The sequence below is a fragment of the Schistocerca gregaria genome, chromosome X (genome assembly GCF_023897955.1).
Source record: "Schistocerca gregaria isolate iqSchGreg1 chromosome X, iqSchGreg1.2, whole genome shotgun sequence".
Taxonomy (NCBI): Eukaryota; Metazoa; Arthropoda; class Insecta; order Orthoptera; family Acrididae; genus Schistocerca; species Schistocerca gregaria.
Genome location: NC_064931.1, coordinates 144,350,902 through 144,495,080, shown reverse-complemented (window position 1 = coordinate 144,495,080; position 144,179 = coordinate 144,350,902). Strand labels below are relative to the sequence as shown.

Below are 144,179 nucleotides of genomic sequence, written 5' to 3'. Positions count from 1 at the left end.
CTGAAAAGCTAATCATTTGCATATCACAGCATCTTCTTCCTGTCGGTTAAATTACGCGTCTGTAACACGTTATCTTCGTGGTGTAGCAATTTTAATGGTCACTAGTGTATATTTGGAGCGTAGCCGAAAGAATCACCAATAAGACGAGGTACCCTAATATCTCATCTCGATGCACCGCTATCAAACGGCATTCGCTAATATGGACAGCGCTGTTTTAAAGAATGCCCGCGATCGCTTCAGGACAAGATTGCATTACGGCTGAAGGGGCTACAGCGAGTAAAGTTTCTCTTGAAAGGTACCAGCACTTACATGTAAAACGATTTTCATTTGCATTTGTATTTTGTTTTAATAAATTTGCCTTAAAAATGTTTCATTTGTCCGGATTTAAGCACCGCACCCTGTACAAGCGGAGATAGCAGCGTCACAAACTCCTTCCGCAAGAGCTCGATCGATTACCCCACCCAGTCCTTACATAAATGCAAGGGTGCCGTGGCTAGTGATCGAGGAGTCTAACCTTCACCCTGCAGTCTGCCACAGACGCTGCATGCGCTTCGTGCCTCCTCCTATACACCTTCTCAGACGGTATTCACGTCTGTGTGGATGTCCTGCTCGTGAATATGGGCGATGCCGGCGGCCGGCCACGTGTTGCGCCGGTCGTTATGCATTATGGAGCGTAAAGTGTAGGTAAGCGGCGGCCGGCAGCACTTTCACGTCAGCGGCAGCGCCTGCCTGGCTGACCTGGTTCCGAAAGCCGCAGATACAGACCGCGTTTCGCAACCCCACACATGACAGCTGCACCTAAGCGGCCTTCGCTTGCGCCGCCCGCTCTGGTGGGACAATTCACTCCGAAATCCAGCGCCCAGAGGTCGTCTGAAGGTCGTACTACCCATGTCGGGGTATTTCCAGCTGTACGTTCTTCCAGCGCCGCGAGCAACTGGGAAACGGTTATAAACGACAAATCAGTTTTGAATTTCAGTCTATCCAACGAGCACAAACAGAAGAAAGCCATCAGATGTATTTTTGTTTAAGTAACTCATATCTTGAAAAAAAAATGGTTCAAATGGCTCTGAGCACTATGGGACTCAACTGCTGTGGTTATCAGTCCCCTAGAACTTAGAACTACTTAAACCTAACTAACCTAAGGACATCACACACATCCATGCCCGAGGCAGGATTCGATCCTGCGACCGAAGCAGTCGCACGGTTCCGGACTGCGCGCCTAGAACCGCGAGACCACCGCGGCTGGCCACTTCTTGAAGATAATACTTTATTGAGTACAGTTCACTTACAGTCCCCGGTCTATACACACTCATATTGCTTACGCATGCCAAACAGAATCTTCATAATTATGAAAGTAGATTAGATGTACACTCATATGTAACTAGAAACCGGAACTTGCGGGACGTGTCTTGGACTCTGTTACAAAAGTCAAAAATATTTTTGTTTACTTGCTGGCAAAATATTTTTCTACAAAGTATCTAACACACAACTAGGTGACATGAAAGAATTTCAAATGGTGGGAGAGACATAGTGACAGCAAGGAAGTTCCATTTTACAAGTGATTTTTATGTAATAAACAAAAATGGCTCTGAGCACTATGTGACTTAACTTGTAAGGTTATCAGTCCCCTAGAACTTAGAACTACTTAAACCTAACTAACCTAAGGACATCACACACATCCATGCCCAAGGTAGGATTCGAATCTGCGACCGTAGGGCCTAGAACCGCTCAGCCACTTCGGCCGGCTGTAATAAACAAAGATGATCTTTTGTTATCAGTGTGACTGTGAATAAACCAAATTATAACTTAGGGCATACAACCTAATTTTTAGTGCATGCAATCTGTTCACCAAAACTAATTACGTGGTGAGTACAAGATAAACAATATTTGTGTAATAATATTTGTATATGTTAACCATTTGTATAATTATGCACTAGCGATGCCTTACAAAACACAACCACTCTTAAAAGGCTAATAAATTAATTTCAGTTTCGATAAATCAATTTCAATTACGCATCAGAAATGAAATATTTCTGAAACAGAAAACGCAGAAGATACATATAAACACGACTTCCACAGTTGTAAGTAAAGGATGATAAGAAGAAACTGGGAACATGCACCGTATTTTAGAAATAACACCAAGAACAGTCGAGTAGGAAGTTGTATTACAGGTTTCATATATATTCTCTAACGTTTTTCAAGCAACTGCGACGCTATTTTTGTTACCAAGAGTCTGGGCAGCTCTATACTAAATGCATTTTTTGGAATTGTGGGCCGGCCGCGGTGGTCTCGCGGTTCTAGGCGCGCAGTCTGGAACCGTGCGACTGCTACGGTCGCAGGTTCGAATCCTGCCTCGGGCATGGATGTGTGTGATGTCCTTAGGTTAGTTCGGTTTAAGTAGTTCTAAGTTCTAGGGGACTGATGACCACAGCAGTTGAGTCCCATAGTGCTCAGAGCCATTTGAACCATTTGGAATTGTGGTCTTAAAATATAATGTGCCTTCGGTCGTAATCCATGCTTTCATTGTTAGACGTACTTAGACATTGCACCAACACTGTACGACCACAGACAAGTTAGACTGTTATATAAAAATAAGGCATTAAAGCAGGTTATTAGAATGTTACTGACGCCAGAATAAAAACGTAGGAGATCTTGAACCGCAATTATACAGAAGGTAGAGACTCCTACACTGAGTATTCTGTAAAGCAATGGCCAGAAATAATTGCTTCAGGTTTTGAAAGACTGGTGGGTATGAGGAACGCGTTTTTAAACTGCTTGTATTTCGCGAGAAACAACTGCCTGCCCTATCGACGTTGGTGACGTTACCTGAAAACCAACACAGAATTATCTATGGTGTGTGCATAGTGAAATTTGGCATTGTTTACAGTTTCATGGCTGGTTATCGAAGGTGCAGCATTAATCGTTACAGGAAGGTACAGTAATGCATTTAATATATGGTGCATTATTATTATTTATAATTTATTTACAACATGAACTTTTTGGTTCGCCTTGTAGTAAGAATAATCGAAAGAATGGCAACGCTATCAGCGTTTTGTGTAGCCTGTTAAACTTAATCTAAAACAAATATTAACTATGCAGAAAAAATTGAGACATCTAACTAAAACAAAGTAAGAGCAAAAAAAAAGTGCCAAGAGATATAGATTAATTCTATCGCAGCAACCAGTGGTTGTGGTCCTGGAAACTGGAATATACGTCGAGTCTACACCTCACGGCTTGTTTGCTCTTGCACGAGGTCTTGCAGGCGTGGCTCACGCTCTAAAGATCTAGAGTGTTAGTTTTCTTTACAGGTCTGTCGTTAGTATTCACCATGGAATACTGTGATAAACTGTGAATTACAAGCGAATTTTGTATAATAACTACCTTTTGTTTGTCGTTTAGATAGCGTTTAAGTGTCTTCGAACTGAAGATTACAACAGCAGCCTCAATTGAGAATCCTCTACCACTTATATAATTTTTAAAGAATTAGGATCTCCTCTGCATGTTTCTTTACGTATGTAAAAGTCTATATAGTAATGGAATGCTTTGCGAGTATGGTTGGGAAAATAATTAATCCAACGAAAATGTGATTGAACGCATCAGTCATACAACATAGGCAATGCGGACAAGTTTAATAGTAGTGAGGATGATTAAGATCGAAAGACGGCCGTTTTGAGACTAATGTCTTTCATTCACCGCAGAATTACTCCACGCTCGACTTAAGCCACTTCTTTGATGACAGACTTTCAGGCGTCCGCTGTCTCTTTCTGCTAGAACAGGTATCTTTGCCGAAACGAGAATGTGTGACCATATCTTGCCACTGCGAATGGAGAGCTTTGACCGGCTTCGGACAATGGGAACGATAAGTGGTAGAATTCTGGGCAAAGAGACCGCGCCCTCCTTGTTCGTCGCCGAGGCCAGCAAGTTGTAGCGAGCAATTTTGCAGACATTTGGCTAGTGTGAATATGAACGCTTTCGACCAGAACACATCGGTACTATGTTGTCATCGCGCCAAACAACAAACATCGCAATTGCCTTCATATGTTTGGGAATTATGGTACAAGTCATTTTAGGTAAAGTCATACTGTTTTCACGTGTTTCTTTGCGCAGATTCTTGCTCACACTGTAGTTAATTCGGAACACGTGGTGATCCGAATCCGTCTCAGTATTAAGCATCTGTAAATTCAAGCGACTTACAAGTAGCTTCTTGCACTCACAACCAAGTTTTCAAGGGATCTCTTATAGCATTTTTTTTTTGCGAATCCGGAATGTTGTTCATGAGGAATGTTAGCTATTTTTACTCGATGTTTATTCATCGCCACCATAGTTGTGTCCCAAATCTATTGGTAAATTATACTGCTTACCTTTTGCATTTAGATTTGGCTAATTAAATTAACTCACATCTTCCTCTGCTTCTACCAATCATAGTCACGCGTATCTACCTCCATGTTTGAATTCTTATGCACTTTTATGGGATGCTGTGCTTCTTCCTTTTGCTTAGATTAGAGTTGAAGCTGATGCAGTTATTGCCAGATTTTCTGCTGCTGACACTACGTAATTGCGGATCATTGTTTGCAGGTTATTAGGCAAAGTAGGCAACAGATAACAAATACATTTGTTCCTGAACAAATCGGACCAATTAGGGGCAATTTGCAACACATCGAGGTTGTATTCTATGTGGTTAACAATTTCATGCACGTGTTCAATATTCAGCTGTAATTTGCGAGTAACTTCCCCTTTTGTTGTGTTATGTGTGAGCTCGCCCTCTCCTACCATTAGTAAAAAGGTCAGACAGCGTCATCACTACTTTCTAGACGTAAATTTCAGGGCATTAAATGTGTTCAACACTTTACACAAAAACACGTACTTACCCAAGATGGGAGGGCTGCTTACAAGATATCACTTCGAAGTTACCCTGATAAACCAGAAACTGTGCAGATACCACTACACAATTTTTGCTCTGTTCTTGTGTTCGCTTCAGAGACGAGTGATGTCACGTTTGACAACTGATTAATGTGTACTTCCATGTGGTTGTTTTAACAAATGATTCCGATTTGTCTTAAAATGAACGTTAGAACTGAGATTCGTGGTAGTTTTTTGTCGCATTTAGACACACCAATGGGAGTTCCTACTTCCAGCAAGAGCAACAATTTTCTCAGCGTCAGCCGTTCCTCGGTGAGCTTTAATCCAAATTATTATAAAATTGTTATTCTGAGTTTCATATTGATGTGTTTCTTCACTATTTTGTAAACCAGGTTTATTAAACAAATACTTCATAAATATAAATGCTATATGTGTGTCACGGGTAATTGTTTGTTTTCCTTCTGAATGATTTTTCCAGTGTAGCAACACAGTGAGCTCCTCTGAAATTATTCATGATTCGTAAGGTAGCTTCATTTCTCCACATTGTTGATTTCTACCATTCAAAACGGAGTATTACGTCACTTCGGAATTTTGTGAGTTTCTTGTAAATACAGTGCTGAGCAAAACTGAAGGCGGCCGAAAGTAACTTTCGCATGATGTGTCCTTGCCCAGTAACATAGCTCGATGAAACTTGGACAATACTTAGGAAGAACTGCTACAATACAGTACAGAAGGTAACTGAATTAAATAAGAAGTGAGACGAATTGAAATGACACTTTTATTTTAAGACAATAATCACACTTAAGCCCCAAGATTCGTGATGGTTCCCACATGGTAAGGAGTTCGTGTGGTAGAGCGTTCTATTCTTGTACCAGCGCTGTATGTACCCTCATAGAGCTAGAGATGGGAACATGTTATGCACCCAGGACCATTTTCGAATATAGTTGCTTTGGTGATCCAGGTGTTACGGCATGGGGAAGCGTAATGTTGCGTGGGCATACTGACCGCTAAGTCTTAAACTGTACATTCACTGGTCATTGTTACTGTGAACTGTACTGCTTTCCCATGTGCATTCACCGCTGACTTCATTTTTATCGATGACAATGCGCGATCGCATCGAATAGTGCAGATGGAGGAGTTCATTCAACGAGAGAATTTTCGGCGAATGGTCTGACCTATCCGTTCCCCCGACATAAATCTCACCGAGCACGTTTTGAATGCGGTGGGAAGATGTATTGCTGCATGCACCATTTACCATGCAGTTCCGTACGCCGTTCATTTTTTTTTTTTTTTTTTTTTTTGTCGTAAGTCTTCTGACTGGTTTGATGCGACCCGTCACGAATTCCTCTCTTGTGCCAACCTCTTCATCTCACAGTAGCACTTACAACCTACGTCCTCAATTATTTTCCGTATGTATTCCAGCCTTTGCCTTCTTCTGCAGATTTTGTCCTCTATAGCTCCCTCTAGTACCATGGAAGTTATTCTCTGATGTCTCAACAGATGTCCTATCATCCTGTCCCTTCTCCTTGTCAATGTTTTCCACATATTCCTTTCTTCTCCGATTTTGCGCAGAACCTGCTCATTCCTTACCTTATCAGTCCACCTAATTTTCAACGTTCGTCTGTAACACCACATCTCAAAAGCTTCGATTCTCTTCTGTTCTGGTTTTCTCCCAGTCCATGTTTCACTACTGTACAATGCTGTTCTCCAAACGTAGATTCTCAGAAATTTCTTCCTCAAATTAAGGAACAAGATGCTGTGATATGCAAATGATTAGTTTTTCAGACCATTCACACAAGGTTGACGCCAGTGGCGACACCTACAACGTGCTGACATGAGGAAAGTTTCCAACTAATTTCTCATACACAAGCAGCAGTTGACCGGCGTTGCCTGGTGAAACGTTGTTGTGATGCCTCGTGCAAGGAGGAGAAACGTGTACCATCACGTTTCCGACTTTGATAAAGGTCGGATTGTAGCCTATCGTGATTGCGGTTTATCGTATCGCGACATTGGTGCTCGCGTTGGTCGAGATCCAATGACTGTTAGCAAAATATAGAATCGGTGGGTTCAAGAGGGCAATACGCAACGCCGTGCTGGATCCCAACGGCCTCGTATTACTAGCAGTCGAGATGAAAGGCATCTTATCAGCATGGCTGTAACGGATCGTGCAGTCACGTCTCGATCCCTGAGGCAACAGATGGGGATGTTTGCAAGACAACTACCATCTGCACGAACAGTTCGACGACGTTTCCAACAGCATGGACTATCAGCTCGGAGACCATGGCTGCGGTTACCCATGACGCTGCATCACAGACAGGAGCGCCTGCGATGGTGTACTCGACGACGAACCTAGGTGCACGAATGGCAAAACGTCATTTTTTCGGATGAATCCAGGTTGTGTTTACAGCATCGTAGTGAACTCACATTGGAAGCGTGTTTTCGTCATCGCCATACTGGCGTATCACCTGGCGTGACGGTATGGGATGCCATTTGTTACACATCTCGGTCACCTCTTGTTCGCCTTGACGGCACTTTGGACAGTGGACGTTTCATTTCAGATGTGTTACGACCTGTGGCTCTCCCCTTCATTCGATCCCTGCGAAACCCTACATTTCAGCAGGATAATGCACGACCGCATGTTGCAGGGCCTGTACGGGTCTTTCTGGATACAGAAAATGTTCACCTGCTGCCTTGGCCAGCGTATTCTCCAGATCTCTCACCAATTGAAAACGGGTGGTCATTGGTGACTGAGCAACTAGCTCGTCACAATATGCCAGTCACTTCTCTTGATGAACTGTGGTATCGTGTTGAAGCTGCATGGGCAGCTGTACCTGTACATGCCATCTAAGCTTTGTTTGACTCAATGTCGTTATTACGGCTAGAGGTGGTTGTTCTAGGTACTGATTTCTCGGGATCTATGCACCCATATTGTGTGAAAATGTAATCACATGTCAATTCTAGTATAATATATTTGTCTACTGAATACCCGGTTATCATCTACATTTCATCTTGGTGTAGCACCTTTAATGGCCAGTAGTGTAGATGGAAAGCAGTGAATGGTTAAACATCTGCTTAAGATTCAATGCCCTTGAACATAAATATGTTGTAAAACTATCCACTCAACGAATTAAATTTACTTATCTATATATACATCTTGGAATATATAATATATATGCAGTATTTCATTACATCAACCTTTGTACTTAAATAATGATATACAGAACATATTTTTGAGTATGCAGTATGTAAATTGGATTTCCTTATATGGTTTTGAAATGTCCCCTTAGAAAAATTATACATGGCTGTGCTTAAACTGACTCAAAATATTTTTAGCGCAACGCAGTCTGACTTTCAAAAATCCCTACAAAAGAATGGCCCTGACTAACATTAACCTATACGTTTCACATATCACTTACCTCATAAAAATCTTGGTTACTCGAACTACTGCAATACAGCGAGCGCCACTACTGCCAGCTAAATAAAATATTCAAACTACGGAAGTCACTAACTACTGATAGGTATAGTTAGCAAATGAAAGATTTTAATAGAGAACAAACAATGTATTTACCTTAATAGTCATTATATATATATATCAGTTCATGACATCAATTCTTACAAATTTCAAAACTCCGCCATCTATCTCCCCACGTCCACCACTGCTGGCAGCTCACCTCCAACTGTGCAACGCTACGCGCTGTTAACATCCAGCCGCCCAAAACTACAATGGCGAGCATTACAACAATGCCAACCAGCCACTGACTGCACACAGCACAGCCAGTGATTTTTCATACAGAGCGCTATGTGGCATTACCAATAAAAATCCTAAACAGCCTACTTACATAGCCCCCATGCTCCCCACAAAAAATTTTACAAATTTTTTTGGGCACTGGCCAATAATGATTTGATAAAATTTTTCATAATTACAATAACAAAGATATCAAATGCACACACATATTGATACAATGTTGGTCAAAAGCTAAAATTTTCTCACAGTCCATAAAGACAGTCCTGATCGTTCATCACAGTAAAGTTGCAGTGTTTTTCTCAAAGTCTGAGCAATAAAATAAATTGCACTTGGAAGTAGTGGATTTCTAAGCAGTCTTGAAGAAGTAGTGTTGTCCTTCCAACGGAAAGACAGTGCTGACTCTTGACATACAGACAGGTAATGGGCCACAGCAGAGTCAGTCGACTTTGAAGACTATCCGTAGGTAGGTCATCACAGAGCAGACCCACTGTAGTCCTGGTAGTGATTACTATTGGTGGGCTACCAGAGGTGCAGACCAACTGCAGTCCTTGTAGAAATAATGGACACGTGCTAACACTATCAGTCCCTGCTTCTCACATATTGTCCATATACTATGGCCAACAGAAATGTGTGCAGTAAAATGTAACTTACAAGTTACTTAATTTGATGAACTGGTGTCAATCACAATTTTATAACATAAGAATACAATAACAAAGGTACAAAAAACATAATAATACAGATAACATTTGTAGTAAAACAAGCTTTACAAAAGAATAGAAATAAACATGCACATCAGTGTTACAAAAATTATGACATAACTACATACATAAAGATCATAATAACTTTTGAAACATCAACTTCACATATGAGCAACAAAACAGAATAGGTAAATAATGTCTAAACATGTTTACAAAGTAAATAACATATTATCAGAAAAATTCTACAACGTAACTCGTATCAGCTAAACACACAAAGACAGGAAAAAATACAAATTCACACAGTGTAATAACACAAAATACGGCACAGGGTTTGTTTTCAGTGTAACATTTGGTACTGCAGTCCATCCCAAAACTTCATTCTGTAGATCTTTAGTCGTATCTCAACATTTGTTTCCACCAAAAATATCCTATCCAAGCATGCTTTCTGTATTTTGGTCACATCCTCTTTCAAAAATAGTTTTTCTCCACTGTACACTACTTTTTTGGTCAAATCATTTTCTTATAACTTCTCAATGCATTTCTTCCAATTCCTCATAGTTAGTTTCTTATATGGTCTACCCAATCTTAAGCTAACTTAAACCTACTGAGCTCAGATGCTAAACTAAGGGACAAGGCAATGCAACAGCACAAAACAATTAATACAAATAGCAATGAAAAAAATGGAAGCTGTCAAAGCAGGCAGCAATATTACAACTAATATAAGGCAATCAAAAAAATGGAAGTTGTCAAAGCAAGCAGCAATATTACAACTTATATAAGGCAATGAGCAGCAAACAAGAAAAATAAATCAGTCGTAAAACTAGCTTAACAGAGTAATACAAAGTGAAATGTAGTAGCAGTATGCCTGGCAAACAGCAGCAGCAAATGCAATAACTTATATAAAAACATGACAAAGCTCAAGCAGAAAAAATATTACAGTAAAGACAACAATGCAGATAAGGGAAATGTATATTCACATCTTAATGTCTATGTCATTAAAGTGGTGCACCACAAAACTAATTCTACAAAGGATATTACCAAGTAGTTGAAAAGAAAATTAAGTATGCAGTAACAGTTATTAATCCCTTCTTATTGTTCTTTCCTTTCCAAGTGCTCCTTTTGCGAAGAACGTGGATCATAAAATGATAATTTAATAAATCTGTTGACAGAAAGTGTTCACATTAGCAAATGCATTTAATTTTATTTTATAAAACCAATACTGCAACACAGCTAGAAACCAGATATCAAATGAAATAAGCAACTATGAAAGGCAAAGCGTAAAAATATCATTCAATAGTCATGTGACATTTCATAAGTTAGTACAAATTCTCTCAACTCTCGTAGAAAGACGCTTGTCATTATCAGGTGTGCAGATGTAAGAAAGTATCTTTCCAAGTAATGAGCTTGTCGTTTTTGCGATGCTTTCTACAAAGGAATGTCAATAGCGAGGATAATGACCTCTTTTTTTTATCTAATGGCTTTATTTTGTCAGGTGGCTGTCGCGCAGCTGGGTGCTCACGACGCGTTACGTGCAGGTGGTCACTTAACTGTCTTACAGAAATATTTACGACACCAGGTTCCGCTACAGTGACAGTCTCATAAAAAAAAAATTCACAGGTCGAGAATTTGCGTTACAAATGTGTAGAAACAAAATCCTACACTCCTGGAAATTGAAATAAGAACACCGTGAATTCATTGTCCCAGGAAGGGGAAACTTTATTGACACATTCCTGGGGTCAGGTACATCACATGATCACACTGATAGAACCACAGGCTGATAGACACAGGCAACAGAGCATGCACAATGTCGCCACTAGTACAGTGTATATACACCTTTCGCAGAAATGCAGGCTGCTATTCTCCCATGGAGACGATCGTAGAGATGCTGGATGTAGTCCTGTGGAACGGCTTGCCATGCCATTTCCACCTGGCGCCTCAGTTGGACCAGCGTCCGTGCTGGACGTGCAAACCGCGTGAGACGACGCTTCATCCAGTCACAAACATTCTCAATGGGGGACAGATCCGGAGATCTTGCTGGCCAGGGTAGTTGACTTACACCTTCTAGAGCACGTTGGGTGGCACGGGATACATGCGGACGTACATTGTCCTGTTGGAACAGCAAGTTCCCTTGCCGGTCTAGGAATGGTAAAACGATGGGTTCGATGACGGTTTGGATGTACCGTGCACTATTCATTGTCCCCTCGACGATCACCAGAGGTGTACGGCCAGTGTAGGAGATCGCTCCCCACACCATGATGCCGGGTGTTGGCCCTGTGTGCCTCGGTCGTATGCAGTCCTGATTGTGGCGCTCACCTGCACGGCGCCAAACACGCATACGACCATCATTGGCACCAAGGCAGAAGCGACTCTCATCGCTGAAGACGACACGTCTCCATTCGTCCCTCCATTCACGCCTGTCGCGACACCACTGGAGGCGGGCTGCACGATGTTGGGGCGTGAGCGGAAGACGGCCTAACGGTGTGCGGGACCGTAGCCCAGCTTCATGGAGACGGTTGCGAATGGTCCTCGCCGATACCCCAGGATCAACAGTGTCCCTAATTTGCTGGGAAGTGGCGGTGCAGTCCCCTACGGCACTGCGTAGGATCCTACGGTCTTGGCGTGCATCCGTGCGTCGCTGCGGTCCGATCCCAGGTCGACGGGCACGTGCACCTTCCGCCGACCACTGGCGACAACATCGATGTACTGTGGAGACCTCACGCCCCACGTGTTGAGCAATTCGGCGGTACGTCCACCCGGCCTCCCGCATGCCCACTATACGCCCTCGCTCAAAGTCCGTCAACTGCACATACGGTTCACGTCCACGCTGTCGCGGCATGCTACCAGTGTTAAAGACTGCGATGGAGCTCCGTATGCCACGGCAAACTGGCTGACACTGACGGCGGCGGTGCACAAATGCTGCGCAGCTAGCGCCATTCGACGGCCAACACCGCGGTTCCTGGTGTGTCCGCTGTGCCGTGCGTGTGATCATTGCTTGTACAGCCCTCTCGCAGTGTCCGGAGCAAGTATGGTGGGTCTGACACACCGGTGTCAATGTGTTCTTTTTTCCATTTCCAGGAGTGTATAAATATAACAGTGTCCAAAAAATTTTCGCCAGCATATTGATACATTCACGCATATCCACACATTTCATAACTCTTAAAGTACGATTCTCTGTTTCCAACATCCCTTTTCACTAACCAGAGTCTCTAACCACTACTCATTATTCCTTGCTTTATTACACATATACATATTCGTCGACACTTCTTCAATATTTGATCATAACAGATACGTAGCATAACCAAATAACTCATATAGCATCAGCTTAAACATACCTCAGCAGCATAATTCACATCGACGTCGTAATAATATCATAACACCTCAGTCAAATCTCAAAAACGTCATAGCTTTCTGCAATAATTTCAAAACCTAAAAAAATTCTCTGCTCATGTCAAAAGTGTCATCTACCTCAAACGTACTTTAAAAATCATGATCTCATACCAAATATGTCATTCAAAGCTCTCATAGTATCACAATGGTTCTGAAAAAATATGAACAGTTCACAAAGTACAGACAAAATACAATTTCGTAAGTGTGAAGTTATCCAACTGTGTAATTACGTAAACATCTGTCACTGATGTAGTAAAATGAATGTTTGTCTCTCCCAGTTAAATGATCAGATAGCTGTGTAATTAATGTGTTAGAGAAATATGGTACCGATGTGTAAAGTTGGATAAGCAAATACCATATTAGCTAGGGCTCCTTGTGCTTGCCATACAATTGGTACACAAAGTAAGCGTGTACCCCCCTGAGGATTAATGTAATTATATCCTCAGGTGTTACAGATTACAGTAATGGAATGAAATGTATCATGGAAAACTTTGTTTGTAATTCAAATATGTTGAAAAATAAATGGTTTAAGTGCAAACTTAATCACTCAAATGCGTGTCCTGTAGCACTTAATGTGCGTCTTGCTGTAAGACAATCTCTGTGGAAGTGTCGTAGTTACTGTCCTCCGAAAGTTCTGCAGAATTCAATGTACTTACCTCACGATAAACGAAAGTGAAATGCCTTGCGTATAGATATCGTAGTTACTACGCTTATTGCTGTGATGAAGTAAGTACTGTGCTGTAACGTATTGTTGTGCTACAGAAAAGGCTGTCACATTTTAGCTATACCAGAAAGTACTACTAAAACATGTTTTCCTTTCCAGAAGAATTCAGAAAAACTGTGCAGATATAAAACAGATACACCGCAAAAGCAACATTGTAAATTGTCACTCATTAGTAGCGTCGTGATATAATCGTGTAGCTGTCAAATAAACTAACCACTGTGTCATCTGGTATCTCTTAGAAAGTACTTTAAATAAAGAATGTCTTTTCAACAAAAACAAAATGTTGCATTAAAACCTCATTAACAGTATATGTTCTAAGTATGTAAGCCTTATAGTCGTTACGTAATCGTGCAACTAAGAAGCAAGAATGTACAACTAACAACACTGTGTCGTCTGTTCACTATAACAATGCATTCGTAATTTCTGTTTAAAAATGTTCCCTTGGTTCTAGACTGGACAGTAAACTTCAAACATTGTTTCATATTAACTGTTTATAAGTCTGACAAAGCATTCTAGTAACGTGAAGTGAACAGCTTTATCGCAAAGACAAAGTTAAAAAGCAGATTATCTTTCAATAAACGGTTTTACATGTGAAATGTGGTGCAATCTTTTACTCTTCCTAGTACGCAGAGTTTCAGTTTCAACGCAATTATCATGTGGTTACGTAAGGAGCACTGGAATTTTGCTCAAGGTTAGCTTATGTTATTTTTCTCTGAGCCAGCCGCCGCACGCGGCTGCCTACGGTGCGAGTCATTGTCTGTCTCTTTGTTGGCGCGCGTCGTTATTGGGATTAGGAGACCTAACTTCTACAAATTCACTTTGACGAGAAGGCCTTGCCCTGTTTGAAGCTCGCCAGTTCTGCTGCAATTCAGGTCTGTCGTTACGATCATATCGTCTGTCGTCATTTCGGTAGATTCCATAGTTTCTTTCTTGGTGGAGAATTTCTCTCTGAATCGTAACTGCGCGCTGGACCGTTGCGTCTAAAGTTATTCTGTCTCCCTTGATAATAATTATTTTGGTTCCCATATTGTCTGTTTCTCTGATTGTCTCTGTGATAGTCACTACCGCGGAGAGGTGATCTTTCTCTGTAATTATTACTACTCTGTCAACGGTTGTCATACGGGTGGTGTCTGTTTTGGTCACGATTTGTATTGTAAGAATAGCCTTGTCGTGTCCAGTTATTATTTTTCTTAACCCCGAATTGTGACAGATGTAACCTGTAATTGTTGTGCTCCTGTTTTCGCGTTCCGCTATTGTCAATGTCAATTTCCAGTTTTTGAAACAGTCCCTGAAAAGCTTCAATGTCGTCTTTGCAACGTCCTGCCAAAATAATATGTCGTAAATGTCCAGGTAATTTAGTTAAGCAAATGCTGATGAGGTCTGAGGGGCTGTGTTTTATTCGGTCTTGTGTAGCTTGAGACCAATATGCAGAGAGGAAGGCATGATAAAATTCTCCTTCAATGTGACAATCGTGAATGACCGATCGCATTCTTATAGCTGGTTCATTTTCTAAGTAGCCACACATAAATTCTAATCTGTGCTCTAATGACCATTACAACGAGAGAATTGATGAAGCCATGCTTGTGGATAAATGTCGTTGTCAGAATTCTTAAATGTTTTGAATTTACGTGTAGTAATGAACAGCTTATAGTCAAAATCATCATGTCGGCGAGTCGCATATCGGTCATTGTTACGTCGTTTCGGCGGTTCCATCTCAAAATTAGGTGTACCTTGCCAATTTCTTTCATAGTTTCCGAAGTGCCCTGTGTTATTTTTTTTGTGGCTGTTCCGTATTTCTATGTCCCTCTTCCCGTATTGGAGCGCCAGTGTCCTCTGAAATATGTAATTCTTGTATTACTTGAGCCAACTGATCTTGTACTTCCCGCATTTCTTTTTTGTACTGTATGTTGATTTGATTTTGATTCTGTTTGAATTTTCTAATTTGTTCATACTCTTCAGTGTCAGTGAAGGCTACAGGTTTTGTGTCATTCAGATCATCATCTACCTTTGTAGATAAGTTAGTGAACTGATCTGAAAGTTCGGCTACTTTATCCGATAGTGAACACATTTCCTCAGTGTGTTTTTCTGAACCAAGTTTCAGAGTGTCCATATGTGTGGAAATCGTATATACTGTGTCCTTTAAGTTTTCCTGAGTTTTTGCAAGTTGCGTAACCGAATCGGTAGATGCAACTGAGTCAATTTTAGCTTGCAAGGTCTCATGATTTTCATGAACAATAGCTTGCAGTTCTTTTATGGCTGCTTCATGATTCTGTAATGCATTTTCACGCCGCGAAAAAAATAGGTTGAAAATGGTCACAAATTTGTGTTTTTACGTCATTACAGACTTTTTGACATTTCGATTCATTGTTATGTAACTCATTAGTTAAATCTTCACGTGTTTGTTCAAGTGTGGTGTCTAACTTTTGAAGCTTTTGCTGTGTTTGTCTCTGATTTTGTTCCATTGTGTCTAACTTTTGAAGATTTTGTCCCATTTGTTTCTGATTTTGTTCAAGCGTTGTGTTCAACTTTTGAAGATTTTGTTCCATTGTGTCTAACTTTTGAAGCTTTTGTCCCATTTGTTGCATTAATTGTAATAACAATGCACTGGTGTCTGAAACATGTTTCTCAGTGCTATTCGGCAATGCATTTGAACCGGCAATATTCGCAGTTTGAAAAACAGAAAATGTGTGTTGACTTATTTGAGAAAACGGTGGGGACGCAAAACCTGAATCTACAGTATTTGCAAGATTGTGTCCTGTCATTTCGGAATCCTGAGGCGAGCTGTTGCCGACCGATCGATCGATAATGCTTCTCTGTTCACTAATTGTTTCACTGCCTACACCATTATTTGCAGCCCGCTCCATTTCCCTATGCACAATTACCAAATTACTACTTTGAACATTAGTTAATTCATTACATGGTGGCGCTAACACACTGCTTTCGTCTTCACTGTCATTTCTCAGTTTACTTTGGAGCCTAGTATTACGTTTTTCACACGCCATTATTGTCACAATATTTCACACGATAACGCAGAAAAGCACAATTTGAAGAGCAAAAATAAGAGAACACATTAACGTAGCACTGAAAATAATATCTAGTTAATTGTAAGCGCAGCTGCTAAATACTTGGTGCAAACCTACATGCATGCCACAACTGTTTTACTGTACAACAATGAAAAACTACAACTACAGAGGAAATTCTCTCTACAATGACGCGCTAGCAATAAACAAAGGCTACACTAACTACACAAACTACAAGAAAAAATCAGAAGATTCCAGTGAGGTATCCTCGGCTAAGGGTCGACATATGAAACGTCCCCTTAGAAAAATTATACATGACTGTGCTTAAACTGACTCACAATATTTTTAGCGCAACGCAATCTGACTTTCAAAAATCCCTACAAAAGAATGGCCCTGACTAACATTAAACTATACGTTTCACATATCACTTACCTCATAAAAATCTTGGTTACTCGAACTACTGCAATACAGCGAGCGCCACTACTGCCAGCTAAATAAAATATTCAAACTACGGAAGTCACTAACTACTGATAGGTATAGTTAGCAAATGAAAGATTTTAATAGAGAACAAACAATGTATTTACCTTAATAGTCATTATATATATATATATATATATATATATATATATATATATATATATATATATATATATATATATATATAAGTTCATGACATCAATTCTTACAAATTTCAAAACTCCGCCATCTCTCTCCCCACGTCCACCACTGCTGGCGGCTCACCTCCAACTGCGCAACGCTACGCGCTGTTAACATCCAGCCGCCCAAAACTACGATGGCGAGTATTACAACAATGCCAACCAGCCACTGACTGCACACAGCACAGCCAGTGATTTTTCATACAGAGCGCTATGTGGCGTTACCAATAAAAAAACCTAAACAGCCTACTTACAGTTTTAACCGAGAAAGTGAATGCTGAGATAGTTTTGAAAATAGCTGTTTCATACGTATCGCTTCCATTTACTACTTATACCCGTTTTGATATAATTTTCAACAAGGATTTTGAATTCCATTTGTAAGTACAAATTTTGGGTTTCTGAAAAGCATGTCTCAAGTTTCTTGAGAAGGATCAGTATTATTCTGTGTGAACTCTCATTTTATGTTTATTAATCAAAGTACGTACTGTAAAACTGCAGAGGGCTGGGAGAGGATGAGTCGTTGGCACAGGTTATTTACTGACAGCAAAAAGTTGTGTCGCTCCAGTCTGCATGACAATGCTCTTTCTAAATACCTACTCTTCCATGATATGTACAGTACTTGATTAGGCCCCATCTCCATTTGGTATTATGATGACATGTTTTCAGTTTTAGTGCACGCAGTTTGATGCTACATACTATGACCTATAGTCTACTTCGTGTTTAGTAAACATAGCTCATTACACTAAATGGGTGTGAAATCTCATGGGACTTACCTGCTAAGGTCATCAGTCCCTAAGGTTACACACTACTTAACCTAAATTGTCCTGAGGACAAAAACACACACCCATGCCCGAGAGAGGACTCGAACCTCCGCCGGGACCAGCCGCACAGTCCATGACTGCAGCGCCTGACACCGCTCGGCTAATCTCTCGCGGCTGCTCACTACACTGTCTTCCGCTTACCATCCGAGTATATTATAAGTAAGACCCAATAATTGTTTATGGTTATAGCACGAAGTTGTCATGACCTTTGTTGAATACCTACCCTTATAGGAAAGTGAATCATAAATTTTGAAATCACGCAAATGAATTATTCAAACGCATTCGTGACTGACGAGTTGTTGTTTAATCACTAGTTTACCATGCCTCAAATGCTGCCAAATGAGGCTGCGAGAAATTCTTTCTCTTGGAATCATTTCGGTCTGAAATCAAGGACAAAATGCCGAGTCCTGGAGATTCATTAGTTGAGCACTCCCGGCATGCCGAAGGCGTTTACAATGGATAAACATTTTCCAGGCTGAGAACTCGCCACCTGTTCCGTTTACCGTCTTCGCTGAGATTCACTCACTGTAGCTCTTTAATGGCGCGATGTTGGAGGGATATTGACTGTCACCTATTTTCCAAATTCTTTCCATTCACAAATATAGATATCATAGATCCATACCCGAAGATCCTCTCAACTTCTCCCGACGAGCGTTAACAGGCGATTGATAATCAAGTCTGTTGAACAAGGAAAGTACAGAAGCGAGATCAGGGTTTCGCATCCCATTCGCTGCCTGGTGTAGACGTGTCTTTGACCGACTGAGGTAAACACTGGCGTAAGTGCCAGAGGAACTACAGTACCTCCCACACTCTTAAAGTATAAGAACTGTAAGGTTCCATTATTGTAACTACTTTCGTAGCATGTGTATCAATGTGACTGATGATCCTCTTTTTAGTTTCTTTCATTCCCTCGCCACTTATGGTCCAGTGTGGTCTCACAACAGTGCAGTTCGCCATTCTTCAGCCAAAAAACAGACTTAAGAAACAGAGACACAGTATTTTCAATTTTTTTCAAATTATTTACGCTTTTTAAAAATTGTTGTAAGAATGGATATATGTAAAGAATGTAAAAAAATAATTTAATGTACTTTAAAACAGAACTAATTGACCTGATGAGGGTTAAATGAAGCACTTCACTGAACTGAAAACAAAGGATCAACACTGGGGAAAATAAGTTCAGAGCGGAATGACTAGTGGTGCTATGCATGGTCTAGTGACGGTTCTGGTGATCTGAATGACTGAAACATGGAAGGGTTGTTTGAGGAAAAACGCATGGGATCTGGGGTGCGTGTGGAGGCTTGGCACTGATTATGAGGTGGAAGGAAGATGAAAGGATTGAAGTTAATGGAGAGCCCTCTATATGGAGAAGTGAGCTAGATCTGATAGGTAGTACAATCATCATGACGGATTTCATTTTGTACTTTTTTGTTTTGTTTTTTCTAATGAAGCTTCATTGGCAGAGGATATGGAGACCGCATTTGAGCAGGATTGGAGTAATGTATTTGTAATATACTGTCTTTTTATTTTTGGGAATTTTCCATCTATATTACCCATGCGTTTGAGAGCTCATATTTTTAACAGAACGGTAAGTTATGTTGTGTGGTGCTGGAAACTGAAATTTAATCCATGTGTGTATCGATATCTAGTCACAAACTGCATTTAAACATTATTTTTAAAGTACTTATTCCCATTAACCTTCACCGAAAGCAATTGGTGAACATTGGCGTTGCTGTAAACACTCTCGGTAGTTGTAGGTAACGCACTGTGTCTATAAAGGGGAGAGTCAGCATCTTGTCTGACTTCATGTGAAACCTGATGATCATGTCGTAAATACGTCATAAGCTGACCATGCTCCATTTTACGTACTTGAGAACGAGAAGGCTTAGCAATGTTTTTAATTCAACTGAAAATGAAGAGAAATGTTACGTATACTGCTCAAGAGAACATAGAGAGTAACTCCTAGTCTACCATCACAATCATTTCGTTTCGGTCTTTGTCCCAGGGTCGGCCTTATTACTGTGTATTTGGCAGTACTAACTGCAGAGGGTGGCCAGATGCCCGAAACCCCACAGGACGGAATTAGTGTACCGCAGCTGTCTGTGTCCAGTGTAAGCCATGAAATAGTGCAAATGTTTTCAAATGTCTGCGAGTCGTGTAACTGAGGCGGAACATGGGGACCAGCCCTGAATTCACCTAGTGGGATGTGGAAAACCGCCTATAAACCACATCCAGGCTCGCTAACATACCGGTCCTCGTCGTTAATCCACCGGACGGATTCGATCTGGGGCCGCCGCGCCTACCTGATTCCAGGAAGAAGCGTATTAGCGCTCTCGGCCACCCTGGCGGGTACAGTAACTCCTGGTCTACCATGGTAGTCTAAATGCAACCATCAACATCCTTCTCTGGGACGAGAAAAGCTTATTTTGCCGGCCGGAGTGGCTGAGCGGTTCTAGGCGCTTCAGTCTGGAAACACGCGACCGCCACGGTCGCAGGTTCGAATCCTACCTCGAGCATGGATGTGTGTGATGTCCTGAGGTTAGTTAGGTTTAAGTAGTTCTAAGTTCTAGGGGACTGATGATCTCAGAAGTTAAGTCCCATAGTGCTCAAAGCCATTTGAACCAAAGCATATCTTAACATTTTCTGTTTCCTCTTCTGTATCCTAGCTTTTTACTGCTCAATCTGGGTGTGTTTCTTCAGAAGTTGGATAGTTATTATACTCAGTCTACATCGTAGCTAAGCGGAGCCTAACCATCTTCATACCGTTGATAATGCCACTTGTTGACTGTACGTGTGTAGTGCATGTGTTATCAGCCTCTGGTTCCCACGTTAAATCTAGTTTTGGCAACAATAAATGGACATGCCCATTCCAGCAAAGATGGCCTACCCTCATTTTCCCTCTCCCTGTCGTGATATGGTTAGTTACGGTTACGCCTATTTTCCAATGAAGCACAGATATTTCCTAGATATGCAAGCGTCTTTCAGTTGCCACAGTTACCATATAGAGCTACAGGGCGAACGATCATCTTGTATATCTTGACCTTTCGACCACCCATCATCGTATATGAGCTACGTTTATCACATGTATTTGAATGCTACAGACTCTGCTTTCACTTTGTAGGTGCGACGCAGAATATTAGCACACGTCTTCTTCTTTACGTTTTTTATGAGTAGCAACAGTTTCGAAGAACTCAGTTTTTAGAATATTTAACCAAGATCAAGATTGATTGATTTGATCATACTCTCCCCTTATATGTCGCAGCAATTTAGGTTTTGTGGAACAGAAATGATCATAGTAGAACAAGGGACAGGCTAGTTTCTACTGCAGTTATTATTCGTGGCCAAAGTAAGAAAACAACAATGGTGCAACCCAAAGACCAACTGTCTCCAGAAGACAGGTCAGCTGGACAATTCACGCTGATTTTCGTGGTTCTGCTCAGTATTTTCACGCAGGTGATAAGATGTTCATGCACCATGGTGCCATGGCGAACAATCCAAATAGGTCGCTGTGGAAACAACTCGTGCTACACCACACCGTCTCTGTTTCACAAGATGCATGACATTTTTTGGAGATGCGTGCAGCTGTGTCGAGGAATCTAGATGAAGTGCTCAACGATTATTTCAAATCTCTTCATTGTATAGGGGCGGCAAAAATGCAGTGACTAGAACAAAAAGTGGAATCACCCTTGTTCCTGAAACTGATTATGATTATTTTTGTCAGTGAGTCACTAAGTAGATATCAGATAACAGATACTGCTTTGAATAACTGTCAGCCGGGATATCCATCCAAGACAGAGTTTCTCCCGAAGTTGTACGTTTCGTCACTAGGCCAGGGCATTTAAAATGTTTCATGATGTTCACCGCTCTAGTTACTTCGGCAAAACTAATAATTTCGTTTCAGTCATTAAATGACGTACCTTCAAGAATTAGCCAGTAATGTAATTCTATTAGATGACCTCGTTAAAACTAAGTTCCGACTTCTGTGCAATGTGACTTTCATTTGGCCTTGACGTAAATGTCATGCTCGATAAACTCGAGACTTCTTTTCTCTACGTGGTCACCTTAAATAGTTTCTTCTCTCTGTCTAGCGTATTTAGACGCTAACTTAGTAACTAAAATGCTTCATTTGGATGTGGGATTGAAGTAATCGCTGAGTGTTGAATGGGTAGATTTGCTTGAGGTGTGTTGATATGTCAAAGTGTGATTTTAATTGAAAACGTTGTTTTTTAGTTGTTTTAGTATATACTACGTTGAAGCTCCATGTCTTATAAGGGAGTTTGCGTACTGTCTCGATGGTGTTTTCTTTACTTTCACTAAAGCCATGTGTGCTTCTCCTTAGTGAGCACACAGGCTTACCAGTTATCTTCTACTATCTGTTTAACATTAGCTTTCTCTCGTGTGCTAAATTCTGTACATTTACCGATCACAGTCATATTTGCTTGTCAGTACTTTCGACAGCCTAACTTAGTAACGATAAGGCTTCATTTGGATGTGGGATTGAAGTAATCGCTGAGTGTTGAATAGGTAGATTTGCTTGAGGTGTGTTGTTGCACTGTTGTATTTGATCACGAACGGCATCAGTGTAATATCCTCAGTACGTTGAAAGTGTAAGTCATGGTGGGAACAGTGTTTTGTGTAGTTGTGAGTGCATTATATCGGGGTAGACCAACTGTTGATGCTCGTATTATGGATACCTCCGTAACAGATACACCCGAAGTGTTTGGTGCTTGAAGAGACACCGTTTTGTCAGCACGAGGGTGAATTATATTTCCCCTGGATACTAATCACCAGATCTATAACGTTAGCGGCTCCCATCATACACTGCTGGCCACAAAAATTGCTACACCAGGAAGAAATGCAGATGATAAACGCGTATTCATTGGACAAATAGATTATACTAGAACTGACACGTGATTACATTTTCACCAAATTTGGGTGCATAGATCCTGCGAAATCAGTACCCAGAACAACCACCTCTGGCCGTAACAACGGCCTTCCTACGCCTGGGCATTGAGTCAAACAGAGCTTGGATGGCGTGTACAGGTACAGCTGCCCATGCAGCTTCAACACGGTACCACAGTTCATCAAGAGTAGTGACTGGCGTATTGTGACGAGCCAGTTGCTCGGCCACCATTGACCAGGCGTTTTCATTTGGAGACAGATCTGGAGAATGTGCTGGCCAGGACTGCGGTCGAACATTTCCTGTATCCAGAAAGACCCGTACAGGACCTGCAAATGCGGTCGTGCATTATCCTGCTGAAATGTACGGTTTCGCAGGGATCTAATGAAGGGTAGAGCCACGGGTCGTAACACATCTGAAATGTAACGTCCACTGTTCAAAGTGCCGTCAATGCGAACAAGAGGTGACCGAGACGTGTAACCGATGGTACCCCATACCATCACGCCGGTGATACGACAGTATGGCGATGACGAATACGCGTCTGCAAGACGTTTCAGTTGTTGACAATAAATGTCAGCAGTTAGGTTACACCCCGGGAAACAACTCGTGCTACACCACACCGTCTCTGTTTCACAAGATGCATAACATTTTTTGGAGATGCGTGCAGCTCTTTCTACGGGACGTTGCTGCCTATTTGGGTTCATCCATTCCTTCCTTTCCCTTACGTTAGCATGAAGACGCTATTTCTCGTCAGCAATAACGACACGTTATAGGAATAGAAGGTACTGTCCACGAGGCAACTGATGACGAGCAATTAGAGATGGTTATTGTGATGTTGGCTTCGAGCATGCGGTACCCAGACAACCAATGTTTGAACATTCGCGAATGCATACAAATCTCGCACGATGGTGAATTATCATAGTTCACTAAATTTCTCTGCTCTCGAGTACACTAACGTCGATAGTTATGGATTAACCCGTTTAAACAATCTTCATCAGGCCCTGAGGGTCGTCCTGAATGTGAAGAGTCATTAATGACAAAAGGATCCTTCTTAAAACGAGACAATACTTTTCTTTCCATGCTCTATCCAATGGTATTATTGCATACACACCTCCGCTGACGACACCCCTCTACTGAACTCAAACAGAAGAATATGTCGCAAATATTCAGATTTCTCCACTTGGCATTCCTTTTTGTAGTGTCCACAGCTCCACTCATTGTCTCCAGATAACACAATGACCAGTAAACTCACACAGCAAAGAAAAAAATGGGAATCGATAAATAAATCCAGTGCCACCGGAATACCAAGATATAAAACAAAAACGCTGCAAACTCATGCATCAACCTAAAAATTACTTACAAAATACTTTGTCGGAATATTATGAAAACTTTGTAAAAATGTTTTCACAACCCATACCGTCTCCCGCCCCTCTACATCTACATCTACATCTACATTTATACTCCGCAAGCCACTCAGCGCTGTGTGACGGAGGGCACTTTACGTGCCACTGTCATTACCTCCCTTTCCTGTTCCAGTCGCGTATGGTTCGCGAGAAGAACGACTGCCGGAAGGCCTTCGTGCGGGCTCGAATCTCTCTAATTTTACATTCGTGATCTCCTCGGGGGTATAAGTAGGGGGAGCAATATATTCGATACCTCATCCAGAAACTCACCCTCTCGAAACCTGGACAGCAAGCTACACCGCGATGCAGAGCGCCTCTCTTGCAGAGTTTGCCACTTGAGTTTCTAAACATCTCCGTAACGCTATCACGCTTACCAAATAACCCTGTGACGAAATGCGCCGCTCTTCTTTGGATCTTCTCTATCTCCTCTGTCAACCCGACCTGGTACGGATCCCACACTGATGAGCAATACTCAAGTATAGGTCGAACGAGTGTTTGTAAGCCACCATCTTTGTTGATCGACTATATTTTCTAAGGACTCTTCCAATGAATCTCAACCTGGCACCCGCCTTACTAACAATTAATATTATATGATCATTCCACTTCAAATCGTTATGCACGCATACTCCCTCACCAAAGCTGGAACGCCCACTAATGGCCCAGCTTGACCACCACTGGTGTAAATGATATGGTTCAAATGGCTCTGAGCACTATGGGACTTAACATCTATGGCCATCAGTCCCCTAGAACTTAGAACTACTTAAACCTAAGGACGTCACACAACACCCAGCCATCACGAGGCAGAGAAAATCCTTGACCCCGCCGGGAATCGAACCCGGGAGTAACTGATATGCTTTTGCATTACTGTTATATGTTTTAAGTGAGCGCGTCTCAGCGGCGAAGGTGGGGAACAAGACTATAAATCTCCAACATCGGTGTTGAAAATGTCCTGAAAGCATACGCAAGATGAGAAATGTAACAGACCAACGGTTTCCGTTTCAGATTCGGATTTGATTTCAGTCTGCCCCACTTACCATTTTCACAAGATGACACTTCACTTGTTGCTTAATCTGATCAGATCTTGTTACAAGGTTGAGTTCCGCACGTTCTTGCAGGATAATATGAGCAAAAATGTATTTCCTTTTTTGTAGTAACAAAATGCTGATAGTAAGTGTAAACGCCGATTAAGGCTGTTAGCGACTCCCGGGTTCCCGCGTTCGATTCCCGGCATTACATAGTTGGAGTGTTGCGTTACAATAATAGAAGCTATATGGAATAAGCATTATTTTTATATGAAATTATATTAATTACATGTCAGGACTTTGATAATCACTGGAGAGATGGTCAGATGCCTTAGTGTTTGTGTTTATTTTTCAGCGAGTGTAATTGACTTATCTTGAGAAATAATTTTTACAATTAAGCCACAGGTAGAGAAAGTGTTAGTGTAAATACGAAAGATAAAGTAACACGGCGGTTCAGCACATCATGCGAAGATGTCTTCTCTCTATTTTCTTCTTAGTATAACCTTTTAAACATGATATTTCCACGATCCGTATTAAAGAAATTCTTGCTGTGTTAGGCATATGTTGCGACTTATGAATAAATACAATACAAAGCTAGTTTGTCTATTCAAAGACACCTGTCCATTTTCTACATAAAATATTGCTTATTATCAGGAGAATATCTTGATTATCTAGTGTCCATTCTTCTTACACAACACAATCTTTTACCCTTAACGACGAACCAGAAGAGATGGATGGTGAAGAAGTAAATAATTTCTATGAAACTGAGGACGCTGCATCCGAGGCATAATCCTGCTGTACCACCGATGTACACTGGAACAATAAGGCACATTATAAACAAAATGCATCTGCCTTGCACTACATGACAATGATTCACAGGCATGATTGTCAGAATAATGGCAGCAACTATGCTAAGAATATAACATGTTTATGAGACGGGAATACAGTGTCGTTTACTACTACGGAGCGAGGTGGCAAAGTCGATAGGTAATTGGACTTGTACCCACGAGGAGTGAGGTTCAAATACACGCCGAGATACCCATATTTGGTTTTCTGCCGTTAGCTTCAACCGATTAGGACGAATGCTAGGATGATTCCTGTTTTCTTCCCGAATATTATCCTGTCCGAGTTTGTGCTCAGTCGCCAAGGGCCTCGCAGTCAGACTTTCTTCTTTCTTTTGTTATTGTAGTGAATTAAGCTACTGTGCAGTTTGTTAGGTAACAATTAACATACTTACACACTATTGAATAAGGAACCTCTTTGGCTTTGACATTCCAAAGCGGAAATATGTTACAGGACAGTTATTGGTAGCAGTTGTGTCTAATATTGGCTGTGAATTTGGAGCTCCTTGTGCAACAACACTAAATTTGAAGAAGCCATACATGACTGATGTTCAGATGTCTGTGAAGTATAGTATTGTCCCTCACTACAACGAACTGAATTGTCGCGATTCTTCTTAGAGCTAAAGCGGCAGAAGTATAATCAGATAAGAATTTGTATCTTAAACAACCATTTTGAGTTATTAAAACAGAATACGAGATGAACAAACTGAACATGAGCGGGCGCGCCTCCGAAGTGCAGCTGATCATCGGATCTCTTTAACCGGAGAGTACGTCACAGTTCCGAGTAGCGCTGTTCGTTCGGTTATCTCCAGTAGTAACCGTAGGATCCGACGAGCAGTCGGAGGTTGGCTGGAGCGAACGGAGTAGGGCAGTTACTTAACTATAATGTAGCTACTTAGCGAATATGGTTAACTTTTAAGGAAACCAGAGCTTCCGACTGGTTGCTTCCCTCCGATTATCTTCAGTGCAATCATACGACGCGATGAGAAAATGGATGAGGTGGTCATTTGACGAAGTACAGCGTACGGACATTGACACCTATGTTTTAATACACTTTACGTGTAGAGTTTTGCTCTACCAAACCTAAGGCTCGGTAGCTTAAGTAAACTACATAAATAACATAGTGTTCTGCCAATGAATCGCAGTCTTTGGTTTCCTCTACCCACAGCACTATCTATGTGAGCGTTCCAATGAAGGTTATTTGTAATTGCCATTCCTAAGTATGTAGTTGAATTTACAGCCTTCAGGTTTTTTTTTTTTTACTTATCACGTAATCGAATATAGGGATATTTCGTTTAGTAGTCATGTGAATAACTTCACACTTTTCTTTATTCAGCATCAATTGCCATTTTTCGTACCATACAGGTATCGTATCTAAATCACTTTGCAATTCATATTTGTCATCTGATGACTTTACAAGACGGTAACAGCACCATCTGCAAACAATCTAAGAGGGCTACTCAGATTGTCCCCTATGTCGTTAATGTAGATCGGGAACAATAGAGGGCCTATAACACTTCCTTGGGGAACGCCGGATATTACTTGTGTTTTACTTCATGACTTTCCGTCTATTACTACAAACTGTGACCTTTCTAACAGGAAATCACGAATCCAGTCGCACAACTGCTGTGATATTCCATAGGCACGCAGTTTGGTTAGAAGACGCTTGTGAGGGACGGTGTCGAAAGCCTTCTGGAAATCTAAAGCTATGGAATCAATTTAACTTCCTCTGTCGGTAGCACTAATTGCTTCATGAGTATAAAGAACTAGTTGTGTTTCACAAGGACGATACTTTCTGAATCCGTGCTGACAATGTGTCAATAAATCGTTTTCTTCGAGGTAATTCATAAAGATCGAACACAGTATATGTTCCAAAACTCTACTGCAAATCGACAACGACATAGGCCTGTAATTCAGCGGATTACTCCTATTTCGCTTTTTGAGTAATTGTGTAACTTGAGCAATTTTCCAGTCTTTAAGTACGGATCTTCCTGTGAGCGAGCCCTTGTATATAACTGCTAAATATAGATCTATTGTATCAGCATACTCTGAAAGGAACCTGACTGGGATACAATCTGCACCGGAGGCCTTGCCTTTATTAAGTGATTTAAGCTGCTTTGCTACACCGAGGATAACTACTTCTATGTCTCTCATCGTGGCTGTTGTCCTTGATTGGAATTCAGGAATATTTACTTCGGCTTCTTTGGTGAAGGAGTTTCGGAAAACCGTCTTTAATAACTCTGCCTTTTTGGCACTGTCATCAGTGACTTCACCGTTGCTATCGCGCACTGAAGGTATCGATTGCGTCTTACCACTGGTGTGCTTCATGTATGACCAGAACCACTTTGGGTTTTCTGCCAGATTTCGAGACACAGTTTCGTCGCGGAAATTATTAAAAGCATCTCCCCTTGAAGCACGTGCTATATTTCGAACTTCTGCAAAACTTTGCGAATCTTGGGACTTTTGCGTTCTTTTAAATTTGGCATGCTTTTTTCGTTGCTTCTGCAACGAAAAATAACATTCATTACTCCACATGAAGGTTCTCTTTAGCAGTCCGCAGCTCGGGGTCGTGCGGTAGCGTTCTCGCTCCTCACGCACGGGTTCCCGGGTTCGATTCCTGGCGCGGTCAGGGATTTTCTCTGCCTCGTGATGGCTGGGTGTTGTGTGATGTCCTTAGGTTAGTTAGGTTTAAGTAGTTCTAAGTTCTAGGGGACTGATGACCTAAGATGTTAAGTCCCATAGTGCTCAGATCCTTTTTTTTTTTTTTACACGATCAGAAGGGAAGAAGTGGAGACTGTCTCTTAAAAAGGCGTTAAGAGCATTTTTATCAGCTCCCTACTTGTCCAGGTTTATTTGTTGCTAAGAGGTTAAGTATGCTTTCGCAACCATTTACTCATTGAGTGGGCTCATGTACTAATTGTTCAAAATAATTTTCTGAGAAAGCATTCAGTACAATTTCGGATGACGTTTTATGCCTGCCGCCAGCTTTAAACCTATAACTTTTTCAGTAGATCGAGAGTAGATTGAAGTCACCACCAGCTATAATTGTATGATTGGGGTACCTTTTTGAAATGAGCTTCAAGTTTTCTTTGAACTGTTCAGCAACTATATCGTGTGAATCGGGGATCGGTGAAACGATCCAGTTAATAGTATAGCCCGATTGTCAAGTATATACTCTACCCATACTATTTCGCAGGAACTATCTACTTCAATTTCGATGCAATGTAAACTACTTCTGACAGCAATAAATAATGCACCAACTGTATTTAATATATCCTTTCTGAACACAGTTAGGTCGCTTGAAAAAATCTCAGCTGAACTTATTTCCGGCTTTAGCCAGCTTTCTGTATCTATAACTATTTGAGGTTCAGTGATTTCTATTAGGACTTGCAGCTCTGATTCTTTCCCAACACAGCTACGAGAATTTAGAACTACAATAACTATCGTTTCTTCAACCACCTTACTGTGTTTTAGCTGCCCCCTTTTAGATGGACGCCCTTTCTGTTTTTTCCTGAGACCGTCTAACCTAAAAAAAAACCGCCCAGTCCCTTCCACACAAACCCTGCTACCTGTGTGTAGCGGACTCCTGACCTATCAAGCGGATCCCGGAAAGCAACCACCTGATGACGCAAGTCAAGGAATCTGCAGCCTCCACGGTCACAGAAACGTCTGAGTCTCTGATTCAGACCCTCCACTCGGCTCTGCACCAAAGGACTACAGTCGGTTCTATCGACGATGCTGCAGATGGTGACCTCTGACTTAATATCGCAAGAAAGACTCGTAGTCTTTTACCATTTCTGCTAGCTGCCCGAAACCAGAGAGAATCTCCTCTGATCCAAAGCAACTTAAGTCACTGGTACCGACATGAGCCACCAGCTGCAGTTGGCTGCACCCTGCACTCTTCATGGCATCCAGAAGCACACTTTACACATCTGCAGTGACCCCGCCCAGTATGCATATGGAGTGTACACTGGCCTCCTTCACCTCTTTGGCAGCCATGTTCCTAAGGGGCCCCACTACGCGCCAAACGTTGGAGCTCCCAACTACCAGCAAACCCACGCTCTGTGAATATCCAGATCCTGCAGTCGGAAAAGCTTTCTCTGGAACATGTGGACGCCTGCATCCGGCTCAGACTTCGCCAGCCACAGATACGCCTAAAACCTCTTCGCCAAACGAACTGGGGTGGCCCTACGATCGGCCCCTTATAAAGTCTTTCGCTGCCTGCTAGACTTTGGAATGATCTCCCACTCTACCACAGTTCAGGGGCAACCTCAGAGCAGGCAGTACCCAGGGCAGCCACAGCAGTGGATCGATCAGGGGACACGTGGGACATGCTCGACGTTCAACACATCCCTGTGTCTGCTCCCCCACATTGGTGTTCCTTGGCAGCAGCCTCAAGCTGTGCGACAGAAGCCAACACTGCCTGGAGCTATGAACGAAGGGTCGCGAATTCAGCTTGTATCTGCACACAGCAATCACAATGTGTACTACTACGTCATTTACGTCCAACGCCTCACTGAAAAACATTTGTTTTTATGACAACGAAAATGGTAGATGTTGTAACCACATACGTTTATACAGGTTTAAAGCGGAAAGTTCTCAGAAAGATGTATTACACAACAAATCTGAAAGAGGAAATTTTTTGAAAAGGTACACCATGACTTCACATCATTATGACTACCTGCTAGTATCCAGAGTATCTGTCTTCTCAGTTTCCAAGATCGGAATTCACAGAACATTTTCACAGAACAGGTATGCGAACAGTTTGCACAGCCTGCCGTTTCAGAAATGCTGTCTTTCTTGGACTGAAAGAAGATGACATCTCGTTTTTCATTTCGAATAAATCGCTCCCTTTACCTACAACATTCAGATCAGAGTACATACAGGCATCTTAGCTCTTCCTTTACATATACGAATTGAATAAAAATATGGAAACAGAGCGAGAAGTGCAAGCTTGAACATAAATGAATATACAGGTACTACCCAGGCTTGGGGGTTGTCCTGTTATATTTGTCCACTAACATTACGTTTTAAAGTTCCACAATATGTTGCAAGTGCCAGTCATGGTCAGACTACGTTATGCGTTACAGATAAGATTGTTCGAATGTGGTTCTTGTATGATGGATGTTTTCGTGACCAAGGGAGACGAAGCATTTGACGTGTCAAGAGGCATCGCATCGAATATTTCTACCGCACATTTGGAAAGCAGAAATACATAATCTGCTAAGTCACAACGCAGACGAAAGTGTGTGCTTAGCAATCGTGACAGACAGCGATTAAAGAAGACTGTGACGAAAAATAAGACGACAAAATCTGCAAAGGTCACTGCTGAACAAAACGGCACAAAAGGAACACCATAAGCAGTGAACTGCATGGCGCGCTGAAATTCCATAACCACTCATCATTGATGCGAATGCACGTAACAGGAAAACGTGGTGCTGAAGGTAAAAACCTGGACGATGGAGTAATGGAAGAAAGTTATTTTGTCGGATGAGTCTCGCTTCACAGTGTTTCCAACTTTTGGTTGAATTTAAATCCCAAGAGTGGAAGCATCGCGGGCGTTCTGTCGCGATCTGGGCGGCCATAGTGTGGGATTCCATGGGCCCCATGGTTACTGAAGAATACTCAGTATTGTAGAACACTCAGTATAATGTCGCTAATTGAAACTGAACTACACTTCTCGAACAATCACTATCTACACAGAAAACAAATAACTTGTAGAGCATCGGTGCTGTACTGCTGCTGCGCTGGTCATATAAAGCCGGCGGAGGCCGGCGGAGTACTCCAACTTTCCCTGCATCTGTGAGGCGACCTCTGCAGAAAAAGGTTCGCATTAGTCTTTAGCAAGTTCTGTTTGTTTGGAATAATTGTTTTCCTCTTGGTTGCGCCTGCAAGTGCTTGTGAATGTTATATGGTACGCAGGGGTGTCTTGTGTAGTCTGCCTGGCAGGGACCTTCTGTGGCAGACGTTACAGTTATTGTGCAAGGTCACACTAACTGCCAAGGACTATTCGGTCATTTTGTCTGTGTTCCAATATGACAGGGCCTCTGTTGAGACAGCTCGCATCTTCCAGGTCTGATTTTGAGAGCACAAGGATAAATTATCAGATGTTCCCTGGTCACCGCAGTCACCAGATCTGCTTTGGAGAGATGGTTGAGTCATCGCTATCCATTTGCATCATCGTTAACTTAACTTCCTGCTACTTTGCAGGAACAATGCTGTAAGATTGCCTCGAAAACCAAACAGGATCTGTATTTATCCATTCCTAGACGACTGGAATGGTTTTCCTACTGTGTATTAGACACTGCAATGTGTTGTGTTTTTGGTGTTCTATATTTTTGTCCCCGCCCTATAGCTACTTCGCCATTGCAAGTCACGCGACAGGTGTTATTCTGTTTTTGGTATAAATGTAACATTTAGAATATGATCTCTGATGATGTGATTGTCAATGAAACATGAGGTTAAAACTTCACATTGACAATGCTGAAGGCGACGCCTATAGGTTGGTATGTTGCTAATTTGAACATGGTATATCAGTCATTGTTTCTAAAAGGAACTGGATGAAGGGTGCCTCTGTTCAAAAATAATTGGGACTAACACGGCGAAATTGTAGACAGAGTTAGTGTCTGCACACAGGCGTCACAGGTGGACACTTGGTTCCAGTACCAAATTCTTTCTTCCGTTCAAAGACTAAGATAAGTGTAAACTTTTTAACTTTTTTTCCTGCGAGGTTCTTGTGTAGAGATACGCTCGACACAGCAAAAGAAGCACTCCGTCTTCAGACCACTAGTGGCCTACCGGGACCATCCGACAGCCGTGTCATCCTCGGCGGAGGATGCGGATAGGAGGGGCGTGGGGTCAGCACACTGCTCTCCCGGTCGTTATGATGGTAATCTTGACTGAAGCCGCTACTATTCGATCGAGTAGCTCCTCAATTGGTATCACGAGGCTGAGTGCACCCTGAAAAGTGGCAGCAGCGCATGGCGGCCTAATGGTCACCCATGCAAGTGACGACCACACCCGACAGTGCTTAACTTCGGTATCTCACGGTAACCGGTGTAAGCACTGCGGCAAGGCAGTTGCCCTCGACACAGCAAAAGCTTCAGAAAAATACCTCAGTGCTAGCTCTAGCTGGAGTTCCACACTTAGGTGTCTGTAATTAAGGATGATTCTCTTAAAGTTTTAATCAAATCTGCCATAAGGTCAGCTGTATTATGTGCAAATAGCTCATTGTCATTCTTCAGGATGGGTCACTATGAAGTCTGCGAATCTAATCATTAAAACAGTGGAGATATTTGAATGACAGAAAAGTTTGAAGGAGACGAAACATATACTGAGGTGACCAAAGTCATGGGATAGCGATATGCGTATGCACAGATGGTGGCACTATCGCGAACACAGCTTATAAAAGGAAGGTGCATTGGCGGAGCTCTCAACTATACTCACGTGATTGATGTGAAATGGTGTCCGACGTGATTATGGCCGCATGACGAGAATTGGCAGAATTTGAACGGGGAGTGGTACTTGGAGCTAGACAAATGGGACATTCCATTTCGAAAATAGAGAATTCAGTATACCTCGATCCAAAATGTCGAGAGTGTGCCGAGAATAGCACATTGCAGGCTTTACCTCTCACCACGGACAATGCAGTGGCCGAAGGCCTTAACTTAACGAGGAAAAGCAGAGGCGTTTGCGTAGAGATGTCAGTGCTAAGAGACAAGCAACATTGCCTGAAATAACAGCACAAATCAATGTGGGATGTAGGACGAACGTATCCATTAGGACAGTCATTGGGCTCTGATAGCAGACGACCGACGCTAAGCCCTTTGCTAAGAGCACGACATCGCCTGCAGCGCCTCTACTGGGCTCGTGACCACATCGATTGGACCCTAGACGACTGGATAACCATGGGCTGGTCAGATGAGTCCCGATTTCAGTTGGTAAGAGCTTAGGTAAGTTTAAAGTGTGACGCAGATCCCACGAGGCCATGGACTCAAGTTGTCAACAAGGCACTGTGAAAGCCGGTGGTGGCTCCATAGTCGTGTGTGCTGTGTTGACATGAAATGGACTGGGTCCTCTGGTCCATCTGGTATCTTGGAGACAATTTGCAGCCATTCATGGACTGCATATTCCCAAACAATGATGGAATTTTTATGGATGACAACGCGCAATGTCAGTGAGCCGTAACTGTTTGCGATTGGTTTGAACAACATTCTGGACAATTCGAGAGAATGGTTCAAAAAAATGGTTCAAATGGCTCTGAGCACTATGGGACTCAACTGCTGTGGTCATTAGTCCCCTAGAACTTAGAACTACTTAAACCTAACTAACCTAAGGACATCACACACATCCATGCCCGAGGCAGGATTCGAACCTGTGACCGTAGCAGTCGCACGGTTCCGGACTGCGCGCCTAGAACCGCGAGACCACCGCGGCCGGCGAAAATGGTTCGGCCGTCCGGTTAGCCCGACATGAACATTTATGGTAGATAGTCGAGAGATCAATTTGTGCAGAAAACCCTGCACCGGCTACACTGAGGCAGCATGGCTCAGTATTTCTACAAGGGACTTCCAAGCACTTGTTGAGTCTATGCCACGGCGAGTTGCAGCACTACGCCGGGCAACAGAAAATGCAGCACGATATTAAAAGATATCCCGTGACTTTCGTCACATCAGTGTGAAAGAAATATTTCTGATTGGAAGATTCACAAGCAACTTACGTCATACGTAAGAATGGAAAGTGATGTAAGTTCTGTCCCCAGTAAAGAGTGCTGTAAGAAGGCGACTGAAATAACATTGAAACGAACCTCGTTGTAGATAACTTTGGTACCTTATGTTGCTAACTCATGCACTCTAATGGTTTACGCTTCCCTTTGCGAAAGCCACAAACTACTACCACTAACCTTCTCAACGCGAAATAATATTTTGCGTCATTTACCCCCAGTAGAAATATTTGTTACTGTGCTAGTGGACGCCTACACGGTGATGTGAGGTGAGAGACAACCTCTATCGTAGCGAAGTTTGCAGAAATCGATTTTTCTTGGCCCCAAAGTGCACTATGATACAAGACGGTCTGCGTCTTCATGGAAAAATGTTCATGGTTAGCTGCGGAATCATGGCGTGCAACTCTTCGTCCGAAGCAAATCGACGGACACGAATGTCTTCTCCAGGGCTCCAAAAATATGGAAATCGCTCTTATACATCTTCCATGCAGTCTGTCTCTCTCCATGCGATTTCCACATTTTTCTAGCCGTGAAGAAAGACATTGGGGCAAAGAGCTGTACGCCTGAGTACAATCGTTGTTCCGTAGACAACCGCAAACATTTTTCTGTGATGGTCTTAACTGTCTTCTCTCACAGTGGCATTAATTTTGTTAAGGCTATTATTCTTGAAATAATAGTTTAATTAATTTTTCACATTTGTGTATAGTTTCCATTTGACTGCCCATTACAAATTAATTACCGTTATTAATCTCTAAAAAATGGTTCAAATGGCTCTGAGCACTATGGGACTCAACTGCTGAGGTCATTAGTCCCCTAGAACTTAGAACTACTTAAACCTAACTAACCTAAGGACATCACATACATCCATGACCGAGGCAGGATTCGAACCTGCGACCGTAGCAGTCGCACGGTTTCGGACTGCGCTCCTAGAACCGCGAGACCACCGCGGCCGGCTATTAATCTCTCCGAGCCTTCCGTTCATGTGGAGCTGCTAACTACACCTTTAGAAGGGTCCGTTTCTCATTTTCCCAAAAGCATCACTGATGTCTTAATTGAAGTTCGTACATTTTATTTTCCAGTTATGCCAAATTTTATTAACGTAGGTCATACGCAAGCTGCTCCATCTACATGAGGAAAAATCTGGTATGTTATCCTTTGATTTTACAACGACCACACGCCTCCAGTAACTTTGCTCACTTTTTTGGTGCAGTTTTTATTCAAGTTTCATATCCCTGTAATACTTAAGTTCCAGTCTGGAAAATATTAGTAATGATATGATACACCAGTTAAATCCTTGAAGACATTTCGCAAACTCTTGACATGCTTTTTAAGCCCTTGCACGAAGAAGACACGGAAAAATTTACTAGATGATTCAGCACAACGTAACACTGGGCTAGGTAACATAAACACAATCTTACCTAATAAGTCTGTAAATCCGAAGAGCACATCACGTTTGAGCCTCATCTGGGGATACTTGGTCATTCCCCACTTAATATTTGTGCCGAGAAACCTGAAACAACACAGCTTACTTCAGAAAAGAAAATATTGAAAACATGAAAATTACGTACTTCTGTGCTTTCTTTAGGCGATAAAATTAAATTAAACTTCAAAATGAGTACATAGAGTAAATTACTTATTCACTAATGGTTAGAGAAATGTTTCAACTATCATTCACACGCATGATGAAATGGAAGATAAGCTGAGCATTGTACTGGGCTAATCCTGAAACCAGTTTCCAGCATGTAATCTTTCCGTTGATTGCACGCGAAAAGAATGTAAAGTTTGTGGCAGAAGCTCATACCTGTCCTATTGGCCTGAGTTCCGGAAATGTGCAAACTTCCTTCTCCGCGGAACTACAAAAGGGCAGGTGGGTTGGGGTGGCGGGCGCATCCCCGAGAAAGTGCCCGGTACTGTTTTGATAGTTGGTTGAGTCCTGAGTGGACATAATGCTGTTCCACTAGGACTGGAGAGAGGAAAGATCCTCATTCCTATCTGAGGTTCAACTCGGGACCTCCAGAGCTGATGTCCAATGCTCCAACTGCTAGACCATCATGACCACAAGACAACACGTGAGGTATTACTAAATTAAATCTTCATAAGCCCTAAAGCGAAAGTATCAGGCTCTTTTAAAGCGAATTGGAGATTTCTTAGTGGAAATCTAGAATAGATGAACTCCTACTGGTCTGAGATGAAATCGACGATGTAGACTGAAGGCATTTGCCATAAAAATCGTTTAATTCCCCATTAGGTCGTGAAAGATTTTTCTGAGAAACACTACTGAAAGCAAATAACTCGACAGAACCGGATGTAACCCCAGTTTAATTTTACGAGTACCCTACGACAGTGGTCCCTTACTTGGCCTGCATTTATTGCGAATCTACATCTGCATCTACAAGGGCACTTCGCAAGCCACCGTTCGTTGCGTGGCGAACAGTACCCTATACCACTACTAGTCATTTCCCTTCGTGATCGCCGGCCGGGGTGGCCAAGCGGTTCTAGGCGCTACAGTCTGGAACCCCTCGACCGCTACGGTCGCAGGTTCGAATCCTGCCTCGGGCATGGATGTGTGTGATGTCCTTAGGTTAGTTAAGTTTAAGTAGTTGTAAGTTCTAGGGGACTGATGACCTTAGAAGTTAAGTCGCATAGTGCTCAGAGCCATTTGAACCATTTGAACCTTCGTGACCGGCTCGCAAATAGAGCGAGGGAAAAATGAGTTTCTCTATGCCTCTGTATGCACCCCAATTTCTCGTACCTTATACTGGTGGTCCATACGCGTATTGTATGTTGGCAACAGTAGAATCATTCAGCAGTCAGCTTCAGATGCTGGTTGTCTTAAATTTCTCAATAGTGTTCCTCGAACACAACGCCACCTTCCCTCCGGGGACTCCAATTTGAGTTCCGAGGCTATCTCCGTAACACTTATATGTTGTTCGAACCTACCGGTAACAAATCTAGCAGCTTGCCTCTGAATTGGTTCGATGTCCCCCTTTAATCCGACCTGGTGCAGATTCCAAACTCTGGAGCAGTATTCAAGAATAGGTCGCACCAACGTCCTATATGCGGTCTTCTTTACCGAAGAACCACACTTTCCTAAAATTCTCCCAATAAACCAAAGTCAACCATTCACCTTCGCTACTACAATCCTCAAATGCTCGTTCCAGCGTTACGCTCAGATATTTAAATGACGTAATTGTGTCCAGCAGTACACTACTAATGCTGTGTTCGAATATTACAGGTTTATTTTTCCTACTCATTCGTGTCTGCTCACATTTTCCCACATTTAGAGCTAGCTGCTATTCATAGCAGCAGCTAGAAATTTTGTCTAAGTCATCTTGTATCTTCCTACAGTCACTCAACTTCATCACCTTATCGGACACCACATCATCATCAGCAAACAACCAGAGACAGAGACAGAGAGATAGGATGGGGTGGGGAGTGAGTGAGAGAGTGCGCTCACTAGAGATCGAAAATAAGCTCTGTATACTCGTTTCAAACTCACCAGCGAGTCCTATGACGTCATCTCGGAACTCGCCGTCTCCGTGATCCCTGAAACTCGACTAGAGTGTCTCCGTTACTGCCATTTTAACTGAAAATTCGTCAATTGAATCTTTAATGGAATAAATGTGAACTCGTCCCGCGTAGGGAGGAGAGCGAGGACACAAGTTCGGAAGTATAGGAGGCCGTGCTGAAAAACATTGCCACCAAATTTTTTGTGTGAAAACACGTAAAACTTCTTAAATAAAACAAACATTATTAACATTCTACCTCTTTTCCTTCATGTCTACACATTTATTTCTCATCATAGTAACCCTGGCGACGAAGATATTTCTCCCTACGTGAGATCAGTTTGTTGATACCATCACCGTAGAGTTTCTGACAGAGGCACAATCTCACCTCTGCCTGCACAGCTACATCTCTATCAAAGTTAAGTATTCGAAGATGTTCTTTAAGTTTTGGGATGGGACCAAGTCGGGACTGTACGGAGCATTATCGATGATCGTGAACCCAAGGCGGCGGATTGTTGCAGATGTTGCAGTCCTCGTGTGTGATCTGGCATTCTCATGCTTAAGGAGAGGGTGCTCCATATGTGGACGAACTCTTCGAACTCGAAACTCGAGTAAAAACGCTCTTTCTCCTGCACCGACATAGTAATGTTACACACCGCCAGGTTATACGCTATAATTCGGAGCCGTATAGCGGCAAATACGTAGACATGAAGAATAAAGAAGCAAAACGTATTAACGTTAGTTCTATTTAAAGAATTTTATAGTTTTCACATAAAAATTGTGAGGCATTACTTTTCAGCACGTCCTCCTAACCGCAGACTTACGGCATTGCCGCTACGTACGCAACTTTAGGCATGACGATTATTATTTGCCAATACAGTGGCTGATTGGTTTGCAGAAAGCATTGTTCTGCTTATACATCCATACATATTATAAAACTTTATCTACATATATAAATGCGTATGTATGTACGTATCTCCTCCTAAGCTACTGGACCGATTTCAACTAAACTTGATACACGCGTCATTTACTGTCTGGAAATCATTTCTTTGGGGGTAAGAACCACCTGCCTATCAAAAGGACGAGGATTAGGCTGAAAAAGCAGTGAGGCCCACGAGGAGTAAATATCGATATTTTAGTCATCCAGCACTTGTGCATGACAGCACTTAGAGACTTGCAACAAACATTACACATAATTTCAAACCTTTACGAAAATTCTACTCGCTGACGATCTCTACAAAATGCTGAAAGGGAAAAGGTTTATCGCTTACTACATTTTCGATACCCTTGCAGTGAAACTGCCGTATGAAGCACGAGCGTTTTAACTAATTACTTCTTTACTACTAATTGTATTCACTACAGAGCTTAGAGACAGTGTTCAAATATACATATGAACGTACCGGAAAATGTATATTTTTGTAGGGCACACAGCTGAGGAGGTATGACGTCATAAACAATGAGATGTGTGAAAAACCACGCATCATGCAAGACGTTTAAATTTACTACTTCGTTGCCACCAACTTTATTCCCAGCACATTTCGCAGACAGTATGCACATATACCGCTTGAAGTACCTGCAAAATTATACCTCTGTACAGCAGAAAGCTGAGGAGATACGATCTTATAAACATTGAACTGCGTGAAAATGAAACTCCAAGGTGCTAGATATACAGGTGAACTATGTATACAAAAACGTATGAAATTTGTTAAATATATGTTAAATATATTTTAGATCTGCGAACGTGGGCAAAGCCACAGATGAAAGCTCACCCAAAGCCCTGGGATGATTTCATCCAAACTTGGTACACACATTAGTTACAATCTGGAAAGAAATACTGTGTGGGTAGAAGTGACGAGCCTCCTATTGGAGTGAGCGTGATAAAGTGGAAAGAGAAGTGGAGAGGAGCAGATGGATAGAGAGCGAGGGGAGATGTGGTGATTGGCACAGGCAGGAGGGAGGAGAAGACGAACAGCGAGAGCGGAACAGTGTACATGTACTAACAGAAGATTGGAATAGACACATAACTCTGCAATACTAGGTACTAATTCTTCTATTAGTCCATTTCCTCCACTCCTTCTGTCTGTCCACTTCCTCCACCCCCCCTTTCTGTTCAACTCCTGCATCCCCTCTCTCTGTCCATCTGCTCTATCCCCCATTCTTTGTCCATTTCTCCATCCCATCTCTGTACATCACCTCCAGCTCCTTTCTCGTACCATCTCCTCTTCCCTTTCTCTCTCCACTTCCTCCTCCTGCGTCTGTTCATCTTCTCCTCTCTTTGTCTGTCTCCCACTCCCCTCTCCCTTTCTGTCTTATTTTGCCCCCTCTCTCTGCTCACTTCCTCCTCCTCTTCTCTCTGTCCATTCCCCCATCACACAAAATTCCTCTTTTTTCGTCGTGCAGAGCGTATTGCGCCCTGTTCAACATTGACGCTAGTTCAGAGGAGAGTGCCTGAAGTTTTCGGCATTCTGTCTTTCGTAGCAAACTGTCCCCCACCTGTGTCCTTTCATGCTTCAAGTCACAGTTTTTAGACCAATGGGAGTGTTCCTTTCATCTAGCGGAAACTACACCGCCAATTGCAAAGGGCGCACCTTCAAACTGCGCCGTCATCTTGCCACTTCTACTCCTTCCGAGCTTTTTTCAGACAATCCGCAATTTGTGCCCACTCCTGATGCCTAAAAGTTAAACTCGTACACCACAAGAGCACCACAGACCTTTCATCTGATCAGAAAATGCGACTCTACTTAATTGCGTCTCAAGCCTGTTTGTATCCGTCTGGAAATAACCCAATGCAATTTCCTAAAGAATATCTCCGTCACAGTCAGGGCTTGGCCATCGCCTGCTCCCTTCGATGGACCACGTGTGTCATTCACCGTCTCCCTTGCCACGGGTCACACCCTGCTAAAAACATTTCACTGTAAGTGGGCCGTGGACGGGCAACCCAAATCTGTCCCAAACCCAACGATCTCTTCCAGCAGCTTTTATTTTTTACCTTTTGCTCATTGACATGCACGATTTGGGTTGGGTCTGTTAATACCGTCGAATCGAGTGTCATTCCTTTTTACACAACATACAGTACATTTTGACAGGCAAATCTGCTGACTATCAATGAAGTATATCATGTGACATATTATTCTGCTCGTTAAGACATATAGACTCTCATGTAAAGTGCGAAATTAACATTCATTTAAGCTGCCACCTTACATATCCGCCTTCTTCCATGTTCAATTTTGTGCTGGGTCAATCAATAGTGGAAAAATTGATTGAAATCAGTGCAAAATTGTTCTCAACTGCTGAATTTATATAGACCAACTCTATTTTATTTTGACATAGCCCAGACAGGTTTTCTTTCGGTCTCTCTTTGTTTTTCCACCACAATTGATTTACTATATACCACAGATCTGAGTACAAAAGCTAATGTTTTCCCAGAATTTCATATGTTTTACTAGTTTTCTGGCTTAATAATTTTTTTAATATGAACCCTTTTATTTCTCTTCTATGGTTGTCTATACTTTTCATTTTAAATTTAAACACAATAGACATTCTCTTTCAATTTATGTACTGTATATTTGCATCTGACTTTAATGCAAATTTTTACCAGTCATAATTTTTAAATTTGAGAAGGATTTTTATTTGACATCAAGATGATGATGGGGGTATATTGAAGTTGAAGAACCCTTCATTTAAGATTACCCTCCTCTTTTTCAGTACTTATGTCTTATTCTCAGCCTCAGTTTCTATGTTTATTGGTAGCTTTTATAGCAATTATAATTCAAGAAAGTTTCAACCCTTACAATAATTTCTGAAACCATCTTACATTTGTAAGTACCATTTCCATAACTTCACAAGCACAGTCCCATTAATTTTTTCATTCAACATCACAAACATGTTTATATCCCCCAAAAATCTTAAATTTATGCATTATAACTTTACCTAAGAAATAAATTATTCATTGAATTTTACAAAAATATTAAATACCTAATCCTGCTAATTACCCTGTAAACATGAAACAAACATCATCAAATTGCAAACTATTTTTGTACATAACCTATATATCAACAAAGACGTTACACACAAGAATCTTAGCATCAACAGAAGATATCAACACTTGATTTTCTTAACCTAGTTATATCGTCGGAATACGAAATACAGAAAAAAATGTCATTCATCTGTCAAGATTAAGAGAAACTCAAAAGTATTGTTAACAAAAAATGGCTCTGAGCACTATAAGACTTAACATCTGTGGTAATCAGTCCCCTAGAACTTAGAACTACTTAAACCTAACTAACCTAAGGATATCACACACATCCATGCCCGAGGCAGCATTCGAACCTACGACCGTAGCGGTCGCGCGGTTCTAGAGTGAAGCGCCTACAACCGCTCGGCCACACCGCCCGACTATTGTTAACAAAAAAAATCTGTTTCTTACACAAAATTCTTCAAAAATTATATATTTTTAAGGTGGCCGCTGTGGCCGAGTGGTTCTAGGCGCTTCAGTCCGGAACCGCGCTGCTGCTACGTCCGCAGGTTCGAATTCTGCCTCGGGCATGGATGAGTGTGATGTCCTTAGGTTAGTTAGGTTTAAGTAGTTCTAAGTCTAGGGGACTGATGACCTCAGATGTTAAGTCCCATAGTGCTTAGAGCCATTTGAACCATTTTGATATATTTTTAAACAATAACCAACTCTTTGTGTCCACATTTTTTTCAATTTAACCAGATACATGTTATTCTGTCTTTTCTCATCTATCTTCCATGTGGTTCATTGAAGTTGTCATCCTCATCTTCATGTGCCTCGATATGTCATCTATGAACATGGAATGAGGGGTAGCAGTGAGAAAGATTACAGAAGGTTTGAGTGTATTGGGAATGCTTGGTTGTCTTCATTCCATTCCGCATGTACCCATGAGGAAATTATATTGAAGATCTATTATTAGCAGTATAAAAACTTATATTCTTCGTCAATCCTCGAATCTTTAGGCCAATCCATCGTTGGTTAATTCGTCTCCCGCTTCCTGTACAAATAGTCGTCTCTCATCTCTCGGTGATACATTTGAAAGTGTTGTGATATGCCATAAGGAGTATATTGGACATTTGTATTGTTAGAACTGTTAAAAATGGATTTTTGTGGTAAGTAGATGCAATAATGCTCTTGTATAGGAAGGAATTTAGAAAGGTTTCTTGATTTCTTCTGGTCCAGAACTTCTTTCTTCCTAATCTTCTGCATTGAATCCTCTTTTCTTGTTGCATGTTGCTATCTTCTCATCTTTGTCTTCGTTCTTCTCTGGACCGGGACTTGGAATTGAAGACCTGCTTAACCTATTTATTGTAGAATCCAATCTTATAGTATTTTCTTTCAAATCAGTGAGTATCCTTTTCTGTATCAGCTCGTTTTTCAGAATAGATTGGACATTTGTCCAATCCCTTCCTTGCTTATCACCCTTAGTGTTCAGCGTATGTTCCACAATTGTTGGATTCCGTATGGTATGTCGGTAATTTCAGCCATCCTGTATCTTGGATTACAGAAACGCGCCTCTTCTTCTTCAGGTGAATTCAAACGCTTGTTTGTCATTGATGTAACATGTCCGCCTCCATTCCAGTTTGGTGGACATCCATCATGTCTCCATATGCTGCTCTAAACAGTTTGTGACATAAGTGGTAAGAATCTAACACTTTAGCAGAACTGTTGTTATGAAGATCGCATGTGACTTCCACATGAATAAAGATCGCATCATGTCGGCTCTATCCAGGTTTTGTCGTAGATCCCCATACTTTTCCACAGAGGTGTTATCCTCTTGGACTGTTGCCCTCAAAAAGGCATTTACACACGTAGTGTTGCTTCTTTCATGCCTAACTGCTCTACTCGCTTTTTCCATTGGTCTGATCATGATGACATTGCATTCGTCTTGATGACTTCGTGTACAAAACAACATTTTGAACACACTTGTTCATCTTGCATCCCCATATTTTTCTAGTTTACATATTATTACTACCTATTTTAGTTTTTGGGTTGCCCTACCGATCTTTATCAAAACAAAAATAATTGTCAAAACCAATTCTTCCTTAAAACCCATTACAAACTTTACAAATACTAAACTACTAAGACACTTTACAAAAATCCTGTATTAAAAAGTATACGTAAGTTCCTCCTCATTAAATCTCTCCATAACTTTACATGTATTTCAATAGATCAACATCTTTTATCCACATTCTACATGTACACTTTCTTTTTTCTTTTCACTATTAGTATTTATTCAATGGTTTCCTCTTCTTCATCACAATGAACATTAAGAGGAAAATTGATGGTGATGAAGTTTAGTGTATCAGTCTGCCCCTTTTTTTCTAACTACAGATACATCATACTATAAAAACTCCGCACCTTGACTCCAACTCCGGATTATTTTTCTCCACTATCCCTTGTTTTCGCCATAAGCTGTAACAGAACTTCATAATACCTTTCATAATTCCTTTTAAAAACTTTTCCCACTGTCCAAGTCCATTGTTCTAGAGTTGGTACTTTTATCAGTTATACTTATCCTTACCGTCTTTATATGAACAGTATACCTTTGTATTACTTTTTCCCTCTATCTTACTCTACCTTATTGAAATCATTCCTGTGTCAAACTCACATCGCTCTCTCTACATATCTCAAAGAAATAACATGTTTTTCGCTTTCCTTAATAATTCAGTTCTCCCTATTAGTTCTTATCTCCAAACAACCTTTTAAATCCATTTCCCTAACATCTCCTTTTAACATCAACTTGTGGTAACTTCCACTTATCATAAATACTTCTCATACTCCCATAAATATCTCCTCAACAAAATGTTCACGGAACAAACCACAAATAAATACTTCCTTTTTACAAAATACACATAATTTCGTGGATTCCTTCCGTCCACAAAATCAACTTCTTTCTACATTACGCTACACTTTAAGAGAGAATCTACTACTATTCTTCTCATTTCCCATAACACATTTCTTCTTCTGAATGATTACGTTAGTTCTTACTTTACTGTTCTTCCTTCACAACTATATTTTTGATAAACTGAGAAAGTTAAACAATTTATTTTAATGAGATAAATACAAAAAATTTTATTTGTATGCATTTTCTTAACTTCCCTTGTTTTGGCTTCTACATTTTTCTTTAATTGGAATTTGGATATCTGGGACATCAAATTTTTCTTCTGATTACCCTTTATACACTTTAAAGCGACTCACATGGTGCAAGCCCAATGATTTTCCTGTTTTTGCGTTAATCAATTCGACTGCATTATCATGAACCACTATACATACTTCCATAGCGCCTTTATATACCGAAAAGGATCTATGGCTTTGATGTTCTTTCTTGCTAGAGAGAGATGGTGGGTTTTCACAAGTACTTTTGTCCTAGTGAAACTACTCGTGAGATTGCCCATCTGTCTGCCCGGTTCTTTCTATCTACGCCGCAGCCTTCAGATTGCTCAGTGCCAATTTTAATAGGTTTCGATGTTGTACTCTGGGTACTGGTATGAATTTAATTATTTCCAGAATTTCATCCGGTGCTGGCTTACTTTTCAGAACAGTTATTGGAGGTAATAAAGTACTGCTATCTGACATTTCATTTACGCCATCCTGAACTCAGACAAATGTTTGTCCCATCTATTATGCTGCTTGCTACAATACAAACGACATAGGGTCCCCAAATCCTTCATTGTTCGTTCAGCCATGTTGGCGCTCGGGATGTATTTGGAAATGTAATGGGTTTAATCTTATGCCTTCGCTGAGTGTTTTTCCATTGTGCTGAACGATATTGGGGTCCATTGTCCGACAGCATTTTATCGACATGACCAACCTGTCGAAGCTTTACTGATACTGCTCCCAGTTGCGTTCTTCAAGGGAGTAAACGTCACGTATTTCGACGTTAATTCTAGGACCACGAAAATGAATACATGACCTCTCTGTGAGCAAGGTAATGGGCCCATGAGATGTGTAGCTGCTATATGTCTCAGTTTCTCCGGAATGATAGGGAACATTGGTGGTCTCGATTGAAAAGTTAAATGTTTTGCTCTCTGGCATTTCTTACGTTTAGCCGACACCTGTCTGATTCTTCACTGCATATGTGTGAAGTGGCAAGACATCTTTACTTTTTTTAAAACATTACTTAGGACGAAAATGACTGTTCCTCAAAAGAGTGTACCAAATATAATTTACAGAGAAGCGAAATTTGGCACGGACTTCAATGCGAGATGCCTTTAATAGGTTCCACAATGAAACACTGTCTCGAAATTTGGTAGAAAATCCGAAGAAATTCTGGTCGTATGTAAAGTACACAAGCGTCAAGACGCAGTCAGTACCATCGCTGCGCAGTGCCGATGGCACTGTTACCGACGACTGTGCCGCTAAAGCGGAGTTATTGAAGCAGTTTTCCTAAATTCCTTCACCAGGGAAGACGAATGGAATATTCCAGAATTTGAAACATGAACAGCTGCTAGCGTGAGTTTCTTAGAAGTAGATACCTTAGGTGTTGCGAAGCAACTCAAATCGCTTGATACGGGCAAGTCTTCAGGTCCAGATTGTATACCGATTAGGTTCCTTTCAGATTACGCTGATACTATAGCTCCCTACTTAGCACTCATATACAACCGCTCGCTCACCGATAGATCTGTACCTACAGATTGGAAAATTGGGCAAGTCGCACCAGTGTTTAAGAAGGGTAGTAGGAGTAATCCATCGAACTATAGACCTATATCATTGACGTCGGTTTTCAGTAGGGTTTAGGAGCATACACTGTATTCAAACATTATGAATCACCTCGAAGGGAACGATCTATTGATACGTAATCAGCATGGTTTCAGAAAATATCGTTCTTCTTTATTCACACGAAGTAATAGCCGCTTTCGACAGGGGATCTCAAGTTGATTCCGTATTTCTAGATTTCCGGAAAGCTTTTGACACCTTTCCTCACAAACGACTTCTAATCAAGCTGCGGGCCTATGGGGTATCGTCTCAGTTGTGCGACTGGATTCGTGATTTCCTGTCAGGAAGGTGGCAGTTCGTAGTAATAGACAGCAAATCATCGAGTAAAACTGAAGTGATATCAGGTGTTCCCCAGGGAAGCGTCCTGGGACCTCTGCTGTTCCTGATCTATATAAATGACCTGGGTGACAATCTGAGCAGTTCTCTTAGGTTGTTCGCAGATGATGCTGTAATTTACCGTCTAGTAAGGTCATCCGAAGACCAGTATCAGTTGCAAAGCGATTTAGAAAAGATTGCTGTATGGTGTGTCAGGTGGCAGTTGACGCTAAATAACGAAAAGTGTGAGGAGATCCACATGAGTTCCAAAAGAAATCTGTTGGAATTCGATTACTCGATAAATAGTACAATTCTCAAGGCTGTCAATTCTACTAAGTACCTGGGTGTTAAAATTATGAACAACTTCAGTTGGGAAGACCACATAAATAATATTGTGGGGAAGGCGAGCCAAGGGTTGCATTTCATTGGCAGGACACTTAGAAGATGCAACAAGTCCACTAATGAGACAGCTTACACTACACTCATTCGTCCTCTGTTAGAATATTGTTGCGCGGTGTGGGATCATTACCAGGTGGGATTGACGGAGGACATCGAAAGGGTGCAAAAACGGGCAGCTCGTTTTGTATTATCACGTAATAGGGGAGAGAGTGTGGCAGATATGTTACGCGAGTTGGGATGGAAGTCATTAAAGCAAAGACGTTTTTCGTCACGGCGAGATCTATTTACGAAATTTCAGTCACCAACTTTCTCTTCCAACCTACATAGGTAAGAATGATTATCAAAACAAAATAAGAGAAATCAGAGCTCGAACAGAAAGGTTTAGGTGTTCGTTTTTCCCGCGCGCTGTTCGGGAGTGGAATGGTAGAGAGACAGTATGATTGTGGTTCGATGAACCCTCTACCAAGCACTTAAATGTGAATTGCAGAGTAGTCATGTAGATGTAGATGTAGATATACTTATTTATAAAATCCTGTGGTATGCACGTGACCCATAAACTTGTATCAGTATTACGTCTGTAGAACAACACATTGTTCTTTATGAGATAGAATTGTCTAATGGCCCTTGATTCACGGTTTTTCCACTTAGCATTGACTGTTGCGAGATCTGGGTCTTTATCTTGTTCCCTGCCTAACTGCTTTGATGTATTGGTTGACGTAATTTTCAAATGGCACCTGTTTCTAGTAATAAATGGCTACCTGCTCTTCTTCTGTATTACTCACGCTGCTTTCGTTAACTCCTTCCAGTAGCCTGGAGAGGATATCAGCTATGATATCTGATAGACCTGGCACACAGATGATCCAAAAATCATATTCCTGCAGAGTTAACATCTACCGACTTAACCTTCCTGGCAATAGTTTTGTACTTAACATAAATTCCAGTGTCTTGTGGTCAGTAAACACATTAGTTTTTCAACCAAACAGGAAGCATCTCAACCCATGAAATCCCCATACTACTCCCAAGACTTCCAACTCTGTGAGCGAGTAATTTTTCTCACATTTGGTAAGTATACAACTAGCGAAAGCTATTGTCTTTCTTATCCACTTTCCGTTTTATTCATATTGTTGAAATAGTACCACACCTAACCCTGCTTTAGCACCGTCTGTCGCCATACAGAATTCCTTCACCAAACTGGAATGCACTAAAACTGGGGTCTTTGCCAATGACGTTTTTAGTTGTTGGAATTACTGTTCTGCTTGGGCATCACATACCCAGGGCAGCTTTCTATTACCCTACTGCCCATTAATATTGCTACACCACGAAAATGACGTGCTACAGACGCGAAATTTAACCGACAGGAAGAAGATGCTGTGATATGCAAATGATTAGCTTTTCAGAGCATTCACACAAGATTGGCGCCGGTGGCAACACCTACAACGTGCTGCCATGAGGAAAGATTCCAACCGATTTCTCATACGCAAACAGCAGTTGACCGGCGTTGCCTGGTGAAACGTTGTTGTGATGCCTCGTGTAAGGAGGAGGAATGCGTACCATCACGTTTCCGACTTTGATAAAGGTCGGATTGTAGCCTATCGTGATTGCGGTTTATCGTATCGGGACATTGCTGCTCGTGTTGGTCGAGATCCAAAAACAGAATATGGATTCGGTGGGATCAGGAGGGTAATATGGAACGCCGTGCTGGATCCCAAAGGCCTCGTATCACCAGCAGTCGAGATGACAGGCATCTTATCCGCATGGCTGTAACGGATCGTGCAGCCACGTCTCGATCCCTGAGTCAACAGATGGGGACGTTTGCAAGACAACAACCATCTGCACGAACATTTCGACAACGTTTGCAGCAGCATCGACTATCAACTCGGAGACCAAGGCTGCGGTTACCCTTGACGCTGCGTCACAGACAGGAGCGCCTGCGATGGTGTACTCAACGACGAACCTGGGTGCACGAATGGCAAAACGTCATTTTTTCGGGTGAATCCAGGTTCTGTTTACAGCATCATGATGGTTGCATCCGTGTTTGGCGACATCGCGGCGAACGCACATTGGAAGCGTGTATTCGTCATCGCCATACTGGCGTTTCACCCACCGTGATGGTATGGGGTGCCACTGGTTACACGTCTCGGTCACCTCTTGTTCGCACTGACGGCACTTTGAACAGTGGACGTTACATTTCAGATGTGTTACGACCCGTGACTCTACCCTTCATTCGATCCCTGCGAAACCCTACATTTCAGCACGATAATGCACGACCGCATGTTGCAGGTAATGTACTGGCCTTTCTGGATACAGAAAATGTTCGACTGCTGCCCTGGCCAGCCCATTCTCCAGATCTCTCACCAATTGAGAACGTCTGGTCAATGGTGGCCGAGCAACTGGTTCGTCACAATACGCCAGTTACTACTCTTGATGAACTGTGGTATCGTGTTAAAGCTGTATGGGCAGCTGTACCTGTACACGCCATCCAATCTCTGTTTGAATAAATGCCCAGGCGTATCAAGGCCGTTATTACGGCCAGAGGTGGCTGTTCTGGGTAATGATTTCTCGGGATCTATGCACCTAAACTGCTTGAAAATGTAATAAAAAGATGGTTCAAATGGTTCTGAGCACAACGGGACTTAACATCTGTGGTCATCAGTCCCCTAGAACTTAGAACTACTTAAACCTAACTAACCTAAGGACATCACACACATCCATGCCCGAGGCAGGATTCGAACCTGCGACCGGAGCGGTGGCGCGGCTCAGACTGTAGCGCCTAGAACCGCTTGGCTATCTCGCCAGCTGTTAGGGTTTGTTTCAATTCCCTGTTCAGTAATAATATGGCCTAAAAACTCAAACTTTTTATTCCAAAAACTGGACTTCACTATGTTCACAGTTGTTCCATGTTATTTTAATGTCCTTAGCAATTTATTGAGCACCTCATTTTGAAGTTTCCATGATAGTTCATCTACGAATATGTCATCACAAAACAGGTGACACACTTTTGGAGTCCTTTATCCAATACAGTTGCTAAACCTCTTACAAAGGCAGCGGAGTATATGTTCAGCCCGAAAGCGAGACTTTTGAACTGATAACATCGTCCAAATGCGATAAAATCCGTATACTTTCTACGTTAGTTCTGTTTGCCAAAAACCAGTCCACAAATCTAAGGAAGAGAAAATCTTGGCTTCAAAGAACTTTATAAAATCTCTTCCAATTTTTCTGGACGATCGGGTTTAGGAATGATAATGGAATTTATCTGTCATCCATCAATGACCAACCTAATACTTCCATCCGTCTTATTCATACTTTACAATGGACTGTTGTATGTTGAGGCTGAAGTTTCAATAATGTCATCATCTAGCATCTTGTGTAATTCTAAAAAATACTTGTCTTCGGTAACACAGTGGTATAGTATAAGGTGGTACTCTAAATGGCTTGTGATCTCTAACCTTGAATTCATACTGAAAAATTTTAATGGCACCTGGTTTTGGTAGAAACGACTCGCCATTTTGCCACAGTACTCAGTCTAATTCGGCTTTGTCTGTTTCTGAAATATGCCTCACCTGTAGCAATTTATTATATATTCCTTGATGAATTTCTACCATTACTTCATCATCTGCGGGTATTGTTTCTTCCGCTCACCTATACCACATGAACTGCCTTGTCTCATGTATAGTTGCTATTGATTCAACCAATCATAATCCATACTGTTTGATGCTGATAACATGGCTGACATCGGTCATTAAAAGGTCTAGCCATTAGCATGTCATTATTTCCGACGGTGTAGTTATAAGGCATGCTGAAAAGTAATACCTTCAAACTTTTTGTGTGGAAACTTAAATTTTTAAACAATACAATCATTATTAAAATTCTACTTGTTACTGCTTGTGTTTGGAAACATGATTAGACAATGTACAAATGGATATTCAATAAATTAATAACTTGAATTTCACTGAAGTTCATTTCGGTATATTCACTGCGGCATACGGCATACGGTACTGCGGAGAGACTTTTTGAACACCCCATACATCTTTGTTTTTCATGTCTACATATTTATTTCTCAACATAGTCACTCTGGCTACGAACACATTCCTCCCCGTGAGAGATCAGTTTGTTGATACTCTCACAGTAGAATGTATGATTTTTGTTGACGGAAGCACAACCTCACCTCCGGCTGCAGCACTTCATCACTATAAAAGTGCAGTCCCCGAACGTGTTCTTTAGGTTTTGGAAACAGATGAAAATCGGATGGGGCCAAATCGCGACTGTATGGAGGGTAACAAATGACGGTGAACACAAGGCCTCGGATTGTTGCAAATGTTGCAGCATTCGTCTGTGGTCTGACATTGTCATGTGTGGACGAATTGTCTGACTTCGAAACTCGATTTCAGCACGTTGTTTCTTATGCACTGACACATTTTACGTTACACATCGAGATGTTACACACAATTCGGAGCCCTATAGCGGCAGTGTGGTGCAAACACGTTTCCGCATAAGGAATTCGGAGGCACTACTTTCCAGCACGTTCTCGTGATTGCATATCCCATATTTGTTCTGTTGTACGAATCTGATGGATCCTTGAAAGACCCTTATGGCAGATGGCTATCAGCCCCAGGAGGTTCCTGGGAGAAACTAGTTCCAAATATTAGGTCACTTGGAGAAGCGAATGCCGTCCCAGGCACTGACCACCAAGTATGCATTTACAGGTTCCATATTGTTTGCTTCGGTTCATCTGCCATATCCTCTGCTACACCCATCCCGCCTGGATCTCTACCGCTCCTACCTTTTACAAATCCCTTCAAATCATAGTACGCCATTTGCTCCTCTTCGCCTATCGCATCTGCCTCCCCTCCCCACACGGATCCTGTATGACCTCATTCCATTCCCGCACCTCCTCCTTTTTCTCGAATGGATACGAGTCCTCTACACCTCCCGCAAACTTGATCCCCCTCACCCGCTTGTCTCACCCATCCTTTCCCATCCCCGTCTGCTGCTGCACCTGTATTCTCACGTCCCACCTGCTCTTCATCTCTCCACTCTCCATACCCTCTCCCAAGGTGGCTTCCGCCAACCCCCCCTCCCTGATGATGCCCTCATCGCCTCCATCTACCCCTCCTACCAACTTTGATCCTTTCCTTCCACCCTCTGTGTTTTCCCCAAAGGCACCCTCTCTCCATTCTCTCCCTCCTCACTTCCTCCCTCCCCCCTCTCCCCCGGGCTTCCCCTACCCCTACCTTCTTTCCTCCTCTCCCCTCTCCTCTGCCACTGAAATCTACACCCTCCCCTCTCCCTCCTCCCCCAACTTTTCCCCTTTGGCAGGTCCCCGGACTCATACACGAGCAGTGTATAAACGTCAAATTTCGCCAAACTGTCCTAACAGATACGTTCGTCGTACGTCCTAAATTCGTATATGAGGTCACTTCACGCAATGTCGCTTATCTATTAGCACTGACAGCTCTACGCAAACGCCGCTACTCTCGGGCATTAAGTGAAGGCCGTCGGCCGCTGCGTTGTCCGTGGTGAGAGGTAATGCCTGAAATTTGGTATTCCCCTCACACACTTGCCACTGTAGATCACGCAATATTGAATTCCCTAACGATTTCCGAAATTTAAGGCCCCCGTTAACCATCAACCTTGCCGTTGGTGGGGAGGCTTGCGTGCCTCAGCGATACAGATAGCCTTACCGTAGGTGCAACCACAACGGAGGGGTATCTGTTGACAGGATAGACAAATGCGTGGTTCCTGAAGAGGGGCAGCAGCCTTTTCAGTAGTTGCAGGAGCAGTAGTCTGAATGATTGACTGATCTGGCCTTGTAACACTAACCAAAACGGCCTTGCTGTGCTGGTACTGCGAACGGCTGAAAGCAAGGGGAAACTACGGCCGTAATTTTTTCCTGAGGACATGCAGCTTTACTGTATGGTTAAATGATGATGGCGTCCTCTTGGGTAAAATATTCCGGAGGTAAAATAGTCCCCCATTCGGATCTCCAGGAGGGAACTACTCAAGAGGACGTCGTTATCAGGAGAAAGAAAACTGGCGTTCTACGGATCACAGCGTGGAATTTCAGATCCCGTAATCGGGAAGGTAGGCTAGAAAATTTAAAAAGGGAAATGGATAGGTTAAATTTAGATATAGTGGGAATTAGCGATGTTCGGTGTCAGGAGGAACAAGACTTTTGGTCAGGCGAATACAGGATTATAAATACAAAATCAAATAGGGGCATGCAGGAGTAGGTTTAATAATGAAGAAAAAAATAGGAGTGCGGGTAAGCTACTACGAACAGCATAGTGAACGCATTATGGTGGCCAAGATAGACACGAAGCCCACGCCTACTACAGTAGTACAAGTTTATATGCCAACTAGCTCTGCAGATGATGAAGAAATTGAAGAAATGTATGATGAAATCAAAGAAATTATTCAGATAGTGAGGGGAGACGAAAATTTAATAGTCATGGGTGACTGGAATTCGGTGGTAGGAAAAGGGAGAGAAGGAAACATAGTAGTTGAATATGGACTGGGGCTAAGAAATGAAAGAGGAAGCCGCCTGGTGGAATTTTGCACAGAGCACAACTTAATCATAGCTAACACGTGGTTCAAGAATCATAAAAGAAGGCTGTACACATTGAAGAAGCCTGGAGATACTGACAGGTTTCAGATAGATTATATAATGGCAAGACAGAGATTCAGGAACCAGGTTCTAAATTGTAGGGCATTTCCAGGGGCAGATGTGGACTCTGACCACAATCTATTGGTTATGAACTGTAGACTAAAACTGAAGAAACTGCAAAAAGGTAGGAACTTAAGGAGATGGGACCTGGATAAACTGACTAAACCAGAGGTTGTTCAGAGTTTTAGGGAGCGCATGAGGGAACAATTGACAAGAATGGGGGAAAGAAATACAGTAGAATAAGAATGGGTAGCTTTGAGGGATGAAGTAGTGAAGACAGCAGAGGATCAAGTAGGTAAAAAGACGAGGGCTAGTAGAAATCTTTGGGTAACAGAAGAAATATTGAATGTAATTGATGAAAGGAGAAAATATAAAAATGCAGTAAATGAAGCAGGCAAAAAGGAATACAAACATCTCAAAAATGTGATCGACAGGAAGTGCAAACTGGCTAAGTAGGGATGGCTAGAGGACAAATGCACTAGGTGTAGATACTGCCTACAGGAAAATTAAAGAGACCTTTGGAGAAAAGAGAACCACTTGTATGAATATCAAGAGCTCAGATGGAAACCCAGTTCTAAGCAAAGAAGGGAAAGTAGAAAGGTGGAAGGAATATATAGAGGGTCTATACAAGGGCGATGTACTTGAGGACAATATCATGGAAATAGGAGACGATGTAGATGAAGATGAAATGGGAGATACGATACTGCGTGAAGAGTCTGACAGAGCACTGAAAGACCTGAGTCGAAACAAGGCCCCAGGAGTAGACAACATTCCATTAGAACTACTGACAGCCTTGGGAGAGCCAGTCCTGACAAAATTCTACCATCTGGTGAGCAAGATGTATGAGACACGTGAAATACCCTCAGACTTCAAGATGAATATAATAATTCCAATCTCAAAGAAAGCAGGTGTTGACAGATGTGAAAACTACCGAACAATCAGTTTAATAAGCCACAGCTGCAAAATATAACACGAATTCTTTACAGACGAATAGAAAAACTAGTAGAAGCCAACCTCGGGGAAGATCAGTTTGGATTCCGCAGAAATATTGGACCACGTGAGGCAATACTGACCCCACGACTTACCTTAGAAGCTAGATTAAGGAAAGGCAAACCTACGTTTCTAGCATTTGTAGACTTTGAGAAAGCTTATGATAATGTTGACTGCAATACTCTCTTACAAATTCTGAAGGTGGCAGGGGTAAAATACAGGAAGCGAAATGCTACTTACAATTTGTACAGAAATCAGATGGCAGTTATAAGAGTCGAGGGACATGAAAGGGAAGCAGTGGTTCGGAAGGGAGTGAGACAGGGTTGTAGCCTTTCCCCGATGTTATTCAATCTGTATATTGAGCAAGCAGTGAAGGAAACAAAAGAAAAATTCGGAGTAGGTATTAAAATCCACGGAGAAGAAATAAAAGCTTTGAGGTTTGCCGATGACATTGTAATTCTGTCATGGACAGCAAAGGACTTGGAAGAGCACTTGAACGGAATGGATAGTGTCTTGAAGGAAGGATATAAGATGAACATCAACAAAAGCAAAACGAGGATAATGGATTGTAGTCGAATTAAGACGTGTGATGCTGAGCTGAGGGAATTAGATTAGGAAATGAAACACTTAAAGTAGTAAATGAGTTTTGCTATTTGGGGAGCAAAATAAGTGTGTTGGTAGAAGTAGAGAGGATGTAAAATGTAGACTGGCAATGGCAAGGAATGCGTTTCTGAACAAGGTAACTTTGTTAACATCGAGTATCAGGAAGTCGTTTCTGAAAGTATTTGTATGGAGTGTAGCCATGTATGGATGTGAAACATGGACGATAAATAGTTTGAAAAAGAAGAGAATAGAAGCTTTCGAAATGTGGTGCTACAGAAGAATTCTGAAGATTAGATGGGTAGATCACATAACTAATGAGGAGGTACTGAATAGGATTGGGGAGAAGACAAGATTGTGGCACAACTTGACTAGAAGAAGGGATCGGTTGGTAGGACATTTTCTGATGCATCAAGGGATCACCCATTTAGTATTGGAGATCAGCTTGGAGGGTAAAAATCGTAGAGGGACACCAAGAGATGAATACACTAAGCAGATTCAGAAGTATGTAGGTTGCATTAGGTACTGGGAGATGAAGAAGCTTGCACAGGATAGAAGAGCATGGAGAGCTGCATCAAACCAGTCTCAGGACTGAAGATCACAACAACAACAATAAGGTCCAATGTGTCTAGCTTCAACTACACTACTGGCCATTAAAATTGCTACACCAAGAAGAAATGCAGATGATAAACGGGTATTCATTGGACAAATATATTACCTTAGAACTGACATGTGATTACATTTTCACGCAATTTGGGTCCATAAATCCTGAGAAATGAGTACCCAGAACAACAACCTCTGGCCGTAATAACGGCCTTGATACGCCCGGGCATTGAGTCAAACAGAGCATGGATGGCGTGTATAGGTACAGCTGCCCATGCAGTTTCAACACGATACCATAGTTCATCAAGAGTAGTGACTGGCGTATTGTGATGTGCCAGTTTCTCGGCCACCATTGACCAGACGTTTTCAGTTGTGAAGAGATCTGGAGAATGTGCTGGCCAGGGCAGCAGTCCAACATTTTCTGTATCCAGAAAGGCCCGTACAGGACTTGCAACGTTCGGTCGTGCATTATCCTGCTAAAATGTAGGGTTTCGGAGGGATTGAATGAACGGTAGAGCCATCGGTCGTAACACATCTGAAATGTAACGTCCACTGTTCAAAGTGCCGTCAATGCGAACAAGTGCTGACCAAGACGTGTAACCAATGGTACACCATGTCATCACGCCGGGGGATACGCCAGTATGGAGATGACGAATACACGCTTCCAATGTGCATTCACCGCGATGTCGCCAAACACGGATGAGACCATCATGATGCTGTAAACAGAACCTGGATTCGTCCGAAAAAATGACGTTTTGCCATTCGTGCACCCAGGTTCGTTGTTGAGTACACCATCGCAGGCGCTCCCGTCTGTGACGCAGCCTTCAAGGGTAACCGCAGCCATGATCTCCGAACTGATAGTCCATGCTGCTGCAAACGTTGTCGAAATGTTCGTGCAGATGGTTGTTGTCTTGCAAACGTCCCCATCTGTTGACTCAGGGATCGAGACGTGGCTGCACGATCCGTTACAGCCATGCGGATAAGATGCCTGTCATCTCGACTGCTAGTGAACGAGGCCGTTGGGATCCAGCACGGCGTTCCGTATTACCCTCCTGAACCCACCGATTCCATATTCTGATAACAGGCGTTGGATCTCGACGTGAGCAGCAATGTCCAGATACGATAAACCGCAATCGCGATAGGCTACAATCCGACCTTTATCATGGAAACGTGATGGCACGCATTTCTCCTCCTTACACGAGGCATCACAACAACGTTTCACCAGGCAACGCCGGTCAACTGTTGTTTGTGTACGAGAAATCGGTTGGAAACTTTCGTCATGTCAGGACGTTGTAGGTGTCGCTACCAGCGCCAACCTTGTGTGAATGCTCTGAAAAGCTAATCATTTGCATATCACAGCATCTTCTTCCTGTCGGTTAAATTTCTCGTCTGTAGCACATCATCTTCGTGGTGTAGCAATTTTAATGGCCATTCCGCGTTTAGAGTCTGCTAATTCTCGTCGGAAACCTTTTCACATGAAGCACCCGAGTTCAAATGTCAGCCACGCCAATGCACCGCCCTTATATTTTGTGTACCGATACTGCCGCCATCTGTGTGTGTGAATATAGCCATCCCACAACTTTTCTCACCTCAGTATAGTTTGTCCCATACAAAACTCACGGCGGGGGCATGTGACACTTTTGAAGGTGTACGTCGGATGGTGTGCTGAGGTCTGTGATCCCTGCAGTGATGGACGAAGGGATTAAACTACTCTCCTGCAACAGGTTCAACCTTCTTTGATTTTTTTATTTCTATGACCCCGTGTAACAGATGAACAACAGAGCGCAAAGCAACCGTTCATCACAGTCATCCGCCTTTTAATTGACGTTGTTACATGGCATCCAGAAGTTAAACGATGGCTACAGTATGTCATTTCCACTAGGACCTTTGTCAATGATTGCCGCTATGTCGTGACATGTCTAACATAGTGATTTTCTACAGGATGTCCTATTAATCTTAACCATCACCCAGTAATGTCATGTCCAGAAGCCAAATAAAGTTCCTAACTAAATGTTGTTTAGCTGCCGGGTGGACATTAACCACAATGATTACCTTTCTTTTGACTTTTTAATTAACGGATATATGAAAAGCAGGACGCAGTTTTTAAATAACGCCCTATATTTCTCCTCAGCACGTGTATCACAGCGTACAATTTGCGTAAACGTGACCTTACTAGAAACATAACACAAACTAGACTTTGACTCTCCTGCAGTAGCACACCGTGAGGTATCTGGGGTAACGTGGCTCGTCCGTTTCTGGAGTTGACAGAAAACAAATGGGAACACAAGAAAATTGCACACCCACCGTTAAGTCAACAATAATAGTTTTTTTGGACAAAAAGTTATTAGCGGAGGTCAAAATAAATAGTACGTCCTGTACAAGAATTAGTATGAAACTGAAGACCTGTTAATGTACCATTGATGTTATAATGTATTTAAAAGTTTCGTTACTTGCCATGGCATGTCGTTTTCTAGTTCAATCATGTAATTGACGTCATCACAGGGCGGCAGACAGTCACACACTTTATTCTGCGTTTTAGGATCGATCACCTTGATGAGAGAATCTGAAACATCAGAGAAAAGTGATTTCAAAACAGTCGTAATTATGTGTTCACTCGGTCTTTTCATTTTTTCCCCATCTCTCTCGGTAATACCCAACACAAGTGTCTCCATTGTTTGCTAAATTTCGCACAGTTGTAGAAGTATCTGTCCCGTTGCCATCGGGGAACACTGTTCAGTTTTACATTAAAAGTACTTGTTTCATTGCCGTAAGTTACATATGGTGTACACTAATGATAGACATCCAGCTTGAGACATATCGGAAACTTGATTCTGAAAACTCTGTTTAGTTTAACAAATCATTCTGTGGTATTTTCTGTTTCTGTTATTTATATTGCTGTCAGTTCAGTCGCTCTTTTCAGGAACCCTAAACCAAAAACTCATTTTTTGTTCAAACTATTTTCTTTTTGTGCGTTGTTTTAGTTTGATTACAATTGATTTTCAGTCCAAGTTTCAAACTTCCTCTGTTAAGTTACTATAATCTGTTTCACTGTCCCTCATTCCATCAATCCATCACCTCGTATTTCTGTAATGGCTTATCATACTTCGTTAAAAACCTCGTATTTGTCAATTTAACCCTTACTCATAGCTTACTTCACATATCAAATTATTAGGAGATAGCAAGCACCACTTAGACAGCAACCTCAACTAGAAAATTGTAAAGAGGTCATGACCATCTGTATATGCGGCTGTCTTCATAAAAACGTTTTACTGATCGCTAGTTACGACCACATAGATCATCATCAAGATCATAAAAATTAAACTTATGTATTTACATGTTATCCGGATGGTTATTTATTAGTGACATCAGTTTTTAAGAAATCGTACGACTTCGTAGCTATAATGATCAAAAGACTTCTGTCACAAACATGAAACGATGAGAAACAATTATTTGCTTTAGTCTACAGTCGCAATTTTTATTATTCCTACTGACAATTTTTTTTATTTACACAGACGGGAATGGGAAGTGTAAAACCATCAACAACTTGACCGAACGCTACCGAACTGCTACTCCAGTATTAAAATCTCATCCTTATGCAAATTTATTTTCAGTACAGAAAAAAAATCATTCCTAGTGAATGTCAGGGATAGAGAGCGAGGTCCAATGTAACACGCGATGGTACTCGTATTTCACCAAAGAACCAGTGTAGCTGAAAACATTTATCCGCTTTGCACGATAACCAGCCCCAACCGCAACATCCTAGGTAATAGTCTCAATGCTAGTATGTGATGCTGTGATGTATTCCACCAAAACCTAAAAATTAATCCCCCTCCCATTCTTTTCGTCACTAATTAAACCTTACATTATACAGTGCGTCCCAGTAGGGATGGCCAGTATTCAGGATATGACAGAAACGATCATTTTAAACAAAAAACTTCATACGGACGTATGCCATATTCCTAACGGTTTCGAGATAGGCTTCCAAGATAAAACGTATTTAATGTACATTGTTGTTGTTTTATGTGAAGTGTGTACAAGTACACCTCAAGCAATGTTCGCCATGCGAGTGTTCATGGAACATTGATACGTGTAGAAAGTTTCCGTATGATGGTTGTTGGATTACGCTGCACCATCTTAAAAATGTGTTGCTGTTCCTGCACAGGTTGTTGAACTCCATGTTCGGAAGAAAAATGGGAGCGTGGAAGAATACATGTATTGTTGAAAACAGGTAAATACCCGACGGCCATGAATTCGAAGTGTCGGAAAGCGCCGACGTTATTTTGCGACAGCAGCAGAAGCCGTGAACATACACCATATCTGTATATTCTTCATCAGTGTAGATGGATAGCATTTTAGCAAGTGCCTGTACAAACACACTTAACGGATGCTTCTCTCTGATATACTCTGAATCCCTCGTACTACTTCGCTCACAACACACCAAGGACAACTTCGCGTTGAAAGTGGTAGTTTGATGACAGAAAGATATCTCCAGCAAAGAGACTGAAAAGAACGAGATAGGTTGGGCTAGAATAAATACCAAAGAGGTAGGGTGGGTACGCCACATACGTGTGTACTACTAATCCAAAAACTAATGCACGAGGAAATTAAATATGGTCTATCTCGGTACCCATTCGGAAAAAGCATATGTCCACATGAAGTCTTTTGTTTCAAATCAGCTTCCCTGTCATATCTCTGAATATTTACCAATTCTCCTGGGGCACCCAGTACAGAGTCTGGTATAGTCTATTTATCTCTCTATACTGGTGCTAATTATACCACCGTAATCCTACGACAAGAGATAAGAGCAGTTGCACATTCAGGTAATGGACAGTCCCACATTTTTCAAAATATAACAGCGCCATCTGCTAAACTCTTCATATCGCAACTAACGTTACCTGGCAACTCTTTAATAAATACCGTAAATAATGCTGATATTATAACAACCCCCCTTCCCCCCCCCCCCCCCCCCCCCCCCCACACCGAGAACATTAAGAGTTTCCGTTGTGACCCGTATCGATTCTCATTTCATGTGTTTCCATTTCGTCATTCCACAAATACTCTGTTCTGTTCGAAAATCTGCTAAGTACCCAATACGAACTAGTTTTCTTAGCAGGTGTAGTACAGCACTTTTGCTTTCGCAATAACTAGTGTGAAGTTCACGAGTTTACTGCTTATGGTCATTTATCAGTTACTATAAGGAAAACGGTTTGTTCGCCATAAATACTGTTCTGGTCCAGCATACAGTTGTAATATTTCATGAAGTTTTTACAGACAGGCATATTGCATCATTTAGAAGGTAAAATGAATGAGTCTTCAGAAAACCCACGGGGAATGAGAAGGCCCTGAAAGCTTCAGTTATTCATTCCAATATTTGGTTATGACAACTACGGTCCAGTAAACATTTTAGGCAGTTCTAAGTAAGTTACTACGTAGTACTCAAATATGGATACAACTGCCAGTAACGTACAGAAAAATAAGCCAGGGCGACTTGTTGGCTTCGCTGATAGCGAACAATGATATCAAGTGATGAGTTTTGGTTTCTGTAGTCCTACAATTTTGTCTGGATGTTGATGTGACGTTAACCCATCTAAATGCCTGCTATATGTGAAAAAAATGAGATTGTATCGATTTTCGGATTCCTCCAAAACGTGAGCTAGTTTTCAGGTTGGTAGAAGCCAATGCCATACCACCTCCAATTAAACCATGCCTTGAAAATAGTGTTGCGGAAAATCTGTCTTTCTTTCTCGAACAGAATTGAAATAACATTTTCGAACGTGATATCTTCATTACAGCACTGCTTACTGTCGCAGATTGTATATTATATCAAACAGTGCCTATAAACTAATTTCAGGCTTGTAGCAAAGGCAGATAAACCGAAAAGCAATTTTGAAACATACCTGTTGTACAATACAATTTACTCTCGTTGTTACATAACGTTATGACTATAACGAGAATTTGATTTTTTAGTGAAGTTTACATTCTTTCACTTACCAGAATGTTCTCCAAGGCAGTTAATCCCTTCAGAATCACATATAGGAAATTTCCCTGGAAAAAAGAAGTGAAAAGTGAGACATAACACTTATTAGCACGATTCGTGACAAAATATTGATTCTAGGAACGAAGAAATGGAACTCGTTCAGTACTTAATTTTATTTTCTTTTACGTACACATACGATAATTTTATTGATTCGAAACTGTAAGTACAGGGGTCACTATAAAGTATGGATTACTTTGATATCGGTTTTAGCAGAACTAAGAGGACGTTTTTGACAAAATAATACAGATAATTCAGACTTGTAAATAATACTGTTTTCTTTGGTACAAAAATAAAATGAATTTTCAATTTGCGATCAGAGATCTTTGTTTTCGTGCACAATCATTAATTTTGACACAAAATTCCCAGATTTTTCTTAGAATTTAAAGCATATATTAGATACCCTATCATAAATTAACACTTTTGACATCCAAATGTGTCATCGTTTCTCCCCATAACTGTAACGTTAAAACTATATTAACATATCTCCCTTTGACATCCTTAGCTGCAAGGTGACAGAATATGTGATAAATGGTCTCTAAGTGAAGTAACTTGTGGATGTATATAATATGATGAATCGGAAAGTATATAGGAGCACATGTACATTCATAATTAGATACGAGTTTTTAGATATTCCATTCGACTTTTATTATAAGTGTGGTAATACAATATTTAATCATGAATTAACCACCTACAACGAGGGTTAAATTAAGTCAGGAATAGCATGAAAGTATTAACCTGGACCGGGTTTTGGAAAAAACTATCGATTCAAGTTGTACCCTGTACGTGAATGTACAAGATTTTGCAACTGCTATTTCTCTCTAAAGGAGTCTGACATGATGAGAAAAATGTATTAACGTATAATTTAGGTATCATAATAGTTTGCTGCTGTCAATTTCAGCCACATCCTTTTACAGAACATGGAAGTTGAAACTTTTTTTATCATGTATTTATTAAAATACAGATATGTTATGTTATCTCCCTTATATATTGTAGCATAATCATATTTGACAGTTCGTATTTACATCGTTTACTCGATCCATCCAATACCTAATCCGATTGTTACTTAGTTTCATGTTCCTCTGATCATTTTTCACGATAAATCGTAACAATGTGGAGCGAATATCATCGCAAATTAATTTGTATATATGGTTGCATTCTGAATTTTTTTTTTTTTTTTTTTTTTTTTTTGCAAAATTGAGTTAGTGCACAACATATTGCACAGTACAATAGCACGAATTATCTACGAAATTAGAATCTGTTAACGAGAAACTTCCTCAGTTTGTACTCATACTTTACTCTCTGTCAGACAATTTACGCCACTTGATAAGCGATCGAAATATTTTTTTGTGACATTTTGCACCCTTTTTTTGCTAAAGACAAAATGGCTCTGAGCACTATGGGCCTTAACATCTATGGTCATCAGTCCCCTAGAACTTAGAACTACTTAAACCTAACTAACGTAAGGACATCACACAACACCCACTCATCACGAGGCAGAGAAAATCCCTGACCCCGCCGGGAATCGAACCCGGGAACCCGGGCGTGGGGAGCGAGAACGCTACCGCACGACCACGAGCTGCGGACTGCTAAAGACAACCTTCATGTGGAGTAATGAATGTTATTTTTCGTTCTGGTATTGTAATTACGTATATCATTGCTTCGAACTGTATTATTTATGTCAAACTTCATGATGAAATAAATATACTGCAAAGCACTAGTCATAATATCGAAGTCCTTAAACAGATGTCTACAAGATGATAGTGGGTGAGCACCACGTATTTCTCTTACAACACGTTTCTAAGCAACAAAGACTTTCTTTCTTAAAGATGGGTTAGCCCAGAACATTATTCAGTATGACATTATTGATTGAAAATATGCAAAATACGTCAGCTTACTAATATGTCTCTTCCCAGGATTCGCAATGACTAAGTGGAAATGTGGCTGAACTAAGTTGTTTCAGTAGTTACAAAATGTGCATTTTCGAGTTTGCTTTCTCATCCATATGGACACCTTATTTCCTCAGCATTTGTTACACTTATCACTGGTATTGTACCCCTAGATGTGCAGAATTGAATATGCTGTCTTTGCAGGAATTGAGGGTGAGACCATTCACAGAAAACCAGTCAATGATGCGTTTAAGAACATTGTTTATCATTTCTTCTTTTTCTGTATGTATGCCTGGATTGATTATAATACTAGTGCCATCGCTAAAAAGAGCTAATTCTGCTCGTGGTATATTAGATGCAAGATGGTTTTTATATGAGGAATAGTAGTGGACCTCTCCCCAGCCAAAATTATTTCCCCGGAAAATATATGCTGAATTACTACCACTTTCTGCATTCTTTTAGTCACATACGAAATTATCTATTAGTTCGCTATACCATCAATCCCACAGAACGTCAATTTACCTAGGAGAACAGTTTGACTTGTTCCCCTTAGTAGAACGGGGGTGTTGGTCACAGCAGGGTGCAGTGTACTTTTAGCAAAAAAGTTAAGTGTAGGTCAGTACCAAAAGTGAGTGGAAAGAAAAGGGTTTTGCTGTTGGAAGTAGCTACGCCAGGAGTGTTGGCCAGATTGTATGGTGTAGATTAGGATAAGGGTACCAGGTCACAAGTATTGTGAACACAGGTGTTATCGTTAGCCAATTGACAGAGGGTGGATGGAACTTGTGTAAAGATTTTGTCAAAGAGTTTCATGTTATCAGAGTAGGTGGAGCCGGGGAAAGCCTCGCTAAAGACGGAAACTTCAGCACATGGGTCACCTGGATGAAATAGGAGTAGTAACTAAACAGTTTTGTGGAAGTCCTATAACACCCTGATCAGCCCGGTGTTAACACTGCTGTGACCCGTGCGAACACAGAGTTGAGCAAGCTGCTGATGACTAAAATGGAATCTCATATGGGCGCAGTGCTTGTTAATACAATTTGGAAATTAATATATACTAGACACGACCTATACATGAACAAGAAAGGGGAAGATAGGTTCGCTGAGATTCTTGCAGGAAATGCACGGAGGTCACTATCGCACAAAGCTAGATCTCTGTGGTTACTGGTGTCAGAGGGGTGCTTTTTGTCATCAGAATCTGGATTCGGGCACCCTGTCATGAAAGAAGTTGATACAAGAAAGGAATCCCACAAAATTCTTAAAAATACATAGAAAAATTAAATTAGCTTATTGCATCATAATATTACACGACTGAGTAATAAGGTGCAAGAGCTTCTTGTCTCTTTCAAATATTTAGAGAACTATGATAATATAGACATCATGTGCGTCGAATACAGGAATGGAGCCAAACGACATCGCCGACAACCATCGATCTTTTGACAGGTGCACTCCCTGTAATTTTCAAGTAAAAACTGCAGCAAGTAAGTGATGTAGAAGGGAATTTAAAATCTGGGTTTACAGGGCGATTCCGGAAACACACACACACACAGTAAACACTATCGCCAATGCACAGCCAAAGACGACAGATGCCAGAAGTTACCAATAGTTATGTATTAAAGAACAGGTGAGATAACATTAACCATATACCACTGTTTCTTAACAAGAGGGAGAGAGCAGGATTCCACGCAGAACTTAAGCAAAAACCTACCTCTCTATTTACAAGATTACGTATTACTTTAATCTCAACTGCTTCCTTAAAACCACTATACCAGTAGCAAGAAGTGCATGCCAGGGTCTCCGAGTTGTTATATTCCACTGGATGACCGGTGCCAAGACATTGTTCTGCAATAGCCGATTCCGTCGTCTAAGCGTGGTTGACACTTATATTGAGTACACCGCTCCTCCACGATCCTGGTTGGCTGATCAGTATATGATATCCCACAACTACAAGGAATACCATAGACACTTGCCTTACTAAAACCAAGATCATCCTTAACTTAATCTGAACGGACCCTAATGTTAGCTGGAGATCATAAAACATATATCACATCGTATTTACGAAAAATAAGACCAATATATCAGAGATGCTCTCTTCATAAGACAGAAAGGCCGTTGAAATCGGTGCCAAAATGGTGTTATCATCACTCACTCGGTGTACGGTTGGTCAGTAGCACGAAGTACGTCTGATCTGTCTTTGCATTCTGATGCTAGGCGACCTTGAGATGGATTACACGGTTGGAAAACTCTAAGGATCCAATATGACGTGGGCCTGTAAAACAAGGTACGAACTTCACCTTTACGTTTGTCCGAATGGCAAAAACTATCAGCCTGTAGATAAAATATGACAGCCTACCCCAATGTACTTTCAACCTTCCTCCTGGTCTGCGATGTCGTATGACTAGGGTAGACCGTTCGCCGGGAGCAAATCTTTCGATTTGACGCCACTTCGGCGACTTCGGCGTCGATGGGGATGAAATGATGATGATAAGGACAACGCAACACCCAGCTCCTGGGCGGAGAAACTCTCCGACCCAGCCAGGAATGGAACCCGGGCCCTGAGGATTGACATTCTGTCGCCCTGACCACTCGGCTACTAGGGGCGGACAACCTTCCTCCTAACTAACACATTAAAGAAGAGAAGGCAGCCATTCTTTCCACCTCCATCGTGAAACGAATATTCAGGCTGATTGAATTTAGGTGCTCTAAAAAGTCATGCAAAATCCCACTGTCATGTGGCCAAACAAGTAAAGTATTGACTACATGTCTGAAAAAACACCCAGGTTTCAAAGTTGCCGAATCTACATCTACATCTATATCTACATGGATACTCTGCAAATCACATTTAAGTGCCTGGCAGAGGGTTCATCGAACCACCTTCACAATTCTCTATTATTCCAATCTCGTATAGCGCGCGGGAAGAATGAACACCTATATCTTTCCGTACGAGCTCTGATTTCCCTTATTTTATCTTTGTGATCGTTCCTCCCTATGTAAGTCGGTGCCAACAAAATATTTTCTCATTCAGAGGAAGAAGTTGGCGATTGGAATTTCGTGAGAAGATTCCGTCGCAACGAAAAACGCCTTTTTTTAATGATCTCCATCCCAAATCCTGTATCATTTCTGTGTCACTCTCTCCCATATTTCCCGATAACACAAAACGTGCTGCCTTTCATTTAATTTTTTCGATGTACTGAGTCAATCCTATCTGGTAAGGATCCCACACCGCACAACAGTATTCTAAAAGAGGACGGACAAGCGTAGTCTAGGCAGTCTCCTTAGTAGATCTGTTACATTTTCTAAGTGTCCTGCATATGAAACACAGTCTTTGGTTAGCCCTCCTCACAACATTTGAAACTTCCTCTTAGAAAAAACTGACACACAATATTTTTTTTAGCGCAACGCAATCTGACTTTCAATAATCCCTACAAAAGAATGGCCCTGACTAACATGAACCTATACCTTTCACAAATCACTTACCTCACAAAAATCTTCGTTACTCAAGGTACTGCAATACATTGAGCGCCACTACTGCCAGCTAAATAAAAGATTCAAACTATGGAAGGCACTAACTACTTCCATGATAAATTCTTATAATTATTTGAAAATAGCTCTCTGCATTAGTTGATTAGAAAGGGTGTTAACAGTCATGTACAAAACCATGGGTCACTAAAGGGATTAAAGTACGTTGTGTAAATGAAAGGTAAATGTATCTTTTGGCAAGAACAAGTAGAGATCCTCTACTAGCTACACACTACAAAGACTACTCAAAATTACAAAGGAAAGTTATTAAAATGCAAGGAGCATGCACATTTACAGTAATCAATAATTCCGACAGCAGACTTAAAGTACTGGTATGTACTAAAACAAGGGACAGGTTGACAGGCCTCAGAACTAGATAACACCACTATTGAATTAAAAGGATGGGTCCTAAATGATTAGTCACGAGTTACAGACATGGTTAACCAACATTTCTTAAATATAGTAAAAAATATACGGACAAACAGTTCAAGAGAAAAATTACAGCGTTATGTTCAAATAGCATCTCTCATAAAAGATAGTCATATAAACGCATCACCAAATTATCCTTCTAAAATTAGGGAAATTATATAGTCTCTCAGAAATAAAAGTAATTTCAATTAGATGGTATTTCCAGAAGATTTGTTCAATGCAATAACCACTGTGTTACCTGATATATACACTACTGGCCATTAAAATTGCTACACCAAGAAGAAATGCATACGATAAACAGGTATTCATTGGACAAATATATTATACTAGAACTGACATGTGATTACATTTTCACGCAATTTGGGTCCATAGATCCTGAGAAACCAGTACCCAGAACAACCACCTCTGGCCGTAATAACGACCTTGATACGCCTGGGCATTGATTCAAACAGAGATTGGATGGCGCGTACAGGTACAGCTGCCTATGCAGCTTCAACACGATACCACAGTTCATCAAGAGTAGTGACTGGCGAATTGTGATGAGCCAGTTGCTCGGCCACCATTGACCAGACGTTTTCAATTGGTGAGAGATCTGGAGAATGTGCTGGCCAGGGCAGCAGTCGAACATTTTCTGTATCCAGAAAGGCCCGTATAGGACCTGCAACATGCGGTCGTGCATTATCCTGCTGAAATGTAGGGTTTCGCAGGGATCGAATGAAGGGTAGAGTCACGGGTCGTAACACATCTGAAATGTAACGTCCACTGTTCAAAGTGCCGTCAATGCGAACAAGAGGTGACCGAGACGTGTAACCAGTGGCACCCCATACCATGACGCCAGGTGATACGCCACTGTGGAGATGACGAATACACGCTTCCAATTTGTGTTCAGCGCGATGTCGGCAAACACGGATGGGACCATCATGATGCTGTAAACAGAACCTGGATTCACCCGAAAAAATGACGTTTTGCCATTCGTGCACCCAGGTTCGTCGTTGAGTACACCATCGCAGGCGCTCCAGTCTGTGATGCAGAGTCAAGAGTAACCACAGCCATGGTCTCCGAGATGATAGTCCATTCTGCTGCAAACGTCGTCGAACTGATCGTGCAAATGGTTGTTGTCTTGCAAACGTCTCCATCTGTTGACTCAGGGATCGAGGCGTGGCTGCACGATCCGTTACAGCCATGCGGATAAGGTGCCTGTCATCTCGACTGCTAGAGATACGAGGCCGTTGTGATCCTGCACGGCGTTCCGTATTACCCTCCTGAACCCACCGATTCCATATTCTGCTAACAGTCATTGGATCTCGACCAACGCGAGCAGCAATGTCGCGGTACGATAAACCGCAATGGCGATAGGTTACAATCCGACCTTTATCAAAGTCGGAAACGTGATTGTACGCATTTATCCTCCTTACACGAGGCATCACAACGACGTTTCATCAGGCAATGCCGGTCAACTGCTGTTTGTATATGAGAATTCGGTTGGAAACTTTCCTCATGTCAGCACGTTGTAGGTGTCGGCACTGGCGCCAATCTTGTGTGAATGCTCTGAAAATCTAATCATTGGCATATCACAGCAACTTCTTCCTGTCGGTTAAATTTCGCTTCTGTAGCACGTCATATTTTTATTAGCCAGTAGTGTATATTCATATCGAATTCTGAATATGTCATACAAACGTTACACATTGCCTCCACATGTTACCACAGTGGATGAGAACGTTCTCTCTTCTCTTTCACTGTATAAGAATCAATTGTAGTAATAAGAACTCAATGCTCCTCAATGTTGATCCTAGTTAAGTATGCGGATGGACGCATCTGCCCTGGAACTTGTCCAGTACTTACCGACAGGGCGGTAGAAGTGAGCCACGCAGCCGCAGAGGTCGTAGGACAGCTGCATACGGCACTGCATGCGGCACATGTTGTACGTGTAGACGGGGCTGATGAGCAGGTTGCTCTCGTGCAGGAAGCGGCACTTGCGCTGCTTCACCGACAGCGAGTGCGTGTTCGCCGTGCTGTATATGGCCAAGCCCGTCAGGTCCAGAGTCTTGTATTGGTTTCGAAATAGCTGCGTGTGGCGGATTGCGGAGTCCGGAATCTCGTTGGGCCCGTGGATATACGCCTGAAACAACGAGTCTCCTAAAAATCGGAGATCTCCCGTAGTAGCACCACAGTCCTCATGTTTTGATCAGGCCGCTCTGCAGTTAGAAATGGAATTAGGTTTTCTCTTTAGACTTTACATATGTGAAGCGTTTACAGTGGCATGCAGCGGTTTCAGGCTTGTTGAAACTCTTACCAATAAGAAAAATTATCACTTGGGTCTATAAGCAGGTTAGTAGTTATGCAGATATTAAGAGACTTGCAAAGAACTGACTAGCGTGAGGAGCTGTATCACACCAGTCTTCGAACTGAAGATCACAACAACAACTTAAGCCGATAGAAAATTAATGTTAAATCCACACAGACAGCCCTCGGGAGAAGAGACTAAAGTGTTCACAACAAATCAAGAAGACAGTGAGTCTACAATTGGAGGACTAGCCACACAGTGTAATATAGCCGGCCACTATAATATTATTGGTAATGCTTTTAGCTTTGCAATAGATGTTCGAATTGTTATACAAGTGTCCAAACGTTATATCTCTGATTTATTCCCTCATAGGAATATTCCAAGCTATTCCCGAAAAATTGTCACAATCTGTGTAGAAGCATTACTGAAGTTTTGCGCATCAGTAAGAAGCTCTCATTGTAGAAGGATGGGGAAAGAAATCACGTAAGCGATTTTCAAAGGCACCGCTCCGATATTTGCCTTTTAGTGATTTAAGGAAGCTCCGAAAGAAACTGAATTTTGATAGCCAGACGAGGATTTGAAACGCAGATCTCCCCTGAACGTGTCCAGTCTCTTAAGCATTACATTAAATCGTTCGGTTGCGAACACAAATCTAGGGGGCTACAGTCAAATGATGAGATGGGCTATGTGGCATGACACTACGCAAGTACGGTAGCAGACCATCATGTATCAGTTAGTTACATAACCTGTTCTGATAGCGACGGTACACCTTAAAGCATGAGACACAGTGTGTTTACTTTCATATAGACCCTCTAGGAATCACTGAACAGTGTGTGGCAAGGAATACTCCCCTTTGGATTTTCGTGGAGTTTCCATGATAATGACAGAAACTTTCAAGAATTCTTCAGAAGAACAGATGTGTCAGTCTGAGATACGGAAACCTCGTTCGCAAATACCTCATTCGAGCACCACAAACTACAAGTCGAAAGGTTCAAATTCACGCTTAGTCTGTTGACGACGATAAAAATCTAATTATACTCTTTTCTAAAAATAATTTATTCTACGTGCACAAGCAACATTCACAAGTCTTTCAATACGGCGTCACCCAACTGCTTTACGCGCATAACACTGTCAAATGTTCAAAATGTGTGTGAAATATTATGGGACTTAACTGCTGAGGTCATCAGTCCCTAAGCTTACACACTGCTTAACCTAAATTATCCTAAGGACAAACACACACACTCATGCCCGAGGGAGGACGCGAACCTCCGCCGGAATCAGCAACACAGTCGATGACTGCAACGCCCTTTTTTTTTAAGCAGTTTTTTCGTTGTTGATCGTTGTGGTTGGTCGTTGCAGACGTCAAACGACATCCGTTAAAGTTTGTTTGGTGATCCTTCCACTAAGTTTTTTTTATCACAGAGGCCAACCCGCTCTCTGACCGAACACGCTGAGCTACCGTGTCGGCAAAGACCGCTCGGCTAATCCCGCGCAGCCATAACACTGTCGCAGGAAGTTTTGTTGCAGCCGTTCGAACACTTCTCGTGTTGTTGCCTATGACATCTCCGAAGGAACACTCACTACATATATATGTAATAATTAAGGCGAGACGGCCTATGATTAGGTGCATACCGTGCACGAACTGTTATGGGAATCGACGAAATGCCGCTAGTAATAAGAATGACGGGAAAGGGTCACTACATGAGTAGTGTGCGGATAACTCGAGAATTTGGGTCTGACGGGAGGGCGTGCTGCGGTAGTTTGTGCAGGTAGAACGACAGCTCCGTCGCGCTGGCTAAGTGGAGCAGCCGACTCTGAGCCGTGTTGCGAAGCGGACGTGTTCGGGGCTCTGTGCGGCGCTCCGCAAGCGGGCCGTTGTTTACTCGCGCGGGCAGTGGTACTGCAGTATAACGAGATCACCTCGAACGACGATGGCGCTTTCTTATAGAAAGGCCACGATTAAATTAACGTTCCATGCACAGTACGCAAGACCTAAGACATACGAAGTAGAGCGTTTCCTGCGTGAAGTAATGCATGTCGATCCTCAGGAATTTCTCGGTATACATCTTTCGATTGTCTTCAGCACAGTTTACCTGAAATTTGTCGATGAAGCAACGCGCGAACGGCTTATTCGCCGTTCCACCACTCGGAGGGCAACATGGGTGTAGTGACTGTCAACCATGCAGGATTCAGCATTCGGAACATCCGAATCTTCGAGCTGCCGTTGTAAGTTCCGGCCACGCTTGTCGAGAACGCGCTGCGGCCTTACGGGTAAATACTAAGTCACGTGGAAGAAAAGTGGCATACATTCTAGACGTATCCTGTACTGAATGGAATTTGTCAGGTGCGAATCGAACTGCGCAAAAAACACATCCCATCGTAAGTAACCGTTGCTGTCTGTCGAGCGACCGTCATTTATAACGGTCAGCCACGGACATGTTCATGGTGCAGGAAGGGCATGTACGCTCTGAATGCCTGCAGTGACGCCTCGTCCAGGTACCACGTGCAGACACGACGTCTACATCGCAACCGACAACGCTGCCTATTACATACGTTGAGACAGCGAGGAACGTGAAGGACGCGGACGTAGTTCCGTTCCAGTTACCGACCCCGCGGGCCCAGTTTCCGCGACCACGACGACGCAGCCTCCATCGGAGCCATCGCCGTGCTCGACAGTGGCGACCACGTCTGCACTCTAGCCGAGTGAGGAAGGAAAGCACCAGAAGATCGATTCGAGCTCAGACACGGAGATGCGGGAGGTGCTCACTGTTTGTAGTGATCCACATGACACGGAGACGCGTTCCCGCAAGCGGAAGTCGTCCAAGCAACGAAAGAAGAGGAAATGCTTCGCGAGATGGTGACACAATGCAGGAGGATGAGGAAAATCCACCTGTGGCCCAGGCTGTGGACCTCACTCCAACACTTCCTGGTTCGCTGCTGGCAACGTCCGCCCAAGGACAAAGCCATGTTGATCATACTCAATTAACCGACGAGACCGCTGGCGATTTTGCGGCTAAGACATCGGATGAACGTCATGCGCCGCCGAACGTACCACCCCTCGAGCTTGGTGATTGGACGTCCGAGATGGAGATGGAAAGAATGGTATCAGACTCGAGGAAAAGCCAAATGCAGGGGGCCGGTGGATCATTGGACGGACATCTTGTCTCAGCCGATGAATAATATATACAGTGTGGGTGGCAGGGACGGCCGGCCGGTATGGCCGAGCGGTTCTTGGCACTTCAGCCTGCAACCGCGGGACCGCTACGGTAGCAGGTTCGAATCCTGCCTCGGGTATGGATATGTGTGATGTCCTTAGGTTAGTTAAGTTTAAGTAGTTATATATTTTAGGGGACTGATGACCTCAGATGTCCCATAGTGCAGGGACGGTCGGAATGACGACGTGGCGCTTACTGGCTTAAACGACTGCAGAATACGTCATCGTACTGTCAAATGACCCAAATGTATTGGATAAGTAGAGTCAATGTCAACGGCATTAGTTCCACGATCAAAACAGTTGTTAAAGGACATGATTCGTGCGGCGGACGTTGATAGCGTGTTCCTTCAAGAGGTACGGCCATACCACTACGTCATGGCATCTAAACAACGGATATTCAATATTTGCCATCAGCGAGAGGCATTGCGCTCGCCATCGGCGCAGTCCGTCTTGTGAATACGTATGCCCCGTTCGGTACTGCAAAGCGCCGTGAGCGAACACACTATTACTCCACTGAGGTAGCTACATTGTTTCAAGGCGCTACAGAGCACTTCGTGGTGGGTGGGGACTTTAACAGCGTCTTACGCCCTGAGGATCAGGTCCCTCACCATGTCCCATGTCCATACTATGGTCAGGGATCTCACTTTGCATGATATATGGACACTAATCCACGGTGACTGACGCGGATACACACACTTCACCAGCCACTCGGCCAGCTGTTTGGACAGGATTTACGTCTCCTGAGGTCTTCGGGCAGCGACTGTCGGTGCTGAGTTGTGGCCCACTGCATTCACCGACCATCAGGCCTTCATCTTCGCCGTGACTCTGACACAACAGACAAGCCGTAGTAGAGGACCTTGGACTCTCAACGTCAACATCCTCCGGGAAGAGGGTTGCCGTGTAGCTGTCAGTGCTACTTGGCACAAATGTAAGCGACAGCGCCATACCCATGATTCCACAACACGATGGTGGACATACTGCGCCAAACCAGCTCTTCGCCGCACGCTCATGGCTTATGAACGAGACAGGGCGCTTTGGCTCCAATCGTCCTGTGAGTTTTACTAAACGGTCTTGCGAGAACTAGCGTCGCAACAACCTCGGCCAGAACGCCAAATGGCCGTCAACCGGACACAAGTATGGCTTCTGCAGATCACGGCTGACAGATTGGATGGCACGCGGGTTCGAGCGAGACTGCAATATTCCATCCCAGAGGAACGTGCTTCTCTTTATCACGTCGTCAGAGAACGGAGACATCATAAGAGACGTTTCGCGGCAGTTATGCCTGCGGACGGGCAACGCGCAGACACACACAACGCCACCTCCCGTGCCCTCACAGAATATTACCACACTCTCTATCTAGCAGATCAACGGCGTGACAGTGACATTGAGGACGTCCTGCACGAACTGCCACCTTCGGGTAGGGCACAAGGCGACGCCACATTCTTGGAGGCCGTCACGTGGGAAGAAATGCACATAACCCTGTCACGGGGCGCGAGAAACAAATCCTCTGGACCTGATGGTCTTCCACTTGAATTTTATAGCACCTTTTCTGACCTGATGGGGGAATTTTGGTGGTAGATGTGCTGTGAACTCCTGGATCCGGGCTTTCGCGACCCTCCCGAATTTTCGGAGGGCATGATCATCCCTGTGCCAAAACCAAATGAAGGGTGCAGACAGCAAGAATTCCAGCCGTTGACGTTAGTGAATTCGGATTACAACCTGTTCGTCCTCATTCTTCGTGCTCGCCTCCTCGCCATTGTCAGAGATACCATTCATGCCGACCAAACATGTCTGGGAGGTGGCAGTAATATACACATGGCGTTAAGCTCGAATAGAGACGTGGCGCTCATGGAGGCATGCCACTTAGAAGGCGCCCTCGTGGCAGTTGACCTAGACCACGTATTTGACCGAGTTGAGCACCATTTCTTGCAGACTGTTTTAGAGAAGATGGGACTGTCCCCAATATCGCCAGGTGTGGTTCTCCGCATCATCTACGACACCCCTTCCACAGTGCTGGTCATTGGCAACCGCTCGTCACTGTTCACTATTGAGCGCACAGTGCGACAAGGATGTCCTCTGTCAGACTTTATCTTCGCCATTTCCCTCGAGCCTGCACTTCATGGTCTACGACGGCGTTTGGAGGGCATTCGCCTCCGCAATGTGCATCTTAAATCTTGTGCCTATGCGGACGATGTAGTTTTCTTGGTGAGGTCGCGTGGTTTCAGTGATACGGCGAGGTAGCCAGGAGCCGTATCAACCTGCGTAAGTCGCACTACATGGATGTGGGCAGAGGTTTGAATATGAGTGGCCATTACCAAAGTCCCAGAGATGAAATGTTTGGGAGTGACTTTTCGTGGGAATGAGCAGTGTACAGCAGCAGATGTGTATCGCAGACTACTTCATGTGATCTGCATGCAGGTTCGTCTCCATAATTTTCGAACACTTGATCAAGCTGGTATATTTTTTCAACGTCTACTTCGCTCAGAAACTTAATCATTACACACACGTTCTCCCAATGGCCAAGCTCCAGGCGGCCTTAAGTCAAATGGTTCAAATGGCTCTGAGCACTGTGGGACTTAACTGCTGACGTCATCAGTCCCCTAGAACTTAGAACTACTTAAACCTAACTAACCTAAGGACATCACACACATCCATGCCCGAGGCAGGATTCGAACCTGCGACCGTAGCGGTCGCGCGGTTCCAGAATGTAGCGCCTAGAACCGCTCGGCCACTCCGGCCTTAAGTCATTTCGTCAGCGAGGATATGGTGTTCAAGAACCGTTACGAGACGCTAACGTTTCCCACACATTCAGGTGGCATTGGAGTGATAAACGTACACAACAGGGCGCGAGCTCTCTTCCTGCAGACCATGCATCGCCTACGTACTTCGGATAAGGGCACCCTCCCTGGTACACTGATTCTGAAGGTGGTGCCTCAGTCCCTCCGGATGCTGATTCCTGATCGGCATTTCACTCCAGCACTGTGTCACATTCGCACCTATCTGGTCGACATGGATGTCTTACCGACCACGCGGGTTCCTAGAACCAAGGACTTTTTCCGCTACTTTCAACGGAAGCTACCTGCTAATGTGGTTGAACGTCGCCATCCGGCGGTTGGCTGGAGGTGGGTGTGGAGTAACATACACTCGCCTTTCCTTCCCATGGAGCTGTGGTATGTTACAACGACTGAAAAATTCCCCACCCGACAACGCTTACACATGATACATCTTACCGAGGATCCTCTCTGCCCCAGATGCGCCGCTGTCGACACCGACATGCACCGTTTCGTTTGTGGTACGGCTGCCGACTGCTGGCTCCTCACACAGCGCATATTGGCATTGTTGCTGCGACGGACGCCTCAGTCCGTAGAGCTCACCGAACTGATCCATCCCGACGTCACTTACTACCCTGATACTCGTCACAACGCCACGGTGTGGGTTAAGGGTATGGCACTGTCATACTTTTCTAGTAAGAGCGTTGCAGGGTTGTTAGTTTTTTTTGCATTAGTTAACGAGTAACTACACGGTTTTACGGCGCAAAGCGTCGTACGGTTCTCTCTTTGCGCATTACTTGGGGTCGTTGTTTACACGCCCTCCAGACCATTGGGGTGTACCGGGTCTGAGAAGAGACTCAGATATAGCAGATGATGGACTGATGAGACACATCAACGAAACAGTAATTATAGGGTGTTTCACCCTCGTTGAACGAGAAGACGACCTGGACATCCCGCTGTCTGGCTGCTGTGGACACCGCCGAAAGGAGATAAAAAAATTTAAAAAGAAAACAGTTAGAAAAAGGATTAAAAATAAGAAAAAAAGAAAAACGAAAAACAAATAAAGTGTAATAAAAGTATTGTACACCTTCCTTCATCCTTTTCTTTTTTTAAAATAAAACGTTCAGAGGCATATTTAATTTTGTTTGTGGACAGAGTCTGAAGTGGTGGCAAACAACCGTCCTAGTTAACTTTAAGGCTTAAAGTGGCGGTGGCGCTACCTTTGTTTTTGTTTTTAGGTTAGATAGATTTTTAGGAGGAGTATGGGTGATAGGGGCCAACGCCTGAAGTAGAAGAGATATAAGGAATAAAAAAAAAAAGAAAATGGTGAGATCATCTGCCTAGTAAGCGGGAGACGCTAGTTCGAATCCCAGACCAGCACAAATTTTCAGCTTTCCCCATTGATTTCACTCAATGTCCGCTTGCAGACAATGTCTGTTATTGCTTTGTGTTTTTTACAGTTTAGTTGGAGCTAGTCGTCACGCCGTCGACATACCACCTGCAGTAGTGACGGCTGTTTCTGTGTCAACATTATCTGCAGTATAATATCAACATCACCACCACCGAAGCCATTCTTCGATTCATCATGATCACCAGTTTAAATGAGTGAAATCTTCAGGGTTTTTTTGTTTTCAGTTTTGTATTTCAAACATATATGGTCGAAAAATACGTACTTAAGTGGTGCCAGTCTATCCCAGAAGTGAAGCGAAATCACAGTAAGGAAAATAAAAATTCAACACTGCTTTACATTTACTTCTAATCATCAACGACAATGAGTATACTTATTACCACTATGACAACTTTACCTATATTCTACCCCCAAAACAATATATACCTTTACGAAATATACATTGTACCTTCCTGTGCTTCCCACTTTTTCCAGCTACCACACCTCAACAACATTCTCTACAGTCCTTCCCCTCATATCTTTACATTCATTATGTTTATTAGCTACTTTCTCAGCTACTAAACAAACCTTGATACACTGCAGTTCCGCTATCAACACGAGAGCCATTATGGAACAGTGGGATACGTACCAACATCGTATGTAGCTCTCACAGCTGTATTACCATAGTATAGAGCAATCCAGGATGATGCGCAGGAGTCACAGCTTCATCGGCATCGTGCACAGCAGTCGCATCTTCACCATAACTCTGTGCAGCAGTCATAGGTTCACCAACATCAGGCACATCTGTCACAGAGTCAACATCGCGTGCTGCTGTCACAGCTTCAGCAGCATAATGTGTATCATTAAGAGCTTCAATAGCGTCGTACACAGCGGTGACAGCTTGACCAACATCGTACACAGCTGTCACAGATTCAACAACATCGTGCGCTGCAGTCACAGTTTCAGCAGGATCAGTTACAGCTTCAATAGCGTCGTACACAGCAGTGACAGCTTGACCAACATCCTGCACAGCTGTCACAGAATCAACAACATCGTGCACTGCAATCACGAAACTCTCCTCGTGATACTCCCTGCAACCGGTGACATCATACTGCATAGCGAAGAATGCGTGCAGCGCACTGTAGAAATTTTTCTTGTGACAGCGAGGTACAAAATAGAACTTAACGTCAAGGCCACGTGGCGGCCATTAGGAACACTACTTGGAGGAACGCCGATGGCTAAAATAAATGCTTGCTAAATGTTGTGCGGTGTTTTATTTTTTACGCCTATCAATGGAATTGAAAGACTTTAAGTGACAGATTTTTGCATATTCCTGCAGCACATTGGCTCCGGAACTGGCCCAAACCATAAATTTTCGCCTTAGAAGCTATAATTTTAGTAACAAAACTTTATTACTACCGTTTTAAGTAACCACCTCCTGCTCTTCCGCCTCCACTGTAACAAGGTTGACCGAGAAACGGGCATGGAACGATAGTGTTTGTTGGCTACGATAAGCAAACATTTTGAAATATTAACTCTTTAATGAAGTAAAAGTAAAAAAATGACGAGGTCTTAAACTTAGAATTAATTTTTGCTCATAAAAGGAGTAAATTACGCACAATCGATGGTTCATGCATGTTCATGATCTGCGCAAACAGGTCGCCGTCCAGCTCGTTCCCACTTATCAGATTCGCAGGGTTATGCAGCGTCCAGTTGTTAGCGTCCCAGTACCTTTCGACAGAGAGAAAAGAGCAAATACAAACAGGGAGCTCTAAGTGTATCGCTTCATCTCACAAGAAGTAAGGATAAGAACCAAAGTAAGTTCATGTTCAGGAAACTACATTACAGGCCAAATTACTACACCAAGAAGAAATGCAGATGATAAACGGGTATTCATTGGACAAAAATATTATACTAGAACTGACATGTGATTACATTTTCACGCAATTTGGGTGCATAGATACTGAGAAATCAGTACCCAGAACAACCACCTCTGGCCGTAATGACGGCCTTGATACGCCTGGGCATTGAGTCAAACAGAGCTTGGATGGCGTGTACAGGTACAGCTGTCCATGCAGCTTCACCACGATACCACAGTTCATCAAGAGTAGTGACTGCCGTATCGAGACGAGCCAGTTGTTCGGCCAACATTGAAAGACGTTTTCAGTTGGTCAGGGATCTGGAGAATGTGCTGGCCAGGGCAGCAGTCGAACATTTTCTGTATGCAGAAAGGCCCGTATAGGACCTGCACATGCGGTCGTGCATTATCCTGCTGAAATGTAGAGTTTCGCAGGGATCGAATGAGGGGTAAAGCCAGGGGTCGTAACGCAACTGAAATGTAACGTCCACTGTTCAAAGTGCCGTCAATGCGAACAAGAGGTGACCTAGACCCAATGGCACCCCATACCATCGCGCCGGGGGATAACGCCAGTATGGCGACGACGAATACACGCTTACAATGTGCGTTCACCGTGATATCGCCAAACACGGATGCGACCATCATGATGGCGTAAACAGAACATGGATTCGTCCAAAAAAATGACGTTTTGCCATTCGTGCACCCAGGTTCGTCGTTGAGTACACCATCGCAGGTGCTCGTATCTGTGATGCAGCGCCAAGCGTAAACGCACCTATGGTCTCCGAGCTGATAGTTCATGCTGCTGCAAACGCCGTCTAACTGTTCGTGCAGGTGGTTGTTGTCTTGCAAACGTCCCCATCTGTTGACTTAGGGATCGAGACGAGGCTGCACGATCCGTTACAGCTATGCAGATAAGATGCCTGTCATCTCGACTGCTAGTGATACGAGGCCGTTGGGATCCAGCACGGCGCTCCGTATTACCCTCCTGAACCCACCGATTCCATATTCTGCTAACAGTCATTGGATCTCGACCAACGCGAGCAGCAATGTCGCGATACGATAAACCGAAATCGCGATAGGCTACAATCCGACCTTTATCAAAGTCGAAAACGTGGTGGTACGTATTTCTCCTCCTTACACGAGGCATCACAACAACGTTGCACCAAGCAACATCCGTCAACTGCTGTTTGTGTATGAGAAATCGGTTGGAAACTTCATTCATGTCAGCACGTTGTAAGTGTCGCCACCGGCGCCAACCTTGTGGAATTCTCTGACTAGCTAATCATTTGCACATCATAGCATCTTCTTCCTGTCGGTTAAATATCTCGTCTGTAGCACGTCATCTTCGTGGTGTAGCAATTGTAATGGCCAGTAGTGTATAAGCACTAGCAATAGCAGTTCACTACTTACGATTTGGAGTTATACTGTGAGACGTTCGTATAGTAAGTATAACAAATTCCCATTTCACTAGTATGCTGAATAAGTGACGGTACAGTTACGCCCACGTTAGTCCCTATGGTGTAACCAAAAGTATTAGTGACCTGGAAAGAGAAAATCATTTCTGTATTGAAAATACCTTGTGGATAAACCTTAAATAATTCCATTTGTACATACCGCATATATTAGATTTAAGTATTCTTCCGGATGGAATTTATGCTCAGGATCTAATGGAAAATTATTCATGTTTGCTCCGTAGGACACTTGAGTTAGCTGCGTTAAGAACGAAGCAGCTTTAAAAGCCCTTGTACTCAAACTAGAACGTAAGAAAAGACACATAACAGGTTATCCTTATAAACAATAACACTGTTCGTTGGCAGTTCTTTAAACACTATAGAAATATGCTCGGTTATGATTTTATTTTTGTATTGCTTTATTTTTATTATTTTGTTTTTTATTTATATTTAGTGGTGTTACAATTCTCCAAACTTACCTTCATCTGCTTCAGCGTCTTCTGGTTTCGAAAATACTTTAATCAGTGTATTCCCCCACGATATTTAAGATTTTTGAATGTTATAGTTCATTCTTTGAAAAGGAACACAGTTAGAAATTATCTGAAACTTATTTTCTCTAAAAAGCTGAAACATCCTCCTTGCAAATAAGCGAGACCTGTTGTTCTGTGACATTTAACGCTGATTAAATACATCTACCATAAAACACAACTACATTATTAAGTCAAACCGCATCCCACGGAGGTCCATTGAACTTTATTGTGCTGGGTTGCGTGTGGGTAATATTGTCGTGTATTAGCATGTGGGAACCTGACTTACAGAGGAAAGGTGAACTGACTGATTCTAATTTTGGCAAGTTTGACGAAACATTTATTCGTCACTCGCCACAGCGTTAGCAAAAGTCCGTAGTGTAGTCGCACTCGGAATCCATCGTCTGAATCCATTGCCTTTTGGATACAATCACTTTCTAACAATTTAAAATTTTAATAACAATTAATTGAACGTTATGTTTTATTATATTATGCATTTTATGTGTCTCCCTAGCCTTTTCAGCGTCATGTCTACACTTAATGCCGCATTTCATCTGCTTCTCAGGCAAACTATGTATCGGAAATTGTAGGTCTCGATCGTAACCTCAAAAATTAGAAAGGTGTGCTGATGTTTAAAGTTACTGTAATGGATATATTTTCTACTATATCGGGGAGCATTATCTGCCTACGAATTGTTATTACTTTCTGTTGATGTTTCTATGCCAGTAGAGCGGTGAATCTGTTATGTGAGGTGGTTTTGCTCAGATTATTTTATTCCAAGAATTTTGTTTGTCTTTCACACACGTAAAGAATGTTAGCCATTGCAGGTTGATTGACATATGCTTATTTGCTGAATTTATTTGAAGTTGAGAAAAGTGTTTGTAATCTTGCCTTTCAGTGTCACCACAAGTCATCTCGACTACGTAATATCTCTGCAGCTGATGTATTCGTAAAACTTGTGTGGTTATTCCACTAACTGAGGAAATAGTGAACGGTACTAGCCATGTTCTTTTCCAGTGTCGGTGCCACTGTGCCTGCAGCTTTAGGCAGCCCGTAAAAGCCGCCACAGATTTTATCATTGGACCAGAAGATGCTGATACGCCCACAGCACTTCTTTTGGCTAGCTATAGGAACCCGTATGGTTTACACGTAGAGGAGTCTACGCAACTATACCGCCAGCAAGAGATGTTGCCAGCCGATTGCCGTGCTCATTCAACTACAGTCTCTAACAGAACAATCATCGTCTGATAACGCACTCCTGTTATATTCCGTCTTCCAAAATTCCGTTTCGGGCTGAGCAACAAGTACTCAAACCCTGCTAACGACCTTAAGTGAATTTTATTAACATGATCGGCATATTATTACGTTATTATGTCAACAGTAGTGGTGGAAAGATATTTAGTGTCCTATAAGTGTGTTTTGTAAAGGATAGTTGATAACATGTCACCTTTTTGTGAAAATAAATACTGAAAATATTGCACCCAAGTGAATTAAATAGTAATTAATAAAACAAAAAAGCATCACCATAGCCTATAAGACAATTTTCTCCATGCTCCCTAATGAACCGAGAACCGAGGGAGACATTGTTGCACCCTCTTGAATGCTTACCTATTGTTTAGCCGGCTGTCATCCGCTATTTTACTGCCGAAATAGCAAATCATATCAGCTACTTTTACTTTCTCCGTTCCTAATTTTATTCGCCCAGTATCGTCTGATTTAATTCGACTAAATTCCATTGCACCTACTTTACTTTTGTTGATGTTCACCTTATTATCTCATTCGATATGCAACGGTTCCATTCAGTTGCTCTTCCACATCCTTTGCCGTGGTTGACGAAGTTCCGACGTTATCGGTAATCCTCTAAGGTTTTATTTTTTTCCTCCCTGAACCTTTATCCTCTTTCCAAATTTCTTATGGGTTTCCTTTATTGCCTACACAATGTACAAATCGATTAAACATCGGGGAGGAGCTATAACTCTATGTCATTCCCTACTTAACCACTCAATTGTTACTTTGCTTTCGTGCCATTGCACTCTTCTAGGCAGGAATTCAATACCGGTTCGGAGACACAGTGTGTACTGACCTCGTCTGTACATAAAAATTATTCCAGGTTGCCTACATGCAAGGACAGGGTGGAGACAGCGGCGGTGGATGACGTAAACATCAACTGCCCTTCTGTCCTCCCCACTCCTCTAACCTCCCCTCCCATTCAGTCTCATCCAGTCACAGCCCATTAAGACGAAACAGCCAGTCAGTATGTACCACAGAACCACTACCACCATCTTGTCCTGTATACCCAATTTGCCGCTATTTCTCTTCTCCAGTTTAAGCCATATCACTCTATTGCAAACAGATCACCCAGAGTGCTTTGAAGGCAAGAAATACTCTGTCTGCTACAGCTTTTCAACCAGATATATCACCAAAAAAACACTGAGATAGGCAGTTCAGTGTATTTTGGAGCCTTTCATTGTCATAATACATATACAACTCGCTATAAGTATTTAAAACCAACATTTGCTTGTGCCATGTTATTGAAGACTGGGAGTACATAATTGATGAAGACTATTATGAAGACTATTCAACTATTATCCCACAGAATATATATATATATACTCTACCAGCTGGTGAGCAAGATGTATGAGACAGGCGAAATACCCTCAGACTTCAAGAAGAATATAATAATTCCAATCCCAAAGAAAGCAGGTGCTGACAGATGTGAAAATTACCGAACTATCAGTTTAATAAGCCACGGCTGCAAAATACTAACGCGAATTCTTTACAGACGAACGGAAAAACTGGTAGATGCAGACCTCGGGGAGGATCAGTTTGGATTCCGTCGAAATGTTGGAACACGTGAGGCAATACTGACCTTACGACTTATCTTGGAAGAAAGATTAAGAAAAGGCAAACCTACGTTTCTAGCATTTGTAGACTTAGAGAAAGCTTTTGACAATGTTGACTGGAATACACTCTTTCAAATTCTAAAGGTGGCAGGGGTAAAATACAGGGAGCGAAAGGCTATTTATAATTTGTACAGAAACCAGATGGCAGTCATAAGAGTCGAGGGGCATGAAAGGGAAGCAGTGGTTGGGAAGGGAGTGAGACAGGGTTGTAGCCTCTCCCCGATGTTATTCAATCTGTATATTGAGCAAGCAGTAAAGGAAACAAAAGAAAAATTTGGAGTAGGTATTAAAATTCATGGAGACGAAATAAAAACTTTGAGGTTCGCCGATGACATCGTAATTCTGTCAGAGACGGCAAAGGACTTGGAAGAGCAGTTGAACGGAATGGACAGTGTCTTGAAAGGAGGATATAAGATGAACATTAACAAAAGCAAAACGAGGATAATGGAATGTAGTCAAATTAAATCGGATGATGCTGAGGGAATTAGATTAGGAAATGAGACAATTAAAGTAGTAAAGGAGTTTTGCTATTTAGTAAGTAAAATAACTGATGATGGTCGAAGTAGAGAGGATATAAAATGTAGACTGGCAATGGCAAGGAAAGCGTTTCTGAAAAAGAGAAATTTGTTAACATCGAATATAGATTTATGTATCAGGAAGTCGTTTCTGAAAGTATTTGTTTGGAGTGTAGCTATGTATGGAAGTGAAACATGGACGATAACTAGTTCGGACAAGAAGAGAATAGAAGCTTTCGAAATGTGGTGCTACAGAAGAATACTGAAGATAAGGTGGATAGAGCACGTAACTAATGAGGAGGTATTGAATAGGATTGGGGAGAAGAGAAGTTTGTGGCACAACTTGACTAGAAGAAGGGATCGGTTGGTAGGACATGTTTTGAGGCATCAAGGGATCACAAATTTAGCATTGGAGGGCAGCGTGGAGGGTAAAAATCGTAGAGGGAGACCGAGAGATGAGTACACTAAGCAGATTCAGAAGGATGTAGGTTGCAGTAGGTACTGGGAGATGAAGCAGCTTGCACAGGATAGAGTAGCATGGAGAGCTGCATCAAACCAGTCTCAGGACTGAAGACAACAACAACAACATATATATATATATATATATATATATATATATATATATATATATATATATATATATATATATATATATAAAGGTATAGGCATATTTACTGGCAATTAAGATGAAAGAGCCAATCATATCCCAGTATTTTCCTGCCCATTGAAAAGAAACAGCACTTCCCGTCCTTTTTCTCCATACATCCCACGTTTTAATGAGAGTAGTTTTATTACTATACCACACCTGATAAATTAAATATTTCCAAGTCTAAAATATGTGTATCATATGTCCAAATACTCATGAGAATACTGTCAGTGTGCAGGTTAAGCTGCACTTGCCAATAAAATGGAAAGGTGAGGAGAAGGGTGTGGGTAAAGGGGCGTGGGGATTGGTTACAACCCACAACTGGGCTAGCTCTACCATCTTGGATCTTTTTTTAATTTCCCACTAGCACAGAGGGATTACATCTCCCATTTTGGATTCTGATTGGCTGAAGAGATGTGGGACAGGGAAGGGGCCCTGGCTTGTTATGTGACAGAGAAGGGGGTATGCCTGCTGCCATTCTGGATTGTGACATGATGGGTAGGTAGGTCAGTGACTTGGGTCACATGTTATAAAAAATTAAATGTTTTTGACTTGTAGACAAAGTGCTTTAGAACATAAAAAGAAATACTACTAAAAATTTTTGTGTTAAGTGTGGCACAACAGTTGAACTGTGCTTTTCGAGAAGTATCAGGCATCCAAAGACGAGCCCCCAGGGCTTGACATACACCATGCATCATGTGGTGGTTGTTTTATATTTCACAAAAATAATACAGTCATAGAAGCAACACCGACAGTAATAGATAAAATTCAGACAGTTTTATTTTGATGCAAAGATTAAATTTTTGTTTCCAGTCAGAGATTTGTAATTATATTTGCATATTGTGCTAAGCTAAGCAACTGGTAAAAGCCGACCTCGGGGAAGATCAGTTTGGATTCCGCAGAAATGTTCGAACACGTGAGGCAATACTGACCCTACGACTTATCTTAGAAAATAGATTAAGGAAAGGAAAACCTAAGTTTCTAGCATTTGTAGATTTAGAGAAAACTTTTGACAATGTTGACTTGAATACTCTCTTCCAAATTCTGGAGGTGGCAGGTGTAAAATACAGGGAGCGAAAGGCTATTTACAATTTGTACAGAAATCAGATGGCAGTTATAAGAGTCGAGGGACATGAAAGGGAAGCAGTTGTTGGGAAGGGAGTAAGACAGGGTTGTAGCCTCTCCCCGATGTTATTCAATCTGTATATTGAGCAAGCAGTAAAGGAAACAAAAGAAAAATTCGGGGTAGGTATTAAAATCAATGGAGAAGAAATAAAAACTTTGAGGTTCGCCGATGACATCGTAATTCTGTCAGAGACAGCCAAGGACTTGGAAGAGCAGTTGAATGGAATGGATAGTGTATTGAAAGGAGGATCTAATATGAACATCAACAAAAGCAAAACGAGGATAATGGAATGTAGTCGAATTAAGTCGGGTGATGCTGAGGGAATTAGATTAGGATATGAGACACTTAAAGTAGTAAATGAGTTTTGCTATTTGGGGAGCAAAATAACTGATGATGGTCGAAGTAGAGAGGATATAAAATGTAGACTGGCAATGGGAAAGAAAGCGTTTGTGAAGAAGAGAAATTTGTTAACATCGAGTATAGATTTAAGTGTCAGGAAGTCATTTCTGAAAGTATTTGTATGGAGTGTAGCCACGTATGGAAGTGAAATATGGACGATAAATAGTTTGGACAAGAAGAGAATAGAAGCTTTCGAAATGTGGTGCTACAGAAGAATGCTGAAGATTAGATGGGTAGATCACATTACTAATCAGGAAGTATTGAATAGGATTGGGGAGAAGAGAAGTTTGTGGCACAACTTGACCAGAAGAAGGGATTGGTTGGTAGGACATGTTCTGAGGCATCAAGGGACCACCAATTTAGTATTGGAGGGCAGTGCGGAGGGTAAAAATCGTAGAGGGAGACCAAGAGATGAATACACTAAGCAGATTCAGAAGGATGTAGGTTGCAGTAGGTACTGGGAGATGACCAAGCTAGCACAGGATAGAGTAGCATGGAGAGCTGCATCAAACCAGTCTCAGGACCGAAGACCACAACAACAGTTATTCTAAGCAATTTGCATGTGTTCTGTGCTAGAAACCGTTATGTATTTTACCCAACAATTTCATTTTAGTGCAAAAGATAATATATTCGTCCTCCACGATTTACAGCAGGACTCACATGAAAGGATGCGCACCATGAGTACAGGACAAAGCGATTTCAATGTGGTCGTGCATGACGAGATGTCGTAATGATTATGTGCCATGAAACCCTGTTATAGTAGGACTATGTAACTGTTCTATAGAAAATTTATTAGCTAAACACACGATATGTAATGTTTTTTAAATATTTTGTTTATGTATTTTGTTTATGTATTTTGTTTATGTAGACTTTTGGAAGATAACCATGTGCGTTTATGACTCAAAATTTGTAATGGAGCAACAAATTTGATTTTTATTGGTTTTATTGCACTTTCTATTAAATGTGACTGGTTAACAAAGACGCTCCGATGCCCCCATTTTAAATCGATGCCCCCATTGATCTGAACATGAAATGCTTCTGCTATGTTCAAATATGTAACGTATACACGCGGCACTAGTATTTGTATTTATGTGACACTTGTACATTAGTGTCATTCATTGTACTGATGTCAAGTTTCATGAAGATTCTTAGGCCATCCGCATTTAAAACGCGACACGCCCATTGGCTGCGGTCTTGCTGTTGTACATGGGGCGACACTAGCGCTATGACAAGTTCCCTGTTGCTGTTGGCTAAGTTGACCTCCACTTTTTGACTTTGAGGTGGTAAGAGGCACACGTGGACTGTGATATTCACTATGGCAATATTTATAAAGTATGTGTTGCAACTTTGATGTTTATTATTAAGATATTGAAATACGAATATTCAAGCATTTTACATAATTCTACACAATTTTGCGTCACTGGTCATGCATGCTGCATGAACAATTTTTTCATATAGCGCCACTATGAATTACAGCACCATTCAGATGCATATGTACGGTTTTTTGTAGCCTCTGTAGGCTAGATTTGAAAATGAAACTGTAAGGTTTGAAACTAGCCGCCTAATATAAGTACTGCAACCGTTATCATAAACCTTAATGACTGCTTTAAGAAATTTAATAAAGTTGCACGTTCCGTGTTAACAAAATGTTGAAACTGAAAAAATCTGTATGGATCAATGTGCAGCGAGCTTTCATGGTGTGTAAGGCTTGGTAAATAATAATAACGATAGTAACAATAATAATAATAATAATATACAGAAGAAAATAGGAGAAAAAATTGAAAAATACATCCAACTGGCTGAGGAAGTCAAGGACACGTGGCATCAGGATAAAGTTGACATTATACCAATTATACTATCAACTACAGGAGTCATGCCACACAATATCCACCAGTACGTCAGCGCAATACAGCTACATCCAAACGTATATATACAACTACAGAAATCTGTAATCATTGATACATGTTCAATTACCCGAAAGTTCCTAAATGCAATGTAGCATATACAGTACAGTTAAAAGGAAGTCACACTTGATCAAGGTCCGCGTCGCTTTCCATCTTTAACCAGACATAACCTCTCAGAAAGGAGAGAAATAATAATAATAGTAAGAATAATTGCATAACTGTTAAGAATGTAGAAGAGCGCTGCTTGTAGAACCCCAGTTTTAGCCGAATTTTTGTGGACAAGAAACTATCAAAACTGTTGTCTGTAGGATGGCACGTATACTTATTTATTTATTTGAACGAAAAAAGACAACACAACTACCTTAAAAATTGATATACGTAAAACTATACTTATGTTACTGATCGACTTAGCACAAAGAAAATTTCATTGAAATAGGTGTCACGTTTGTACCAGCCTGAGACGTATCACTGTACTCTCGTATAACAGCTATGTAAAACAATGTGTGTTCCCACTCGTTAATAGACATTGTCACGTATAAAAGTACGATTTTTCAATTTTTTACGTACTTGGCTGAGAGTGCTTGCACCTTTCTATCATTGGGTGCCATTCGTGGGCAGAGTGTAGCTGTAGGAAATGATGTATTCCATTCTTGGTAGTCTCGCTCCATGGAAATGACTGTAGGATTCTCCTGGTAGCGGCGCAAGGTGGAAGTGCTCAGCAGAACACATCCGACGACCCCGACACAGATAGCGGTGAGCCAGAGTATGCTAACAGATCAATAATTTTAATCACTAGTATTCCCTCCAGAAAACAAACTATTAATATCAAACTTCAACGGCAAAAGCCAAAGCCAATAAATACACTCCTGGAAATGGAAAAAAGAACACATTGACACCGGTGTGTCAGACCCACCATACTTGCTCCGGACACTGCGAGAGGGCTGTACAAGCAATGATCACACGCACGGCACAGCGGACACACCAGGAACCGCGGTGTTGGCCGCCGAATGGCGCTAGCTGCGCAGCATTTGTGCACCGCCGCCGTCAGTGTCAGCCAGTTTGCCGTGGCATACGGAGCTCCATCGCAGTCTTTAAAACGGGTAGCATGCCGCGACAGCGTGGACGTGAACCGTATGTGCAGTTGACGGACATTGAGCGAGGGCGTATAGTGGGCATGCGGGAGGCCGGGTGGACGTACCGCCGAATTGCTCAACACGTGGGGCGTGAGGTCTCCACAGTATATCGATGTTGTCGCCAGTGGTCGGCGGAAGGTGCACGTGCCCGTCGACCTGGGACCGGACCGCAGCGACGCACGGATGCACGCCAAGACCGTAGGATCCTACGCAGTGCCGTAGGGGACCGCACCGCCACTTCCCAGCAAATTAGGGACACTGTTGCTCCTGGGGTATCGGCGAGGACCATTCGCAACCGTCTCCATGAAGCTGGGCTACGGTCCCGCACACCGTTAGGTCGTCTTCCGCTCACGCCCCAACATCGTGCAGCCGCCTCCAGCGGTGTCGCGACAGGCGTGAATGGAGGGACGAATGGAGACGTGTCGTCTTCAGCGATGAGAGTCGCTTCTGCCTTGGTGCCAATGATGGTCGTATGCGTGTTTGGCGCCGTGCAGGTGAGCGCCACAATCAGGACTGCATACGACCGAGGCACACAGGGCCAACACCCGGCATCATGGTGTGGGGAGCGATATCCTACACTGGCCGTACACCTCTGGTGATCGTCGAGGGGACACTGAATAGTGCATGGTACATCCAAACCGTCATCGAACCCATCGTTCTACCATTCCTAGACCGGCAAGGGAACTTGCTGTTCCAACAGGACAATGCAAGTCCGCATGTATCCCGTGCCACACAACGTGCTCTAGAAGGTGTAAGTCAACTACCCTGGCCAGCAAGATCTATGGATCTGTCCCCCATTGAGCATGTTTGGGACTGGATGAAGCGTCGTCTCACGCGATCTGCACGTCCAGCACGAACGCTGGTCCAACTGAGGCGCCAGGTGGAAATGGCATGGCAAGCCGTTCCACAGGACTACATCCAGCATCTCTACGATCGTCTCCATGGGAGAATAGCAGCGTGCATTGCTGCGTAAGGTGGATATACACTGTACTAGTGCCAACATTGTGCATCCTCTGTTGCCTGTTTCTATGTGCCTGTGGTTCTGTCAGTGTGATCATGTGATGTATCTGACCCCAGGAATGTGTCAATAAAGTTTCCCCTTCCTGGGACAATGAATTCACGGTGTTCTTATTTCAATTTCCAGGAGTGTATTATTAAATTTTAGCATTTACAGTCATAACATAAAGTAATAGCAGTAATATGAAACATGATGAAAATTCCATATGACTTACAGCCTGATGAATGATTATCTACTTGACTAACAGCTGTCTTAACTGTAACTGTCACATCGTGGATAACTGTGATGACCGTTTGCGGAGAGTACAGTGTTGTCTTTGTCATCTGACGATAGAAAAGCAAGACAGTGAAACACGCTTCCTGTGCATCGGTAATTACATTTAATTTTTCCTCCAATACAATAGCATGACGGAGATTAATTTGTCAGTGCAGTGGCATTTCTCGTTACGTCTTACTGTAACTATTACATAAATCAAGCACATGTGCAATTTTTCTGCTAAACGTAGCAGTAACAATACTGAAGTAATTTCAGACCCGAAGAAAAAATGTCTGTTTTGGTAGTATTGGGAATAACAGTGAACAAAACTACGAACACTTTTTTTCTATTTGCACACGGACAGAGGATATGTCTTAATATGGGCACTCTCTTTTACACTCCTGGAAATGGAAAAAAGAACACATTGACACCGGTGTGTCAGACCCACCATACTTGCTCCGGACACTGCGAGAGGGCTGTACAAGCAATGATCATACGCACGGCACAGCGGACACACCAGGAACCGCGGTGTTGGCCGTCGAATGGCGCTAGCTGCGCAGCATTTGTGCACCGCCGCCGTCAGTGTCAGCCAGTTTGCCGTGGCATACGGAGCTCCATCGCAGTCTTTAACACTGGTAGCATGCCGCGACAGCGTGGACGTGAACCGTATGTGCAGTTGACGGACATTGAGCGAGGGCGTATAGTGGGCATGCGGGAGGCCGGGTGTACGTACCGCCGAATTGCTCAACACGTGGGGCGTGAGGTCTCCACAGTACATCGATGTTGTCGCCAGTGGTCGGCGGAAGGTGCACGTGCCCGTCGACCTGGGACCGGACCGCAGCGACGCACGGATGCACGCCAAGACCGTAGGATCCTACGCAGTGCCGTAGGGGACCGCACCGCCACTTCCCAGCAAATTAGGGACACTGTTGCTCCTGGGGTATCGACGAGGACCATTCGCAACCGTCTCCATGAAGCTGGGCTACGGTCCCGCACACCGTTAGGCCGCCTTCCGCTCACGCCCCAACATAGTGCAGCCCGCCTCCAGTGGTGTCGCGACAGGCGTGAATGGAGGGACGAATGGAGACGTGTCGTCTTCAGCGATGAGAGTCGCTTCTGCCTTGGTGCCAATGATGGTCGTATGCGTGTTTGGCGCCGTGCAGGTGAGCGCCACAATCAGGACTGCATACGACTGAGGCACACAGGGCCAACACCCGGCATCATGGTGTGGGGAGCGATCTCCTACACTGGCCGTACACCTCTGGTGATCGTCGAGGGGACACTGAATAGTGCATGGTACATCCAAACCGTCATCGAACCCATCGTTCTACCATTCCTAGACCGGCAAGAGAACTTGCTGTTCCAACAGGACAATGCAAGTCCGCATGTATCCCGTGCCACACAACGTGCTCTAGAAGGTGTAAGTCAACTACCCTGGCCAGCAAGATCTCTGGATCTGTCCCCCATTGAGCATGTTTGGGACTGGATGAAGCGTCGTCTCACGCGGTCTGCACGTCCAGCACGAACGCTGGTCCAACTGAGGCGCCAGGTGGAAATCGCATGGCAAGCCGTTCCACAGGACTACATCCAGCATCTCTACGATCGTCTCCATGTGAGAATAGCAGCCTGCATTGCTGCGAAAGGTGGATATACACTGTACTAGTGCCGACATTGTGCATGCTCTGTTGCCTGTTTCTATGTGCCTGTGGTTCTGTCACTGTGATCATGTGACGTATCTGACCCCAGGAATGTGTCAATAAAGTTTCCTCTTCCTGGGACAATGAATTCACGGTGTTCTTATTTCAATTTCCAGGAGTGTATTTTTGACTTAAAGGTACTTTGTTTTGCCCCCACTAATAACTATAACATTTTTATTCAGTGAATAAAATTAGTTATTTCTATTTGAAAACGAAGTTTCACGAAAAGCTTGCAAAACAGCAATAAAAATAATCAGGTGGCAACATAAGACGTACACAAAAAAGTCATAGTTTTTAAAAATGTTTTAATAAAGCTGGATAAAACATTACAAAACAGTAGGTTAGTCTACAAGGAGCAGCATGTTTATTTAAGCATTTTAAATGATAACAGAAATCACAGACTTAAATGGCTCCTTCAGCTCCTGCGCAATCTATGATACAATGAAACCACAATTCTCCACAAATGCCTTAAAAGAACTTTAAATCACCAAACGTGCATGTTGCGTCGTTTAAGTCTGGTGTATCCTCGATGTTGTTGTTAAGGTCATTAGCTCTGTCCACAAGGAGAGAGCCGGCCGGTGTGGCCGAGCGGTTCTAGGCGCTTCAGTCTGGAACCCCGCAACCGATACGGTCGCAGGTTCGAATCCTGCCTCGGGCATGGATGTGTGTGATGTGCTTATGTTAGTTAGGCTTAAGTAGTTCTAAGTTCTAGGGGACTGATGACCTCAGATGTTAAGTCTCATAGTGCTCAGAGCCACTAGGAGAGAGTCGCAGGAATCTGATGAAGAATCGTACCGTTTCGTAGATGGTTTTTTTTTTCTGAAGGCCTGTGATCTTCCCAGGCCTCCCCTCTGGCCAGTACCAGAAAAACTCAACGACCCCTTGTTGACAGCACTTCTGTCAACCAATCAAGAAATTCGGTCAACTGATTTTTGCATGGCGTCCAATCATGATGCTAGTGCTTTGCTTTCCCGTGTGGAGATTCTCTTCTTAATATTGAGGACAGGAGATGTGACGAACCGAGTTACTAAATCTGAAGTCCCCATGGAATATTTTGATATTTAAATGAGAGTCAATATTTACAGCAACCCCACCTAAGCAAGATCGCCCTATCACATGTAACCCAAAGACGTAGGTGAAAAAATGGTTCAAATGGCTCTGAGCACTATGGGACTCAACATCTGAGGTCATCAGTCCCCTAAACTTAGAACTACTTAACCTAACTAACCTAAGGACATCACACACATCCATGCCCGAGGCAGGATTCGAACATGCGACCGTAGCAGCAGCGCGGTTCCGGACTGAAGCGCCTAAACAGCTCGGCCACAACGGCCGGCAAAGACAGTAAGTGACTAAAGAAGTGTTCCTAAAAGTAATTTAGAGTTCTGTTTTCCGGATATCACTGTGAAGTTACTTTAAACTAACCATAAATACGTGGAAATAAAACGATTACCACACTCGCCAAATTTGCAGTCTAGATCAAATATCAATTCGCACATCAGCATGTGGTACCGTGTACAGTCATGGCCACCAGTCAGCCACATCTCCCATACCTCTTTGGAGGGAGGTACCCATATTTACACTTGTTCCCGTTTTTACGCCTTCTCCTCCTGATATTCCATGACACCACGCAGTATAAATTACAAGACAATGGACTCGTTCAGAAGGGATTCAAATTTCTTCCGACAACCGTGATTTAGATTTTCAATACATTTCCAAAAATACTTGAGTGGAATGTCAATATGGTTCCTTAATACGAGGCTACGTTGAATTCCTTTCCTGTAATGGCGCAGTCCGAGTTGTGGTTGGACTCTTAATTGCCTGAACGATTCTCTCTAAACTCCCTTTCTCCCTTCTTCCATCTACCATCTCGTCTTGTAGTGTGAATAGCACCTCAAAAACACGTCATCTACGCGCATCGAACCGATCGAAATGGGAGACGGTTAAGACATCGGACTCGTACCTGGAAAGCAAGATTCAAATCCCGACAAGCCTCCCTAGTGTATTTTTCGTAACTAATTTGTCCAGTCCGTGCAAGTACTGCATCTATAAATATCTCAACGTTGACACGATGTTAAAATCTAAACTTCTCACCCTGTGAGCCATATCGACTCTTGTGTGTTCGTACTGTGTCGAAATGTAGCTATATGTTCATCGCAGCAGTTAAGGTCTAAGGCAAAACACAACTGTGTGCCAAATAATATAAAACAAAACTCTATATCACGTCATTTACAGACATTTCTATAAAATGTTGTCTCATAGTCGCTATACTAAATTAGCAACTTTAGTTGAATCTACCCAGCTGCTGTTAAAAAAATAACAGATATTAGAAATAACAAATAGACTACTTCTATATGTTAAGTTAGGATGGACTTAATTTTATGTTATACAAATGTTTGTTGTGTTATATTTAAACAAATAAGGCACCAAATGATGGACGCAAAGTGCAATACCGACATAAGCGATAAAAACATTTGAGTTAATGATGTTCTGTAACAGCTTGCGGCCGTAAAAATTTAGCTACAACTAAACTCATTTTCTTTTAGTTGCCAATTAACAACCGCAATCAGTGTTTAAATATATGTCCGTGAACATTGTTGCCCATAAGGGAATCTCGATAAGTCAGCTGTTATTTCAATGTATTGGTGTGCACCTACATCTCGGGAAGTTTACTGTTTAATGTCCCGTTGACAACGATGAAGTTTCGAATACGGTCTTCGAATACAATAACCTTGGTGGAAAGATGTTTGGTGTCTGTATATATATCGAAACCAGTCCACTACTTACGTGACGCGACATGGTAAAACATCTCTCACGATCATAATGGGAATGCAGCGCGACGTAACCTGACTCATAAGTGAAGTGCGCGTCATTTACGACGGCGGCCGAGTTTAGATTCGTTCTGCGCATCTGACGTCACAAAACACAGTCAGCCAATGAACAGAGAACGACGTTGCCAGACCTTGACTGCAGTGCAGACCACGGACGAGTGGCTTAGTTTTAGAAACGTTCTGTCATAAATAAAGTTTGATAGCAGACTTTCTTTTACAGAAAGTTTGGAAAAAGCATTCTTCATACCAATTGCTTCATATTCTATTAATTAATTAAACCAAACAAGCAATAAGCCTCTTAATTCAGGCGATAGCAAGGAAAGGTGTTTGTATCATTCTCACGAACCGCTTTTTCACAATACAGAACAATGGTAATTGTTTATTTCCTATTGTACTTTGACGAAACGTGAATAATTCATAGTCATACCAACAGTGTCTGTCGGTATTTTGCGTGACATTTTAGAGCCCTCCAGGAGATCATTCTAACAACGAACTGCATTAGTGTAATGGTTAAGGTGTTTCACTACTAAGCGAAAGATTAGCTGGCACGGTAGCTCAGCGTGTTCAGTCAGAGAGCTGGTTGGCCTCTGTAATACACTCCTGGAAACTGAAATAAGAACACCGTGAATTCATTGTCCCAGGAAGGGGAAACTTTATTGACACATTTCTGGGGTCAGATACATCACATGATCACACTGACAGAACCACAGGCACATAGACACAGGCAACAGAGCATGCACAATGTCGGCACTAGTACAGTGTATATCCACCTTTCGTAGCAATGCAAGCTGCTATTCTCCCATGGAGACGATCGTAGAGATGCTGGATGTAGTCCTGTGGAACGGCTTGCCATGCTATTTCCACCTGGCGCCTCAGTTGGACCAGCGTTTGTGCTGGACGTGCAGACCGCATGAGAAGACGCTTCATCCAGTCCCAAACATGCTCAATGGGGGACAGATCCGGAGATCTTGCTGGCCAGGGTAGTTGACTTACACCTTCTAGAGCAAGTTGGGTGGCACGGGATACATGCGGATGTGCATTGTCCTGTTGGAACAGCAAGTTCCCTTGCCGGTCTAAGAATGGTCCTCGCCGATACCCCAGGAGCAACAGTGTCCCTAATTTGCTGGGAAGTGGCGTTGCGGTCCCCTACGGCACTGCGTAGGATCCTACGGTCTTGGCGTGCATCCGTGCATCGCTGCGGTCCGGTCCCAGGTCGACGGGCACGTGCACCTTCCGCCGACCACTGGCGACAACATCGATGTACTGTGGAGACCTCACGCCCCACGTGTTGAGCAATTCGGCGGTACGTCCACCCGGCCTCCCGCATGCCCACTATACGCCCTCGCTCAAAGTCCGTCAACTGCACATACGGTTCACGTCCACGCTGTCGCGGCATGCTACCAGTGTTAAAGACTGCGATGGAGCTCCGTATGCCACGGCAAACTGGCTGAAACTGACGGCGGCGGTGCACAAATGCTGCGCAGCTAGCGCCATTCGACGGCCAACACCGCGGTTCCTGGTGTGTCCGCTGTGCCGTGCGTGTGATCATTGCTTATACAGCCCTCTCGCAGTGTCCGGAGCAAGTATGGTGGATCTGACACACCGGTGTCAATGTGTTCTTTTTTCCATTTCCAGGAGTGTAAAAAACTGAGTGGAAGGATCAACAAAACGAACTTTACCGGATGTCGTGTGACGTCCACAACGACCAAACACTTCGATCAACAACGAACAAAAGGGGAAAAAAAGATTTGAGTTCAAACCTTGTTCCGTGCTTAATATTTTGTTTATTTAAAAACAATATCGAAGTGTCTTACTTCATGAATTTTATTCGTTTGAATGTAATTTTTTGAAATTTCTAGTTCTTTGTCTCTTTGTTATAATCATAATAATTTTTCGGTTTTTCTAATTTTGTCCTCCAATATTTCTTTTCACACCAATTAAAAACAATGAAAAGGCACACATACAATATTCATGTTATCTGTTTTGTCTGTATATCTTCTCTTCCGCAGTCGCTGTTTTACTATTCATATTCAAATATGTTCTTTGCGACAGTATTAAAAGTATTATTTAGAGCAGAATTTCAGCTCGTACGTTGCCGAGCTACTTGATTGTCTGTTGCCGAGCTACTTGATTGTCTGATGTAATTCTTTGCTTCGCTGCTTTGGCATCATCATCATCATATTCAATGTTTTCGTCAACTGATCTAAGTTTTGGCAAGTATTTGCTGTCCGTTGTGACAAATACAAATTTTTTAGCGCACTGACAATATATTATAGTTTCTATGTTTTATTACGTCCACAATTCAGTTTTGTGTACTTTGGCAATTTTGTTTTAATCAGAACTTTTTAGAAAAAAAGAGAAATGACTCTGGTATAAATAGAACTTTTATTACAGTCGCGAAAGACGGAATATTTCTCAATATTACATAAGATACCTATCTGTTACTTAAATGAGATATTGTTATGAAGTAAATTTTATATGAAATTTAGGTATATTGTCCACATTTCGTTCTCAACATTGTGGCAACTAAAATTGACCATACAGAAAGTATACGCTATGGACTTTTGCCTCTGCAAACTCTTCAAAATTTCGTGCAAATGGTTTATTACATTTAATCTGTACAATAACTGCGTCGAAGATCGAAACAAAATTAAGTCATTTATGGGGGGAAGGTATCAGTCAAGAAGACGTTAAAAATCAAATTTTTGGGCCAAATAGTTTTTGTGAAATCGAATGATAAGTGTGTCAAAGCAGTCGGGACACCAAGTGTCAGCAAAGGCGAGCAGTGGAGTGATGGCAAAATCGCGCACAGCTCGGAATGCGGGGAGCACGTCTCTGTTGCAGCGAAAGGGTTAATGCGACTGTGGTGGCTTTACTTCATAAACTGCGAGCTTCCCCCTAAACGTAAGTTTGCGAACTATAATATACTATGGCGCTGCTTCTCTTGGCGCTTGCGTCGTTTGCAGCTGGCAACGCAGCAATCTCCCGCGTTTGAGCGGGTATGCGCGAGCCGCCAAGATAAAAGAATTCAACTATAGTAGTCGGCCAATTCAGAACGCAACATCCTCGACTATGATACAAAAACAAAATAAAAACTTGTTAGTCTTTGAGTCATATCGATTCTTCTTTGTGTGTGAGCTAGATCTAGCTATGTTTATGGCCGCGACCAGATACATAATATTATTAATTCAAATGTTTTATTGCTTACGTGGACACAGGATTACTCGTTTGGCACTTTCATCCATCATATGGTGCCGTAACTGTTTAAAGGTGTTTCCACACCAGTGCAACTTTCTGCACATGCTAGGTGCATGTGGCTGTTCCACAAATATGCAAATGACCCCTGCAATGTTGCGAAATCAAGCAAGTCTCTGATTTTTGCGCGCACGCGTCTCTCTGCACAAGTGCTTGAGTCTAAACATTTCAGTAGGGGAGATAAACAGGGTCTAACCTGTATAAATGCAGATGTTTTTATATGTAATACCTTAATGTGAGTACACGCCTGTGTGTTGGTTGTTTTTTCAGTGCATCTAACAGTCTTCACACAAATAAGTCAGAAATAATGTTTTCTGGACAGTCGTGCAAATGGTTCAAATGGCTCTGAGCACTATGGGACTTAACCACTGAGGTCCTCAGTCCCCTAGAACTTAGAACTACTTAAACCTAACTAACCTAAGGACATCACACACATCCATGCCCAAGGCAGGATTCGAACCTGCGACCTTAGCACCCGCGCGGCACCAGACTGTAGCACCTAGAACCGCTCGGCCACCGTCGTAACTGCACCACTAAGTGGACTACACCTGCCGGTATACACTACTCGTTTTGTGTTCACGCATGAACACTTCAACATCTGATCTACTTCCCAGGGAAGAATAAGCGTTAATAGCTTGGTCTTGCCACTGACGTTATGTTGTTCAGTAGAAAGTCCTCGATCACCAAAAGAATTATTGCATGTACACTGGTCACAAACTATAAGTACACGTCGTGAACATGTCCACAGTTCTGTATGTTTGCTGCCTTGTTTCGTTGCCTCTCTCTGTTAAACGATTCAGTTGAATCATTACTTATAAATAACGAGTACAGTTGTTAAACAGTAAACTCGTCGCCATCTTTATCTTTTCAACTATGCTCACGCATGCATCATGCAAAAGTTATTAATTTTCTCAATACTTGCACTTTTTTCTACGAATTCGCCCTTGTCTCAAAATATACCGACTGCAGCGACATTTACTGTAACAGTGTGTGTGATTCTCTCTAGATGGGAAAGGGTCAACGCATGTTCAAATAACGAGAAAGAGGGCTGCAGCTAAATGCTGGCTTCTTTTTGAGTGTGAGACAAATAAAGGCACACAGCGACAGGTGTAAATGCACATCCGGTCCAACACTAAACACACGCGATTGCTATAAATCATGCGTCCATTCCACGTGTTGAGAGTCTACTCTTTATACACATTTTAGTAAGTTATAAACAGCACCTGCTGGATTAGTACAGATTGTACATGTAACGATTAGATGCGTTATTTGTGTATAATTACTGACTCTTATAAGATGATACCTGTACTTCGATAATAATTGTCGATAAATAGCTTTATCAATGATAACCAACTATAATGTTGATTGCTATGAGAGTTGCAAATAATTGTCTAACAAGTACTTTGATAAGTCACAGTTGAAAAATATTGACACAAATTATTGTCATCAGAATGGAAAAACTGGTAGAAGCAGATCTCGGGGGAAGAAAAGTTTTGGTTCAGAGAACTGTAGGAGCGTGGGAGGCAATACTGATCCTATGTCTTATCTTAGAAGGTAGGTCACTGGAAGACAATGATATGTTTATAACATTCATGGATTTAGAGAAAGGTTTTGGCAATGATGACTCTACACTCCTTACAATTTTGAAGGTAGCAGGGATAAAATACAGTGAGCAAAAATTTATGTACAACTTGTACAGAAAACGGACTACATTCATAAGAATCAAAGGATGTGAAAAGGAAGCAATAGTTGAAAAGAGAGTTAAAAGATGAATATCAACAACTGCAAGACAATAATAATTAAATACAGTCTAATTAAATTGGGGATGTTGGAAGGTTTAATTAAGTTATGAGACACAGAAAGTAGTAGAATTTAGTGGGACTAGGGCGTTTCTGGCGCAGTTATTACTGGGGGCTGCCTACATCAATGGCAGGATTACACTCAGGGGTAGACCTGTTGTTCTCCTTTGATAGATAGGTACTTAACCTACTGTTCTGCTAAGTGGTTTACCATATCACTGTACTTAACCTATTATTCCCCACCACCACCTCCCACTTCACTCCCCCTCAGGAAATGCACCACCCTTCGCTACTACAGGTACACTTTCAGGTCTGAGTTAACCAGTTCTTCTGCAAAGTGCTTTTCCATATCATCACATGTCCATCTGATTGACAGGCACTTAATCTATTGTACCACCACCCCCTTACCCCCCCCCCCCAAACCCCCTCCACCCCTCACTGCTACAAGTACACTTTCAAGTATGAGTTATTGGAATAGGCCCCCCTTCTCACTCTTATCAATTTGATTGACTACTTAATTAATTTCATCATTTAATTAACCTCTCTGGTGGGAAAGAGTCACACACCTCTTGTGGGAAGTTCAAATTCCATCAGGACAATGCAACCTCTATTAACCGAAGAAAATGGTGGGAAGATAGGTCACATTGACTACATGTTGCAAACACGTTGCGTAACATAATGTTAGGTACTGTACTCTGGGTGTCTCAATCTAATGTTTGGGCCTTTGTTGGCACTTAACCTATTGTTCTGTTCAATGGTTTTGCATGTCACCGCACTTAAAGAATTGTACCGCCTTTGATACCAAACTATGTAATCAACTATGTCCTCCCACCATTTTCTGGTACACTTTTTGAATTTCACATGCTTCTCAACGCCATTTCTGGCTCATTCTTCTTTGTCACCCACACCCTTAAACTATTGTACTTCCTTTCACATAAAAATAATGCAAATTAATGTAGTTTTCTGCACATAACCTGCTCTTCTGCTCCAAGTCACCCACTCACGCACTCCCTCCTATTAACTATTGTACTGCTAACACCACAATGATGTAAAAAATTATGCAAATTAATTAAATCGGTATTCTTCACATGTATTTAGTAGTTTTTATTAATTCGAAGCATCCTTTTAGTAGGTGAAATCGATGGTATATAGTTTAAACAAAAGATTGTTAATAAAAAAAATTCCGCCACTCGACGCCCGACGCTGTTGCCGCCCCCAGTGCAGCCGCCGCCGCCACCACGAGCCACCACTGGATGCAAGCCAGCTCGACACATCGCTTTCACGCCACTGGTGGTGAAAGTTTTTGTATCATAATCAGTCTTCCATACAGCTCAGACAAGTATTAATTAAGTACAGTTAATTGCCTCTCTTAACACAAGAACACTAAGGGGACGAAACGTTACATTGCTATTGAACCATCGTAAAGTTTACTACTCCAGATTTAAGAAATCTACATCTACACGATTACTCTGCAATTCACATTTAAGTGCTTGGCAGAGGGTTCATCGAACCACAATCATACTATCTCTCTACCATTCCACTCCCGAAGAGTGCGCGGGAAAAACGAACACCTAAACCTTTCTGTTCGAGCTCTGATTTCTCTTATTTTATTTTGATGATCAATCCTACCTATGTAGGTTGGGCTCAACAAAACATTTTCGCATTCGGAAGAGAAAGTTGGTGACTGAAATTTCGTAAATAGATCTCGCCGCGACGAAAAACATCTTTGCTTTAATGACTTCCATCCCAACTCGCATATAATATCTGCCACACTCTCTCCCCTATCACGTGATAATACAAAACGAGCTGCCCTTTTTTGCACCCTTTCGATGTCCTCCGTCAATCCCACCTGGTAAGGATCCCACACCGCGCAGTAATATTCTAACAGAGGACGAACGAGTGTAGTGTAAGCTATCTCTTTAGTGGACTTGTCACATCTTCTAAGTGTCCTGCCAATGAAACGCAACTTTTGGCTCGCCTTCCCCACAATATTATCTATGTGGACTTTCCAACTGAGGTTGTTGGTAATTTTAACACTCAGGTACTTAGTTGAATTGACAGCCTTGAGAATTGTACTATTTATCGAGTAATTCCAACGGATTTCTTTTGGAACTCATGTGGATCTCCTCACACTTTTCGTTATTTAGCGTCAACTGCCACCTGTCACACCATAAAGCAATCTTTTCTAAATCGCTTTGCAACTGATACTGGTCTTCGGATGACCTTACTAGACGGTAAATTACAGCATCATCTGCGAACAACCTAAGAGAACTCCTCAGATTGTCGCTCTAGTCATTTATATAGATCAGGAACAGCAGAGGTCCCAGGACGCTTCCCTGGGGAACACCTGATATCACTTCAGTTTTACTCGATGATTTGCCGTCTATTACTACGAACTGGGACCTTCCTGACAGGAAATCACGAATCCAGTCGCACAACTGAGACGATACCCCAAGGCCCGCAGCTTGATTAGAAGTCGCTTGTGAGAAACGGTGTTAACAGCTTTCCGGAAATCTAGAAATACGGAATCAACTGTAGATCCCCTGTCGATAGCGACCATAAGTACAGTTTATGCATTAGTCAATAACAAATATTAGAACTCCAATGGTATGATACATACCAAATAATGCACAAAATATCCTGTTTCATACGCAACTCCAATTGCAAATTTTACGAGGGTTTTAGTAATCTAGGCTTAAAAGTGGTAAATAAGCTGCGACACGAGCCACACGGTTTTCTGCAACACTGGAGGCGGCGCACGACATAGAAAACATCGAAACTAAAACACAGGCTTACAATTAAATTATCAGTTCACGAAATCTCGCCTCTAAACATCTGAATAAAAATGTATGCTAACTACAGGGTGTTTCAAAAATGACCGGTATATTTGAAACGGCAATACAAACTAAACGAGCAGCGATAGAAATACACCGTTTGTTGCAATATGCTTGGGACAACAGTACATTTTCAGGCAGACAAACTTTCGAAATTACAGTAGTTACAATTGTCAACAACAGATGGCGCTGCGGTCTGGGAAACTCTATAGTACGATATTTTCCACATATCCACCTTGCGTAGCAATAATATGGCGTAGTCTCTGAACGAAATTACCCGAAACCTTTGACAACGTGTCTGGCGGAATGGCTTCACATGCAGATGAGATGTACTGCTTCAGCTGTTCAATTGTTTCTGGATTCTGGCGGTACACCTGGTCTTTCAAGTGTCCCCACAGAAAGAAGTCACAGGGGTTCATGTCTGGCGAATAGGGAGACCAATCCACGCCGCCTCCTGTATGTTTCGGATAGCCCAAAGCAATCACACGATCATCGAAATATTCATTCAGGAAATTAAAGACGTCGCCCGTGCGATGTGGCCGGGCACCATCTTGCATAAACAACGAGGTGTTCGCAGTGTCGTCTAAGGCAGTTTGTACCGCCACAAGTTCACAAAGAATGTCCAGATAGCGTAATGCAGTAATCGTTTCGGATCTGAAAAATGGGCCAATGATTCCTTTGGAAGAAATGGCGGCCCAGAGCAGTACTTTCTGAGGATGCAGGGACGATGGGACTGCAACATGGGGCTTTTCGGTTCCCCATATGCGCCAGTTCTGTTTATTGACGAAGCCATCCAGGTAAAAATAAGCTTCGTCAGTAAACCAAATGCTGCCCACATGCATATTGCCGTCATCAATCCTGTGCACTATATCGTTAGCGAATGTCTCTCGTGCAGCAATGGTAGCGGCGCTGAGGGGTTGCCGCCGCGTTTGAATTTTGTATGGATAGAGGTGTAAACTCTGGCGCATGAGCCGATACGTGGACGTTGGCGTCATTTGGACCGCAGCTGCAACGCGGCGAACGGAAACCCGAGGCCGCTGTTGGATCACCGGCTGCACTAGCTGCGCGTTGCCCTCTGTGGTTGCCGTACGCGGTCGCCCTACCTTTCCAGCAAGTTCATCCATCAGGTTCCCAGTCCATTGAAATTTTTCAAACAGATCCTTTATTGTATCGCTTTTCGGTCCTTTGGTTACATTAAACCTCTGCTGAAAACTTCGTCTTGTTGCAACAACACTGTGTTCTAGGCGGTGGAATTCCAACACCAGAAAAATCCTCTGTTCTAAGGAATAAACCATGTTGTCCACAGCACACTTGCACGTTGTGAACAGCACACGCTTACAGCAGAAAGACGACGTACAGAATGTCGCACCCACAGACTGCGTTGTCTTCTATATCTTTCATATCACTTGCAGCGCCATCTGTTGTTGAAAATTGTAACTACTGTAATTTCGAAAGTTTGTCCGCCTGAAAATGTACTGTTGTCCCAAGCATATTGCAACAAACGGTGTATTTCTATCGCTGCTCGTTTAGTTTTTATTGCCGTTTCAAATATACCGGTCATTTTTGAAACACCCTGTAATTCGATCGATAAACAGTGGGCTTCGAGGCCATCTGAGATTTAGCGTACACGGTCGCAGAGAGTAGTGCGGCACATCCTGAAGCGAAACGATATTCATCATGGGTGACTGATGACGGTAGAATGAACTTCTATGTGCCACTACGGTGGTCATTTTGTACTGTCGGTGCGTTTTCGCTCTGGGCGGCAAACAGAACACCTATAGTCAGAAAGTCTTAGGCACCTATCACAGTGCTCAAATGGCACCGTTTCTGACTACAAGACCTTACATACCGTTAGTCTTCAACTAACAACTTCTAAAAGTTTTCTATGAGAACTACTGCACTCGATGTATGTTCCTAAAAGATATCAGTTCACTCTGAAATTCCGACTTCTATAGTTTTTCTAACGGAAGCGAGGGTAGATTGCGACGTATGAACTGTCTCTACTGTACCGTCTGCACCGGTGTAAGGTTACATAATTATCCTGCAATTTGGTACAACTCTATCATTACATGTAATGGACGTTGTGCTGTAAAGGCTAGTTAATCTATCAAGATTTTCAAAATTTAGTACAAATCTAAATTTTACTTAATAACTTGAAGAATAATGGAAGTAACTTCATAAATACATCTACAGCAAGTATTTACATTAATAATTAGCTACATCCACAATTACAGCTTTCTATCTTTACTGTTTTTCTCTTATGAACGAGAGGCTATGTCATGATCGCTTCGATAGGTCTGACATAAAATCGATAAAATTGCGAAAAATGAGGAGGGAAGTGGTATAAATTGACCGAATATACATCGAAATGCGGGGACATTGAGGAAGTACTTGTGTATTTTCTGGTTCTCGCCGAACAATTTGAATATTGGAACAAGTACGAGGGAGCAAGAGGAATCAAAGAAAACGCTTACATCGAAACGAAGGAAATCAGGGAGGCAGTCCATTTTCCTCCATCGAGGCAGCATTATACTGTATGTCTATTGAGGTACCAGTGATACACGTGAGTTGACTACTGTATTTGATGCTTTTCAGGAAGACAGAGAACCATCCGCCTCTAAACTTCCTTGCATCTGCGTTAAAGGATAACAGAGAGTGGACGGGGTGATCGATTGAGATGGAGCTGTAATGTAGTATGATTTAACGGTTGACTGATGACGGAGAACGAGAAGTTGCTGCAGGTCAATTTTTCCACAGTTCTGTCAGGATGCATCATTCGCATGATATAGATTGCGTTCTACTCGTATACAGCCACGTGTCCCGTATATGGTTTAAAGCACTGTCTACTTGCGATAGTTAATGGTACCTGTCGGTCATCAGATGACTTCCACCTCATGTGTGATGAGAGGTGACACATTCCTCTAAACGAACTTTGATTTATGCGATGTATTCCATCCCCCCTGTCACATCTTGGGTGTAAAATCTAGAGTTCAGCATCATACCTAAGTCAGCGATAGGTGCTGAGGCACTGCATTCGCCGTGTACATATCTGCCTTATAGGTGTGCTGTTTACAGAGTTAGTGACGGAAAGGCTGGTAATTTTCACATGTCGGGCGCTGCTGCTATGCGTTTATCTGTTTCCTTGTAAAAGGTATTCGCTGTTACTAACGATCATTTTATATAGGCCTGATTCAGGCATAGTATATTTTGTGAACGATGGTCGGATGTGAACAGTGGGTGCTATACATCTCCGGAAAGCTGTATTGTACCCGTATCACACAGAGCCAATGTTTTTAAGAAGTAGTTTCTTCATTTCACAGCTCGATAACATAATTTATCGTAGACAAACCGCGAAGAAAGATGTATGTCCTGCCCTTGATATATACACTCCTGGAAATGGAAAAAAGAACACATTGACACCGGTGTGTCAGACCCACCATACTTGCACCGGACACTGCGAGAGGGCTGTACAAGCAATGATCACACGCAGCATTTGTGCACCGCCGCCGTCAGCGTCAGCCAGTTTGTCGTGGCATACGGAGCTCCATCGCAGTCTTTAACACTGGTATCATGCCGCGACAGCGTGGACGTGAACCGTATGTGCAGTTGACGGACTTTGAGCGAGGGTGTATAGTGGGCATGCGGGAGGCCGGGTGTACGTACCGCCGAATTGCTCAACACGTGGGGCGTGAGGTCTCCACAGTACATCGATGTTGTCGCCAGTGGTCGGCGGAAGGTGCACGTGCCCGTCGACCTGGGACCGGACCGCAGCGACGCACGGATGCACGCCAAGACCGTAGGATCCTACGCAGTGCCGTAGGGGACCGCACCGCCACTTCCCAGCAAATTAGGGACACTGTTGCTCCTGGGGTATCGGCGAGGACCATTCGCAAGCGTCTCCATGAAGCTGGGCTATGGTCCCGCACACCGTTAGGACGTCTTCCGCTCACGCCCCAACATCGTGCAGCCCGCCTCCAGTGGTGTCGCGACAGGCGTGAATGGAGGGACGAATGGAGACGTGTCGTCTTCAGCGATGAGAGTCGCTTCTGCCTTGGTGCCAATGATGGTCGTATGCGTGTTTGGCGCCGTGCAGGTGAGCGCCACAATCAGGACTGCATACGACCGAGGCACACAGGGCCAACACCCGGCATCATGCATGGTGTGGGGAGCGATCACCTACACGGGCCATACACCTCTGGTGATCGTCGAGGGGACACTGAATAGTGCACGGTACATCCAAACCGTCATCGAACCCATCGTTCTACCATTCCTAGACCGGCAAGGGAACTTGCTGTTCCAACAGGACAATGCACGTCCTCATGTATCCCGTGCCACCCAACGTGCTCTAGATAGGTTGGAAAGGCAGGCAGCCTAATATTGTAGCCGTTTTTACGTGCGGAACATTGTAGCCCGAGGAGTGCGTGTGTTTATGTTCTCTCTTACCAATACCTTCCAGGAACCGATCTTAGACTCTAGAACAATACTTTAGACTCTTATAAGCAGATAGATTGTAAATTAAGAACTCAGCTTGAGGTGTTAGAAATATGTAGAGCTCTGTCTGGTATACTTTGATGAGTTATGTGTTCGAGAATTAACACTGAATGGACGTACAGCACAGTCATCTACCTACATTCGAAATGATACTCGCGAAGCAGAGAAGGGGCAGTTTAGCTATGACACTGAAATTGGGGAAACATGCTGTCACATCATTGGCCGGTGTTTAAATTATTACCAAATTGTTCACTCTGTCAACTGTGATGCTTATTGTTACAGTACATCGTACATCGGAGATGTCTTTTCCATCCCATCTGTGCATTGGCACACTGTTGGTTACCACATAATGATGGACTGAGAGCGCTTGTTTGAGTTGTCTGATCAGTTTTGTGGATGTGTGACATCTTCTAGGGGTTCCCGGCACCGAAATAGTGATCACGTACATGAGTGCAATATGATGAATCAGTCGAAATGGAACGCAGAGTCAATCACTTTTGGACATCAGTTGGGAAACTCTACACAACGCAGCCAAACTCTTCTAGTTTCCTTATGTTGTAACTGTCTTTTACTTAAAATCATCCACCATGTGTCGTGTGTTATGGTAGCCGCAGTAACAAAATGATTTACACCATGCAATGTCTAGTTTTCTGCGAGAGGCCGTGGATCAGAGCGTATATATGCCGGTTTAGGACCTGACACAGACCTTAAAGTTGTGGCAGAAAAAGAAAATGTAAGGCAGTGTACAAAGCGTGTTAGAAAACAATGTTTCAAGCAATGACACAGGGTCACAGGGAACGTATCTTGCGACTTACAATATAGTGTATGGGATACGGGCATCATCCTACAGTACGGGTGATGAAACCTTAAACTGGTCTGTGCAGTTGATCAACACCAATATATTTAATAGGATCGTCACATAAGCTCGATGCCTGCACACATGCGGTATTTGGTTTCGATATATGGGAGGAGAGAGATGCGTTAAAAATTTTACCTTGTTCTCTATCGGATGAAGTTTGTTGGGCTTTTATTGTTGATAATTTTTCTCTGGCTGATGGAATAGAATAACGAAGACAGAATGTTGGGGTGATAGACGTGAATAGACCCTGAGGAACGCGGATCTGTAGTACCTGCTTGTAGTTTTGAGAAACACCACAATGCAGTAGCAAAATCCACATCCTTCCCCCAGCTCCCTTATTGCCTCTTATACTACCTCGTGTTGCAGTATCAGGCTTCGCTTCCGTCGAATGATCTAAACACAGTTCTGTCACAGTAGCTCAGCTCCGCCTGTTTCTACATGAGTTGCCGAAGGTGGTAGATGTATCTTTCTCAGACTCATATTAAGTTCTGACTGAGTTTGGAACAATCACTTGCGCAAAGCTGTAGGAGTGGGAGTGCAGAGTCTGAAGAGTAGTTGCAAGATACATAGGGGCTACCTAAAGCCACGTTGGAATTTTACTGTAGCAGATAGGTTCGAGAAAGATGGCTCGTTTTCGAGATATGCGAGTGCCAGAATTATGATATGGCATTGAGACATAATGCGTTACAAATACTGGGGAAATATCTAGTGACGGTTGCGTGAGGAGGCTGCACATATCTGTTTCATGCCACGCCCCTTAGCCGAATCACTTTCAAAATTCAGCGATTTTATCACGAAGTTGCATCGTGAGCTACGTGTAAGCGTGCTGCTGATGTGATAATATACACTCTGGCGGTCACCGTCTCGTTATTTGTCCAGATAGAAAAAGCACATCATTCGTAGCTAATGCCATAGTGGATATATGAAGCCAGTATAGCTTTTAACATGGATACTTGCGTGCATGTGTAGAACCAAGACTGCTTGTAACAGTAACATACAGTAGTTGTTGGGATCGGGTTTTTTAACATCTGGGCGGCCGGTGTGGCCGTGCGGTTCAAGGCGTTACAGTCTGGAACCGCTTGACCGCTACGGCCGCATGTTCAAAACCTACCTCGGGCATGGATGTGTGTGCAGTCCTTAGGTTAGTTAGGTTTAAGTAGTTCTAAGTTCTAGGGAACTGATGACCACAGATGTTAAGTCCCATAGTGCTCAAAGCCATTTGAACCAATTTTTTAACATCTGGCAGTTTGTTGCATGATCACTGTCTCGGTATTTGTCTGGAAAACCCATGTGATTCGTAGGTAACGCCATGTGTGGATTTATAAAGCAAGTATAGCCTTTAGCATGGATACTTGTGTGCACCTGTAGAACCAAGACCGCTTGTGACAGTAACATACAGTAGTTGTAGCGATCGGGTTTTTTAAACATATGAGACGATTACGGCTCTCTTTCTAAGACACATTGGTATCATTCAAAAGAAAAACTTACGAGACATGTCCACCAATCGCTGATTTTCTCTCAGTATTCTTCTGTATCGTAGGTAATCAGTTATTGACAAAGTATTATACTTAGTAGTAGGGGGTGCATGATAGGTTCGCCTTGAGCATCAGGCTTTTAAAGTATGTGTTTGTGTTCCAGCATATGCAAAGGAAATGACTATGCCCATTTATAAAGAAGGTATTGATTTGACGTCTAGTACTGTGATAGCAAAGGGAAGAGTATATCAAGTCATAAGAATGGTACTGATATTCCTATTCCCAGAGCCATAGCCATCAACAGGGTGTATTTCCGATACTTCGCTCATTGTTAAATGTCATTCAACTGAGACAACGATTGTAACATATAGTTGTAAGCACAGGGATAAAATATATGTGTGACCGATTTCTTAGGATGATTGATGCTACCTGTGCGTGCTCGGCCTGCAGCGCTGGTGACATGTGCAGGAGTGATTCACGTTTCCCTTTAACAGTAGGAGCTGTCAGAATGGAGAGGCCTGTTTGAGTGTAGGAATGTAGGTGAATTAACGTGTTGTCCTCTAGACTACCGAATAGCGAACTAATAGTATGTGTTACATAGCTTTCGTGATTGCCTGGAAATTTGAGATTGAATGTGGAGATGCGTTTGCTCTGGACTGTTATTTCCTCCTATGTAAATTGTTCGGTTGACCGCTTCTGCACATTTCGCGTCTTTATTTATTTGAGGGAAAATCGATTGTGGTATGTGCATCTAACATGTGGAAGACAGGTTCACCGGATCTCTAGACATGAGAAACACCTTAGTCGACCTTTTAAATTTTAGGGATGGTTTGGAATCTGCTACATCATCGGCATCAGTATTCGCGAGTGGAAATATCACTTTTCTCTATTTTTCTGGAGTTTCCGCGTAAATGTCTTTGCAGACGTGACAAGTTTCTAGTTAGTCAGTGGTTTACAGCATGCTCCCACCTAGCTAAAGTTTCGGGTTTTGTAGAGAAATAATTTCCAGTCTATATCTTTGGAATTATGTTGTGTGAGCGATCGGTAGGATACTGCTGTGTGCTTGATATCGAGAAGTACTGCGAAAATGGTATAATATTATGGCGAACCATGCGAAGATACGTGTGTTCTTGTAATCCCTGAGTCTGGAGATGTGTGTAGCCGACAGCCGACCTTGCATGTAAATATCCAGTGCTGCGAGGAGTATATATGGTGCTGTCTCTCTTTGAGGTACATGTACAAATAATGCAAAAGGGATGATTTTCTATGGCGCAGGATAGGAAATGTGTGTTTACTACAACGACACGGCACGTGGTGATATATTGCTGCGTTGGAGATCTGTTTTGCACTCTAGTATTCAAGCTCCTGTTCTCAGTGGGAGAGCAGTGCAATTGAGTAAGAGTCTTTCCGTATTTTACAATATGTAGGACATGTTGCATGGTTTGCATGGTTTAATTGTCGATGCAGTATGGTGATCTGTACAATATACAATCATAATGCTCTATTCATTCACAAGACACCCATTGTGCCAGGGCGTAGGAGCGTCTACAAACTGATTTGAACAAGATGGAGACAAGGTATGTACGGAAAGTTCTGACAAAGCAAGTGTTCAAAGACAAGTTGAAGCAGACCATCCATCTCTGGTGGGGATGCCGTCAATCATCTGCCACTGTGGCATTACGACATCTCCAGCTATAGGATATCGAAAATTGTGACCATTTTTTTCTCTTCTGTAAGACAGTGCTTCGACTTCTGTTTGCATAATTGTTCTGATTTCCCCTTCTGTGCTTAGAGACTGCTCTCTTTCCAAACAAAAGAATGCTTATTTGATTAACAGTATTTTCGCGAGTGAGCACAGGCTTTTAGCGGTGAGAACGTTTGCATATGTTGAAAGCAGGAAGTGAAACACGTGATGGACGGGCTGCCACGTTATTTTCGTAAGGGGCAAGAATTTCCGTGCATACAAGCCGAGACATCACGAAAACTGCTACAAAAGCGCACGTTAAGTATTTCTCAGACGCTATGCAATTTGCGAGCGTTTGCTATAGATACTGAGATTTGTTGCAGAACCACAACCTTCTAGAGGAGACATTACCTGTACATCGATCGGTGTCAGACTGTAGCAGCAATACTAATATTTAATTATAGTTACACTGGTAAATATGTTACTGGCTTTCAATATTCTTGTGATTCTAGTACGTATTTGACGATCTGTAAATAACTTTTGCGGTGGTTAACTGTCAGTGCAACTTAGCGATCTGTGCAAAATAATTTTACCGCTGAAACTCTTAGTCTGCAGAAAGATTCACTAGGAATAGTGCACCCTCTGCTATTCTGGGGAGTCTTGCAACATCTCCCTCTCACCACCCAGGACCCTATGCGTCATCGCGTATGAGACAGACGTGAGTGCACCTTGGAGTTCTGTGACGTCGGTATAACACCCAAAGAATTCTAACTGTAAACATGGAAACAGACCCAACTTTCACGAGCAGCGGCGTGAAAGCGATGGGTCGCGCTAGCTTGCATCCAGTAGTAGCTCGCGGTGGTGGCAGCAGCTGCAGTGGGAGTGGCGATGCCGTCAGGCGTCGAGTGGCGGAATGTGTATTTTTTATGAGGAATCTTTTGTTTAAACTATATTCCATCGATTTCACCGATCAAAAGGATACTTCGAGTGAAGAAAAAATACTCCATACATGTGAAGAACACCGATTTAATTAATTTGCATAATTTTTCATATCAATGTGGTGTTAGTGGTACAATAGTTAATGGGAAGGAGTGCGTGAGTGGGTGACTTGGAGCAGGAGAGTAGGTTATGTGCAGAACACTATATTAATTTGCATTATTTTTCTGTGGAATGAAGTACAATAGCTTAAGGGGGTGGGTAACAAAGAAGAATGAGCCAGAAATGGCGTTGAAAAGCATGTGAAATTTAAAAAATGTACCAGAAAATATTGGGAGGACATAGCTGTTTACTTAGTTTGGTATCAAAGGCGGTACTATTGTTTAATGCGGTGACATGGAAAACCACTTAACAGAACAATAGGTTAAGTGCCGACAATGGCCCAAACATTAGGCTAAGAAACCCAGAGTACAGTGCCTAACATTAGGTTATGCAACATGTTTGCCCCATGTAACTGCTTCTTGCAAGATCTACTTGCTCCCAAACAGCCAAGAATGATGAGCAAGAGATATATAACCCCCACAAACTGATTTTTTAATAAAAAACAATATACCATTTTCACATATTCCACGCATTGTCTAAATTGTTTGAACAATATTCCACACAGATCAATCGAATTCCCTCCAAACGATCAATCAACTGAGTCTTTTTCTAGCTAATTCCTAGCAAGATTACTTAGGTTAGTGGAGATGCCCTTTTTTCCTGCCACAATTCAAACTTCCAGTCAAGGGTGTGGCACTTGCATCGTAAACTGACGTCACGGCCGCCATCTTGGAAGAGGGTGTGCACTGTGCATGTTAGTACACGATAGTGCACGTTCGTATGCTTTAGTGCATGCTAGTGCACATTAGTACACGTTAGTACACGTTAGCCTGCCAACATGGGTTAGTAAGGGGATGTGGCTGTCGGTTGAGGATCGTGGTGGAGACTAAATATTTTATTCCAATTCCAGGTGGGTGTGGCGTTCACAAAATTCTGACAAAATTTGAATTTATCACCTGGGAGAGGGTGTGGCACTTTCCCACCAGAGAGATACCTGTAGCAGTGAGGGGTCGGGGGGGGGGGGGGGGGCTTGGGGAGAGGAGGAGGTGGTGGGACAATAGGTTAAGTGCCTGTCAATCAAATGGAAATGTGGGTTACATGGAAAAGCACTTAACAAATAATAGGTTAACTCAGACCTGAAAGTGTACCTGTAGCAGCGAGGGGTGGTGAATGGGGGAAGGGAGTGGGAGGGGATGGGGGCGAACAATAGGTTAAGTACAGCGACATGGGAAATCACTTAGCAGAACAATAGGTTAAGTACCTGTCTATCAGAGGAGAACAACAGGTCTGCCCCTGAGTGCATACCTGCCCCTCATGTAGGCAACCCACACTAACAAAATGCGCCAGAAACGGCCTAGTCCCTCTACTGTAGATGTGCTATGCTATTTGGGTAGCAAACTAAATGGTGATGGTCGAAGAGAAGAGAATATAAAATGCAGATTGGTAATGGCAAGTAAAGTGTTTCTGAGAAAGAGAAAATTCTCAGCAATGAATAAAAATTTAAGTTTTAAAAAGTCCTTTATGAAGGTATTTCTCTGAGTGTAGCCATATATGAAAGTGAAATGCGCATTGTAAATGGTACAAACAAGAAGAGAAAAACAGCATTTGAAATATGGAGATGTAGAAGCACACTGAGGGTTAGAAATAAAGAAATATTGAATCAAATTGGAAAGAAAAGAAATTTGTGGCAGAACTTCATGTAAGGGTAAGCTGATAAAACATAAATTGAGACATTAACGAAAGTTTGATTTGGAATGCAGTTTATTTTTTTTAAAGGTGGAAGGATAAAATTTCTAAGGGAGACCAAGGGTTCACTACAGCAAGCAAGTTCTAGTGGATGTAGGCTGCAATAGCTAAGCAGGGATCAAGAGGCTTCCACATAGTAGTCTAAAGTGTAGAGTCGCATCAAACCAGTCGTCAGGCTGAAGGGCACAACAACATTCCCACCAAATTTCATGAAAATCTAATCACATGTCAGTTATAGTTTAATATATTTGTCCAATGAATACCCATTTATCATCTGCATTTCTTCTTGGTGTAGCAATTTTAATAGCCAGTAGTGTATTCCATGTTGTACATAAGTTCTACATAGGTTGGATAAAAATCAGTGTCTACAGGGCTATAATTCATACTAGACGTTACTAAAGATGTTCACTGTATTACATGACCTCATGTGATCACCTCACATGTCGACCTCCTTGCCTCAGAGATGGAAGGCGTCGTACAACTTCAGTGCGTCCATTTCTGTCGATGTCTCGCAAGGAACCCCCATGGCATGAACGATGTTCCCTCTTGTGTCGTAGCGCGTGCCACGAAGACCTTCCTTCATTTTGGAGAACAGTTGCTAATCACATGGGATGAATAGAGCGGATATTCCAGTATCTCCCACCCCCATGTAAGCAGCAGCTTCTGCATAGTGTTCACCATGTGGTACCATGCATTGTCATGCAGTATGACAAGATTCAGTGCCAGACAAAAACAAAACTGTGTGCAACGACCACGTGACACTTCAGTCTTGGTACATGCACGTTTTCCTTGTTTCCTAATAATTCTGTTGGGAGCTCGAAATGGCATTCTACACTTTCATGAAGGACACACAGCAGTTGACTCAAACACTGCCGTCGCCACTCACTACGCTACTTCAGCTGGCTTTGTGCTATCAGATACAAACAGCCAGCATGACAGGTGACGCACATCTTTCACGTTACGGAGGTGTTGCCACTACTTTTTATCCCACCCGTGTACCTTGGAATGTAAAAGGTAACCGCTCCTGTCGGTATGTCACCCTATTTGTTTGTTCGGGTTCCGGATCGTAAACTTACACCTGCTCATAACGCTATGTTTTTAGATTCTTTTCAATGTGACGATGCCTGCGACCTTATTCTCAGATCGCCTTTTCGTAAGTCGCCGGTGTTGGATGGACCACCATAAGAGATTCATGTGTATTTTTAGCATTCGTTGGGTACTAGTTTTACATTCTTTTTGAACAAATTGTTGAGAGAGGGATTGTGTCCGACTAGTTTAAAGTTGGCAAAATTGTGTTAATTTCTAAAAGTTCTCGTCAGGCAGCAACTGACAAATTTAGCCTGATTGTCTTATTACATTTTGTTTATAAGACTGTGCCGAGGGCGATGAATACTCGTCACATGTTGAACTTTGCATTTCATTGTCAAGCTGCAGCTGAGTTAGCCAGCCCTTGTGGCGTTCTAGTCATTACCGCTTTTCAAATATATTGTTATTCCATTTCGTGATGCTGTTGGTCTTGTTAAAAAAATAGTGACTAGGGAGAAAGTCCACTTTTATCGACTTTTTTTCTTTGTACAGATGGCGATGCCATGTAGTATTAAGGATTTTGAGTAGCAAGTCAACAAAAAAAAAAAAAAAAGCGGATGAGGCGTTGGATTGCCAAATCGCTGGTCTGTTTTCGATTCTCGGTCGTTGTTTTGCTTTCATTCAATTTTTTTCGGTGTATCTGGTAGTATTCTGGTAATCTGAATGCTTTTCTTTCCCTTTTTTGGAGTAAAGTATCGGGGGAAAAGGGGGGGGAGGGACTGATGCGTACCTGGAAACCGAGAGGACGTGGGATCGCATCTCGGTCGGACTTTGGATTTTTCACTCCTCGCCTTTGTCTCTCTACGATATGCGCGAAAAAAGAAAAAAAACTGTTAAGGTGACCGTTCCTGTAAAGCGTAAAGTCCGGGTTTGAGTTCCGATCCTTCACAAATTTTTACTTGTCGCCATTGAATTCATTTCTGCGTCCAGTTGCGGTCAACGTCAGCATTTATTTCATTTCATCATACATATATACAGCTGCGAAATCAAGAATGGTATTTGTTCCTTTGCACACGTCAGAAATAACAGAACCACACACATATCAAATTCGTAATGTTGCTTCAGTGGTTCGCAACATTTAATTGTTTAACTATAAGTGTGCAGTATGATAGCACTCCCAAGAAATAAAAGTCAAAGTATGTAACTCACTATTCAGCTGGTGTCCTCTTCCTGCTGGTCAAGTGGTTGAAACCATGTATTGAAGAAGTCTCCATAAATAAGAAAAAATAATCCAAAACTGGTTTCATCGGTAGTAATACTGCAGGGTATTTGATCTTTTGATTCATTTCGCTCTTCGTATTTGCTGTGCTGAACTCAGAAAATATTTTCTTTTTACTGTAGAATTTATCGTACGGAGTCATGCCAGACTTTGCATGTTCTGCGAATTCAAGCTCGTACATTTCCTGAAAAAGAATTGCAATTCGTTATCAGTTAATTATATAAGATATCTGTCAATTAAGTATCCTACAACAACAGTATTACACTGAGGTGCCAAAAATCATGGGATAGCGATATGCCCGTAGACAGTTGTATCGCGTACACAAAGTACAAAAGGTAGTGCAATGGTGTAACTGTAATTTGCGCTCAGGTGATTCATGTGAAAAGGTTTCCGATGTGATTATTGCCGCACGACGGGAATCAACTGACTTTGAATGCAGAATGTTGCTTGGAACTAGACGCATGGGACATTCCATTTCTGAAATCGTTAGGGAATTCAGTATTCCGACATCCACAATGTTAAGAGTGCGCCGATAATGCCAGATTTCAGGCATCACCTCTCCCCACGGGCAACGCAGTCACCGGCTGCCTTCCCTTAACCACCGAGAGCAGCGGCGTTTCCGCAGAGTTGTCAGTCAACAGCAGAAATCAGTGTGGGTCGTACGACGAACGTATCCGTTAGGACATCAGTACGAAATCTGGTGTTAATGGGCTATGGCAGCAGACAGCACAACATCGCCTGCAGCACCCCTTCTGGGCTCGTGACCATGTCGGTTGGACAATAGACGACTGGAAAACAGTGGCCTGGTCAACTGAGTACCCAATACTAGGATTAGAACGTGGCACAGACCCCTGGAAGCCATGGACCCAAGCTGTCAACAGCACATTGCGCAAGCTGGTGAGGCTCCATACTGGCTGCTTGGGGACCATTTGCAGCAATTCATGGACTTCATGTTCCCAAACAATGATGACATTTTAATGGATGACAATGCTCCATGTCAACTGGCCACAATTGTTCACGATGGGTATGGAGAACATTTTGGACAATTTGAGCGAATTATTTGGTAGCTGCAGTTCGATGGAGGTGAATACCATCAAATATTTATGGGACATAATCGAGAGATCAGTTCGCGCACAAAATCCTGCACCGGCAACACTTCCGCAATTATGGACGGCTGCAGAGGCAGCATGACTCAATATTTCAGCAGGCGACTTCCAACAACTTGTTGAGTCCTTGCGACGTCGAGTTGCTGCACTACGCTGGGCAAAAGTAGGATCGACGCGATATGTAGATAAGTGTAATGTGCTGCGAATACATAGAAAGTAAGATATCATATCATTTAGCTACGATATAGCAGGTCAGCAACTGGAAGCAGTTAATTCCATAAATTATCTGGGAGTACGCATTAGCAGTGATTTAAAATGGAATGACCATATACAATTAACCGTTGGTAAAGCAGATGCCAGATTGAGATTCATTGGAAGAATCCTAAGGAAATGCAGTCCTATAACAGAGGAAGTAGGTTACAGTACACTTGTGCGCCCACTGCTTGAATACTGCTCACCGTTGTGGGATCCGTACCAGATAGGGTTGATAGGAGAGATAGAGAAGATCCAACGGAGAGCAGCGCCCTTCGTTACAGGATCATTCAGTAATGGCGAAAGCGTTACGCAGATGATAGATAAACTCCAGTGGAAGACTTTGTAGGAGAGACGCTCTGTTGCTCGGTACAGGCTTTTGTTGAAGTTTCGAGAACATACCTTCACCGAGGAGTCAAGCAGTATATTGCTCCCTCCTACGTATATCTCGCGAAGAGACCATGAGGATAAAATCAGAGAGATTAGAGCCCACACAGAGGCATACCGACAGTCTTTCTTTCCACGAACAATAGGAGACGGGAACAGAAGGGAGAACCAATAGAGCTACGCAAGGTACCCTCCGCCACACACCGTCCGGTGGCTTGCGGAGTATGGATGTAGATGTAGATGTAGATATTGGAAGGTATCCCGTGACTTTTGTCACCCCGAGTTTACGAGACGACATACATTTCAAAACAAAATTAATGAAGAAAATGATTTTCCGATTTTATGGACAAGGCCACTATTGATGTTGCAGTCCATGAAACAGCTATTCAACGACGATCGTGCTCTAACTTTTAATTCAGTAGTTTTTAATTAGTAAAATACAGTACTTTAAATTAATTTACAGTTGTGTATTTCATAACTCTATCAATGCGTATTTTTGGCCAAACTCCATCTGTAACTTAATTGATTGGTTCATAGGTTTTTTGGTTCAAATGGTTCAAATGACTCTGAGCACTATGGGACTTAACATTTGAGGTCATCTGTCCCCTAGAACTTAGAACTACTTAAACCTCTCTAACCTAAGGACATCACACACATCCATGCCCGAGGCAGAATTCGAACCTGCGACCGTAGCAGTCTTGCGGTTCCGGCTGAAGCGCCTAGAACCGCTCGGCCACAACGGCCAGCCATAGGCTTTTTAGTTAAACAAATATTTCCAATTGACATTCCTCTACTATATTAATTAAATTTTATGATAACTGTAAAATGCGCTCATTTAACACACAGATGTTATGAAACCGAACTAGTCACCATACGACGTTCTGTAAAACTAGAAAATACGCATGATAAACGTTTTAACAACCAAAAAAAGGAAGGCAATGTGACATGAACAAACGAACAGCTTAGTTCCAACAGAAAATTTCTTAGGACTGTTCATGTCCCATTAGTCTTGTGATTCGCAGGTGGTTAGTTTGGGTTGATAACATTAATATGTCCGCAGTGAATCTTTCTGTCTGCATCTGAGTTTGCGCTGTTTTGAAACTTCCTGGCAGGTTAAAACTATGTGTCTGACTCACATTTGAACGCCAAGTCATATCTTTCGTGGATAACGTTATTGCTGCCTAAGCTATGCAGACACGACTTACCACCAGCTTACACAGCTGCAGTACTATCAAGTACTGGTCTTTTACTTGTAAAACTTCACAGAAGCTCCCCTGAATATCTTGCGAGACTAGCACCCAGGGAAGAAATGCCTCAGCCACAGCCATAGAGTAAATGTCAGTGGAGTGAGCATTGCGTTCTGCGCATGTAGTCAACATTAAACCAGGATTGTCACGAGTTTTCGGGACTTCGCTGTAGAGATGGATCGAACTCGTTCATTCCCGTGAACTGCTTCATTCATTTCACTCTTTGGCATGAAGCGTTCAAATGAAGTAGTTCATTCATGAAGGGCGGAAGCCTGGCAAAGTTGCCCAGTTCGCCGCTCAGCCGCTGCTACGCTCGCTTCGCCTCGCTTGTACAATAAAACTTCGTAATACTTCATACTTTTACCAACAGATAGCCGAACTATGCAGTAACGTGCACGCAACGTTTTACGCTCTTACAGCGTCTGAGCTAACTTAAATAGAGCATGGTCGAAGGGGACAAACGAAAGATAAACAGAGAAGCCTGTCACATATAAAGAAGGTATTACATTTAACCTTGCTCGACATATTCTCATGAAGCGCCCAAAAAAGTCTTTATCTGGCAAGTGAAACATTATTTGTTGTATTCATGGACTGAAAACTAGGGCTATCAACGAAATGCAATCCAATTTTATGTTCTTTTAAAATTTAATCCAAAAAAATGAGTATGTTTAGCACTGTCACAAAGTCTATATATCAACGTTAAGTAATTATTCAGAAGTTTTCCTGTAGATTTTATTTTTGTTGAGAATAATAACCCTCCAGATTCAAAACGTAAACTGTCACCTGTAGTCATTGGTACGATCTCAGGTAAAATCCCCTTTTCAGTGTTATTAACAAACCCTTTATTTTCATGTTGGCTGTGCATGCTCACACAGCCAGCCTCTTCGTTTGTATATGTAATATTCATTTGTCCGCAAGCGCTGCCAACGGTAGGCTACCGGTAAACGCGAAGTATAGCTGAACTGCACAAATAGTCACGGGTAATGTCAGCACTGCTGGAAGCAGCTGACGCTGCCTTCCCCTCGCCCCTCATCTCCTCAACCCATCATAAAACCTATCGTTTCCCACAAACACCGCGCGATTCGTCGACAGGCAGTAGAGGTGGTACTGAAGTGAGTGACGTAGGGCCGATGTAATGGGATGAGGGAGAGGGGAAGAGAGTTAGTGAACTAGAAAAAAGTGTGGAGTGTGTTATCTGCGAAGAGAGTAACAGTTCACTGAAATTGAGTGGTAGGTTCACACTTCACTGGAGTGAAGCGTTCATTTGAACGACTCATTCACGAGCTCCCTATCACTACTTCGCTGTGCGTGTGTGCTTTCCGCAGAGTTTGAAGTTTATAATATCAAGAGTTATTGTTGTGTTTTCACCGTTTGTTGAGAGTGTAATAGCGATGGTGAATTACTGTTGTTGCTACGGATGCAAAGAAAAATATGTGAAAGGAGTGATAGTAACTTTTCATGGGTACTATGTTTAAAAATTTCGAGACGCATCATAATTATTGCTTGTTTCTGTAGACTTATTTTTCTACGATTTTATGACTATACCCACCTCCAAGAACCATGGAGCTTGTCGTCGGTGGGGAGGCTTGCGTGCCTCAGCGATACAGATGGCCGTACCGTAGGTGCAGCCACAACAGAGGGGTATCTGTTGAGAGGCCAGACAAACGTGTGGTTCCTGAAGAGGGGCAGCAGCCTTTTCAGTAGTTGCAGGGGCAACAGTCTGGATGATTGACTGATCTGGCCTTGCAACAATAACCAAAACGGCCTTGCTGTGCTGGTACTGCGAACAGCTGAAAGCAAGGGGAAACTACAGCCGTAATTTTTCCCCAAGGCATGCAACTTTACTGTATGGTTAAATGATGATGGCGTCCTCTTGGGTAAAATATTCCGGAGGTAAAATAGTCCCCCATTCAGATCTCCGGGCGGGAACTACTCAAGAGGACGTCGTTATCGGGAGAAACAAAACTGGCGTCCTACGGATCGGAGCGTGGAATGTCAGATCCCTTAATCGCGCAGGTGGGTTAGAAAATTTAAAAAGGGAAATGGATAGATTGGAGTTAGATATAGTGGGAATTAGTGAAGTTCGGTGGCAGGAGGAAGAAGACTTTTGGTCAGGTGAATACAGGGCTATAAATACAAAATCAAATAGGGGTAATGCAGGAGTAGGTTTAATAATGAATAAAAAAAATAGGAGTGCGGGTAAGCTACTACCAACAGCATAGTGAACGCATTATTGTGGCCAAGATAGACACGAAGCCCATGCCTACTACAGTAGTACAAGTTTATATGCCAACTAGCTCTGCAGATGATGAAGAAATTGATGAAATGTGTGATGAGATAAAAGAAATTATTCAGGTAGTAAAGGGAGACGAAAATTTAATAGTCATGGGTGACTGGAATTCGAGAGTAGGAAAAGCGAGAGAAGGAAACATAGTGGGTGAATATGGATTGGGGGAGAGAAATGCTAGAGGAAGCCGTCTGATAGAATTTTGCACAGAGCATAACTTAATCATTGCTAACACTTGGTTCAAGAATCATAAAAGAAGATTGTATACACGGAAGAATCCTGGAGATGCTAGAAGGTATCAGATAGATTATATAATGGTAATACAGAGATTTAGCAACCAGGTTTTAAATTGTAAGACATTTCCAGAGGTAGATGTGGACTCGGACCACAATCTATTGGTTAGGAACTGTAGACTAAAACTGAAGAAACTGCAAAAAGGTGGGAATTTAAGGAGATGGGGCCTGGATAAACCGAAAGAACCAGAGGTTGTACAGAGTTTCAGGGAGAGCATAAGGGAACAATTGACAGGAATGGGGGAAAGAAATACAGTAGAAAAAGAATGGGTAGCTCTGAGGGATGAAGTAGTGAAGGCTGCAGAGGATCAAGTAGGTAAAAAGACAAGGGCTAGTAGAAATCCTTGGGTAACAGAAGAGATATTAAATTTAATTGATGAAAGGAGAAAATATAAAAATGCAGTAACTTGAATGAATATGAAGAGCTCAGATGGAAACCCTGTTCTAAGCAAACAAGAGAAAGCACAAACGTGGAAGCAGTATATAGAGGGTCTGTACAAGGGTGACGTACTTGAGGACAATATTATGAAATGTAAGAGGATGTAGATGCAGATGAAATGGGAGATATGATACTGCGTGAAGAGTCTGACAGAGCACTGAAAGACCTGAGTCGAAACAAGGCCCCGGGAGTAGACAACATTCCATTAGAACTGCTGACAGCCTTGGGAGAGCCAGTCCTGACAAAATTCTACCGTCTGGTGAGCAAGATGTATGAGACACGTGAAATACCCTCAGACTTCAAGATGAATATAATAATTCCAATCCCAAAGAAAGCAGGTGTTGACAGATGTGAAAATTACCGAACTATCAGTTTAATAAGTCACAGCTGCAAAATACTAACGCGAATTCTTTACAGACGAATGGAAAAACTAGTAGAAGCCGACCTCGGCGAAGATCAGTTTGGATTCCGCAGAAATGTTTGAACACGTGAGGCAATACTGACCCTACGACTTACCTTAGAAAATAGATTAAGGAAGGGTAAACCTACGTTTATAGCATTTGTAGACTTAGAGAAAGCTTTTCACAATGTTGACTGGAATACTCTCTTCCAAATTCTGAAGGTGGCAGGGGTAAAATACAGGGAGCGAAAGGCTATTTACAATTTGTACAGAAACCAGATGTCAGTTATAAGAGTTGAGGGACATGAAAGGGAAGCGGTGGTTTGGAAGGGAGTGAAACAGGTTTTTAGCCTCTCCCCGATGTTACTCAATCTGTATATTGAGCAAGCAGTAAAGGAAGCAAAAGAAAAATTCGGAGTAGGTATTAAAATCCATGGAGAAGAAATAAAACTTTGAGGTTCGCCGATGACACTGTAATTCTGTCAGAGACAGCAAAGGACTTGGAAGAGCAGTTGAACGGAATGGACAGTGTTTTGAAAGGAGGATATAAGATGAATATCAACAAAAGCAAAACGAGGATAATGGAATGTAGTCGAATTAATTCGGGTAATGCTGAGGGTATTAGATTAGGAAATGAGACGCTTAAAGTAGTGAATGAATTTTGCTATTTGAGGAGCAAAATAACTGATGATGGTCGAAGTAGAGAGGATATAAAATGTAGACTGGCAATGGCAAGGAAAGCGTTTCTGAAGAAGAGAAATTTGTTAATATCGAGTATAGATTTAAGTGTCAGACAGTCTTTTCTGAAAGTAGTCGTATGGAATGTGGCCATGTATGGAAGTGAAACGTGGACGATAAATAGTTTAGACAAAAAGAGAATAGAAGCTTTCGAAATGTGGTGCTACAGAAGAATGCTGAAGATTAGATGGGTAGATCACATAACTAATGAGGAGGTATTGACTAACATTGGGGAGAAGAGAAATTTGTGGCACAACTGGAATAAAAGACGGGATCGTTTGTAGGACATATTCTGAGGCATCGAGGCATCACCAATTTAGTATTGGATGGCAGTACGGAGGGTAAAAATCGTAGAGGTAGACCAAGAGATGAATACACTAAGCAGATTCAGAAGAATGTAGGTTGCAGTAGGTACTGGGAGATGAAGATGCTAGGATAGAGTCGCATGGAGAGCTGCATCAAATCAGTCTCTGGACTGAAGACCACAACAACAACAACAACCGGTAGTATTAGTAGAATTGGAAGGGGAAGAAACCTAAATCAATGTATAAGAGTGAAAATAGGAACCGACGACTGCTCTTTGCTTTTTGCTTACTTAGTTGTCAGTCTTGTACATAAATTTTCCAGTGTGTATTTTATATTCTTAATTAATATAAATTGTGTTGATAAGTAATAAAATGTGTTCTTCGAGTAACATCTGTGTTTTAATGTAACCTAGGCAATTACGTCTGACGCAAGGGCAGTTTAAATGCACAAACATAACAAAATGTTCAGGATTATTGTTATTATTCTCTTCTCAGAGCATATTCTTCATAATGATCTAAGGCAAGCCTGTCTTGTTATTATTGAAATATGTGAAAGCTGTTTTTGAAGAATAGAAACATGTTTCATGTAAGTTCGACAAAGCTTTTAAGCTACTTTTTATACATTTTTGCTTTGTGGTTTTTTTTTATTTTACCTTTTTGATGAGGAACTTGCGTTTTCTAGCGCTATGTGATAAATCTGCGTGTTTTCTTTATTGTTACAACAACATCCCTCTGTTTCATGTTACAAACAAACAATTTTAGCATAGAACCTGAATTTAACATCGACAGTTTCAGTTTTGCTATAGATACCGTTTATTCTTAAGTAACAGACAGTAGGATAACTATGATGAACAAAAATGTTCCCTAGGTCACCCCGTTCTTTATACACTGAAGCGCCAAAGAAAATAGTATGGGCATGCGTATTCAGATACAGAGTATGTAAACAGGCAGGATACGGCGCTGCGGTCGGCAACGCCTGTATACGACAACAAGTGTCTAGCGCAGTTACTGCTGCTGCAATGGCAGGTTACCATGATTTAAGTGAGTTTGAACGTGGTACTATAGTCGGCGCACGAGCGATGGGACACACCATCTCCGAGATAGCGATGAAGTGGGGATTTTCCCGTACAACCATTTCACGAATATACCGTGAATATCAGGAACCCGGTAAAACATCAAATCTCTGACATCGCTGCGACCGAAAAACGATCGTGGAAGAACGGGACCAACGACGACTGAAGAGAATCGTTCAACGTGACAGAAGTGCAACCTTTCGGCAGATTATTGCAGATTTCAATGGTGGGCCATTAACAAGTGTCAGCGTGCGAACCATTCAATGAAACATCATCGATATGGGCTTTCGGAGCCGAAGGCCCACTCTTGTACTGTAGATGACTGCACGACACAAAGCTTTCCGCCTCACCTGGGCCCATCAACACCGACATTGGACTGTTGATGACTGGAAACATTTTTGCCTGGTAGCACAGGTCTCGTTTCAAATTGTATTGAGTGGATCGACGTGTACGCGTATGGAGACAACCTTACGAAGTCATGGACCCTGCATGTCAGTAGAGGAACTAGCTGGTGGAGGCTCTGTAATGATGTGGGCCTTGTGCAGTTGGAGTGATGTGGGACCGCTGATATGTCTAGATACGACTCTGACAGGTAACACGTATGTAAGCATCCTGTCTGATTCCCTGCATCCATTCATGTCCATTGTGCATTCCGACGGACTTAGGCAATTCCAGCAGGACAGTGCGACATCCCACACGTCAAGACTTGCTAGAGAGTGACTCGAGGAACACTCTTATGAGTTTAAACACGTCCGCTGGCCACCAGACTCCCCATACATGAACATTACGTATCAAGTATGCCTTGCAAGGTGCTGTTCAGAAGAGATCTCCAACCCCTCGTACTTGGATTTATGGACAGTCTTGCAGGATTGATGGTGTCAATTCCCTCCAGCACTACTTCAGACATTAGTCGAGTCCATGCCACGCCGTGTTGCGGCACTTCTGCGTGCTCGCGGGGGCCCTACACGATATTAGGCAGGTGTACCAGTTTCTTTGGCTCTTCAGTGGATATCCTCACTCAGTTTCTAGACAGCTTCCCACTTCCAGTCTTTTTTTTGGGGGGGGGGGGGGGGGAATCTAGTAAGACACTGACCACGTATGTAAAGAAAGCGATCGGTATGAGGTAACGCCCAATAGGTATGCAATACACCCAACGTACAAGTAACGTGGGTACGACCTTAACTGACCAAAGCCACAAGGAAAACTACCATAGCCTAGCGTACTTCTGGTTGTCTCCTGTAGCCTACTGCAGCGTTATATTTCTAGTTGTAGCATATTTGAAACGTAACACCTATACAGAGATCTTCGTATAGCGTTTCCCACCTATTACAGAGAAAGATTCGCTGCGCTTAACTTTCAAGATTTTGTATCCTTAAAAACTAGTGTATTTTTGCCACTAATCTGTTATTACTTTACATTGATTCAATAAGTCCAACGTACCGTAATAAATAAATACTAGTGGAGCAAATTCTAAATGTGGGGTTTTCAGCCACAGGTATGAATGTGGTCTTCCTCAGAAAGATAAAAACGTACATTAACAAGAACTATGCATTTAGTTTGTAGAGTGACATTCTGATTCTGAGATAAGTTTTCAGATTGCTACCACTGTTGTTCAAATATACGTTGAAGAATGAAGAAAGCGAAATGAATTGTCGGAGAGGTAATAAATGTAAAAGGCAAGCAGACCACCAACGATAAGGTTGTCAGTGGGCTTCGAAGTTCCGGCTGGGACTTTGGGAGACGTAGGAGGCCCTTTGAAAGGAATGAACTGCATACTTAGCACAGAATATAGTTTAAATACACATAGATCTAAAAAAGTTTTCCATACTTTTACAGGTGGTAGTGTGGACCAAAAGATGACAGATACGGCGAGTAAAAGTGGGCTCTAAAATGCATAGCAAAAGAGTTATGAGTACTTGCACGTCTTCGTTAACGTGAAACACATCTCGTCTACTAAGCATATACTCGCAGCTCCTGATGTAAGTTTTTCAGAGCCCATGTTTATTGGACATTGTTTTCTTGTTTGCGTTCGTATTAACACCTCTCAAAAAAATATGGAATACTTTTTTAATTCCTTGCATACAAAGCAAAGACAAAGGTGATGAAAAGTATCAGGAAGCAGAATGAAGATTTACTTAACGTCAACACAAGAGGGTACACGTTCGTGGAGCACATGCTACGACCACCACGATAGTTAATTTGATTCTGGAAGATGCAGAATGGGATATTTGCTGTAGTAGTGAAGCAGAGATGAAAATATTAACAAAAGATAGGAAATGAACATGCATGCAGTATGAAACCGATTGGAAGACTAAGTTGCACAGTTCCTGTAATGTGCCTTACTAAACGGGAAAGTGCAAAAATAATGTATACCGCGCAACACTATGGAAAGGTTTGATTATGAATATTTAGATAGGAGGAACCGGATTTAAAGCTTATTTTAACTATACAGTTTTTGACTTGCCACCGTCCCATCCTTTGAAACAGAACTATGCGTTGCCTTAAATAGCTTCCACCGGATTTAGTTCTTTATTCGATTGTCCAGATTCAGTATTTACATGGTTTCGCTAACTCAGGGAAACAGGAAGCAGGCATTATTCTGTAATCAAGGACACTGAAAATTTCCTTCCTCTTCAGTGTCCAATATCTCTAAGAGCTTGGTGTTGGCGCCTTCCCAGATACGACTGCTGCAAAGGAACGATAAATACTATTCTCTAAAAGTGAAGCTTCAGCTTACACCGTCCTAATCTGTTCAGTGTAATAACGGTGAGGCACTTACTGTGAAATGGTCTACCAGTTATTTCAACGCCGGAAGTTTATTTGTGAGAATCACAGCACTGCAAACACGTCTCGAGGACAGACTGCGTGTAACACAGTCGTTCCCGAGTACTGCAGCAAACCGACACGCAGAGGGCCTAATTATTTATTTAGCGTAATTACGACCCGATCTGATTCTGCCTTAGAAGCGTAACGACCACGCCTCGCACGCAGGACTCCTCTGAAGATATGCAACACGACATATGCATAATTAAAGAGCCAAACCAGTACATGCAACGGAAAACCTATTGTTTTCGTGTTGTATCGCGGCCATTAGGGCTAAACAAAATAGCCGGCCGGAGTGGCTGAGTGGTTCTAAGCGCTTCAGTCTGGAACCGCGCGACCGCTACGGTCGCAGGTTTGAATCCTGCCTCGGGCATGGATGTGTGTGATGTCCTTAGGTTAGTTAGGTTTAAGTAGTTCTAAGTTCTAGGGGACTGATGACCTCAGATGTCAAGTCCCATAGTGCTCAGAGCCATTTGCACCATTTTAAACAAAATAAATAAACAAATTCACTCTTTGTTCCATCAGTAACTGACAGACTCTAGAGAACAGAGAGTGACAATAATACGTTTTGTTGAGATGATAACGTCAACGGCGGAGTCCATTAAAATCGCATCAGCTTGAAGGATAGCATATTAAGAAATTTTACTTATTGTGCTTATGCAGTAGTGTATAATAGGAGGAAGAATTATTGAATTCTCAAAATCTGTAGATTATTTTTGAAGCGTAAGGGGTGAGATATACACATTGTAACGGATTTAAGTGCAGATATTTTCATTGGTGACTGAGGACGGCATGTTAGAAAACACTACAGTAGTTTCTATTTCATTTGCAAACTAATAATTCTAGCTATTAGGCGTAGTATGTTTTTAGTTTCGATAGTACTTCCAACGACATGTGGTAAGAACAAGTCACTGATGCTTATTTTCCCCTGGGCAGCAGGTCAGGTGTAGAAGTGTTTACAAGGAAGCAAATCGGTTAGTCTATACTGACAGGTGTAGTCCACTTAGGGGTGCAGTTGGGACTGGGCAAAAAATATCAAGTCGTCAAGTTTGTGACGTGTTTGTGGGACGACTGAGAAAAAAATAACCAACGCACTGGCGAGTGTACATATTGACGTATCACATATAAAAATAACTGCAGTTATAGCCATTAACCCTATATAGTATGAAGAGTTGAAACCTCTGATAGCATAACCGCTCTAACACGCCTGGAAGTCGAGTCGAACTGAGTTTGGATGACACATACGGGTACGACATTCCATACTGATTCAGCTGCTTGCCACCGTTCATTAATCGTAGCGGCTGGTGAGAGGTAGCGTGACAGTCTTCCGGCAACCAATTACCGGATGTTTTCAGCGGGTGAGAGATCTGGAAAGTGTGCTGGCCAAGGCAAAGTTGAATACTCTTTGTTTCGACGGCGGTCAGGAGAGCACAGGCATCATGCGTCCCTGAGTTATTTTATTGAAAGGTAATCTCACATACTTCGAAATTATGTCACAATTACGAGCGATAACACGTCAGAAATTAGACGTCTGCTATCAAAATTATTGGCTATGGGAACTAGAAGTGATTGTGTTGCGTACCAAATGACACTCCACATCATAAGCCAGGTGCTGAACCGTTACGACACAGTACAGGAAATGGTCTGAAAAGACGAACTCGCGGCACTCCGGTGGCCAGTGCTGTCTTTGGACATACCACTGTCAGTGGGTCTCTTTCTGCTGCCATGTCGAAGAAAGTCACAATAACGGTCGCCATACTGATTGGCCGTGATGCACTCTCTGTGTGAATACTTGACTGCCTGTACACAAGCACATCTCTTTACTTAACGTACGCGACATGGCTGCACGGTCCTACAAAGCAGAGTGAACGACACAAGTTTTTAACTCACGTTGTAGGTGCTGTATGTGGGCATCGTTTGTGATATGGCTAACTTTAATACATGCATTTACGAGGGTTATTCAGAAAGTAAGGACCGATCGGTAGAGAAATGGAAACCGCAGTGAAACTCCGATGAAGCTTTGCACAGATGTGTCGGGCAGTGTATCTAGAAAGCCACTCGACCGCATCATGTCGCTCTCTTGAGTACTGAGCGCACAGTAATCACGTAAAGATGCATAGTAAATAATGTCTCCCTCCACGTAGTCTGCAGCTCGTGGTCTAGTAGCTAACGTTGCTGCCTCTGGATCACGGGTTCCCAGGTTCAATTCCCAACCGGGTTGGGGAATTTTCCCTGCTTGGGACTGTGTAAAAACTGGACTGTGAAAAAATTGGAACTTTGTACGGGTGCTGATGACCACGCAGTTGATCACCTCACAAAGAAAACATCATCACCCCTCCACGTATGAGCCCTGGTGGGAGATTTCGCCTGATGTGATGCATCCCACATAACATAACTGTCAGGCGTTCCCTCTTCATAACAAATCTCGTCCGTATTCTGGAGGGGCAACGAAGGTGCTCAGGTAGAGTAGAGAACTTGCAGAAAGCACAGGCGGTTGCTTTCTAAGACGAGGGTATTGGAAAGTTGGTACAACGCTATGACAAATGTCTTAATCGGAGCTGCGACTGTGTACAGAAGTAGCTGGAAGGTATATATTTTCACGGAGGTTTCCATTTTGCGACCTATCGGTTCTTATTTGCCGAACAGCTCTCGTAACCCACTTAAGTCGCTGACACGAACTGCCTCAGAAGGAATTATAGCAGCCCACTTCGGAAATCTGTTAATTGTGTTGCTTATCGTCACTCACGAACTAATTTGATGCAGCAGTTCGTAGTGCATGATTTGTGTACTTATTTCGATATGCCTTCCCCCTACTACTACTACGCCACAGCTTGTATTACGAAACGAAACTTGGAGGGCTGCTCTATCCAGTGTTGCCGGGAGGTTATCATTAAAGTGCAACTACTCACACAGGTCCAGAGTGAGCTGTAACTGTCGTATGGCCGCGAAACTTGGTAGATATTCTAATGTTTTATGCAGAATCGATTTCCGCTGGAAAAAATTAGTTCCAATTTTGGTCATCTGATGCAAACATTGCTGTATGAATGCAAGAAATACGTACAGAAATGTTTCCATATGTAATGAATTAGGAACAGGACGTGGGCAGAAAAGGTGAAACAAGTGAGAAAAGCGTAATGCTAATTTTATTACAATCCGTCGCTTACTCACTTTGTTCAGTATGAGCACCAGCGACGTCGACGAGATGCTCATCAATGAAACGGCGTGATCAAGAGTTGCTCGCAGCAGTTCCCGTGGAATCTGAGCAATGTGTTGCCGTGTAACTGGCTCTCAGATCACCTAGAGACCCAACGTGTCCCTGGTAATGCGTTCTTTTAGATACCCCAAGAGGCAAACGTCGCGTGGATTCAGATCAGGTGATCTTACAGGCCATGAATCTGCAAAATCTCTGGAGCGAAAACATTCGTGGAAGGTGGCATTAAGCAGATCTTTCAAAGGGCGAACGACATGAGGTGTTCCCACATCTGGCATGAAAACAGTGGTGTCCCCATGGTTACGCTCTTCTAAAGCAGGAATCACATGCTAAACACGGAGCTCTCGACAACGTGCAGACGTCACGATACACCTGACAGGCCCAGTGGGTGTATTCCGTTCAAAGAAGAGCGGACGCAGAATGAACGTGCTTGTGAAGCCACACCTCAGTCACATACGGCGAGTGCAGTAGCTCTTCGTGCACAACTCGTGCTTTAACAGTATCTCAAATTCGGCAGTTCTGTGTATACACTGCACCCTGTAGTATAAAAAGTGACTTATTACTCCATAGAATATTGTCCGGCCACATATCAACAACTTCAATCCGTGTCAGGAACCAAGTTTCACTGAAATTCAATAATTACAGCCCGCACTGAACCTTCGCGAGCAGCTGCACTTTAATTATAACCACCGGGTATGTGTCCTTTCTCTATATGTCTTATTGTTTTCATGCACTAACTTTCCGAAATCCTGAAAGTATTTATAAATAACCATGTATTATGACTACTAGCCTCCGTGAGATTGAATGTCTCCTGGTGGCTTTGTGTCACAGATCATTATGATATAAGTTTGCAGTGTACTTACTAAAAGGAGGGCATTTTTAGAGGGCTAAGGACTTTTTTTTTTACTTCATTGAGTTTCGATTCCCCCCGAAGGGGGCAGGCTGGCAGTAACAGCTTAGTACGCCGCTCTTCAACCTACAGAATTTGTTGTAAGAAGATGAAGATAATAAATAATACAAGCAGGCTAGAAAATCTGTGACTTAAATGGTAAAATGGCGGGAAATTGTGGAACTTAAAACATGAAACAAAGACTTGATGATGCTAATAAAATACACAGGAAGCAGACAGGTAACATAATAGACAGACAATTAAAAAACACGGCGACAGTCTGGTTTCTGTTCGCAAGAGATATAAAATTCACACCCAGTGACAGCATGAGTTCTGTTCGCAACACTTTGAAAGGAGGAACAACACTGAACACTCATTTGAACACTGCACTAAAAAGTTGGTACAAATATGATATACCACAGCTGAGGGCAGATGGGGGGAACCTGGACAGATTATGCGAGAGAAAAGTGGGGAAGGAGAGGAAAAACGAAGTGGGGGAGGGGGAAGGTGCCGATGGGGGAGGGGAATGCAAAAGGACTCAGGGGGTACAAGGAGAAGGCTGGCAGAAAGAGGTTAAGTGGGGAAAAAACAGGATGGAAGGGGGGGAAGAGGGAGCCTGGGGAAAGGACAGAAGAAAGGAGGGGGAGGTGAGGGTCAGAGTTGATAGGAGGGATAAAGGGAGGGAGAGAAGGCATCATCCAGTAGGGGGAGTTGACGGAAGCCACCTTGGGAAAGGAAATGAAGGGTGTACAGTTGGAGGGTAGGGGGGACACAACAGTGAAGGTGCAGCAGAGGGTAGGGGTTGAAGAGGAGAGGCGCAACCAGGAGATGAGGGGTCGGCCGGCAGGGGTGGCGCTACAGTGTGGAACCGCGTGACCGCTATGGTCGCACGTTTAAATCCTGCCTCGGGCATGGATGTCTGTGATGTCTTGTAGTTAGGTTTAAGTAGTTCTAAGCTCTAGGGGACTGATGACCTCAGAATTTAAGTCCCATAGTGCTCAGAGCCATTTGAACAATTTTTTTCAAGGCGACGGGAGGTGTAGAGTATGCGGATATGTTCAAGGAATAGGATCAGATCGGGGAAAGGAATCAGGTTGTAGAGGATCCGCATGGGGTATGGGAGGTGTGTACAGAAGGCGAGGCAAAGTGCATGGTGCTTAAGGATCTGGAGGGACTTATAGAATTTGGGGGTCGGGGGGAGGGCTAAGGCAACAAGGGGAAGCTTTTCTACGAAAATAGGCCAGGTGGTGAGTGAACGTCTGGATAGTATGAAAGTTTCCCGAACATCATGGAATGAATAGTGTTGATCCCAGTCCTGCGTTGGTTCATTTTATAACAAAACAGAGCCCTTATCAATTGCAACTACACAAATTCCAGTAAAGAAGATGAATACTTGTGGTTGTGTCACCGCCAGACCTGGTACACAGTGGTAGCCTTCAGAGGACGCTACACACCACGCAGTCCCAGCGCGGTGCCGTACATACGAGGGTCGTTCCGAAAGTAATGCCTCCTTTTTTTTCTGCTGACTTTGGATGTCCGCACCGGATGTCGTTGGTGTAGTGCTAATCTTTGAGCCTTTCTTTTTCATTTGAATGTGGTTCCGTTGTTCTGCCGTAGTTGGCGCCAGCAGTGGAGTGTTCCAAAATGGAGTGTGATATGGACGCGCGTATAAAACATCGATGTGTGATTGAATTCCTCACTATTGAAGAAATTACTCCGATTGAAATCCATCGACGCTTGCTAAAGGTGTACTGAGACGATAAAATAGACGTGAGCAATGTGAGGCGATGGGTACGCCACTTTCAAGGTGGTGAAAAGAGTGTGCACGACAGGCCACGGATCGGTCGACCATGCACAGCTCTCACCCCTCGCAATGAAAACGTTTTGATCAACTCATCCCTGCTGAGCAGCGGATAATAATCAGAGAATTGTGTGCAAACCTGAATGTCGGCGGTAATGCTTTGGAAACAATGTTGGAACATCTTGATTATCGCAAAGTTTGTGCGAGATGGGTCCCACAGATGCTCGCAGAAGAAGAAGAAAGTCATCGAATGGAAATTTGTCAGGACCTGCTGGACCAGTTGAAGCTGAAGGTGAATAGCAACGTCACTGGAGATGAGACGTGGTGTCACCACTACGAGCCGGAATCCAAAACACACTCCACGGAATGGCGACTTGCGAATTCTCCGTCAAAGAAGAAATTCAAGACACAGCCGTCTGCACACACAGTGATGCGCACAGTCTCTGGGATAGCCAGGATGTGGTTCTTTTGGATATCCTGGAGCCTGGAGAAACTGTTTGTTTAGCACACTACAAGACGACAACGACTAAGCTGAAATCCCGTATTTCCAGGATAAGGTCAGAGAAGAAGACCAACTTTCACCTTCAACATGATTACGCCAGGCCCCACTCCAGTTTTGTGACCACGCGACGCACTGCAAAATTCGGCTGGCCTCTCTTAACACAGCCACCGCATAATCCCGATTTAGTGCCTTCAGACTTTGCCTCTTTGGGCACCTGAATGATTGACTACGTGGCGAACATTTTCGAGACTCGAATGTTGTTGTGAAAGCTGTAAGGAAGTGCTTAGCGTCAGCTCGTTTCGACGCTCTGGTTCATCGTTGGCAAAAGTGTATAACTAATGCTGGTTACTATGTGGAAAAATGAAAGTCTGTAGCTGAAATATTGCTCTATTTAGCTGTGCTGTTGCGATTTACGCATCTCCTGTAGTTTCCATGAATTAAAATAAGAGACATTACTTTCGGAACGACCCTCGCAGTATGATCAGTCAACTACTAGATGGCGTACATACCATGAACTACTTTTTGCTTCCACTGGAAGAATTTCAAATAATCCAAATTAATACGCCGAATACGGGATTTAAGCGGCCCCAGGCTGACAGTCAGCCAGTTGTCCACAGGTGCCTACAATTTTCATCCATTATAGTCCTACAATTTCCTTCATTTATCCACAGTCGCCGACCAGTTCAAGACATCGGACAGTTAACGCAGAGCTTCGGATATTAGTCGGAGTGATGGTCAAAGTGTTTATCTGTTGAGATAAGGAACTTAGACGCTCTCCAACAGTAGTCCATACTGAGCTTCAGTTAGATTATTTAGTCATCAACTACAGTGTTAGGTTAGATTAAGTTCAAAACTTATACATCAGTATCGACAAAGCAAAAGCTGAGTATATTTTTGGATGTAAATTCTTTTAATAAATCAATGTTCTTGCCTCTCGTGTGTTGCCCAAGTTATTCCGTTCTGGAATACGTGACCAGGCCAAGCGTGCAAGTGGCTACTTTCCTATAGCATCGGGAACTCTGTAGCTAGGGTTCGGTCCCCGCTATCTATGTGCACCGCAAACGATGTAATACTAAAATGTGCTAGTATGAAAAAAAAAATTACGACCTCGTTGTCCCTTTTGCAAAAGCTGGTGGATGTGACACTCATCAAAATTCGCCACATTTTGATTAAGTCATCCGGTTGGCCACCCAGAGATTAAATTAGTTATACCTTTGCACCATAGCCTATTACAAACTAGAACAATAGTGGGTGTATGTGGTGATCTTTCACCAACAACCACGTGAAAGAGTTGTCTGGGATACTATTTACATGTTCATACTAATACATAGTGTTTCTTCTTTTGCCTGGCCTTTTTCCCCATATCTTAACGGAGTGGGCATGTTATTTGGCAACATTGGTGCTAGAGGGTGCCAGGGTGCCGCCACCTCTCCCTCCACCCCCGTCTCAGGACGCACATATGTACCACATCTGTCTGCGTCTGGTGTTTTTGAGTCACGTAACAGAAGCGGGATGTAGGTACCAGCTAAGTATTCACCTAATCAGATATGGGAAAGCGCATAAAAACTACACCCAGGCTAGGCAGCATACCTGCCTTCGTCGTTAATACATTGGGCAGAGTCGATACAGGCTTGGGAATCTTCTCGAATCCTGGAAGTTACATGCTAGCGCACGCGGCTATCCGGGTAGGACCTCAGACTAACACGTTGTATTACTACACTCCTGGAAATTGAAATAAGAACACCGTTAATTCATTGTCCCAGGAAGGGGAAACTTTATTGACACATTCCTGGGGTCAGATACATCACATGATCACACTGACAGAACCACAGGCACATAGACACAGGCAACAGAGCATGCACAATGTCGGCACTAGTACAGTGTATATCCACCTTTCGCAGCAATGCAGGCTGCTATTCTCCCATGGAGACGATCGTAGAGATGCTGGATGTAGTCCTGTGGAACGGCTTGCCATGCCATTTCCACCTGGCGCCTCAGTTGGGCCAGCGTTCGTGCTGGACGTGCAGACCGCGTGAGAAGACGCTTCATCCAGTCCCAAACATGCTCAATGGGGGACAGATCCAGAGATCTTGCAGGCCACGGTCGTTGACTTACACCTTCTAGAGCACGTTGGGTGGCACGTGATACATGCGGTCGTGCATTGTCCTGTTGGAACAGCAAGTTCTCTTGCCGGTCTAGGAATGGTAGAACGATGGGTTCGATGACGGTTTGGATGTACCGTGCACTATTCAGTGTCCCCTCGACGATCACCAGAGGTGTACGGCCAGTGTAGGAGATCGCTCCCCACACCATGATGCCGGGTGTTGGCCCTGTGTGCCTCAGTCGTATGCAGTCCTGATTGTGGCGCTCACCTGCACGGCGCCAAACACGCATACGACCATCATTGGCACCAAGGCAGAAGCGACTCTCATCGCTGAAGACGACACGTCTCCATTCGTCCCTCCATTCAAGCCTGTCGCGACACCACTGGAGGCGGGCTGCACGATGTTGGGGCGTGAGCAGAAGACGGCCTAACGGTGTGCGGGACCGTAGCCCAGCTTCATGGAGACGGTTGCGAATGGCCCTCGCCGATACCCCAGGAGCAACAGTGTCCCTAATTTGCTGGGAAGTGGCAGTGCGGTCCCCTACGACACTGCGTAGGATCCTACGGTCTTGGCGTGCATCCGTGCGTCGCTGCGGTCCGGTCCCAGGTAGACGGGCACGTGCACCTTCCGCCGACCACTGGCGACAACATCGATGTACTGTGGAGACCTCACGCCCCACGTGTTGAGCAATTCGGCGGTACGTCCACCCGGCCTCCCGCATGCCCACTATACGCCCTCGCTCAAAGTCCGTCAACTGCACATGCGGTTCACGTACACGCTGTCGCGGCATGCTACCAGTGTTAAAGACTGCGATGGAGCTCCGTATGTCACGGCAAACTGGCTGACACTGACGGCGGCGGTGCACAAATGCTGCGCAGCTAGCGCCATTCGACGGCCAACACCGCGGTTCCTGGTGTGTCCGCTGTGCCGTGCGTGTGATCATTGCTTGTACAGCCCTCTCGCAGTGTCCGGAGCAAGTATGGTGGGTCTGACACACCGGTGTCAATGTGTTATTTTTTACATTTCCAGGAGTGTATTATCATATTGCTATAATGTCGTATTAATAAGTCAGATATCAGTCATGAATATAAGCCTAGACACTAAAATGTCTGTAAATAAGCTATAATTTGTTAGAATAAATAAATATAGTAGATTTAATATGTATATAGTGATGGAAAACAACAGATCGTCCGCAGCATTAGAAAATTGCAGCGAAGTGCGGGAAGGCCTGCAGCGGATAGGCACTTGGTGCAGGGAGTGGCAAATGCCCCTTAACATAGACAAATGTAATGTATGGCGAATACATAGAAAGAAGGATCCTTTATTGTATGATTATATGATAGCGGAACAAACACTGGTAGCAGTTACTTCTGTAAAATATCTGGGAAGTGGAATGATCATATAAAATTAATTGTTGGTAAGGCGGGTGCCAGGTTGAGATTCATTGGGAGAGTCCTTAGAAAATGTAGTCCATCAACAAAGGAGGTGGCTTACAAGACACTCGTTCGACCTATACTTGAGTATTGCTCATCAGAGACACTTCATCTCAAGAAATGATAAGGTGCAAATTACACTCATGCTCATAAATTAAGGATAATGCTGATACATGGTGAAGCAACGCTCTGGTGGGCGGTTTGCGGATTTAAATCCCCTCGGGATATGACCTGCGGTCGTCGCACGGTGCCGCTGGCAGCTGTCCACATACGCAGAGGTGTGTAGGTGCATGTCAGAGTACGGTGCAGCGAGTAAGTGTGCAAGCGTTTTCAGACGTACTAATGGTGACTGTGTGTTGAAAATGGCTCAAAGAATACATATTGATGACGTTATGAGGGGTAGAATACTAGGGCGACTGGAGGCTGGTCAAACACAGCAGGTCGTAGAACGGGCTCTCCGTGCGTCACAAAGTGTAATCTCAAGATTATGGTTGCGATTCCAGCAAACAGGAAACGTGTCCAGGCGCTACAATACGGGACGTCCACAGTGTACAACACCACAAGAAGACCGATATCTTACCACCAATGCCCGTAGACGGCCACGGAGTACCGCAGGTAGCCTTGCTCGAGACCTTGCCGCAGCCACTGGAACAGTTGTTCCAGACACACAGTCTACAGACGACTGAACAGACATGGTTTATTCTCCCGGAGACCTGCAAGGTGCAGTCCACTGACCCCTGGCCACAGGAGAGCCCGTAAAGCCTGGTGTCAAGAACACAGTACATAGTCATTGGAACAGTGGTCCTAGGTTATGTATGTTCACGGACGAGTCCAGGTATAGTCTGAACAGTGATTCCGCCGGGTTTTCATCTCGCGTGAACCAGGAACCAGATACCAACCCCTCAATGTCCTTGAAAAGGACCTGTATGGAGGTCGTGGTTTGATGGTCTGGGGTGGGATTATGATTGGTGCACGTACACCCCTGCATGTCTTTGACAGAGGAACTGTAACAGGTTAGGTGTATCGGGACGTCATTTTGCACTAGTATTTCAGCCTTTTCAGGGGTTCAGTGGGTCCCACCTTCCTCCTAATGGATGATAACGCACAGCCGCACCGAACTGCCATCGTGGAGGAGTAAAAAATGGTTCAAATGGCTCTGGGCAGTATGGGACTTAACATCTGAGGTCATCAGTCCGCCGGCCGCGGTGGTCTCGCGGTTCTAGGCGCGCAGTCCGGAACCGTGCGACTTCTACGGTCGCAGGTTCGAATCCTGCCTCGGGCATGGATGTGTGTGATGTCCTTAGGTTAGTTAGGTTTAAGTAGTTCTAAGTTCTAGGAGACTAATGACCACAGCAGTTGAGTCCCATAGTGCTCAGAGCCATTTCAACCATTTGTCATCAGTCCCATAGAACTTAGAACTACTTAAACCTAACTAACCTAAGGACATCACACACATCTATGCCCGAGGCAGGATTCGAACCTGCGACCGTAGCGGTAGCGCGGTTCCAGATAGTTGCGCCTAGAACCGCTCGGCCACTCCGGCCGGCCTTCCATGTTTTCTGGTGATTGGACCTCTCCACTCTGGATAATATCGGCAGGGTGTGTGTGGTTAGAGTCCGCCTCATACTGTAGCGACGAAATAAATGTTTTTGTGATGACAAAATCTTAAATTTTAGTATGGTTCCAAAAGGACGAATTAACTAAGACAATCAAAGTTTTGTATAAATGAAGAAGTGTGAGAATAAGTTGTACACACAAATCATTCATAAAATCTAATGTCTTACTGGAAATTGTCTACGGTGTTGTGAAACAGTTGACAAAGGAAGCTCTGGAGTTGGTCACCTTGGTTGCGTCTTTCAGAATAGCAAAGACTGCAATTACCAGTGTTCGCAGCTCTGTTTCTACCGTGCGCCTGAACAACACTTGACAGCCCCTACAGAAGCGAAAAACTTCACAATAAAGAAGCAGAAATAAATGTCAGCATGTAACAGCATAACAATTCCTTAAATACAGGGTGACAAGTATTGAACTATATGAAATAAAATCGTCATAAGTTCTGAACGGTTTGCGTTAGGACGTTCAAAGTGCTCAATTGGCCTCGGGACACAATGGGAATTAGTATGCACACGCACGATTTGGTTCAGCGACACAACCCACTTTCATTTGGATGGGTTCGTCAATAAGCAAAACCGGCGCATTTTGGGGACTTAGTATCCGCATTTCACGATCGAGAAGTCTCTTCACCCTCAGTGGGTGACTGTGTGGTGTGCAATGTCCAGTCACGAAATAATCGGTACGGTATTCCTTGATGACACAGTGACTACCGAATGGTACGTGATGGTTTTGGAAGATGAATTTATCCCCATTCCCCAAAGTCACGTTGATTTCGACAAGACGTGGTTCATACAAGACGGAGCTCGACCCCATCGAAGCAGGAGGAAGTTTGATGTACTGAAGGAGCAGTTTGGGGACCGCATTCTAGTTCTGGGTTACCCAGAGGCCACTGGCATGGGCCTCGATTGGACGCCATATTCTCCGGATCTGAACACATACCACTCCTTCTTGTGAGGCTAGATTGAGGACAAGGTGTACAGCAATAACCCCAAAACCATTGCTGAGCTGAAAGCAACCGCTCAGGAGGTCACTGACAGTAGACCTGGTTCATACCAGACGGAGCCCGACCCCATCGAAGCAGGAGGAAGTTTGATGTACTGAAGGAGCAGTTTGGGGACCGTATTCTAGTTCTGGGGTACCCAGAGGCCACTGGCATGGGCCTCGATTGGACGCCATATTCTCCGGATCTGAACACATACCACTCCTTCTTGTGAGGCTAGATTGAGGACAAGGTGTACAGCAATAACCCCAAAACCATTGCTGAGCTGAAAGCAACCGCTCAGGAGGTCACTGACAGTAGACCTGGTTCATACCAGACGGAGCCCGACCCCATCGAAGCAGGAGGAAGTTTGATGTACTGAAGGAGCAGTTTGGGGACCGTATTCTAGTTCTGGGTTACCCAGAGGCCACTGGTATGGGCCTCGATTGGATGCCATATTCTCCGGATCTGAACACATACCACTCCTTCTTGTGAGGCTAGATTGAGGACAAGGTGTACAGCAATAACCCCAAAACCATTGCTGAGCTGAAAGCAACCGCTCAGGAGGTCACTGACAGTAGACCTGGTTCATACCAGACGGAGCCCGACCCCATCGAAGCAGGCGGAAGTTTGATGTACTGAAGGAGCAGTTTGGGGACTGTATTCTAGTTCTGGGGTACCCAGAGGCCACTGGCATGGGCCTCGATTGGATGCCATATTCTCCGGATCTGAACACATACCACTCCTTCTTGTGAGGCTAGATTGAGGACAAGGTGTACAGCAATAACCCCAAAACCATTGCTGAGCTGAAAGCAACCGCTCAGGAGGTCACTGACAGTAGACCTGGTTCATACCAGACGGAGCCCGACCCCATCGAAGCAGGAGGAAGTTTGATGTACTGAAGGAGCAGTTTGGGGACCGTATTCTAGTTCTGGGGTACCCAGAGGCCACTGGCATGGGCCTCGATTGGATGCCATATTCTCCGGATCTGAACACATACTACTCCTTCTTGTGAGGCTAGATTGAGGACAAGGTGTACAGCAATAACCCCAAAACCATTGCTGAGCTGAAAGCAACCGCTCAGGAGGTCACTGACAGTAGACCTGGTTCATACCAGACGTAACCCGACCCCATCGAAGCAGGAGGAAGTTTGATGTACTGAAGGAGCAGTTTGGGGACCGTATTCTAGTTCTGGGGTACCCAGAGGCCACTGGCATGGGCCTCGATTGGACGCCATATTCTCCGGATCTGAACACATACCACTCCTTCTTGTGAGGCTAGATTGAGGACAAGGTGTACAGCAATAACCCCAAAACCATTGCTGAGCTGAAAGCAACCGCTCAGGAGGTCACTGACAGTAGACCTGGTTCATACCAGACGGAGCCCGACCCCATCGAAGCAGGAGGAAGTTTGATGTACTGAAGGAGCAGTTTGGGGACCGTATTCTAGTTCTGGGTTACCCAGAGGCCACTGGCATGGGCCTCGATTGGATGCCATATTCTCCGGATCTGAACACATACCACTCCTTCTTGTGAGGCTAGATTGAGGACAAGGTGTACAGCAATAACCCCAAAACCATTGCTGAGCTGAAAGCAACCGCTCAGGAGGTCACTGACAGTAGACCTGGTTCATACCAGACGGAGCCCGACCCCATCGAAGCAGGAGGAAGTTTGATGTACTGAAGGAGCAGTTTGGGGACCGTATTCTAGTTCTGGGTTACCCAGAGGCCACTGGCATGGGCCTCGATTGGATGCCATATTCTCCGGATCTGAACACATACCACTCCTTCTTGTGAGGCTAGATTGAGGACAAGGTGTACAGCAATAACCCCAAAACCATTGCTGAGCTGAAAGCAACCGCTCAGGAGGTCACTGACAGTAGACCTGGTTCATACCAGACGGAGCCCGACCCCATCGAAGCAGGCGGAAGTTTGATGTACTGAAGGAGCAGTTTGGGGACTGTATTCTAGTTCTGTTTTACCCAGAGGCCACTGGCATGGGCCTCGATTGGATGCCATATTCTCCGGATCTGAACACATACTACTCCTTCTTGTGAGGCTAGATTGAGGACAAGGTGTACAGCAATAACCCCAAAACCATTGCTGAGCTGAAAGCAACCGCTCAGGAGGTCACTGACAGTAGACCTGGTTCATACCAGACGTAACCCGACCCCATCGAAGCAGGAGGAAGTTTGATGTACTGAAGGAGCAGTTTGGGGACCGTATTCTAGTTCTGGGGTACCCAGAGGCCACTGGCATGGGCCTCGATTGGACGCCATATTCTCCGGATCTGAACACATACCACTCCTTCTTGTGAGGCTAGATTGAGGACAAGGTGTACACCAATAACCCCAAAACCATTGCTGAGCTGAAAGCAACCGCTCAGGAGGTCACTGACAGTAGACCTGGTTCATACCAG

General features: G+C 43.0%; 1 protein-coding gene across 1 annotated transcript; it reads right to left on the bottom strand.

The window, feature by feature from the left end:
- Window positions 1-25,716: 25,716 nt before the first annotated feature.
- LOC126297944 (sodium channel protein Nach-like) lies at window positions 25,717-96,434 on the bottom strand. Its single transcript, XM_049989266.1, has 10 exons — window positions 96,349-96,434; window positions 90,026-90,226; window positions 81,602-81,740; window positions 81,398-81,528; window positions 79,749-79,860; window positions 70,316-70,592; window positions 62,597-62,650; window positions 59,060-59,168; window positions 36,216-36,307; window positions 25,717-26,046 (listed from the first exon to the last, which is right to left on the bottom strand). The coding sequence occupies exons 1-10, from the start codon at window positions 96,432-96,434 to the stop codon at window positions 25,901-25,903; spliced, it is 1,347 nt and encodes a 448-aa protein (XP_049845223.1). The 3' UTR covers window positions 25,717-25,900.
- Window positions 96,435-144,179: the final 47,745 nt, after the last annotated feature.

What these genes read in the sequence shown, in the direction of transcription:
- LOC126297944 (XM_049989266.1), bottom strand. Translation starts at nt 96,434, where the DNA reads ATGACGCGCACTTCACTTATGAGTCAGGTTACGTCGCGCTGCATTCCC. An exon ending in CTGCCTTGGAGAACATTCTG is followed by an intron (nt 59,169 to 62,596) that starts GTAAGTGAAAGA and finishes CTGATGTTTCAG; the next exon opens with ATTCTCTCATCAAGGTGATC. An exon ending in CGGATTTACAGACTTATTAG is followed by an intron (nt 26,047 to 36,215) that starts GTAAGATTGTGT and finishes TTATTGTTCCAG; the next exon opens with TGTACATCGGTGGTACAGCA.